This window comes from Heteronotia binoei, chromosome 21, assembly GCF_032191835.1.
Source record: "Heteronotia binoei isolate CCM8104 ecotype False Entrance Well chromosome 21, APGP_CSIRO_Hbin_v1, whole genome shotgun sequence".
In the NCBI taxonomy this organism is placed as follows: Eukaryota; Metazoa; Chordata; class Lepidosauria; order Squamata; family Gekkonidae; genus Heteronotia; species Heteronotia binoei.
In genome coordinates this window covers 164,398,402-164,520,686 of record NC_083243.1, presented here as the reverse complement: position 1 = coordinate 164,520,686, position 122,285 = coordinate 164,398,402, and the positions used below count along the sequence as shown (strand labels likewise).

Sequence of the window (122,285 nt, the reverse complement as noted above, 5' to 3'; positions counted from 1 at the left end):
TCATTTTAAAAGATTAGGATATCTTATTTCAAGGTATTAATAGATTTTATAGCAAAATTTTACCAGCACAATAGTATACAAAGGGAAAACCATTTATTTCTGGTGGTATTGGACTCACAAGTATTAAATGCAAGTTTTGAGATTGCACTGACCAAAAAGTAGGGCAGAATGCACTGGAGTATAGCTTTGTTGGAGTTCGGTGGTGGATACTTTTTATTTTAGTTTCAGTTGCTTGATAAGGTCAGGGGTATAAGGATCCTAGAGAAGGAAGAGAGAATTTTCTAGCTGGTATGCATACTATGACTCGTTCTATTTGTATGTGATTGTTAGTTCTATACAGTAAGGTTAGAGAGGAATTGTGGATATAGTCTAGTGTGCCAAGAGGGGATCCCCCATCAGTGAAGCTGCCTAATGGCAAATCTCATAGTGCAGAATTTTGCTTTCTCTGTATGCTGCCAGGATTGTCTTGATGGATGCAAAATACCTGGGTCTTAAGTGTTCAATTGGTAGAAGAAGGCTGCAGATCTTAATAAAGCGTACTTTTCATGCATGCAGCAATAGGCTATGCTCTAAAAGATGGCTGTATCATCACACAAGATGATCACTTCCTGGTTGGAGGAATGGAGGAAACAACTTGGATGATGATCAGCCATGTTAGCTCTCGCACTACTAGTCTACTCTTGGGGGCGGGAGGAGAAATTCATACACAACACAGGAGAACCATGCTTGTATCCTGGCAGCTAGATGGGGGTATTGCATGTTTTATGAATACGGTGACATGCAAAGAGAGTGATCGTGCTGGTGGAGGATTCTCCTTCAGCCCAGTAGGAAAAAAGCCAGCAATTTAAATGGAGCACAGACTCACAGAGTGCCATCCTAATTAGAGTTACATCTTTCTAAGCCCACTGATTTCAGTAAACTTAGAGGGGTATAGCTCACATTGGGCTATGAATAAATGGTGCCTAAACTAGTACCCCATAAGACTGAAGGCAATGCACTTTCAGTGCACTCTCAATGGTCTTTGCAACTTTTTTTTTACAATGTAAATGGCAAAATACACTTGCAAATGATTATTAAAGTGTTGAAAGTGGACTGAAAGTGCATTATTCACCATGTGTGAAAGCACCCTCAGTCATGTTTTCTGGGTCAGAGTACATTAAATGACAAGAAAGATCTTACAAGGACCAAGATAAGTTAAAATGAACTATAACACCTGCAGCAAGTATGCATTTCCACATGCGCCAACATTTTACAAGGAATCCTTTATACAGTCCAGTGATGGGAGAGATGTTAGAACTATCATAGCAGAATGCTGGCTGCAGGGGGAACTGCTTGCCAATCTTCTGCAAACAAGCTTTAAACTGCCTGGGAGTTGCATTGGCTGTGGAGATTGTGGTGGCAAGGCACACTTTGGATCCCACTATAATATTATGGCCATCTGTCCTCTTAAATATGCCAAATATTATGGCCATCTGTCCTCTTAAATATCTGATGCCTGCCCCAGTACCAAGTATCTACACTGTGGCTTATTGAAAATGGAGTTGGGTGAGTTGACAGCTAGGTTTTCCTGACTAGCTGAAAGAACCTGTGATAAGTTTTCTCTTACTGGTGTATTGGAATCTTAACTGCTGTTTTTCTGATGAACCAGCACTCCACAGTATCCCCACATGAAAGGGAAGCATACAGAGATGAACAATGTGCCTTTAATGATTTCTGTCAGGTCAGCACAGACTGGCCTTTAACTGCAGAGCTGAGATGGGGGAGCTGCTGTTTCTTTTCCCCAAAGGGCTTGCTATAATTGTTGCATTTACTCTAGCATGTGTATAGGGCCAGACTTTGCTTGGTCACAGTGAGAAGCTATATGGGCCCAACAGGCAGCAGTTAAGGGGTGGGTAGGTTCTCTTGTATATAGTGTATATAGGCTTTCTCTCCCCAGCTGCATAGGGGATAGCTTTTGTTTGGGTTTTTTTGTAAAAGGGCTATTTTTCACATTCTAAGATATTTGTATGCTTCCTTGGGAATCACAACTGTGCAAGTAAAACTCGCCTTAAGAATGTAAAAGGATTCTTTAGCAACTGACATCTTCCTTTTGTGAAATGTTTCCACTTCTCTTCTAAACCACCTGCCTAATTTCCACAGCTGATCATCTGCATATAAAACGAGGATGGATGCACAAGTTGCCCTGCCCATATCTGAAAATCACACATTTTAAAGATAGAACGTTTGAGATCAGTGCCCAGAAATAGAGACCTTCCACCTTCATGGAGCTAAGCTAGGGGATAATAAGAAAATCCTTCAACTGATCAGACAAGTTGATCAAGTGCCTAAAACCACTCCTCTTTTGCTAGTTTACTGCCTTCATTATTCCTTTGATTCCCACAGGTTCTGCTCTCCCACATGTACCCATGTTTTCTTCATCAAACAAAAGTCCTGTTAGCAGACTTGCAGTCTTGCATTGAAGTCTGTTTGCTCTAACCCAAAGAGAAAAATTGGTTAAACTGATGACACAGAAAACACAGATACATAGCTTTGGCCTCTAGCACATTTTGCCTATAAAATGCATAAGGTTACAATACAGAACAAAGAATAACCATATATTTGTGCAGATACAAGGCTCTGGACCACTGCCTTTGACTATTTGAGAAGTCCTGACTGCTAGCCTTAGTACAAACAACAACTTTTACTAAATAGCTGATATGTTATATCCAAGACTGCGGATCAACTACAGCAGTTCTAATGATTGGGAAATATACTAGAAAACTGGGAAGGCTCACTGTCTTGAATGGAACCTACTGGGTGATGAACTGCAGAAGATATGGATCCTGTGTCTTTTAATACCTATGCAGAGAAGGGATTTCATCCCATACAGCTTTTCTCATCCCAGCATGATCAGCTGTACCTATTCAGATTCTGTTCTTCAGTTATAGGAGCTGTGCCTTCTTTTGGTTCTGGTGTCTTTATTGAAGCACCAGGGTAGATATTCCTCTCACTGAAATCAGGGTATAACAAAATGATCAGAAAGCAGATCCTATTTCTGATGATATCAAGTCTTGTTTTTTCCAGCGCACTCAACTGTGTACTTAACCTCAGTTCATACTCTCTAACTCCAAGATTAATTTGTGTTACTACCTAAATAAATGTCTTGTGTATTGCCTGTTACTTTTGTTCCCCCCCCCCACGCTTTTTTCAGATGTGCAAATACTACATCTATTTAAACTGGTTAGCAATCATTCCCTTCCCATAGACAGCCCTGAGCTCTGTTGATTGGTGCTTAAGGATCTTTACCATAATTCTCACAACTTCACAAAATTACAATTCCCAGGATTTGGTGGCGGGTGGGGAAGAGATGTCAGTTAAATAAAGCCAACTGTGTATTGTAGCTAGGTCCAAATTCTACAGTGTGGGAAGTAGAGAAACACAGGAAGCATATTGGGCAGTTGTCTGCCTGCCCACACTAAGACTAATGTGGTACACCCATCCATGCTTGGAATAGGGAAGGGAAAACAATGTCATAACCCTAAAACAGAGGAAAATCTGTTTCAGACCGATTGCAAGAAAAATGTCTTCCCAAAACTTGATATTAGGTATAAGTCAAGACTCTGAACTAAATTTTGACTACCCGTGAAACACTTTGGCACGGGCCTGAGTCTAGCCTAATTGCTATGGCAGAAATCCCAAGCATTCTATAATCTCATCAACATGGCATCAACGGAGTACACTTTTCCATATATGTGAATATATTGAATTAGAGTTCTAGCATGGATGGGAGCAGCTACTGCTGTCCTTTCGATCAATATTTAGTATTAGCAACTAAATATTAGATCCAGATGGGCAGCCGTGTTGGTCTGAAGCAAAAGAACAAAGTCCTGTGGCACCTTCAAGAACAAAGTTTTATTAAAAATGTGAGCTTTTTGAATAAAACTTTTATTTTTTAAATAAAGCATTGTTGGTCTTAAAAGGTGCCACTGGACTCCAATTAAATATTTAGTTACCCTTAGCAGTTTTGACATCAAGTCTGGGCTATGATACATGGACTGAAGCCAATGGCCTTTTTGAAGCACCAATGAAGTGATCTCTATGGCATATATTGCTGTCATTATAGAATCTGATGCGGAGTGTGCTAGTAGTCCACTTCTTTCCTTTTTTAAGTTATTTATAATTAAAATATACAACCATCTTATGATCTATGAATAATGGCAATTATCAAATCAGAAATGGGCTAAAATGTTGGATGAAGGATGTGATGGTCTAGACTGGCCCAACAATGAAATGGTTTGTTCTTTCTCCAAAAATGGAAGTCATTTTTCTAGGTAGGAGGCAGGACTGTTTTCTGATTAATATTTTCAGCAATTTTATCAAATATAAAATAGTCCCAAACTTTTATATACCATTGATTGACAGTAGGAGGTCAAATCAATTAGATGTTTTGCTGCCATAAGAAATGAGACTAATTTTTTCAGGGGGCACATGATTCTCATGCCAAAGGTGCAATAAAGCTATAGATGGAGTCTCCAGAATCTTGGAGTCCCAAGATCATTCGAATTTGTTTAAACACTGACTGCCAGAACAGTTGGATCACTTTGGACTCCCACCATTGGTGCAAATAAGTACCTTTAGGGTCTGAACATCCCCAACACTTGGGAAGAATGTTAGGGTTTTGTCTGCTCCTTTCTAAAGTTGAGAGTAGGATAGCTCTGGAGTTTGTTCAGGGTTTTTTCTGAAACGGTCTCAAACCATGAATTAGTAGCAGGAGGAGACAAACTTAGCCCCCTGTGTCTTGATAATGCTACTAACCAGTATTTTTTTAAAAGTGCATATTGGTATGCATTGCCCAATCAATTCCCCAGGATGGGTACAATTACTGAGGGCTTTTTTTTATCTATTTTTCCTTTAAAGCCTGGTGAAATAAGCTCTTAATGAAGGCACAGTCCAGTTCAAAGATCACTTTTGTTGAGCACATTCTTAACTTTATCCTATCTTAATGAACAGAAGTTAATCATTTGTTGTATCTTTCCTGAAGAGTGCACTTTTGCTGTGGAGCTGTCATATCTTCCAGGCACAGAATATACAATATGTCATCCTTGAGAAAATACATTTCCATTGCCTGCTTGAATGCCCCAGGAGTTGTACTGTCATCAGTAATGACACTACAACTCACCTACCATGCCTGTGCACAGATCCCTCTTGAGGTACCAATCCACTGTGGGCGCTAAAGTAAAAAAAAGTCCTAGGGGGACTATCTTTCTCACTGCTCTATTTCAGGAACACTTTTACATTTTCTCAGTGGTGGTGCATACACAAAGTATATAAAGCCAGCACTGTTAGTAGCAAAATAAAGCTATCTCCCCATTGACTGCATTGTTTAAAATGGCAGCATAAGTCTGGCACTGCATTACTGCTACAACCAATACTGAAAAATCTGTATTTAAAATACTTCAGGAAAGCCCTTTATATATGGAAATGGTGCTCAGGGGCATACTGATTGTAGAGATACTCTGACACTTTAATAGTTCTTGAATGAGCTGGGCTTGTTCTAGTCTTCTAGCTGCTATCTCCACTGTAAAAGTGCTGTGGTACATTATACTCTCTTTTTCAGAACAGCTCTTAAACCCGCTTTGATGTAAGACCTTGACTGGCAGAGAAAGAGTTCCTATACAGACATACTAGACCTCTATTGTAGTAGAAACCAAGAAGCAAATGAAATAAATTTACTTGGAGTAGGATCATACCCTGTAAAAATCCAGTTTGGCCTCAACTGTAACACCGAATGGCCTTATTTTGAATGTTTGCATACCAGAGGGATTCCAACCAGCTAAGTAATGCTACTCTTTTTGATGGAGAATAAAATCTTGATATGTGTGAAGCCCTGGAATTCTTTCAGCACTAAGCATCAATTCTGACTTCACTGTCTGCAGACACCTTTCCCCAAGATAGCCAGCAGTTCCCACTCCCTCCAATCTTGGGACACAGCTCAGCACTGATCTGCAGAAGCCCCAGTTTTTCCAAGTCAGAGTCCTTTGACAACATCAGCTATCTGGGTAAGGGATCAATGGCAAATGAATGACCATCTGTTTATGCTATGAAACTGTTGGCAACAGAGAAGAAAACAGGCCACAGCTAGCTTATAGTGATAAAACTTTAATTACATTCATTCGTTTAAAAAAAGGAGGATGGCTGCCATGTGGACTGATCAGGCAGTGAACCACCATGGTTAAATGCAGCCCAAGAGAAGGTCTGTTGATGTGCTCGTATCACTCCTGCAAGGGACAGATATAGGGCCTGATCTGAAGACAGCAAGTTGGCACAGGATCCTAATGGACCCTGTGCCAATGTTTTCTAATGTTACTTTTTCAAAGGACACTTTTGCTATTATGCTAATTGGGCCATAAAGTAATACTTGACCTTGCACCACAATTCTAGATTTCCCATACCACTGTTTCTCAGGGCCTCTGAGCTGGGTGCCATGCTTTTCTTGAGGCATCAGTCACCAGTCCTTCCCTCAGCATTCTCCACCTAACGGTACCAGGAACAATTAAAGCTGGAAGCCCAAACTTAACTCAGAAACAAAACAGTATGGCACTCGCTCCCAGGCAAACATGATTACAATCAGTCTTTAAGGCAACGTATACATAGTAAGAAAATTCAGACTGCACAAGGGAATTCATGTCATTGCTGTCTTTCATTTAGATTTTCAGTTGCTCATTCAGGAGAGCATTGTCTGAAATGTTGTCTCCAAGCTATAGGTGTTGCTTTAAAACAAAAGCCAGGGTCTTTGCCCTGGCAGGCCTCAATGCTAGCCAGTCATAGGTACCAGTTTCTGTAACTACAGAGCCTTTCCACAGATGATAGCAATGAAGATGGAGCCTGCCCATCCGGATGCAAAGATAAATCCCAGCCGGATGGCCCTCTAAGCCAATAACATTTGAGAATTTCCCACACTAGCATTCAAGTCAACCTTTCCTCCCTGAAAATTCTCCTTGATTTTTAAACAGTTTTAAAAACACAAGATGGTCATCGTATAAATATTACTATTGTCTGAAAACAGCCAGATATCCCCCAAGATTAGTTAATACTCCCTTCAGCAATCACAGCATTGGGGTTGGGGGGAGTCAGGGAGGAGATTGGTTTAAAGAAATTAGCCAAGCAGATTATTCTTGTTAGGGAACATCACGCTAATAAAGATGGTCAGGTGCATAGAAATTACTCCGGAATCTCTTATATGTCATCTTCTGTCACAAGGCAGTAGAAGTCTGTCCTTGCTCCATAGTTGCGAGATCCCAAATCAGAAATGTCTATCTCATTCCTTTGATTTTCTCCAAGCTGCACTTCTTCCAGCGTACCAAATGGAGGACCATCAGAGCCAGTCATTCGAGGAGGTGGTGGTCCTTTGAAAATAGGACCTCGGACACCTGTAGGAGGATAAGGAAATTATAGCAGTAGGGAGCAGGTAAAAGGAGGGAATGTTCACATCAAATGTTCAGTCATTTGGATTCCAAGCCATTTAGAGTTTCAAAGTCAAAACCAAAACCTTAAACTGGGCTCAAGAGCAAACCAACAACCAATACAGTTGCAACCTATTCCAGCTAACAGTCTAGCAGCCAATGTTTGAACCAGCTGTAGTTCATTTCAGGGGCTTGCACAGAACTCCCAGGCAGATGGGCACCGTGTTCCTTAGTGGAGGCAATGGCTATTTGGGTTTTCTATGCCAAATGCAAAAATGTTTTGGCCGTTTCTTCTAACCACCCTGCAGTTTCCATCAAAGGGCAACACTTCTGTTCTTTTCCCTCATTCCTCTACTTACTCTGTACAAGGCCTCTAACATTCTGAGCTTGTTTCTCCATGGAAACAATTTTATATCCACATTTTATATGCTACTTGTCTTCAGCGCTATTGACATGGGAACTCGTCTGGATTCCACAACCAACCCGCAACCAAAGAGAATAAAAAACTCATTTTCTCTGGCTCAAAGGAGAAACTGCAGGATGGGTTAAGCATCCATGTGGATGAATCACTTTCAGTCACTCCAGGGAGGGGGCAGTGCTAAACTCTGCTTTCAAAATGCCCACAGTCAACTGCTGCCATGCACAATTTACCCTTCCCTTTAAAGTTCTTTTCATTCCCTCCTGAGCTGTTCTATAGGCTTACAGTGCCACTCTTTAGGGAAACAGAAAATAAGGGCAAATGCGGCTTCCAGTCTGCAGAGGGGTCAAAAGCAACCTTGTATCTGTGCTTTTGTGCAGGTAAAAAAGAGCAAAGAGGATGAAGAACTCATGGGGCCTTGGTGGAATGAGGAGAATCAGTGGGACACGGTGATTCCTGGATATAAGTTATATCGGAAGGATAGAGAGGGAAAGGTTGGAGGTGGGGTGGCTCTGTATGTCAGAGAAGGTATACAGTCCAGTAAGACTGAGGTCAAAGAATTAGATTCCCTTCTAGAAATGCTTTGGGTCGAAATAGAGGGCCCAATAGGAAATTTAACTATGAGAGTTTGTTATCATTCTGGCTTTGTTAATCTGTGTCCTGACTTCATCAGGTGGGTACTTAAGTTCTGAAAAGGTTTGTTGTAGATCCCTCAGGTGAGAATCTCTGTCAGCAGGATTGGAGCAAATGCGGCTGTAGCGTAGAGCCTGGCTGTATACAATGGATCATTTGGGATGGTAGCTGGAGGCATGCAGGTATGTTTGTCGGTCAGTAGGTTTCCGGTATAAGGTGGTGTCAATGCGTACATTGTTTATTTTTACAGTGGTGTCCAGAAAATGTATTTCTTGCATAGATTGGTTCATTGTCAGGTTGATGGTGGGGTGAAAGTCATTGAAAGCCTGGTGGAATGCGTCCAGGGCTTCTTTACCATGTGTCCAGACCATAAAGATGTCATCAATGTAACACAGGTATAAGGTAGGTAGGAGCGGGTGGGAGTCTAGGAAGCGCTGCTCCAAGTCAGCCATAAAGATGTTAGCATATTGTGGGGCCATGCAGGTACCCATGGCTGTACCATTGATCTGTAGGAAAAGTTCATTGCCAAATCTGAAGTGGTTATGGGTGAGAACAAAATGGCACAGTTTGGTAGCAAACTCAGCTATGTTTTTATCCGAGATAATATTACTTACAGCTTGTAATCCATCTCGGTGTGGGATGTTGGTATACAAAGATTCCACATCCGTGGTGGCTAAGATAGTATTCTCTGGAAGGTTGTTCAAAGATTGTATTTTCCTCAGAAAATCTGTAGTGTCACAAACATAACTAGGGGCACTGGTGGCATAGGGTCTTAGAACAGAGTCCATATATCCAGATACCCCCTCCGTGATAGTGCCTATAAGTGCCTATTAATGACACTGAATGCAAGCCCTCAGCAAAATAAGCTCAGAGTTGTTGTTCAAACACAAAGAAAACCCCAGCCAAGCCCATTATTTTCTCTCTTCTTCTCCTGACAGTAAAATCACCGCATATAAGCAAGCTGGCCTTTCTGTTGCCAGTTGCTCGTAAATCTTTTATGACCAGCAAACTTATTTTGCTCATGTTACTAAAATTAAAACGTATTGCTTTGCAAGCTCAGGCTGTGTTAACAAATATCCACTGCCAGGAGTTGTTCTCCCTTTAGTCTCTCTGGGACTAAAGTCCATAACTGCACTTCATCTCCCATTGATCCACTGTGCAGCTGGAGGCCTGGGAAGGGAGATACAAGAACTTCCTGTGTTCTCTATAGCCCCAGGCTCTGAGGATGGGAAACTGCCTTTGGCATATCATATCCTTTCCATTTCTGATCCCTAGTTAAATTGGGCAACACATCCTGTGTGAAAGTTATTCCTCTATTCCCTGTTCCACAGTGTGAGGCTGCATCCACTTGAATGGTTTTTCTCTGGAACAGGAACATGACATTGCCTTCTAATCATCCACTGTCTAGGCCACCGGTGTCAAACACCTCGCCCCCAGGCTGGATGCGACCCGCCCAAGGCTTTGATCAGGCGGGGAGGGGGGGGCTCTTTTCTCCCCCTTCCTCCCCCTCCTGTCCTTACCCTTTGAAACTCCCAGGCTCTTACAGCTTCCAGACTCTTTGAAGCTCCTAGGCTGAGACTCTTTCAGTTTCAGCCTGGGAGCTTCAAAGGCTCTTTGAAGCACCCTTTGAAGCTAGCAGGCTGAGTCCCAGGCTCTTCCTGCCTTTTTTTGCTGACTGCTGCAAGGAAAACGTGGGGTGGATTTTAAGATCCATGCCACATTTTCCTTGCAGCTTTGTCTGTATTCTGCAATGGTTTCAGATGGAGTGGAGATGATTACATTTTCAGCTTTCCTATAGCTAGCTGACACTCATGCTTCCTGGAGTTGTGTCCTCGCAAACAAGGGTTGATGCTTTCAGCCAGTTTATCTATCCTAAATGGACCTAACCTAGTGAGTACTCTAATATGGGAACCCACAGTCAAAGGGGGATATTATACTGGAAAGGTTTTGCCAATCTGAGTAGACTGGTGGGGAGAAGTTTACAATGCCATTTCATTGTTTCCACAGAGTCAGCACCTTGTGCTTTTTCCTGATGTTTTATTTTAAAAATTGCATTGCCAAATTCCACTAGTCCCCCATCTTTCCAACTTAAACCATTGGAAGAGTTTTAAGCATGTTTGTATTTTAAGTTTTAAAAATATCTTTAATTGTGTTTGTCTGTGTCCATTATAAAGTTTGTATCTCCACTACCTGCCATTATATTTTATGACACTCATGGCCCGGCCCCACAAAGTCCCATTTGTGTTAAATCCGGCCCTCCTAACAAATGAGTTCCACACCCCTGGTCTAGGCTTTTCTCATCCTCAGCATGTTCTCTGTAATTGATCTTGGAACAATCTTTACAGAAAGAAGACAATCCAAGTACAGTAACATGCCACCTGGATGGGAAAGTGCGCATTTTCAAAGATCCAGTCTATCCAGTGGGAGCAGATATTATAAGGGAGGAGGACAGAGACAAGTTGGTGCTCGGCCCCCCTCCAATCTGCGGCCCATCCCAAGGGTGACAGGTAGTAGGGCCAGGTGTAACCCGCCTCCGTCATTGGTGTTATGCAACGCCAGGTCCATTAATAATAAGACCTCAATTCTCCGAGAGTTTATGCTCGAGCAGAATGTGGACCTGGCTTGCGTGACTGAGACCTGGATCCGGGAGGGTGATACAGTAGCCCTCTCGCAAACACCTCCCCCAGGTTACTCAATCTTCCATCAATCGCGGACTAGCGGGCGGGGGGGAGGAGTGGCATTATTTGCACGGGAGGCTTACTCCTTCAGGGCGCTCCCGGCCCCAAAGATTGAGGGCATTGAATGTGCCGGTCTGGCGTGGGGGGATGGAGAGGGGTTGGCGATTTGGCTGGTGTACCGTACGCCTAACGCACCAGCCAACGCCTTACCGTCCCTGCTCGAGGCGGCGACAGGCTGGGCGTTGGAGCACCCAAGGTTGATAATCCTGGGTGACTTCAACGTCCATGCTGATGACCCGTCCTCCAGTCAGGCGGCGGACCTAGTGTCTTCCATGGCGACACTGGGACTCTCTCAATTTGTTGCAACCCCCACCCACCAGGCCAGACACATGTTAGACCTGATCTTTGCGGCTGGGATTGTAGTGAGCGATATAACCGCAGAGGTGGTGCCATGGTCGGATCACTTCGCCCTCAAGGCCCCTGTAGATATGCCTCCCCAAACCTGTTTAGGCGAGGAGCCGATTATGGCTCGCCCGCGGAGCCAAATGGACCCGGAACGGTTCCAGATGGCTCTGCGGGATCCCTGGCCCTCTGGCGACTCCCTCGATGGCCTGATTGAGACCTGGAATAGCCGGCTCTCTAGGGCCATCGAGGAGATCGCACCTCGGCGCCCTGTGCGGCCTCGGACTAAGCTGGCTCCGTGGTATACCCCGGAATTACGCCAGCTGAAACAAGGCCTTAGACGGCTAGAGAGGCAATGGCGGCGTACTCGTGACGAGGCGACTAGAACATCTTATAGGAAGTTTATGAAGTCCTATGAGATGGCAACCAAGGCCGCAAAGAAAACATACTTTGCGGCTAAGATTGCACCTGCAAATTCGCGCCCAGCCCAATTATTTAGAATAATTCGGAACCTGACTACGCTGCCTCAAGGCAACTTAAAAGCTAAGGAATTGGAGATTGGCTGTGAGGCTTTTGCGAAATTTTTTGCGGATAAGGTCCAATCGCTCCGCCATGACTGCCCTGCCAATTTGGAGGCAGTAAGTGAACTCGAAGCCCAATGCGTGTCTTCTGATTTAACTCTGGATTGCTTCGACCCGCTCAGCTTGGAGGAGGTCGACAGAATTCTTGGTACTGCATGATCCACGACTTGTGACCTGGACCCATGCCCCTCCTGGCTAATTAAGGCCTGTCAGGAGGAACTAAGATATCCTATACGGGATATTATAAATCGATCTCTTTCAGAGGGTGTTTTTCCAACACCCCTGAAAGAGGCATTGGTCCGCCCTCTCTTGAAAAAACCGTCATCAGACCTGGCCGAATTGGCACACTACCGGCCGGTCTCAAATTTGCCCTTTTTGGGCAAAATTATCGAGAGGGCTGTGGCGGTGCAGTTACAGGAATTTCTGGAGGACGCTTCCATCTTAGACCCATGCCAGTCCGGCTTCCGCCCGGGCCATGGGACGGAAACAGTCCTGGTCGCCCTCATGGATGACCTCCGACGACAACTGGATCGAGGCGGCTTGGCGGTACTGCTGTTGCTAGACCTATCGGCTGCGTTCGATATGGTCGACCATCGGCTGCTGACCCACCGCCTCGCCGACGCAGGAATTCGGGGGCTAGCCTTACAGTGGCTCTCCTCCTTTCTTGACGGTCGGGGACAAAGGGTGGCAATTGGGGGGGAGCTGTCTCAGAGGCACCCACTTCATTGTGGTGTGCCCCAGGGAGCAGTTCTCTCCCCGATGTTGTTTAACATCTTTATGCGCCCCCTTGCCCAGATTGCACGGAGGTATGGGCTGGGTTGTCATCAATATGCAGATGACACCCAGCTCTATCTATTGATGGACGGCCGGGCTGGTGAGGTCCCTATAAATTTGGACCGGGCATTACAAGCCGTGGCTGACTGGCTCAGGCTGAGCGGGCTGAAGTTGAATCCGGCGAAGACTGAGGTCCTTTGCGTGGGCCGCGGCGGACCAGGAGGGGAGATTACCCTACCGGCTTTTGACGGTGCGCCACTGGTACCAGTGCGCAAAGTCAAGAGCCTGGGAGTGCTACTGGAATCCTCTCTATCAATGGAGGCCCAGATAGCCGCCACTGCTAGATCCGCCTTCTTCCATCTCAAGAGGGCGAGGCAGCTGGCTCCCTTCTTGGAGCGCAGCGACCTAGCAACTGTGATCCACGCAACGGTCACTTCGAGACTAGACTACTGCAATGCCCTCTACATGGGGCTGCCCTTATACCGAACACGGAGGCTTCAGGTAGTCCAGAACGCGGCGGCCAGGCTGCTGGAGGGACTACCACGGTGGGAACCTGCGCGGCCTGGGCTGCGGGATCTGCATTGGCTGCCGGTTGTGTACCGTGTTCGCTATAAAGTGCTGGTTATTACCTTTAAAGCCCTATATGGCCGAGGACCTGCCTACCTAAGGGACCGCCTCTCCCCATATGTGCCCCAGAGAGCACTGAGATCTAGCTCTCAGAACTTACTAACAATCCCTGGGCCAAGAGATGTTGGTTGAAGGCTACTAGGGAGCAGGCGTTCTCGGTAATGGCCCCTCGTTGGTGGAACCACCTTCCAGAGATGGTGCGAGCCCTGCGGGACCTGAACCAATTCCACAGGGCTTGCAAAACATTTCTTTTCCAGCTTGCCTTCGAGATGGAACCCGATTAATCTGACGTATGCACATCTAGCCATCTTATGGATATTATGATCACAGTATTTTAGCACCCATTTTATATATTTTATCTATTTTAAATTAATTTATTATACAACTGATATATTAAAATTGTTTACATTGTTTTATATGAATCATGGGATTTCCATGTCTGTTAGCCGCCCTGAGCCCGCTTCGGCGGGGGAGGGCGGGATATAAAGTTGTTGTTGTTATTATTATTATTATTATTATTATTATTATTATTATTATTATTATTATTATTATTATTATTATTATTAATGTTAGTGCCATTCTCCTTATGTCGGCCAATCAAGGCCACCATTTTTCCTCATTGCCACTATCAGAGAGCTTTTAAAAAAATAAGAATCAATAATTACTATTGCACTATAGCACAACAGTCTAATCACATGTAGTCATAATCTACTCATTCCTCTGAATTCTCAGCCTTCATTTAAGAAAAGTCTCCAACCTTTCTCATGCAATGGAGAGCTAGAGACTGGTTGTGTGTGTGTGTGTATGTTTTAAATCAAAGCTGGGAATTCAGATCCATCATCTGAATTATTATATCTAGAATATAGTCTAACCTGCACTATGAGCCCGCCCACCTCTCTTATATAATACTGTGGTGCTTTGTTTTTAATTGCATTTTATTGGTTTTATTGTATTTGATTGGTTTTACCTAGTTGTAATCTGCCCTAAACCTGTTTGGGAAAGGGCCGAATAGAAATTCACCAAATAAAATAAATAATAAAATAAACATTCCAAAGGACTAGAAGACAGCGGCAACAGATAATTATAATGTTACTATCAGTGTGATATAGTGGTTAGCATGTCAGAGAAGGAGCTGGGACTGGGAGACCCAAGTTCAAATCCCCATTCTGCCAGCATGACCCTGACTCAGTTACACATTCTCAGCTGAACCTACCTGACAGGATTGTTGTGAGGATAAAATGGAGGTCATGGCACCAATATAAATCCACTTTGGGTTCTTAATGGACAGAAAGGCAGGAAATAAATGAAGTAAAATAATATAAATAAAGATATTGTACTATAAGTGAAATAGCATTTTTTCCCCAAAAGCTCTCCAGGGGTGCTGTGGGAGAAAATGCAGGAGAAATAGCAGCTAATAGACCATGCTAATGACTCTGTGGTGTGACTGTGACAGGGAAACCACGAATTTTCACCATATACAGCTTAAGCTTGCAGAAAATATGGTGCCACTGTATGCATGTTTGGATCACCCAATGGTAGTTTCATGAGGACTAAGACCATGAATGTTTGACAGAGGCCATAACTATGTGGCCAAATTTTGTACTTTGCTTTTCTGAAGGATATTTAAGGAGACAGCATTCTCAAGGGGGCCAATGAAATCAGCCTGTTCTTGAAAGCCACAGAAGAAGGACATGTGATCGCTGAGCTAAAGCCAATTTTGTCAGCTAACAGAAGTTTTTCAGCAGTGCCAGGCAAAGTACACTGTTGTGAAAGAAGAGGTCAGGCCAAACCATAGAGACTTGGTTGAAAGGGGTTAGAAAGGCTTTGGATTCCATTGTGCACATAAGCATTTCATTTTTTTTGCAAAAAGTCACCTCCAGTCAAACAGGTTTTGCATGTTTTTTGAACAATGCAAAAAACTGTTTAGCTTTGATGGGCATACAAAGCAACTTTCTCTCTCTCAAAGCATCTTCAATTCTCTGAAGAACTTGTCCTCTAGCCTTAGTATGCTTCATCAGTCTGGCAGTCTGATTCTGTGCGTGTCTGCTAAAAACAGAACTTTCTCCAAAGAGGGAGTGCAGCACAATCCAGTCAAAACTAGACAAACAGCCATAAAAACACAGAAAGGAAATACAAAGCCAGCTTACAGTTCAAATGGGAAATATTCAATCAGGCAGCAACAGAGGTATGGCATGGAGGGGCCCCCTAAGGCTTGCATGAGCTCACCTAAGTACTGGTTAGCCAGTGGAAAGCTGGAACACTTTACTCAAGGTGTATTCTTTAATATGCCTGTTGAGGCAATGATATGCTTCACAGAATCAGTCACTGAATGTATGTGTTGTGTTAGTGGCCAAAATATATCTTTGCCCACATGTTAATCTCGACAGTAGAAACGTTTTCAGTATTTTTATGCCCCTGGAAACATTATTTTGACTGTCATGTCAAAACATTTTCTGTTTGGGAGAAAGAACCTGTCTTCTCCCACATGACCATACACAAGAAGAAGAAGAATTGCAGATTTATACCCCTCTCTTCTCCCTGAATCAGAGAGGCTTACAATCTCCTATGTCTTCTCCCCCCACAACAGACAACCTGTGAGGTGGGTGGGGCTGAGAGAGCTCTCACAGCAACTGCCCTTTCATGGACAAGCCCTGCGATAGCTATGGCTAACCCAAGGCCATTCCAGCAGGTGCAAGTGGAGGAGTGGGGAATCAAACCCGGTTCCCCCAGATAAGAGTCCGCACACTTAACCACTACACCAAACTGGCTCTCATAAGGATTATGAGCTTGGACTGAGGTTCTGCTGCAGATTCCACTGCCTTTGGATGTAAGATTTTTGGTGGTGAGAAACAGGGCCTTCTCTGTGGTGGCATATTCATTGCACAACTGCTACTCCAAAGAGCGTCATATGACCAGCTCACAAAAAACTTGGTGAAAACGATCCTATTTAGGAAGAAATCTGACTGACTGACAAACTAACACTGCTATTATGGCTTTCTTTTGTACACAGTGCAACATATTTTTGAAATATCCATTAGTAATCAAAATCAAAAAGCAGTACTAGTGAATCTACAGCAGATCTTGTATCCTGTTGATGTACTATTTAATGATGACAGGCATACACTCTGATTAACTTACATCAGTATAATTCTTTCAAAAGTACAGTGGCAGAGTCAAGATTAAAATGGTACCATTACCAGTGTCTCCCTCAGTGTGAGATTCCCTTCGGAAATCCAGGTAGTTGCTGTGGATAACCAACATAGGGTCCTTATCTTCCTGGAGGTGGGTTTGGGGGTCTCCTCTGAGTCCTCTACAGGACACTTTCCGTGGCAGGGCAAGGCACAGTTCCTTCCAGAAATCAGATGAAGGCATCTAGCACAAGAAGAAAAGTACAGGCTTTTATTACACGCATGCTGAATCAGTAACATTACATGCCTTCCTGAAAGATATTTGTTGGAATGTCTGAGAGACAGCATTCTCCCAAGGACCCTCTTGGTCCACATAGGACAGACACCATTATTGTCTCCCAAAGGACAATACCTTATCTCCCTCTGGTTATCCAGATTCCTTCAATAGTATCGGTGACTTCCGGGGCTGGAAAATGGAAAGCTGACGCGCTTCTTTTAAGAGGAGCAGACCAAACCCTTTGTTTTGGAAATATAAGGCGACTCCAACGCCTACTGTCTACTTTTTTCACAAAGGGAATTGTCCAGGACATACTTGAAGAATTTTGAGGAGGTTTACTTTGGCAGACAAGGAGCCCCAGTGGGATTCCTTTCCTGCTTTGAAGAACCTCCGGTGAAGAATTGCATTCCATCGTCTACAAAGGGTCTTTGGAGATTAATTTGACATAAGCTCATCCATATTCCAACTTTCTATGGATTACAATAACATCTGAAAGGGAAGAAATCGGATGCACAGGAAAATAGACGTTCGTTAAGGTAAAGATTCTTATCTACCACTCCGGGACTGAAATAAGCTTTTTAAAATTAAAAAACTAAGATCTGGGACTAACTGTGAGAGCATAAAGTTAAGAAGCAGAAGAAGGGGGTAAATTTGGGACTTTTGGGACTTAAGAAAAGCTGGAAAGTACAGAAAAATAACTGCTGTTTGACATACCTGCGGTTTTGGAAACCCCCCCCCCCCCCCGACATAACAGAATTGCTGTTCTTCAAGACGAAACAGGAAGTGACATTCTACTATCGTGAGACTTTAGATCATAGAGAATGAGACTTCACGGCTAGAGAGTCAGGAAGTAGAAGCTGGAAGAAGGGGAATTTTCAAGCCTCCAGAGACATCTCTAGAGCCAAAAACCCATAGAGAAGCACCGGCAGCCATTAAGAAAGGTCAAAGGTTTTATATATTTTTTAAAAAAGAACAGGACTTTAAAAGTTTTTAAAACCAGCAGGAATCATTCTAAAAAGGAGAAACATTTTGGACTATATGAGTAAAACTTAATTTTAAGCTTTATTGAAAAAAGGAAAACTTTTTTTAAAAAGGGGGGGCTTGGAAAAGTCACGGCCGCCATTTTGGATTTTATACAAACTTTAAAAATTAATATCTTGAGCTAGGAAGCTCAGAGGATGGCGATTTTGGGCTTGTTGGAAAGGGCATGCCCTAATCTATTGAACTCTGTACTTGGTTTGCTGATTGGTGAGATCAACTTAAGAGCCTATTTTATGCAATGGGAGGAAAGTAATGTCTGACCAAAAGCCAGCAACACGTTTGAGATCAGGCTCATTGGGGGAAGGAAAAATGGCAAAACAAGTTCAAGAGCAACTGGATGCGATGGAGGCAAGATTGGGGAAGATGATGAAAGATTTGATAACTGGAAGTGAGAAGAAATTAACTAAAGAAATTAACTCTAGTGCTGAAGAAAGGAAAGAAATTAAAAAAGAGATTGAAGATCTCAGAAAAGAGTCACAAGCAACAGCGCAAAAGACCCAGGAGATTGAAGCTAAAGTAAAAGACCAAGATGTTACTATTAAGAAGATGCAGGAGAAGGTAACACTACAAGATTGTAAATTAATGGAAAACTTGATTCGTTTAAGAGGTGTTCCTGAGAATGAGCAAGAGGATTTAAAGAAGTACATTGCAACAATCATTGCTGAGTATATGGGAGAAGACCCTGAGGGAACGGGACATTTATATGACTATGTTTACAGGGTTAATTCTGAATTTGCCAGAAAACTTAAGCTACCAAGAGACGTGGTGGTAAAATTTACTACAAGTGATATGGTGGGAAGGATCTTAATTCAACAATTTGAAAAAGCAATGGTGGTAGAGGAAAGCAGAGTAAGAATAATGAAGGAGCTGCCAAGGAAGGTCATAAGTAACAGAAAACAATTTAAGAAATTGACAGACAAGCTAAGGGTGAAGGGAATAAGATACAGATGGATTCTACCTGAAGGCCTTAGCTTTGAGTATAATAGACTGAGAATTACAGTAGTAGATACTCAAGGCATGGAAAGGTTTTTTGCGGACAATAAAGAATTTGGAGATACAGATTAATTAAAAAATCAATATGGATTACAAATTAATGTCTTGGAATGTAAATGGACTAAATTCACTGCAAAAAAGAAAAGCAACATTTCATTGGATTAAAAAGCAAAAATGTAATATAATCTGTTTACAGGAAGTACACATCAAACACATGGATTACAAATTTTTATGGAACAAAGCCTTGGGTGAAGAATTCTTTTCATTGACTAAGGAAAAGAAAAAAGGAGTGATTTTTTTTTATATCAAAAAAGAATTGGAGCCAACATTGATTTTTATGGATAGTGAAGGCAGATATGTTGCAGTGGAGGTGTTGATGAATGAGAAAAAAATGTTGTTGCTGGGACTATATGCCCCAAATGGGGCAAAGAATGCCTTTTTCAAAGATATTATGCAACAAGTAGACCAACTGACATATGACCAAATAATGTTAATGGGAGACTTTAACGGAACTATTAAAAGTTCTTTGGATAGGTCTGGGGGGGAAAAAATATAGATGGCAAGCTGCCAAAGTCATTTTTTGAATTAATAAAACAAGAAACTCTGGAAGATATATGGAGAAAGTTCAATCCCAATGTACGTGACTATACTTTTTTTTCAGCAAGGCATAACTCCTTCTCAATAATTGATATGTTATGGACTACTAAAGATCTGGGACTTATTACAAATAAGATAGAGATTCTTCCGAAAATAGGTGCAGACCATAATCCATTATTGTGGTTGGCTAAAGACAAGAAAAAAGTGAGGAGATGGAGATTAAACGAGGACTTACTGCAGAATACAGAAATAGTGGCCTCTCTTGAAAAAGAAACGAAAGCATTCTTCCAAATAAATGAAAATCAGGGTGTTCAATATCAAACCGTGTGGGACGCGTATAAAGCAGTAATGAGAGGAATTTTAATTACATTGAACAACAAAGATAGAAGGAATAAAGGAAACAAATGGAGGACTTACAAAAAGAAATTGGCAAAAAAGAAAAAGAATTGAGAAAAATACCAGGAAAGAAAAAAATCTTGCTGGAGATTACAATATTACAGAGTCAAGTGAGACATCTATTGAATAAGGAGGTGGAATGGAACTTAAAAAGACTGCAGCAGAAATCCTTTGAGGGGCAAACTAGCCTGGGAAATATCTGGCGTGGCAAATGAAGAAAAAAAAGTAGAACAAATTTATTAATAAAATTATAGTTGGAGGTAAAGATATCGTGGACCAAGCAGGAATTAAAAGGGAATTTTTTAAATACTATGCTAAACTATTTAAAGGCCAACAAGTAGATAAAGAGAAAATTGAAGCATACCTGCAGAGAATAAAAGTAAAGCCATTAACAGAAACCATGGAAAAAACTTTAAATGAACCAACTGAAAAAGTTGAAGTAGAAACAGCAATTACCTCATTAGGTAAAGCACCGGATCCTGATGGTTTTTCAGCAAAATTTTATAAAGTACTGGCAGACGTATTAGTACTGAAACTCCAAAAACTGATGAACAATATCAGACAAGATGGGAAAGTGCCAAATACATGGAAGGAAGCAGTTATTTCATTGATACCAAAGGAAGATAGAGATGCTACGAATGTAAAAATTTATAGACCGATTTCATTGCTTAACAATGACTATAAAATCTTTGCTAGGATACTTGCAGAACGACTCAAACAGCATTTAAACATCTTTATTCAAGAGGGGCAAGCAGGCTTCCTCCCCAGAAGGCAAATAAGAGACAACATCAGAACAGTAATAGACATTGTAGAGTATTACAGAAAGCATCCAGAAAAAGAGGTTTTTTGCTGATGCAGAGAAAGCTTTTGACAATCTTAATTGGGACTTTATGTTTGCGGTGATGGAGAAACTGAAATTGGGAGGTGATTTTATAAAAATGGTCAAGACAATCTATACAGAACAACAAGCGAAACTTTGTGTAAATGCAGACTTGACAGAGCAAATGATAATTAGCAAAGGAACAAGACAAGATTGCCCTCTATCTCCATTGCTATTCATAATGACGTTAGAGATCTTGCTGATGCAAGTTAACGAGGACAAAGAAATAGAGGGACTGAAACTGAAAGGTTTCTCTTATAAATATAGGGCATTTGCAGATGATGTGATGTTCATTAGCGAAAACCCATTACAAGTGATGCCCTTGCTGTTAAATAAAATTAATGAATATGGAGAGCTGGCGGGCTTCCATATAAATAAGGAAAAATCGAAAATTCTAAGCAAAAATCTGTCATTGAGCAAACAGAAAAAACTACAGAGTATAACTGGATGTGAAGTTACCTCAAAGGTAAAATATTTAGGAGTAGAGATTACGATGAAAAATATTGATTTGTACAAAAACAACTATGAAAAGCTTTGGCGTAAAATGGAAGAAGATATGTTAAAGTGGAATAACTTGAATCTGACTATGCTGGGTAGGATTTCTGCAATCAAATGAATGTTCTACCAAGAAGTATGTTTCTTTTTCGAACAATTCCAATAGTGAAAGACAACAAACAATTTAATCATTGGCAAAAAAAAGATTTCAGAATTTGTACGGGCGGGGAAAAAGCCAAGAATTAAAATGAAAATTCTGACAGATGCGAAAGAAAGGGGTGGTTTCCAGCTGCCTGATTTTAAGTTATATCATGACGCATTTGTTTGGTATGGATAACCTTATATAACAGTTATTGGCATTAGAAAGTCATGGGAATGTTTTTGGTTGGCATGCCTATATGTATTATGGAAAGGAGAAGATGGATGGATTTTTCTCACACCATTACATAAGAAGAAATCTGTTGAATACTTGGAAAAAATATATTAAATATGGTGATGAAGAAAACCATTATGGATTATGCCAACTGAAGTCATAAAGTTGTCCTTAGATCCACAGGAAGACAAATGGTTATCATATAAACAACTGCTAAAAATACAGGGAGGCAAGGTGGAACTAAAACCGGCAGAAGAATTGCAGGACAATCTTAACTGGTACCAATTACAACAAATTAAAAGTTTGGTGGAGCAAGATATTAGAAATACAGGAATAAGACAAGAGCAAACAGAACTGGAAAAAGTGCTGTTGGGTGAGAATGAAAAATTGATTTCAAAGGTTTATAAGTTATTATTGAAATGGTCTACAGAAGATGAAGTAGTGAAAACTCAAATGATAAAATGGGCAATAAATATGAACAAAGAAATACAAATGGAGAATGGGAACACCTATGGAAGAACTCTATGAAACTATCGACGTGCTACAACATAAAAGAGAACTGTTTTAAAATGTTGTATAGATGGTATATGACACCTAAGAAACTAGCAAAAATGAATAATCAAATTTCAGACAGGTGTTGGAAATGTAAAAAACATGAAGGTTCCTTCTACCATATGTGGTGGACTTGTGATAAAGCAAAAAAATTTTGGCAAATGATTCAACAAGAGACCTCCAAAATCTTGGGTTATGACATCAAGAGAGCACCAGATATCTTTCTGGTGGGATTACAAATGGAAAGTTTTCCAAAGAAAGATAGGACATTGTTGTGGTACTTGCTTTCAGCTGCAAGGTCATTATATGTGCAAATGTGGAAGCAAGATAAAATGCCGGAGAAATGGGACTGGATCTTAAAAGTGTTACACTAGAGTGAAATGGATAAACTTACTAGAATCTTAAAAGATTGCAATTCAGAAAAATTTAAGGATGATTGGAAGAAATTTCAAAAATATATTGAAAAACAATGGAAAGTGAAGAGACACTTAGTGATTTTTGATAACATCAACTGATTTTTTTTTTTTTACTGGGAAGATAAAGCTGCAAATATTGACTCTTGTTTTAATATATAATTTAGCAGAAGGTTAGATTATGAGATAAATAGAGGGTTAATTATAATAATAATTTTCATATAGTCTTGGTTTATCTTATGCTAAGGTAACTGTAATTTTTAGTGAAGATTTTATAATGGTGAAAATATGTTTAAAAGTAATGGAAAGTCAAGAGACACTTAGTGGTTTATGATAATATTATCTGAACTTTTAAGGGGAAGATAAAATGGTAATATGGATTTCTGATCTGATATATAACTTAGTAGATGTTAGACTATGTGATAAATATAGGGTTAATTTTAATAATAATCAATATATAGTCTTGATTTATTTTATATTAAGGTAGATAGGAAGAGAAGATTCTATAAGCGTGAATTTTACCTTTCTTTTCTTTTTAATTGTATTACGCACCGGCAGAAGTCAAAGAAAAGAGGGCTGGGGGGAGGTGAAAATTTTGTAATGTATTGATCAGTATTTTGAAACTTATATTTGATAAAAGTCTTTCAATATGTTGCAAAAATAATAAAAATTGGTTTTAAAGTCAGCCTTGCATACTTCTTTGAACTGAAAAACACTGCAAAATCTGTGAAGTATTATACAGCATTACTCCACACAGAAAGCCTTTTTAACCAAATAAACCAAACAATAGACTTTGCCTTTCCTGTAACTTAGGATTTCAGTGCAAAATTTATAGTGATAGGATACTAGTAGGTTGCCTTTGAGGAACTAACAGTAACAGGGATGTAACGCCTGCTATCAAAGAAACCTAGCACATGAGAGGAAGTGCAGCAAGGACAGATGGGTCTTTTGACCTGAATTTAGCAACTGCTGACTCAGTTTCCCACAGTCACTGATTAGCAAGGTTTGGTCACGCCGCACACAATCCAACCTGTGACTGTACCAAACTACATGTTATGGCAGACAAGGCTGCTGCCCAAAATGACTTCGTCATGGTTGCATTCCCCCTTGCCCCAGCAATGTCTAGTTTCCATCTTATTTATGTACTTCCTTGTCCCTCCTATTAGTCAATTACATGAAGCAGATGTCACATCACAAGTGTTACAAGGAGAAAGAGTACAGCATGATATGTGAAGGTCATTTTTGAATGGCAGCCTTGTATTGGTCATACTGTGTGTTTTGGCCTGGGGTTTGCATACATTTCTATCATAAAATGTGAAGTAGTACAACAACTCAAGGCCAAACTGAGCAATGAACGGGCATCCACACAGCTAGGATTGTCCTTTGTTTTGAAGGCACTGCTGCTGTGAATGCAAAGGCATCACTGGTAACTGACTGTCCCTATGGGAATTTTCTGCATACTCTCCTCCATCAACTATAATTTCTCCAGGATTTTCCTCAGCTACCAGAGGGTAATTGCTGTAGCGGTATAACAATTACTGGGTATTTTTTAAAGCCCTCTGGTGAGGGAAAATGGCCACTATGAGGGGTTGACAGAAAGAAAATTATGTAAACATAATGAGGCCTGTGAAAATGCAAACTTTCCTGTCCAGATGGTAAAGTGATTACAGGAAAGCAGGTCTGAGAATAAACCAGGGGAAAACCTGGAAGACAATTTCGTGTGAATGCTGTCTCCCCTCATCCCTTTTGGAAGCCAAACATCAAAAATAGAGACCAACATTCACAGCTTCACAGTATAAATGCAGAATCTAGCCTTGCATTTGACATTCCAAGAACCACAGTGTTCATTTATTCCAAAGCACATCTTCATAGCTATGAACAAAACTCATGCAACAATAAGGGCAGTGCTGGCTCAGAAACTGGATGGGAAGAGCATGGGACATCACTGTCCTCCATAACTCACGGTTTCTGACCCTCTGATCTTACAGCCCCACAAGTTCAACTTCCATTCTTTCCCTCTATCATTTCAGTCCTTGTCATCCCCACCCACCAATTTTTTGAAACCCTGGAAGCAAAACGAATTAGGTAAGGAAAACAATTCCATGCAATTATATTAAATTATTCATGTAACATATTCAGAACATATATTTCTGGAGGGGAAATGATGCATAAAAGCCAAGAAGGTTTATTTGAGAGCTATACAGTAAGTTGCCTGTGCTCTTGAGGGAGAGGGGCAGAGCTTGGCAGGGAATCTTCCAGTGCTGTCCTGCCTTTTCAGACACAAAAAGGAAGTATAACTTTCCTTCCAATTTGCAGCCTAATTGTTGCATTTGTTGCTAGTTCAGAGCAGAACTGCTTTGTTAGTGCATCTCTCTAGAGATAACAGAATAAATAGCTAGAGAAATACCTTATTTTGTTCTGGCCACAAGCCATAATAGAAACACCTACACAAACATACAACTGTAAATCTGTAAACTGAAACAACAGCAATGTAAAGAAAAATGAAATTATAACTAATAAACTTTGTGAGAAAATTAATTATCACCATAAATATCCAAGCTACAGTCAACTGCATGAACTAAAACATTTTAACACCTACTGACCACACAAACACAAAACCATACACAGATGCAATAAACATCCTTATTTCAATTACATCAAAGCCTGGCCAATGAAAAAGTCCCTCCAGAGAATCTTACAACAAGCTCCAGAGAACCTTACAACAAGCTCCAGCAAAAGTTCCTGAGCACTTCTACAAAGTACTCTCCACAGAAGCAGAACTGAGAGGTGAAAGGATGTTGTCCATTGCCAAAAAGAAACTGCATGAACCTTAAAAGGGCTTTTGGAGTTTAAAAACATTGAGATGGTTTTGTATTGGCAGTGCCACCCAACCCTTTAATTCAAGACTGCTGCTGTCTTGATTCTGTTATTGGCTTCTTTTTTCCTTTTTTTTTTTTTGATGTATTATTATTGATGCTTGTGGACTCTTAACTGCTTTATAGTCTTGGGATTCCTTACAAGATGGAAAGTCAAGGTACAGAGGTTTTAAATAATAAACAAAATGCATTCTGAGTAATGCAAAAGACTTTCTAGCAAGGCCGGCCCATCCATTAGATGCTCCTAAGCAATCACCTAGGGCATCAGAGTTGGAGGTGCACTCAGACTAACCCTGTTGGTGTCCTGCCTCCCCACTCACAGCATTGGGGTCTGCAGGACAATGCCCCTGGCACTAGGGGACAGCCAACAGTAAGCTTGCTCTTTCCTCCCATCCATCAGGAGGACAGGCCATCTTTAGGGTTGCCAGGGCTGGGCTGTCAACCAGCAGGACACTCCTGGTTTTATTAATAGGAAACAGGGCTGCCTCAAGGAATTTTTGGTGGCCTAGGCTTTGCTGCCTCCCATGCTGTAGGGAAGCTGCCACCTACTCTTCTGTGACTACACACCACAGGGAAGCTGCCACCACCCTCCTCCTCTCCCCACTGTGGGAAAGCTGTGAGCAAGGACATGGGTTGGTGGCCAACAGTATGATGTCACTTCTGGTAAAACCCAGAAATGACATCAGTCCTCTGTAGGAATCACCAAAATGACCATACAGTTTCAGCCAATTCCTAGAGAGGCATGATGTCACTTTCCAGGTCTTCCCAGTAGTGATGACATACTGCTGCCCACCAACAATTTTTAATTTTATTTTTCTCTCTCCACTGGTCAGAGTGGCAGCAGGAAATGCCAGCAGGGGGCATGGGAGCCCTATCCCACCAGGGAGCTAGCAGCCTTAGCTATCTTCCTTCTTCCCTGCCTCTCTCCATGAGGGGGTAGTCCACCCCAGTTGGGAGATACCCCACCCCAAGGTAGCAGTAGTGGTGGCAGCTCCCCCACAGTGGGGAGAGGAGAAGGGTGGTGGCAGCTTCTCTGTGGTGTGTGGTCACAGGAGAGTAGGTGGCAGCTTCCCTACAGCACAGGAGGCAGCAAAGCCAAGGTCACTAAACATTCCTTGGGGCACCCCTGTTTCCTAATAATAAAATCAAACAGAACCACAAAATATAATTAAAGAACATGCTTATATTTAATGTAGGATGTTTTTGAGGTCTGAAGCTAAACATCAAACCCTGAAACAAGGAGGTTGCAAACTATATAAACTCTATGACCCAAATATACATATTTAAAAAGTTTGGATTGTGGGATTGATCTAGAATTTAGTAATTTCCTATCTAGGGGCACTCACAAGAATTTTGAGACAGGTTTGTTGTAGGGGGTTTACATGCTAGCTAACATGGCTCTAAACATTTGTGGAATGTGATGAGGATTTCGTTGTTTTTTTGATACTGCAAGCTGCTTTGCATTCCCATTTAGCTGAAAAGCAGAAGAGTAGATTCAAACTGCATAAAAGAAATACAAATATAAATAAAATCTGAGGTAACAGTAGGGTTTCGTTTGTTCAAAATAATTGGTGTCAATACACAATTTTTAAAGAGTTGGTCTAGATCCAAAGACAAGGATACTAATTTTCTCATCATTTAGACTTAAACAAGTTATTGTGCTAGAACACAATAAAAATGCTAACAATCTGCATGGGAAAAATGAGGATCATACATCAGCATGGGTCTCTCTCACTGACCATAAGTAGAAAGAAATTATTTCCTTTTAATTAAGGCATTACATAACTTTTGAAAAAGAAAGGCATAGATATACAACCTTGGCTGCCATTACCAGACTAGGGATGTACATTCAGTTCGGCCGAACCGCATATACAGCCAAATCACCACTGATTCGGCTGTACACGGAATCAGCTGTAGCCGATTCCCATTGCCGCCTAATATGCGGCAGCCGAATACGGCTCGCCGTATACTGCCGAATAGCTATTCAGAAGTATACGGCTGTCAACGCAAAAGGCGGGAAAGTAGCTTCTGCAGCCTCAGGGGAGCTGCTTGCCTACTTTCCCGCCTTTAGTAGCCTCTTCCCACCTCTCCCATAGCCTCCCTGGGATCAGGGAGGGGGGGAGGGGGAAGAGGTGCCCCAGCAGCCAATCCAAAGCATGCATTTGCAAAATGCATTGCAAATGCATGCTTTGCAGGGCTATTGTGTGTAGCTGATGGCCCAGCCATCAGCTACATTGTTGTTATTTTCATCTTTTGCTTACTTGGGTATCCAAGTAAGCACTGTTGTCTGGCCAATCAGAGAGCAGTGCTATTTTTTGAAATTGTTCTCTGTAGGGCCAGAGAACCTTTCTAAGGAGTCTTCCTGGCTGGACTCCTCCATTGCTGCTGTGTTGGTGTGAGAGATTGTGCTGCTGCTGGCTGGCCTGTGGCTTCAGCTGCTGCCTGCTGCTCTCTCACTCAGCCTTACCAGACTTCCCAGGAGTAGAGAAGACAAGGTAAGACAGTTTTGGGGTTCTTCTTGTTTTAGTTTTTGTTGGTAAAAGGACTAGAGTCCCTTTACTTATCCAGATTTGGGTGGGTGAGTACTGGGTGGGTAGCCTATTTGGGGTTGGGGTTAGGTTCTGCTGGGGGTGGGGGCATGGAGTGGGGGGTTTGCTAATTTGCCCATATCTTAATTTAGTGAGAGGACTTTTAAAAGTGCAGTGTCCTTTTACTTCTCCTGATTTGGGTGGCTTGGATTTCTTGGGGTTAGGGTGAAGGTTGTTTTTTCTTTTTTTTCTTTTTTTTTGGGGGGGGGGGGTTTGGCAAAGTCCCTGTATTGTTAAAAGTTGAGTTTTTTACTGTTTTAAAAGTATTCAGTGTTTGATTTGTTGCTTCTGGTTCTTGGGGGGGGGGTGCTGTTTGGCCTAATTTCCTAAGTTCCTGTATTGTTAAAAGTTAATTTTTTTACTGTTTTAAAAGTACTGTTTGATTTGTTTACTGTTTGATTTGGTTGGTGTGGGGGTTGGCGAGGGTGTGTGTGGGCTGGGTCACTTTCTTGTTTTTATAGAGTAGATTGTGTGCTCTGTGGCAGGGAAGCTGGCACCTGGGTGAGAAACCCAGAACCAGCAAACTTGTTGTGGTTGGCCAGCTCTCCCCGTGTTGTTTGGGGCAGGGCTGGAGAGCTGGCATCTGTAGATTGCGTGTTCTGTGGCAGGGAAGCTGGCACCTGGGTGAGAGACCCAGAACCAGCAGGCTTGTTGTGGTTGGCCAGCTCTCCCCGTGTTGTTTGGGGCAGGGCTGGAGAGCTGGCATCTGGGTTTGCTGTAGCCAGGTCTGCAGAGCAGACCTTGAGCCGATTGTGTTTTCTGTGGCAGTGATGTTGGCAACTGAGTTTATATTGGTTCCAGGCGTGCAGGGTTCATAGAGTAGATAGAGGGATGTAGTGCATTTGGGTCCTATAGAGATTCTCTGGTGTGAAGTTAGGTTTGGCTTTGGGTGCCCCAGAATTGGACCCCCTGGTCCAATTTTTTTTTGGCCTTGTGGGTTTTGTGTGGGACAGTGCCCTGAAGCTGCACAGCAGTTTGGGGGGCTCTCCTCAAAACCCCCTGCTCCCCAGAGACACTTTTCCCACGACAATTACAGTGAGGAAGTGGCTAATTGGGCTTTCCCCATCATTGTTGGCAATGGGCCTTTTGGGGAGCCCAAAGACAGGGACCCCCTGGCCCAATCTTTTGGGGTCTTGGGGATTTTGTAGGGGAGAGTCCCCTGCGGGTTTCCTGCAGTTTTTGGGGCTCTTCCTCAAACCCCCTGCCCCCCAGTAGCCTCTAATTATGCCCTATGTTGCCATTGATTTCAATGGCCCATAGGGTATAATGATGGAATAGGGGTGCCCCTGGAATGGGATCCCCTGGCCCAATCTTTTTGGGACTTGGGGGGGTTGGAGGGGAGAGTCCCCTGCAGGTCCCCTGCAAATTTGGGGGCTCTCCCTCAAACCCCTCCCCTCCAGGTGGCTTCAAATATACCCTATTTGCCATTGATTTCAATGGCCCATAGGGTATAATAGAGCCGTATATTTGGAAATAGCCACGCATCTACCGTATATGCGGCTATTCCAAATGCGGTATTCAGGAGTATACGGGGATTCTGAATCCCCCCCCCCCCGTATACTTCCAAATCCGTGTAATACCGAATTTTTTTTTTTTGCACATCCCTATACCAGACTCCAGAATACAGCTGGACAATAGTCCCAGTATCGGAAGCAAAACTTAAACTCTCACAGCCATGCTGTGTTAGTATAATGCTTTTCAAGATTAACAAATGGCAATAGCTGTCAGCATTAGAAAGTTTCTCACACAACTGGTAGCCAAAAGCAGTTATAAAAGTAAGAAAAAGCTTCAATTTTTTATGTTAACAAATTTATAAATTAAATGGACAACTATAAAACAATTGCCCAGCATTGAATAACTAGCTTTATAGTTGGTTCACAATAACATTGTGCAACACAGCCCGTGCTTCAAACTTAAATAGGCAAGTTTCTATATGTTACCGACCTTGACAGGAAGAAATTTAATGCTGTTTGTATTTGAAAGAAGATGCCCTTAGTTAAGTGTTGCCTACGTCAGATAATTTTATTACAATTTTGATGGTTGTACATAGTTTTATATTGTTATGTTATATTTTAGCTTGGTGTTGTGTTGTACTGTTATTGATAAGTTGTGTTGTTGTTGTTGATTGGCCTAGAGCCGCAATAAACTGACTGACTGACTGACTATATATTTCCCCTTTCATCTTGGCAAACCTGAGCTCCCTCATTGGCTGGGACTGGGTGGGACTGTGGTGCATTAACCTTTGGCCCATCAAATCATCAATCAACTGCTCTTGTAATGAATTGGCTGACTCTGCTCTCATTATATGGGCCTTATCCCTAGTTGTGTACATAATTTTTGCTGAGGTGTCCTTCAGACTGATTGGTCTATCATTTGCAGGCTTATTTTAGTCTGTTCCTCAACAAACATGATAGCTATGATCAGGATCCACTTCGATGGAATGTAATCTGTTGTATTTATTGAATCAAACAATTTAGTAATGACTAGATATAAAGTCCTGTCTTGTTGCTTTGTTTTGAAAGAGACTGTCAAAACCCTTGGGGAAGCTTGGAGGCTATTTAAAACTACAATTCTAGAAGCTCAGATAGAATATATACCACAAGTTAGGAAAGGCACAAACAGGTATAAGAAAAGGCCTGCATGATTAACAAACAAAGTAATGGAAGCTGTAAAAGGTAAGAAGGACTCCTTTAAGTGGTGGAAAGCAAGTCCAAGTGAGAGTAATAAAAGGGAACACAGGCAGTGGCAAATCAAATGGAAGACTGTGATCAGGCAGGCAAAAGGGGACTATGAGGCGCATATTGCAAAAAACATAAAGACCAACAATAAAAATTCCTTCAAATATATTAAAAGCAGGAAACCAGCAGGGGAGACAATGGGGCCCATGGATAACCAAGGGGTAAAAGGGTTACTGAAGGAGGATAGGGAAATGGCTGAGAAGCTGAATGCATTTTTTGCCTCCATCTTCACTGTGGAAGATGAGAAGTGTTTGCCTGGTCCAGAACCACTTATATTGGAAGGGGTGTTGAAAGACCTGAGTCAGATTGAGGTGACAAGAGAGGAGGTCCTACAACTGATAGACAAATTAAAAACTAATAAGTCACCAGGTCCGGATGGCATACATCCAAGAGTTCTGAAAGAACTCAAAGTTGAGCTTGTGGATCTTCTGACAAAAATATGTAATCTTTCATTGAAATCTGTCTCTGTTCCTGAGGACTGGAAGGTAACAAACATCACCCCCATCTTTAAAAAGGGTTCCAGAGGAGATCCGGGAAACTACAGGCCAGTCAGTCTGACTTCAATACCGAGAAAGTTGGTAGAAACCATTATCAAGGACAGAATGAGTAGGCACATTGATGAACACGAGTTATTGAGGAAGATTCAGCATGGGTTCTGTAAGGGAAGATCTTGCCTCACTAACCTGTTACATTTCTTTGAGGGGGTGAACAAACATGTGGACAAAGGAGACCCAATAGATATTGTTTACCTTGACTTCCAGAAAGCTTTTGATAAAGTTCCTCAACAAAGGCTCCTTAGTAAGCTCGAGAGTCATGGAGTAAAAGGACAGGCCTCTTGTGGATCAAAAACTGGCTAATTAATAGGAAGCAGAGAGTGAGTATAAATAGGCAGTCTTCGCAGTGGAGGATGTTAAGCAGTGGAGTGCTGCAGGGCTCAGTACTGGGTCCCATGCTCCTTAACTTGTTCATAAATGATTTGGAGTTGAGAGTAAGCAGTGAAGTGGCCAAGTTTGCAGATAACACTAAATTGTTCAGGGTGGTGAGAACCAGAGAGGATTGTGAGGAACTCCAAAGGGATCCGTTGAGGCTGGGTGAGTGGGCATCAACGTGGCAGATGAGGTTCAATGTGGCCAAGTGGCCAAGCTGATGGGAGTTCAAGCCATTGGCCAAGCTGGCTGGGGCTGATGGGAGTTGTAGGCAAAAACATCTGGAGAGCTACTGTTGGCCACCCCTGCACTATATGGCATCTTTATGTGTTCATGTGACATGAAGCTTAGACCTGGTACTCTTGTCCAACAACTACTATTAAAATCTTTTAAAATGTCATTCCAATTGTGTTTTTAAAATATAGGTAAATAATTAATTCACTCATGGTGGCTTGCTGCTCTCCAGAAGGAAGCAGTATATTACAGAAGCCACAAAAGATGTTTTTGAAACATGAGCTTTTTCACCAGAAACATCTCCTTAGGAACTACTTTTGAGGCAAACTGTAGTGGTTAAGAGCGGTGGACTCTAATTTGGAGAACCAGGTTTGACTCCCCACTCCTCTACATGCAGCCAACCTGAGTGACCTTAGGTTAGTCACAGGTCTCTCAGAGCTGAGCTTTCTGAGCCCCACTTACCTCACAAGGTGTCTGTTGTGGGGAGAGGAAGGGGATTGTAAGCCATATGAGACTCCAATTGAAGGGGCAGGTATAAATCCTCTTCATCGTCTAAAGGCGTGGTTTTAGTCAGCTTTTGCAAACTTGTTAGGGATTCCTTACATAGTAGGTTGAACTAAAAAGCCCCTTTCTCTGTTCCATTTTGAGATTTATTATCTATATCAAACTTTGGTCTAAGCTCATCTAATATTTGTCTGAGAACTGCTGCTCTAACAATGCATCTCCATATAACAACAGGTTACCTGTCTACTTGCATCTGTCAAGGGTTCCATCAAAGAAATTACATCTAGGTAAGACAAAGTTGGGAGGGATTGTGTGCGTGTGTGTGTGAAACTAGTAAGAGAGAGGTGTTCAAAGTTTCCAAAGCTGAAATTCCAATGGAGGGGGGAAAGATTTTGCCCCAAAAAAGGCCTAGATTGGATTTTACATACTTGTTATTCCAAAGTCCATGCACAGTGAATGTATGTTCATTGCAGTGTAGAAATACAATAGTACAATAATACCCTCAATTGTATTCTCCCAGATTACGAGAATCAGTTTTCTTCCCATATTTATAGCTGTGAGTGCAAGTGTAAAGTGTCCTGTAAGCAGCACAATATTTCAATGCATATGATGTCTTGTGAGCAGACAGAAGCAAAAAAGAAATCCAGAGATAACTGTTGTAACCCATCAGACTTTCTATGTTATCCATGGCCTCTGGCCACTGTACTGATTTCTATGGTAAATCTCCATCTTACACTATTCTGACTAACATAAACCAAATACTGGAGTATAGAAATGGAAAGCTGCCTAAATTATACAAATTAACCTTATATAACTTGGATATTGGAAAAAGTGGCAGACAATAAAGGTGAAAAGGACCAGGCTAGTGGAGGCACAGGATGTGAATGTAGACCAATACCCTGATTACTGAAAGCCTCACACTGATTCAGTTTGATTTATAAGCTTTTAGCAGACAAACTACCCACATGTTTTCAAAACTTTTCTTCACAACCATGACAGTTAAAGCTTATCTGCACATGGGAGGTTTTGTTTTTAAATACCATGGTTCTCTGGAAAAACAGCTGGATGTTTGTTGCACAACTTCTCTGTATCAGTTCCCATAACTGGCTTACCAGCTTTCCCCTCCATTCTCACAACACCTGGTGTAACTGTGGAAGAGGAAATGCCTCCTTGTTTTTTTCTTACTTTGTGAATCTTGTAACACCCTTAGGAGGAGGGTGTTGGCAGAGGAGGGGTGGTCCAGGAAAGAGAAACACTGAAGTTCAAGCATACTGGAGGGATAGTTGGAATGCTGGGATAACCAGTACGTGAAGGGAATGGCAGGCAAAGATTTTTATGGGGCTAAAGGCCTTCCTAGAAATGCTTTACAGAAATGGAGATGATAAAGATGAACAGCTGCCAATAATCCAGTACACTAGAACAATTATGCAAGGTACTCCTGTGGATATTTATAACATATTACATGACCTCACGTGTGCCACTTCCTAATAAAGGACAAATAACAATCAGTGTTTCAGTTGCAGAAACATTATCAACATGTCAATTATCAATAATATTAAATTGCATATTTTCATGACACAAATAAGCTTTTATACTCTTTGCTGATCTCTTGCTTTGATGTACAACCGCAAGTAGTATTGACAGTCAAAAAGATGTGGCCATGTATTGCTTGTATATGGTAATGAATATAACAGGATATAATCAGAAATGCCTAAACTGCTAGAATGGAGGTCAAAAACTTTCTGAATCAGTCACTGTCTCCTGACTTTGTACAGCCCTTGTGTTAAAAGAGCTCTCTGGCTGAAGCTATCAATTCTCAGTTCTCAGATACTGGCTTTAAAACACACACACACACACACACACACACACACACACGCGCGGCTTTAAAAAAAATCTAGGGCATTACAAGTCAATCTTACTTTCCTCTCCACATTTTCAGCATCAGAGGCACAGTTCACACTTGCCAGTGGTCTCCACACAACAGCCTCAGGAGCAGATGCCACTAAGCTCTCAACTAGGCAGAGAAATACCATTTTCATATCCCCTAAGACACACTCTGACCAGTTTTCACATTCAGCCTATAATTAACAAATGTAGCAATCATGTGATCTCTCTTCTCTGCACTCCAAAAAGAAGAATGTCATTACTGCATGCATTGCTAGGTCAAGAAATTGCATAGGGGCCTTCATCCAAAAACAAGATGGCTCTATAGTTCTATGATTCTTGAACAGTTTCAAATATTACTTTGCTGCTGAGAAAAGGAAATGAGACAGAGAAGTCACAGGCTTGCAGCCCACAATTTACCATGGAACCAGCACACCATATCAGCAGAGTCACCGTGTTCTTGTGCTGCTTCAGCAAATCAATGGCTGGATGTGCTATTTCCCGGTACTGGCTCTCGAAGGCAACAAAGATTGGCCTCTGAGACAGTTCCAACAGTCTCCACAGACCTTCCCTGGAAATGAAAAAAGAAAAACTAGTAGTTTAAAGAGTTATAGGAAAATTTACTTCACTCAGGCAGTAGTGGAACTCCTCAGCATCCAACCAAACTGCAGGAGAGGCTTTGCATATGATCCAGGCACCTCAAGAATTCATTCAAATGTTTCACTAATTGTAATGGCATTCAACCCATTTGGTTGAACGTCAGAAGGTTTAAGAGATTAAAAACTCATGACTTCTATACTTCACTTCCAGACATCTATGAATTTTTTGACACTGTGGATATCAACTGCACTAGTTTAGCTGACAAGACCCTGCCACTATAATGAAAGCTGCCCAAGAAGATTCAACAAAACAGCAACCAATTGTCTCTCTTACCTGAAATTACTGTTGCACCATTCCTGTTCCAGGTAAGCATTAGAAAGAACGACAATGAGGCGACGACACCGGCTGACATTCATTATCAGATCTGCAGAAGGCTCTGGGGAAAAGACAGAAAGTTGAATCTCTTTTCGGTAAAGGCCCAATGTTAGCCTACCACTACTTCAGCTCTCACCCACCTTCTGTACTGGAAAGAATCATCCTAACAACAAAAATTGCATCAGTTCCAAACAGATGCCCTGAAGAAAGGAGTCAATTCCTCAATGCCACCCAATTCTCTATAGTGTTTAATGTTCCTTCAAATGACACTATTTGCTTTGGATAAAATGGGTGCCAGTGGTTTCAGGAAGAAACCAAACATTAGGCGCATCTTCATTTTATTCTTCAGAGCACAGTCAAAAGATGAGGTTTTGTTTATAAGATGAACTGTGTTTCTTGGCATAGCAATCACAGCTCAAATGTACTTTTTCTCAGCTGCTATCTGATAAATGGCGTATCAGGTTTGACCCTTTTCAAAGTGCATCTTCAGAAAGGGGATAAAGTACTTGGAGAATACTCTTTTTGCATTACAGCTGCCATTTTCTTGAATGAGTAGCACCCTCCATAAGTACGGTCCCAGCTCCTCCCTGCATGTGCTTCCTCCCTCCCACTCCTCCTATCATCAGGGTAGTGCAGGATTTGTGTGTGTGTGTGTTGTCTGTTGGATGCATACATTCCAAAGTAAGAGTACATAAGAATGTGAATGGGGGCACACTGAGTGTAGGGGCAATTTGCTATGTCTACAGCTATTTGAGTTCTACTGCATACACAAGCCCTGAATACTTCCGGGGGGAAAATATTAAAGAAAAAAAATTAGATAGACCAACCAGTCCACAGAATAGTCCAAGTATACATGGCTAGGATCTAACTAGATGATAAATGGGAAATCAATGAGCAGACTCTCACAAAAAAAAAGCAGCTAACAGCAACTATATGTGATTAGGAGAGGGAATCAGATCAAAATCATGGCAATGGGACAAAGGAGCTTTATACTCTCTCTGCACCACTTTCCTGATTTAGAGCCCTCCCCAGCTGATAGTTCTCCATATAGAAAAACTATATACATCAAGAAGAGGAGATTGGAGTTATACCCTGCCCTTCACTCAAAGTATCAGTGCATCTTACAATCTCCTTTCCCTTCCCCTCCCCACAACAGACACCATATGAGGTAGGTGGGGCTGAGAAAGCTCTTCAAGGACTGCTTTTGAGAGGAATAGCTCTGAGTGCATCTTACAATCTCCTTTCCCTTCCCCTCCCCACAACAGACACCATATGAGATAGGTGGGGCTGAGAAAGCTCTTCAAGGACTGCTTTTGAGAGGAATAGCTCTGAGAGAGTTATGATTGGCCCGAGGTCATACCAGCAGGTGCAGGTGGAGGAGTGGGGAATCAAACCCAGTTCTCCCAGATTAGAGTCGGCGCACTTAACCACTATACCAAACTAGCTCCAGTGTTAATATGCTCCATCCCATGGGCCAACTGCAACAAGCAGCACTTCCTGCTGTACCACATTCCTAATCTTAATATGATTGCCACTGCTGTCCCTTCTGCTGCTTTGTGCTGTAAAACCTCCATTAGCCACAGGGGATCTCATCATGCATTTCATGGGGGCTTGCCTAGTTTGTCCCTCAATGTTGAATTACCCCATTACAAGTAAACCAACATAAACAATCCCATTTGAGTTAAACTAGTGGTATCAAGGTGCTCAGTTAACTAATCAATTCCTATCTGTAGAGTTCAATAGCAAAGTTGTTTGCAACAGGTAAACACTAAAGAGGGTGTTGGACCAGTTCTCTACCTGAGTTGGGAAGGATATCTTTATCATCTAGGAAGAGTTTGTAACCATAACGATTTTCCAGCTGTGGTTTCATTATGAAGTTCACAAATTTTCTGTCATCTGTTGAGTTAGCGTAAGACACATAGGCATCATAGAGCTTGCCATCTGTGGGAAAAGTACAGAGAGGAGAAAAGTGGAAATACAGTTCATGTCATGAGATCATTATTTCTTTCCAGTGCAGACCAACCATAACACTGAGAGTGTATCTCCTGTAGAATTTCCCAGCTAGGGCAAGACTGACTCTGCAATTTTATCTTGGACTCTCCTCGGAGGTAAATCCCATGCAAGTGAATGACAAGCTCGGCAAAAGCTACAGCACAATCCTAAGCGAAGTTGCATCCTTCTAAGTTAACCAAAATCAATGGATTTACAAGGGTGTAGCTATTTAAGTTTGCACTGCTACATTGCCATAAGCACCACAAAAAGGGGGGGGGGAGCCTTCCCCCTCGCTGATACTGAATGCTTGGATGTTCAGTTAAGGCAGGAAGACAGTAATTTCACTTTAGTTCTACCATCATACAATTTTCCTTTGTGAGATGCTATCATAGACCACTTTGCCGACAGTGCCAAGATTTCATCATGCAAATCCCCTCAACCACTTCCCACAGCATAAAACAACCAGGGCTTTTTATAGCAGGAACACAGTTCTGGCTGGTGACAGGGGGTGTGACCTAATAGGCAAATGAGTTCCTGTTGGGCTTTTTCTACCAAAAAAGCCCTGCTCTTAACCAAGGGGAAAAGGGCCAGTAACCCACACCTCATTCCAAGGGATTACCATTAATCTCCAGATCGCCATAACGGTTCCTGTACCACAGCAGCACATTCAGACGACACTTCACATATGTCACGCTCATTAGTATCAATAATGTCAGGATGATGAATGCAGCTAGCACAGCACCCAAGTGCCCAGCAGCCTCTGCTGTAAAAGGCAAGAACACTTCTCTCAATAGTCATGACAGTCAATTACACAATACATTGGAAGTGAGAAAGGAAGAGAAGAGCTGTGCTCATAAGCATTGTCCTATAAATCTATACAGTTGTTGCTGGATGCTCAGCAGGATTGTGCGGTCTCTAAAAGACAAATGCAACAAATAATATAACAATAACCAGAGCTTTTTTTGAGCAGGAACACAGGAATGAATTTCAGCCTGGCTTGGTGCCAGGGGTGCGACCTAATATGCAAATAAGTTCCTGCTGGGCTTTTTCCACAAAAAAGCTCCGACAATAACAATAATATAACAATATAACAATAATGAGTAGGGGGCAACTATGCATCAACAAACAGATATCAAGCGATTAAAACACCTATCAGAACAAACCAAGTTATCCTAGCTCCATGTTACTAGATCATCTCCAGATTTTGTAAAGCATTCCTGTTCACAAGGCTTGCTTGCAGAAATAAATCAAATGAGTCAAGATTACAGATTTTTGCTTTGTTCTGGCTGTTTGTCCATGAACTAAATTCTTCATAGCCTTCACAGTCACATTCACAGTGACTTCTAGTATAAGAATCTCAAAAGGCACTATTTAAACAGATCATTTCAGAAGAAACCTTATGTAAACACTTAGAATCAAAGAGTTATAAGAACATAAGAGAAGCCATGTTGGATCAGGACAATGGCCCATCCAGTCCAACACTCTGTGTCACACAGTGGCCAATATATATGTATGTGTGCATACACACACACACACACATATATATATATACTGTGGTTAATAGCCACTGATGGGCCTCTGCTCCATATTTTTATCCAATCCCCTCTTAAAGCTGGCTAAGCTAGTAGCCACCATCACCTCCTATGGCAGTGAATTCCATATGTTAATCACTCTTTGGGTGAAGAAGTACTTCCTTTTATCCGTTTTAACCTGACTGCTCAGCAATTCCATCGAATGCCCACGAGTTCTTGTATTGTGAGAAAGGGAGAAAAGGACTTCTTTCTCTACTTTCTCCATCCGATGCATAATCTTGTAAACCTCGATCATGTCACCCCGCAGTCGACATTTCTCCAAGCTAAAGAGCCCCAAGCGTTTTAACCTTTCTTCATAGGGAAAGTGTTACAAACCTTTAATCATTGTAGTTGCCCTTTTCTGCACTTTTTCCAATGCTATAATATCCTTTTTGAGGTACGGTGACCAGAATTGTACACAGTATTCCAAATGAGACTGCACCATCGATTTATACAGGAGCATTATGATATTGGCTGATTTGTTTTCAATTCCCTTTCTAATAATTCCCAGCATGGCGGTGGCCTTTTTTATTGCAATCACACACTGTCTTGACATTTTCAGTGAGTTATTTACCACGACCCCAAGACCTCTATCTTGGTCAGTCTCTGCCAGTTCACATCACATCAACTTGTATTTGTAGCTGGGATTCTTGGCCTCAATGTACATTACTTTGCACTTGGCCACATTGAACCTCATCTGCCACGTTGATGCCCACTCACCCAGCCTCAACATATCCCTTTGGAGTGCCTCACAATCCGCTCTGGTTCTCACAACCCTGAACAATTTAGTGTCATCTGCAAACCTGGCCACTTCACTGCTTACTCTCAACTCCAAATCATTTATGAATGAATTAAAGAGCATGGGACCCAGTACTGAGCCCTGCGGCACCCCACTGCTTACCGTCCTCCGCTGTGAAGACTGTCCATTTATACTCACTCTCTGCTTCCTGTTAATTAGCCAGTTTTTGATCCACAAGAGGCCCCCTCCTTTTACTCCATGACTCTTGAGCTTACTAAGGAGCCTTTGTTGAGGAACTTTATCAAAAGCTTTCTGGAAGTCAAGGTAAACAATATCTATCGGGTCCCCTTTGTCCATATGTTTGTTCACCCCCTCAAAGAACTGTAAGAGGTTAGTGAGGCAAGATCTTCCCTTACAAAACCCAAGCTGAGTCTTCCTCAATAACTCGTGTTCATCAATGTGCCTACTCATTCTGTCCTTGATAATGGTTTCTACCAACTTTCCCAGTATTGAAGTCAGACTGACTGGCCTGTAGTTTCCCGGATCTCCTCTGGAACCCTTTTTAAAGATGGGGGTGACGTTTGCTACCTTCCAGTCCTCAGGAACAGAGGCAGATTTCAATGAAAGATTACATATTTTTGTCAGAAGATCCACAAGTTCAACTTTGAGTTCTTTCAGAACTCTTGGATGTATGCCATCCGGACCTAGTGACTTATTAGTTTTTAATTTGTCTATCAGTTGTAGGACCTCCTCTCTTGTCACCTCAATCTGACTCAGGTCTTTCAACTCCCCTTCCAATATAAGTGGTTCTGGAGCAGGCAAACACTTCTCGTCTTCCACAGTGAAGATGGAGGCAAAAAATGCATTCAGCTTCTCAGCCATTTCCCTATCCCCCTTCAGTAATCCTTTTACCCCTTGGTCATCCAAGGGCCTCACTGCCTCCCTGTCTGGTTTCCTGCTTCTAATATATTTGAAGGAATTTTTATTGTTGGTCTTTATGCTTTTTGCAATATGCTCCTCATAGTCCCTTTTTGCCTGCCTGATCACAGTCTTGCATTTGATTTGCCACAGCCTGTGTTCCCTTTTATTAATCTGACGGACTAGCTTTCCACCACTTAAAGGAATCCTTCTTACCTTTTACAGCTTCCATTACTTTGTTTGTTAACCATGCAGGCCTTTTCTTATACCTGTTTGTGCCTTTCCTAACTTGTGGTATATATTTTATCTGAGCTTCTAGGATTGTAGTTTTAAATAGCCTCCAAGCTTCCCCAAGGGTTTTGACTGTATTTACCTTTCCTTTCAGTTTCCTCTTCACATACCTTCTCATTTCAGAGAATTTACCCCTTTTAAAGTTAAACATGGTTGTGCTGGTCTTTTGGGGCAACTCCCTATTTATACAAATGGTGAAATCAATAATGTTATGGTCACTGCTCCCAAGTGGTGCGATCACTTTTACATCTCTCACCAAGTCTTGGGCATTACTTAGGACCAAATCCAGGATCGCCCCACCCCTGGTAGGTTCTGTGACCATCTGCTCCATAGCACAGTCATTGAGAGCACCTAGAAACTCAATCTCTTTCTCTCGACCTGAACACATATTGACCCAATCAATCTGTGGGTAATTAAAATTAGCTATTACGACACAGTTTTTACATTTAGCAGCTATCTTTAATCCTTCCATCATATTATAATCGTCCTCTATCTTTTGATTTGGTGGGCGATAACTCCCATAGTTAAATTTCCTTTTGGGCCCTCTATTTTGACCCAAAGCATTTCTAGAAGGAAATCTAATTCTTTGACCTCAGTCTTACTGGACTGTATACCCTCTCTGACATACAGAGCCACCCCACCTCCAACCCTTCCCTCCCTATCCTTCCGATATAACTTATATCCCGGAGTCACCGCATCCCACTGATTCTCCTCATTCCACCAAGTTTTTGAAATTCCCACAATGTCTATGTTTTCCCCCAACACTAAACATTCCAACTCACCAATTTTACTTCGAACACTTTTAGCATTTGTATACAAACATCTATACTTTCCCAGGCAAGTTAGGCCCGCAACCTTCCTCCTGCTGCCTCGAGACTTTGGCAGACATTCCATACTGTTTGTCACCATCTCAGTGGACAACTCTCATCCAATACTCAGTAGAAAAGTAACAGGTAACCCTTCATCTCTTTGAGATGAGTCCTCCCGAACCAGATTCATTTCATCTCCTGTCGGCTTTCCCCCAAGATTTAGTTTAAGAACTGCTCTGCCATCTTTTTGATTTTAAGTGCCAGTAGCTTGGTTCCATCTGGGGACAAGTGGAGACCGTCTCTTTTGTACAGCTCCCGCTTGTTCCAGACAGCATCCCAGTGCCTAACAAAATTAAATCCTTCCTCCCTACACCATCGTCTCATCCACACATTGAGACTTCTAATTTGTGCCTGTCTCTCCAGCCCTGCACGTGGAACAGGTAGCACTTCTGAGAAGGCTACCTTGGAGGTCCTGGCCTTAAGTCTCCCGCCTAGCAGCCTAAATTTTTCCTCCAGGACCTCACGACTGCATTTCCCCACATCGTTGGTGCCAACATGCACCACGACCCCTGGCTCCTCCCCAGCACTGTCTATCAGCCTATCTACTACATGTGTAATGTCTGCTACCTTTGCATCAGGCAGGCAAGTCACCATTCGGTCAGTACGTTTTTTTCCACCCAGCTGTCTACTTGCCTAAGGATTGAATCACCAACTACCAAGACCCCCCCATCTCTCCCTGCCCAGGGATGGTTCCTTGGTGCAAAAGGATACCCGCTCACCAACTGAAGAAGAGGTCCCTTCTGAGGGCGCATTCTCCTTATCCTCAGCACGGTGCCCTGTTCCCTCTCGACCCTCATGCTCCCTGGCAGCAAAGGGGCTGCCACGTTCAGAGTGGGGCTCATCAAATACATCCCCCAAGTGAAGATCAGCATTTCCCCGGGTGTGTAAGAAAGGGCCTTGAGAACGAAGCACTGATGTAACCCTTCCTGCCTTCCCATGATTTGCCTAAGTTCACAGAATCAGCATTGCTGTCAGATGGTCATCTAGCCACCAAAGAAGGAAAGCCCACCACCTCCCTTATGATGATGTTATTTTAAAATAAGCCAAGCTCTGATCTTGAAATTATTTCAGCAATCCAAAGGAACTTCCAGACAGAGGATTTTTAAGATTCAAGCATGCTAAACAGAATAAGAAAAACATGTTGCCTGAATGTGTAATTAATTTCAAAGCAGAGTAACTGGAAAAGCAGTGACTAATATCTCAGGAAGGTTTTCATTGTATGCTGGTGCCATCATGTGGTAATTTCTGTCATCAGATTCATAATGACGTTATCACAAGATACCTTTGCAAACTGAATCCCTAAAACCAGAACAGGGTTTCAGGTTTGCAACAGGGTTACATAGCCAGAGGCTACTTTTACTGCAGACAGTTTCGAAAACTGGAAAATCTAGCTTGGGGACCTTTAGCCACCCTATTGCAATTAGAGTACGAGAACCTTATAAAGCAGGCAAGATCATTCAAGGAGCAGGTGTAGGCTTTGATATTTATGTATGTATTTTGTTCGATTTATATCCCTCCCACCCCGCCAGGTGGGAGGGATATAAAGTGGCTTACATGTTAAGGCGGCTTACATGTTCATGTATATACATGAAATATAAAAGTACATTAAGACATAAAAACATAAAATCATAAAAATCAAAACAATGCCAATGCAACACACATTGAGGTTAAATAAAATGAAACAAATAACAAACAAAAAATAAACAAATGCAGTATAAAAGCAAAGAAATAAATAGGAGCAAATATTCTGCCTCTGCAGCTAAGGAAATAAAAGCAATCAGCTTTCTATATAGAGAAGGAAACATTTGAAACAATTTCCCAAATTCTTTGAGACACATAACATTTCTGAACACAGTCTTCAAAAATGCATTCCCTCTAAACAGGACAGGAGATCTTGGCTGGGGTGCTTCCACAACAACATCTTGCTTCAGTTTCACATCTAAACTGGAAGACAGTTCTTCAGAACATCCACACAATATCATAATCAAACTGTCTACTTTCTAGCATTTTCCCTGCTTTGATGTAATCTTTTCCAAACCTGGTTTTACGATATTTTTGGATCTTGTGTGGATGGCAAAGTGCACATTTTTGAAGTTTCAACACATATCAGTGCACGATTTCTCTTCATCAGTTCCATACAGCCACTATTCTTTATTCCCACCACCAGTAGAAAGCATTTTCAAGCATGTTTTACTCATCAAGTTTCCAGATCACTACAACACAATAATGTTTTAATGATCTACTACCACAATCTTTTAAAACATAACTCTCTAGCCCAGGGGTGTCAAATGTCCATCCCATGGCCAGAACTGGCCCACCAAGGGCTTTAATCAGGCCCCCCAGGACTCTTTTCTCCCCCTCCCCCCCTCCTGCCCACACTGTCTGAAGCTTCAAATCTGACAAAGTTCCCTGCTGCCTTTTCTGCCTTGTCTTTGCAGGCTGCAGCACAGACAAAGCTGCAAGGAAAATTTGGAATTGACTCTCCATCAAAGCTTTAGGGAGAATGTGGAGTGGATTTTCCATTTACGTCTCTGTGCCCAGGTAGATAGGACCCAGGAACCTTAATGGAAGATCCATTCCACATTTTCCTCGTAGCTTTGTCTGAGCTGCAATATCATAACCAAACTGTCTACTTTCTGTTTCCAATTCCTATATAGACAGCTAAAGCTCAGGCTTCCTGGAATTGTGTCCTTGAAAATAAAGGGTTGATGCTTTGAGCCAAGCTTATCTCTACTTAATGGACCTGACCTAATGAGTATTCTAACCTGGGAACCCACAACCAAAGGGGGATATTACACTGGAGAGCCATTGCTGATCTGCTTAGACCCCAAAGGGCGGGGGGTGGGGGTGGAGAAGCCCCCCCAGAGCCCCAGATACCTGCGGATCAATTCTCCATGATTTTCTATGGGAATAAATCTCCATAGGGAATAATAGAGTTCCCAGCAGAGTTTCCCTCCCCTCCCCCTGCTTTCTGACGACCCTGAAGCGGGGGAGAGGGTCTCCAAACTGGGGATCCCCTGCCCCCACCTGGGGATTGGCAACCCTATTCCCCCACCTTTCCATTTTAAACAAAATATTGCAAGAGTTTCAAGCATGTTTGTATTTTAAGTTAAAAATAATATATTTAATTGTGTTTGTCTGTGTTCTTTATAAAGTTTATATCTCTGCTATCTCACATTACATTTTATGACACACATGGCTTGGCCCCACAAAGTCCCATTTGTGTCAGATCCAGCCCTCCTAACAAACAAGTTTGAACTCTTGCTCTAGCCCTTTTATGCTGCATAGATATAAAGAGTGCACCTTTCCTTTTTTATCTCTGCAGTAACTTTTTAAAAAATGAAAAATGGGAATTCAAAGGATATAGCAGGTTGTGGCATTAGAAACACTAGTAGGAATAAGGCCTGTTGTGAGGAAAAACATAATGGGCTCTAGGAAGAGGCTCTGGTCGAGTCCCCCACACCCTTACTGTCTTCCTACCCACCCAAATGAAGGCATTCACTTCCTCCCCACCTCCAGGGGAGCTGATCTCTGCCATCTGGAGAGCAGTTGTTATTCTGAGTGACCTCCAGCCCTCATCTGAAGCTTGGCAATAGTAGTTCCTCAGCAGTAAATGGCTGGTTTGGAGGGTGGCATATATAGCATTGTACCTGTCTGAGGTCCTACTCCACCTCAAACCTACCCTATCCAGGTTCCACCCCTCAAATCTTCAGGAATTTCCCAACCTGGAGTTCGCAACTGCTAAGTCACACTGGCTGTCATTGTGGGGTGGCTGCTGAACAGGAGCAAGCAGCCAGGCCTAGTTAAGTCACGCCAGCCTGATAGCAGCAAGTCACTTAGGGGGTGCTGCCAAGCCTAGGGTAGCCAACCTCCAGGTGGAGGCTGAAGATCTCCTGGCTGAAGACCTCTATCCCCATCCTAGAGAAAAAAATTGCTTTCTATTCAACTGAGACCTCTCCCTTTACTGACAGAAGCAACCTTGGTTGCCTAGCATCAGTTTCTGGCTAGCAGCTTCCCCAGTGGGCCAATCCTTGTCGGTCCTGGGGCAAGGCTGAGGGGAGGGAGGGAATGACAAGAAAGTAGTGGCCACCATGGACTCTAAGGAAATGCTCCCAGCGGGACGAGGCCTTGCCACATAGTCGCATTACCACCTTCGTTCCCTGTCTCTTCACCACTTCCCTGCTGCTGTTGCCTACTTTCTCTTCAAAACGCATCAGAGAGTGGGTAGGCAACAGCAGGCAGGAGAGAGGAGTAGGCCCAGCCAATGGCATGCAGGTTCTCTTGAATGGTGGCTGATAGGCCAATCACTGATGGGGTGTACACCATAGCCAATGGGAATGGAGCCAATGGATCTGGCCAAATCCATTAGGGAATCATTATCTATGATGATTGTGCAGTAGGTATGGAGGTGGCAGATGTAGGGAGATGAAAGAGAGGGAGAAACTGACACATTAATGCCCTGTTGTTGCTGCCTCTGCATCTTCAGCAGCAAAAAGCCACACAGGGTTTCACCATGCGGATGATATACAACAAGGCTCCTCGCCCCGCATTTTAGCAATGCTAGTGGGACTTTTATCTAGGTAGGATGCATGGAGTAGCTAGCAGAATCTTTAATGTCTTTTTTAATAAGTCCTTCAAGAAAGAACCAGACCCATTCCCAATATAACAAAACAATACCTGATTTTTGCAGTGTGAAAACTGCTGTGCTGTTTCTAACCAAGCAGGCAAAATCTCCATAATTCTCATCAGTAGTCACATTCACATCCAAAGCGCTGGAGACAAATATCTCTGTTGCATTGTCATTGAACCTGATGAATCATAAATATTTTGAGTTTATATTATTTAAAAGGGGAAAAGATGGGGGGGGACACCCGCGAATTCCTGTCAAGAGCTTGATTGAAGAGAGGTTTAGTGGAGCTCTACCCCTATGTCTCTTTATGAAACACTGAATTTTGGACATGGATGGGTCATAAGTGCCATTATTATTCCCATACAATTCACCACTCTGGGAATACAGCCATTATAATAACATGAAGATATTTTATAATAGAAAACTGACTGCCCAGAGTGTCTGTTCTGCAAAAGTTTATCTTATTTGGGACTTTCCAGAATTATTTTTCTATGAAAGCGCTGGGATTGCTCAATTCTTTCTGTAGTTCCAAATGTCTTTTTTCAAATAAGCATCTCCACTATGCAGTTACAACAGATATTTTATTACTGCTAAAAATGTAAAAATTTGTTGCTGGACTCAGTGCTTCTCTCAGGGCTGACTTTTCTATTAGGCACAGTCGGCACATTGCCTAGGATGCACAAAAATGTTTAAATTTCTTTTAAAATCAAAAGGAAAAAATGTTTTAGGGTCAAAGAAAATATTTTAATTTGTTTTCTCACATCAGAAAAATGAAATTTTAGGGCCCATGAAAATCTATTAAATTTTTCCTAAAGCAGAAAAAAGTCAAGTATTTCAAGTTACATGAAAAATAATTTTAATATTGATATTATTATAGTGGGAACAGCTCACAAAGGCAAAAGTACTTAGGCCCCACAAAAGTCGTAATGTGGCCCTGATTCCTCTGCTGTAAATTAACATGATGGAGTATTCATGTTTCAGAAATGCACAATCTATTAAGGTTATTCCCCATCAGCACAGCAACATCTCACTGAGACCCATCCTTTCCTCTTTGCACACTCTTGTTCTCTAGCGCTGAAGCTAAACACTCTTTTTCAAAAATATAGCGATCATATTTTCAGTCCCTAAAGCTAACTTTGCTATTCTTTCTCACAGGTTATATACCATCACTGCATAACTGCCCTTTATTCCACAAAGGCTAATTGCTTGTAGTCTATTTTTGAAAAATGGCTCTTAACTTTAACCCAGGAAAAACATTCGTTTGCAAATAATTCTTGTTAGCCTTTCCCCCCATCTCTATTGCCTTCATTTTACACATCCTGTTGTCTCCACTTTACACAAACTTCATAGGTAAATTTTCTTACCATTGGGTGGTATTACCATCTAACCACTGGTCATCTTTCATCCAGTAAAGGGCAAGGTCACAGTTCTGGCTAAAGGGCAGCTGCACAGTGCAGTTCAATGTTAACTGGCTCCCTAAAGTGTGCTCCAAAGTCACATTATTAGAAGGGTAGAGGAATTTGGGTAGCACACTGCAAAGATCTGTTAGAAAGACAAAAGAACAGCACATCAGCAGAGAGATTTTGAATAAGGGTACTCTACTACCAGATTGCACACCAAAAATGCTATGCACAGTATTTAACCCTGTCAAAAAGATGCCTTGCATCTAAGCATTATCCCTATTCTGATAGTTTGGTTGATGAAACTCAACTACTTCCCCTTCTGTTTTGAAAGCTAACCAGTTTAACCATCTGTATTTTTGTATATATCCACTCCTTCATTCAGCACCTTTAATTCGACTCAAGAAAATTCAGCATGGGCTACAGAGAAAAGTCATAGCCACTATTCCCTGGAAAGCGTAAAAAGTATCACTATAGAGGTGTTCAGAATAAAAGAGGAATACGGAGCTCAATTACATGTAGCTGAGATCTGGCAAAAAAAATTGTTTTTAGAGACATACTGCACTCTCAATTTCTGTTCAGAGTCCAGCATGATGTTCTTTCCCCTTCATTCCCCACGATGCCAGTTCATCCATCCATGCACCTTAGCCTAGCCTTTTATCAGCTTACAGAAGTCATTCCTTTAAAGGGAAGGGGGGGGCAGGAGAGAAGTGAGACTTGCATCGCTTTATGAAAAATAGATAGAGGGGTAGGCCAGGGGTCCTACAGGACAGTGGTAGGCCAAACCACTAAAGCACGCTTTAATCAGCTCTCACACTTCTTTCTATTCTACCAGAGCTTCCTTCTCTCAGCCAGAAATCCTTCTCACCCCCAAAAATCTACCTAATCCCATCTAAATAAATTTTTTAACTTGCCCTTCCTCTAAAGATTTCATAGCAACAGATATTTTCCCTTGCCACATTAATCCTCACAACAACCCTGTGAGGAAGGTTAGGCAGAAAGTGTGCAACTGGCCCAGAGCCACTCAACAAGTTTCATGGCAGAGGGGAGATTTGAACCTGGCTCTCCCAGATCCTAGTCTGATGGTCTCACCATTCCCCACTTCTTAGCTCACAGTTTTTGAAAAAGGGAACATTACAAGATATGTACTGGTGGGGCCTCCTCAACTTTTCTCTGGGATCCATATCCAATCCTTAGCTGAGCCAGGACAACTTTCAGAATCCTAAAAAAGCATCTTAACAAAACAAAGGTGGGTTTTTTGAAAAAAAAAAAAAAAAGGAAATACAATGGACTGCCCAAAACTACTTTAGGCTGATTCATGTTGCTAACACCATAATAAAATGCTCCTTTCCGATTTATAGTTTCACAGTTTGTAGTTTAAATGTGCCATACAAGATAATAAAGCAGAAATGACAGCATACTTATCTGTCCCAACTGCTACATTACACTCCTTTAATACTGAATTGAAAATAAAAGATCTAATCTCTTGTCTGTTTTATTTATTTCATGTCCAAAAATCTGACAGCTCACAGCTATTGTTAACATTACCTGCAAGTAATTTATAAAGTTATAAGGAGTGGCATATTTAAAAAACAAAACCCAGAACACGCACATTAAATATCAAGCACAGCTATTCTTAATCTCGTATTTATTTACATGGAGCAGGGGTGAATGTGGTTTTTTGCACTCTTTTTAGCACCTGCAGACACTTTTCTCGCATTTCAAGCCTCATCACTCACTGTTAATAGTTACTGAACTCTGAAGCCTTCTTTCACATCTAAGTTGTACCTCCACAACAGAATGTAGTATGTGCAGGGAGACAGGGTCATTTTCACTGAATTATAGCAATCTGACTACATACTGCTCTTACAATGGTATTCACTGTTCTTTTGTATGATATAAGGAGGATGGATTCAGACCAAATTATCAGTTTCCACCGGTTTCCCCTTCCTGCTGCAGAGCCCCCTCATAGCATTCCTCAGGGTTCCCTATTCCCCCAGGAGGAGCATTTTGTAGAGATCAGTGGGCTAAAGTAGGAGAAGGGAGGTGGGAAAGTTCCATTCTGCCATTATAAAATTAATCAGGACTAAACCTAACATGTGCAATGGGAACAGGCACACAAAAGGAACTAAATGTCTACCATTCTCTCATAGGCAGATGGACATCTACTTTCACAATTTACTCACTGCAGCCCAGAAAGAGTGGAATTATATGTTATGGCAGACATTAAAAAATAAACTTCTATTCATAGTTAGATATTTCAGTTTTCCTTTGTCAGACTGCTAAGCCAAACAAGTAGGAAAAGGACCTGTCTGGAGCACTAGTATAAGAGGCGGCAAAGGTGTAAGGTTTTCACTCCAGAGTTAAACTGGTGGTCAACTTCCCCACTCCCTTGACTCACCTGCCATGACCAGCCAAATAGTGAAGGAGGCGTTTCTCTGTTCATTCAAGTAGAGTGTGCAGGTATAATTGCCTGAATCCTCAGCCTCTATGTGCTCAAAGGAGAGATAGGAAGTTTTGTTGTGCAGTGTGCTGTGTTGGCATCCTGAAGCACTGAGGTTAAGTGGATGACAGTCTTTGCTCCAATCAACATTAAAAGCTGAGGTAGTTTGCAGTAGCTGGAGGCTCTGCTTATCCAATAGGCAAAACAAATCTTTAACCAAATGTTTAACTAAAATGTTGTTGGATCCACAGAGTGTGACTGTAAAAGCGATCTGGGTCCACACAGGATATATCAAAGGCTGAAGAGAAATAAGTCAGAAATAAATTTATTTATGTATTTGTTTAATTGGATTTATATTCCACCCTCCCCGCCAAAGTGGGCTCAGGGTGGCTTACAACAATAAAAACATTTACAAATACTGAGCATTAACTAATTAAAACCTTAAACAGTATAACAATTAAAACATTTTAAAACAATTTGGTGCTAATGGTAGATTCCAATAACTTAAGTCTTGAGTATCCTCACATGTAGCTATCAATTAAAAGCAAGTTGAAATAAAGCTGTCTTGCAAACCTTGCGGAACTGGGCAAGGTCCCACAACGCTCTTACTTCTTCCGGAAGTTGGTTCCACCAATAGGGGGCCGCTATAGAGAAGGCTCTCTCCCGATTGGTCTTCAATCTTGCCTCCCTCGGCCCAGGGATCAATAACAGGTTCTGTGTCCCTGATCTGAGTACCCTCTGGGGAACATATGGGAAGAGATGGTCCCTAAGCCATATAGGTCCCTAAGACATATAGGGCTTTAAAGGTAATAACCAGCACCCTGTAGCTAATCCGGTACACTAACAGCAACCAGTGCAGTTCCCGCAGCGCGGACTGTATGTCCTCCCGCATGAGAAGCTCCAATAACAGCCTAGCCGCTGCATTCTGCACCAGCTGCAGTCTCCGGATTTGAGACAAGGGTGGCCCCATGTAGAGGGCACTACAGTAGTCCAATCTCAAGGCAACCGTAGTGTGGGTCACAATTGCTAGGTCGCCACAGTCGAGGAAAGGGACCAACTGCCTTGCCCGCCTAAGAGGGAAAAAGGTGGATTTGGCAGTGGCCTCCATTATCAATGAAGGTTCCAGTAGCACCCCGAAGCTTCTGACCTTGGGTGCTGTTGCAAGTGGCGCACCATCAAAAGTTTGTAGGGGGATTCCCCTTCCCGGGCTGCTGCGGCTCAGGCAAAGGACCTCTGTCTTTGTCAGATTCAGCTTCAGTCGACTCAGCTTAAGCCACCCTGCCACGGCCTTCAGCGCCAGACCCAAATTTTCTGGGGTACAGGCAGACCGACTGTCTATCAGTAGACAGAGCTGGGTGTTATTAGCGTACTGATGGCAACCCAACCCATACCTCCTGGCAATCTGGTCAAGGGGGCGCATATAGATGTTGAACAGCATTAGGGAGAGCACCACCCCCTGAGGCACTCCACAGTTAAGTGAGTGCCTCTGGGATGACTGTCCCCCGATCACCACCTTTTGTCCCTGACCATGGAGAAAAGAGGAAAGCCATTATAAGGCCAACCCCTGAATCCCTGCGTCAGCGAGGCGGTGAATCAGCAAATGATGGTCGACCGTGTCGAATGCAGCCGACAGGTCCAACAACATCAGTATCCTGAACTGCCTCGGTCCAGATGCCACTGGAGATCATCCACCAGGGCGACCAGTACTGTCTCCACCCCATGACCTGAGCGAAAACCGGACTGATGCGGGTCCAGGATGGAAGCGTCCTCCAGAAAACTCTGTAACTGTAGCACTACTGCCCTCTCAATAATTTTGCCCCAAAAGGGCAAATTCGAGACTGGCCGATAGTGTGCCAATTCTGCCAGATCTAGTGATGGTTTTTTCAAGAGAGGGCAGACCACTGCCTCTTTGAGAGGCCCTGGAAAGAGCCCCTCAGAGAGGGATCTATTTACGATATCCCGTATAGGATATCGTAGCTCCAACCAACAAGCTTTAATCAGCCAGGATGTGCAAGGGTCCAGGTCACATGTTGTTGGGTGCACAGTAGAGAGAATTCTGTCGACTTCCTCCAGAGCTGACCTGGAAAAGAGGTACGGAGCTTTGAGTTCCCTTACTGCTTCAACAGTGGCAGGGAGTCATTGCAGAGCGACGAGATGTTATCTGCGAAAAAAGTCGCAAAAGCCTCACAGACTATATCCAAATCCCTACAGTTTTGTCTGCCTTGGGGTAGTTGTAAGATTCTGAATGATACTAAATAATTATGCCGGGCGCAAATTCGCAGATGCAGTCTTAGCCACAAAATAAGCTTTTTTTGTGGCTTTGACTGCCATCTCATAGGACCTCATAAACTCTTTATAAGATGTTCTGATCGCTTCATCTCGAGTACGCCACCACCGCCTCTCTAGCTGTCTGAGCCTTAGTTTCAGCAGCCGCAACTCTGGGTTATACCACAGGGCCAGCTTTGAACGAGGGCGCAGAGGGCACCATGGTGCAATCTCATTGATGGCCATGGTGAGCCGGTCTTGCCAGGTCTCAACCAGGTCCTCTAGAGAATTGCTGGGGGGCCAGGGGTCCTGCAGGGCCATCTAGAACCGCACTGAGTCCATCAGGTTCCATGGGCGAGCTAAAATATGCTTGCCAACTAAACAGGTTTGGGGTGGCACATCCATACAAGCCTTCAGAGTGTAGTGGTCCTACCACGGTATTGCTTCCTCAGTGATCCGGTCCACTAAGATTCCCATCGCAAAGATCAAATCCAGCATGTGCCTGGTCTGATGCATGGGTGTTGTAACAAATTGGGAGAGTCCTAGTGTTGCCATGGATGACACCAGTTCCGCCGCCTAACTAGAGTCCTCGTCATCGGCATGGACTGAAATCACCCAAGACCAAAATCCTTGGGTGTTCCAATGCCCAGCCTGTTACGGCCTCCATCAGGGACGGTAAGGCGTTGGCTGGGGCATTAGGCAGTTGGTACACCAGGCAGACCCCCAAACCCTCCCCAACATCCCATGCCAGACCAGCACATTCGATGCCATTGACCTTTGGAGACAGGAGGGCCTGGAAGGAGTAAGCCTCCCATATGAATAGGGCCACTCCTCCCCCCCGCCCGCTAGTTCATGACTGGTGAAAGACTGAGTATCCCGGGGGAGCCACCTGGGAGAGAGCTACTGTCTCCCCATCTCTCACCCAGGTCTCAGTCACACAAGCCAAGTCCATAGGAAGTCCCGAAGGATTGGTCTTATTATTAATGGACCTGGCATTGCATAACACCAATGACGGAGGCAAGTAATTTGACCTGACCCCATTGGGATGGGATACAGACAGATAAAGCATATCAGTTTAATTGCAACTACTCCCATCACTCACAATCAAGTTCACACTTCTACAGCAAGCAGGACACAATCATCCTCCATGCAGTCCACACTCACACTGGTCACAGGAGGCCTAGCTGAATCTATCACATGGCGTTGGTAAATTCTGTGCATTAATTCTTTAATTAAGAGGATCACATTTTGAAGATTCAAATCCCTCTTGTATTTTATGTCTGATTAACCTGTATGCTGGTCTTAAGACTGTTCTAAGTGAACTGAACTAGCTGAGACTATTCTAAATCTGTATTATAGAAAGAAAAATGAAAGATTGCCTCATAGATTTACTAAATATACAAGACTTGTATAACAGCACGCCTCACGGTCTCACTGGATCACTTCTATATGCGGCTTATGGCTACCCCAGCCCCTCTTCCACCTCAGTTCTTCCTTTTGAATTTTTCCCTCACGACTATGGAACTCAAGGGGTGGTTGTAATATGGATTTCTCACTACTAGTCTCTTCAGGGGGTTTGTTTTGCTTTCAGATGGATATAACCTCAGTTTGTAGGTAGGGGACCACAGCAGTTTTGATATCTTTCCCAATATACTGGCACCAGAGAACTTTAAAGTAAACCACAGAAATTTATTAACATACACACACCGTCTTCAACTGGGGAATGGGAAATATATACATGGGCTATATTGTATATCAAGCAGTTAACAGTTTCTTCGTAGTTTAGGCTTTATAATATCTAGTTCACTTAGGTCCCTCAGGTTTCACAGATCATACAGCTTTCACTCTCCAACACTATTCTGGGTTGGCCTCTTGGGTATAATGTGCCAAGTCCTTTAAGTCGACTGGTGTCTCTTCTCCCAGCCCTTTAGACTTCTAGACCCACATCTTTCCCTCAACCACCTCTTTAGCTCTTAAGAGAAGTGTCTCTGTGTCTGTGACCTCTCAGGTCTTTTACTGTGACTCTCCTCTAGTCACACACAGCCCTGTGACTGTCTAACTAGAGTGAACAGTGAGCTTTGCTTCTCTCAAAGACTCTCCACAGCTACTGTCTCAGCTCCTTCTCAGACCCACTGCTCTCTTCAGCAGTCTCCCTCAGACTCCGTCTGACACTAACTGCCCTCAGCCGTTAGCTGTCAATCACCTCTGAGAGTTCCGAGCACTCTGGCCCCCACCCTCAGATCACCTGACGCAGGCTCTATGCGTCCTTAGTTTTCTTGTTAACCCATTCATTACCATCACAACTTGAAAAATGTGTTATTGCAGTTGCACTGATGGAAAACTAGGGAAAGTACAGGTTAGTTCAATCAGTTCTCAAGCAACTCAAGAAATGAGCCAGCATATCTAGGTTCTAATGAGTTAATTAACCCTGGAGACACATTTCCACCACTCTCCTCCCAACACATAACACAAACACAGACTCAGAAGAGGTAAACAGCTGGAGCAAGCTGTACGGAAAAAGGAAATAGACCAACGTTCTCAAATAGGCAATCAAATATAATCAGTATTTTTTAAAGTTGCAATTTCACTATTTTATATCCACTGATAATTGTAACATCATTTCTGTATCAGGAGGCTTTCCTGAGGCAACATGATAAAACCACCAAATGCAGTGACCATAAATATGCTATTCTATAATTGCTGACAGAATAACCGTGGTAATAAAGTGTGTTCATTGTATACATGTCACTGTTCTCCTCCAGCAGTGATTGCCTAACATGGGCATGTGTCCAGTTGTCTAAAGACTCTGCAGAGTGGAACTAAGCTGCTTCCCCCTCCCACTAAAACCCATAGAGTCCCTCTCCCAACAACTTGTTTATATCATTGTCTCACAATTAAAGTATCATGAATCACTATCATGGCCCTTTGCCTTAAAAAGGGTGGTTGACATAATTTATGTAACAGCACTGTTGCTATTATTGATGGAGCTATGCATATGAAGCGCAGCAAGTGATAACAAAATGAATGGTTGATTTGCACAAACCAGATCCTCATAACATCTGTCTGATGCTACAAGTATGCTCCTACAATTATGCTCCTTCTATGTACTTTCTGCATGGTTTAACATGTCATGCTTAAATGAGTATGCTTTGTTTCACTTCTGTTACAGATTTCTCCTTGTTTTCACTATATAACATGCCTTGAGTCTCAGTGAGAAAGACGAACTATAAATAATGTAAATACATTTTAAAAGGTACCTTAGGTTACACATTTGGGAATCAAGTGGCATGTAGCTTTTAGTGCTTGTTTGCACTGTCATAATCAGGGATATTACATGAGAAATCACCTATATAGTAGTCCTGCCACATGATTTCATTTCATGCTCTTCCTCTCAGCAAACATGAATGAAAAAAACCAACATCATCATACTTGGGGAGGGAGTGTGGCTCAATTGTACAGCATCTGTTTTGCTTCAACAAGGTCCCAGGTTCAAAGCCCAGCATCTCCAGTTAGAAAGATTAGATAGGTGATGTGAAAGACCTCTTCCTGAGGCCCTCAAGAGCTGCTCCAAGTCGGACTGCTATAACTGGAGCTGGGTCCTTAGCTACTAGTATGGAAATATGCTGCCTATCTGCTGACTTAGAACTCTTGTTTCTGGCTCCATGAAGAGGTTACAGGAAGATGTACGTTTTTCCTGTTTATGCAAATAACCTGCTGTTTTAAAAAGAGGGCAAATTGAAAGTCAGAGCACTGCCCTCAGTCGTGTAAATTTCAGATATTGGAGTATTAATCTCAAAAATAAGAACTCTTCTCAAAGGAAATTAATTCCTACAGGAAATTAATTCCTGCTTCTCAAATATGTCATCTTCCAAAAGGCAGAGATCTTTTGTGTGACAGTACTCACTAGTACTGAGTACTGGCACCTTTGGGTGGAGGCACTTGTCTAAGCCCTAAGGAGGAAATCGGTGGAAACTTTATATATGAGTACAAACAAACAGAAAAAGCATTATCCAAAAGAAAGGTATTCAGATAAACTTCAGTGTTGACTTACTAAAAAATCTTTGAACCATGCATTCCTACTAAACATATTTCTTCTGTTCCACAATTTCTCTTATCAGACACAATCTGTGTTTCTTTGTGACACAGGCTTCATTGTGACAACAGAGTGCCAGCAGCAGTTTGTGCTGGGGCCTTACAGCAGCAACTCTCAGTCACTTCTTTCACTGGACCCTCCACTTCTTTCCCTGAACCAGCTCTTCACTCATGCCTGTTGTGGACAGCACCATGCAGGAATTAGGGCTTTGAGAAATTATCTAACCTTGAGATGCATACCCTGTAGCCATTATCATATAAGCACTGGCTTCAGCATAAAGTAATCATGTGCATGTATGTTCCCGGAAAAATAAGACTACAGAAGTTCAAGCAAATGGACGTCTGGCATGATGCTTCTGTACACTACAACTAAGCTCCAGAGCTATAATCCATCAGAAAGTTATGTTCTTATGTCTTATTTATTTCAACGGAACTAAAGTCCATTTACTTGTAACTTAGCTATATCAAGTTTGACTCCTTTGCTCTTCTTTCTTTCTAGTTAGTACTCTTGTCTTTTGCTCATACCAATATATTTCATTCAACTTGCCTTTTAGACAGCCATTTGTATTCCTGTCAGTTTATATAGGCATTCCCTCAGTACCACAACCCCATGTCCTGTACTCAATTCAAACATAAGTACACTACAAATAATGACAAGTATTAAGCAGCATGACTTATCCGGGCAACTAGTGATCTCATGCCCTGCTGCATTCTAGCCCTTTGCACAAAAGACCCTCAAGCCTCCAAAAATAATGGTCTTGACCCAGAGATGCAATGCAGCACCATAAGTCCACTTAAGTCCAAAGGGTAAATATACTCATCTGCAAAAGCTGTAGTGGACTACCAATTCATTTTTAAACATACTTACTTGGAAACAACAAGTTCATGAAATTGCAAAAAAAACCCAAAACCCCTTATTCCAACCCAATGTATTTAGGATCAGAGCCCTGGGCAAGCAATTACAAAAAGATGCAAAATGTCATTATGTTAGGAGATGCAGCTAATCCAGATGGATTTTTTGTTTGTGCGGAGACTAAGAAACAGGTTTTGTGAAAGCCCTGAGCAGCCTAGGGCAAAGACGAGTAACATAAAGAGATCCCTTTCTTTCTGGACTGTAAGCATCAACCTGTTCTCTATATAATAATATATACAGCAGACAAACAACTGAACATATGTTGCTGCGAGACTGGGAAATTGGTTTCACAACCTTAAAAAAAAAAAAAGCAAAAACTGCCACAATAAATTTAGATTAGTAACTGTTACGTAAAATGCTTCCTTGCAAAATTCGTCAGTATTCTGGTGGTTGAACCAATATTAAAACCAGTGGGGCCCTGCAGACTTTTCATTCCTTGTTCCACATCAACTGTGTAACTTGAAAGGCACCTGTACTTAAAAGCCGCTTGCCCCAGGCCGAAGCGTAGATAGACAAACCACAAATTGAAACAATTAAATGCTTTATGATTCATATAAATACGTGCTTTCGTGCTGATGAACTTAATAGTATACAGTAAAGCAAAACTGAGTTAAATTTTTGCTTATAGTTTTGTGCACATTGCCAAATCCCAGCCATGCTTAGCTAGGGCTACCATATTTTGAAAAGCAAAATTTCCTGATAGACTACTTCAAACAACTGATCTCTATGACCAGGCCTCGGATTCAGCAGGAGCTCACAGGAGCAGAGCTCCTAAACCTTCCTGAGGGTTCCCCCTCCTCCTCCCCACCTTGTCCATTGAATAGAAGGAGCAGCTACATAACAATCCCTGGATGAGCTCCACCACCAATTTTTCTACAAAGCGACCCCTGTCTATGACAAATCTAATTTTAAATACTCCTACTATTTAAGCTGCAGCTTGCCTCCACAGGGGGACTATAAGGCAAAAAGTGGACAATTTCATCCATTTTTTTAAAAAGCCCAAAAGAGGACAGACACCAAAAAAGAGGGCATGTCCTCTAAAAAGAGGTCATCTGGTAGCCCAAACTTAGCAGAAGAGAAAAGAAACACAGAAAAAAATCTGTATGCAGCCATCCAAGAGAGTACTAACGAAATAGCAGAGATCTGTGCAGCAAACTATACTTGCCAAATTATTGGAGATTTTCCAGGTGATGGGTAGGTAATAAAATAAATGAGTTACATTTATTCCTTTCTTGTGAAATGTATGCAGTCAAGGGGCTCTATCTCTGTTCACGGGATCTCACTTTCCCAGCACTGAAACAATATTATCTTTTCAATGAGAAAAGGTTATTCTTTCTGCCACTAGCACAACCACTGCTGCTGCAAGAGCTATGTGGAGTGTGCCTATGCAAGTGTCATGGACTCCTACTGTGCCAAAGACATCACTAATAACAGCCATTAAATACATGCACACACAAGAGACAGCGGCACATACTCTCATTTATTGGTGGAGTGCTTTATTCAGGTGCAATACATATAGTTGTCCTTACTCTAGCTGAAGATGGATTCTCTAATAGATCTTGAAGAACAGGATCTCCTCCTTTCCAGTCCATGACCACACTGTTTGTGAACTTCTGTTTTCTAATGGACGTCATGGCTTTGCAGCATCCTACTGTGCTATTTGCTGTGTAGTGCTATACCATTTACTGTTAACTTTAAAAGCCTCCCCATCTTCCAAAATTTACTTCAGAAAGTTTCACTCTACACTTCCTCACTGGTTGAGTATTTTCCCACTGTGCTGAGCCTGTGCTGGAGCATTCATGAAGCACAGTGGCAAAATGTGAACGTCAGATTAGCTATCCCTTCACCTCCCTCCATTATAGCGGAGCATGGTATTACACCACCGACACCATATAAAGGTTAGCATTAATAAGATCAGACAGAAACTGAGTGATCTTTGGAGAAAGAGAATAGACTTAATATGCCATAATAAAGAATAGACTTTACTGAATAAGTAACTTACTAGTGGTTCAACAAATCAGTATTTTCTTTTTTTCTCCTTTCTCCCATGCATACACTTTCAAGCTCAGACACTTTCTTTTCAAGGTAATGGCTCACTCACTCAAAAACAGTATCTATAAAATGTGGTTCAGTTTACTCAGTTGCAACAGTGAAAACTGAACAAGGCTATTTAATGTAAAATTCAAGGATTATAATCCCATTTATCAGTCCAGCAGACAGGAACACTATTGTATTGACACTGTCAGTACTTTTCCCATGTCCACAAGCCAACGTATGTAAACTTTGTGTACCAAGGAGGGGCAGAGAAAGATAAGGTTTATCATAACTTCCAACCTACCTATAGCTTTTATATTTGGGACATATATTGCTTTGACATTGTAACTTGGTGTGCATGACACACTAAGTCTCAGTGACTACAGAAGCAAGAGCTTCATGAAACTTCAAGAAGCCTGAATGGAAAATTACATCTCCCCAGAGGAGCAATTTTCACTGAAGCAAATCCAAGAGGTCAGACCCAGATGACATCATCTTTTTCTTTTGGGGAAAACAGGTAGAAAGTTTGCTGCATTACTTAGCATGGATGGCCAAGTCCAGCTATTTAAAGAAACCACCTATACATCAGAAAAACTACAGCTATAAAAATGTTCAAATGTAGCACTCCACACACTCTTGCATATCAGGTGTGCATAGTTTAAAATAATAATATGCATTCAAAAAGACAGAAACTTAACAACGTTTCTCAGCCACTAAATTATGCTAAATAAACAACTGCTGAATGGAATGAACACCTGCTTATATGGACTGAATTTACAGCACTGCGTTCAGTAGAAGAATAAAGTGGAATCATACGAGGTGAGGGGGACACAGAAAATTTCCTTCCAACCTCCTTTATAGCTCAGGTTTCTGATCCATCACTGAACCCAAGCAGAGCAACACAGGAAGAAGGGTATGTTTATTTGCCCTCCCCATGCTGTATGTAAAAGTCCTTTTGAAATTGGAGTTTGGACATGTGTACCTGATAGTATGCATGCCGCTCCTCAGTCCCCCCATAAAACCTTTAACCTGTTAGAGAGGCTGCCATTTAGGGTGAATCAATCAAGATTAAAGGAAGCACTTTCCCATCAGTTTTAATCATTCATCCCAAAAGGACTATTTAAACTGCAAAGGTGGGCAGACCATCTACCAGTTTAAAGACTCCTGGAGGAAAATTTAGCTTTGTTATTCATGGCATACATCCTGCCCTCCATCAAGCTATAGCTGCTGAGAAGCAAGAGGTAAGCAATCTATTTCCCTTCAGTCTAATGGCTGCTGTGTAGGGTGAAGGCTTACATCTGTACTCCATGATCAAGGTTACCATACATTTGCAATCTTCTGTCTCCTATATTTGGGCTGTAGCTAAGTCCTGGGAAGAGAGGTATGGGACCAGTTGCCTGACAGCCATAGATGATAAAAGGCCTATCAAGCAACTGTGGCAACATGGGCCTCCACTGAAAGAGAGGCATCCAGGAGCACCCCCAAGCTTTTCACCATCGGCACTGGCTTTAGCAGTATCCCATCAAGGCTTGTGAGCTGGATTCCTGATCTCAGGTCCCCACAACTCAGGTACAGAACCCTCTGTCTTTGCTGGATTTAATTTCAGTTGGCTTTTTTGGAGTCAACCAGTCATGGCTAGCAGTGCCCTGCCCAAGACCTCTGCGGTGGAGTCTGTCCATTCTTCCAACAACAGATACAACCAGGCGGGGCTTTTTTGGTAGAAAAAGCCCAGCAGGAACTTATTTGCATATTAGGCCACACCACCTAACATCATAATTATTACACATAGGACTTTTGCAGGAAAAGCCCTGCAGAAACTCTTTTGCATATTAGACCACACACCCTGATGCCAAGCCAGCCGGAACTGCATTCCTGCTTTTTAAAAAAGCCCTGCAACCGGGTATCAATGTACTGATAGCAACCCAGCCCATACCTCTGGACCAACTGGGCAAGGGGCGCATATAGATGTTAGCACTGGAGAGAGAACAGTTCCCTGCAGCACCCCACATTCCAGTGGGTGTCGCTGGGACAGTTCCCCCTCAATATGAGGGTTCTGATTAGTAACTATGGCTAGTAGCCACTGATGGACCTATCCTCCATGAATTTTTCTAAGCTCCTTTAAAGTTATCCATGCTTACAGCCATCACTATATCAGCTGGCAGTGAATTCCTTGATGAGTAAGGAAGTATTTCCTTTTGTCCATTTTGTTCACCTTTCTGTCATTCCCAGGAAACAGAGCAAGGCAACAGCTTTGCACTGCGAGGTTCAAACAACTGAGATAATTTCAAACAGTTTTAGGAATGTAGGTTATCACATTAAACTTTGCATTAGGAATCATTATGAAAGAATAATTCATTCCTACACCCTCAAAGCCACATGTCCCATATTTGAGGACAGTAAACAGGGTATGGAAAGCTTTCTTAACTTAGATAAAAACATTATATGCAGACATATGGCACTACAGCCAGCAGATAGTCAGCTTGCTTCCTAGATTTATAGTTCAGCCACTTCTTTCACAGAGTTTTTGAAAACTTAAGAGTGGGGTATAATTGTGCCAATTATATATGCAACTTTGTATTTAATTTAGTGCATAAGTAATCAATGTACATATGGCACAAGGAATCAGTTTTTGTGGCATATCTAAATTGCAGCATAAGAGCCCCTAACCTATAGTAAAGTCAGACCTACTGATGTGCCTGTTCACTATTACACTGCTGCCTGCTCCTGAGCCCCACAGACTAGAGGCAAAACCACCCCAACACATAGGAGGCCGCACACTAAAGCAACAGTGTCTCATATTTTGGATTGGGCACATGGCATCCTGGTCAAAAGGATTGGCTACCACTAATTTAGTGGCAAATTGCTGCACTATTTATTGCACTGGTGAGCTGCCCTTTAGAACACAACTGCCTGGAACCTTCCTGCATTGTGAGATCCCATCTCCAGACCTACACTTCAAAGGTCCTGCATGCATGGGCAGAAGCTACAAACAAGGCTAAACTGTGAAGTTCAGAAGAACATTGGATGCAATTTGAGCTCCCTTACTTTATATACCCCTAGATTATCTTAACGCAGGAGACAAGGAGAAAGGAAGCTTTCCTGGAAAGACACAGGTTGACTTCTGTAAGACCCTTTGTCTGAGAAAAGCCAGTCCTATCAAGCAACTAGAAATTCATATGGAACCAGGAAGAGGCCAGCAACATCTGCCAAAAGGCTACAGAATTAAGAGAGGTGTCAAGAATAATTGGAAAAGATGCAGCTGGGAGTAAATATTGAGGGAATTTACCCAAACGTAATCTCACTGGCTAACCAGAGCAGAAACAGGGTGAAAACTGGCATTAGGAACAAGGCAATCTGTGCAAATCCATTGGGAACAAGGATGCCTTTCAAAACAAAGTTTCAAATCTTAAATTCAAATACTCCCTCAAAATATTGATACTCAGAATGAAGGCCACCACTTCCAAAAAGAGGTATTCACCTCTACAGAAAAGACAGTTTACTTGCTAAGGCAAGTGATTTGTTAAGGTCAGGCAACAAGGACAGAGAAAAAGAAAAACAGCATGAGACCATGGGCCTTTACTGACAAACCCACTAGCTCTGTGCGTGTAGCAAAACCAACAACCACAAACAAACATAAAATATTACTTTTTCCTTCTCTAGTCTCACCTTGTAAGGCTGCTGTCCTTTTTTGCTTAATCCCTGTGGCAAGAGCCAAGGGCACAGATGTCACAAAAAGAAGAAAGGGCAGCTTCACAGTCATTTTGGTTCATCCACAAGTAACAATCTGCAAACTGGAAGAAAAATACAAGAGGAAGCATTACCTTTCTGGAGTCCCCTCTTTCAGATTCAGGCAGAAACCTTCAAATCTTGAAATTTCTTGCACTTCCTTCCTGTATACTCCCTGATCTTAGCCATGTTAATCACATGACTATCCAAAAGACTAGCGTTGCCTGTTTAATATCTTTTTTCCTTTCTTATTGTTCAATCCCTGTCCTCCTTTAACAACTTGTTCCATTTCCACCCCCAATCACAGCGTTCCAGGCCTGCACTAGAAAGAGCCGGTGCCTCCCACCTGCTATCATTGCTCCTCCTATCATTCCACCTGCATGCAATGGGAAAACGAAACCAGCAAAACTTAAATAAATAAATAAAACCTGCCCAACCTGTTGGCAGCAAAGCAAGCGACCAGGCATTTGCTCAGTACAAAGCCAGAAGGCAGGTTGCTCAAGAGCTGTGCAGCTGTGAGACTTGCTGCTCTGTGGCACCAGGGCAACAATCCCCAAATCCTGCTGTAAAGCTGCTGCCACAGGGGCAAAAACAGGTAAACATACCTAGCTCTGCTGGGGGGATGCTTTCCTTGGAGGTAAAAGCTGAGACTGCAAGGCAAGGCTAAACCTGTACAGCTACACCATGCCAATGAGAAATATTACCGAATCCAATTACAGTACTAAAAGACTCTAAAATATATATCTGCAACACACACAGAATAAAAATATGCATTCAGAAAGAGGCTATAGGCAATCCTGCTAATGCAGTAGTGTTGAGAAAGAGGCCGCTCAGAGGTGACTTCATGGAGAACAGCTACTTCTCTTAATATCTTGTTTCTCAGTCAGTATAATAAGAGTTAGTGAGAATAGCTGATTGGCAAGCTGCTCTAGACAAATTAGCTGACCATATCCTCTGTTCAATATATAATGTACTGTCTTTAATGAATGCACTCATTCTACTAATCTAATTAAGCAACTGGAGGGGTACAGGTAATTTACTTGTCAGCATTAATCAAGAAGATACTGATTAAAGATGGATAACATAGCTCACTTGCATTTACCAGCTTTCACACAGGTAAGTAACTCTGGTTGGTTCTGCCATCATTTTAAACTGAAGGGTCAGATATGTCACACCTGGCATTTTTTTTGGTTTCCAGATTACATTGTATTCAAATTTTTTCCACCCTTTCCCCCCACTGAGTCGAATGCAAAACAAGGACTGTTTATATATCCCTTTCAAATAAGATAGCTGATGCACCTCACAAAATTAACATAATTATGTAAAACAAAAATAAAATAATTACTCTCATAACAGCAAAAATCAATTATGAGCTTCTGCGAAAGAATCAAAATCAGAGAAACAGCAGAAATAATAATCAAAGTAAACCAAGATTAGGGGGTAGCACCAAAATAAACAATAGAACAGTTTGACTTATTTAGAAAACATCTATGCCACCTGAACAGAAAACTTGTTTAAGACCACTTACAAAATATAACAGCACAAACACTGAACAGTTTAAAATTAGTCTCATGAAACAGTTCTTGGGCTAGAAGCAGAATATAAAAATTATGTTAAAAGAGCAACACCTTAATTAAAAGCAGGAGTAAAATAAATGTTTTGTCCTGGCACATAAGGGCCAAATAAGATGTGAAAGTGAGGACACACGAAAAACTGAGGTGTGAATTGAGGTCAATTAGTTCCAGTTGTGGTGGATGCTACTAGCTTTGACCAGTCATAAATACTATGCTTCCTCTCTATGAAATTTTTACATTTAAAGAAATAAATCTTAAGAAGAACAGGATGCCTCAACCATAAGGCTGTGTTTTTTCCCCATGTAGAGGTGACAGGAATAACTTTTAATGTAGTTCCTCCCTCCCACCCCCGGCTTAGACTCACATCCTGAACTAATTTCATAAAACCCACAGCTTTAGCAGTCATAAAAATATTTCTGGTATACTGCCCATCAGTACAGTATGTAACGATTATGGGCACTAATGCCTGCAACCATTCTACCCCCCTGGAACTCAAAAGTACATTTGTTAGAAAATTTCAAGATATAATTTCTTCAATAGTATAATTTTAACTCAAATTCTTGACAAATTCCATTTTCATTTGTTTGTAAAGGTCACAGCACAAAAAAAATCCAAAAAACACCTAGGTAGAATCTTCCCAGTAGATCACAGATTTCTCCTTTACAAATACATTAATTCAATACAGCTATCAGGCAACTCTGCTATCCTAGAAATCAGACCACACAATTTCAGCTCTGCAATTTCCAAAGGGATCAGTAATTTTCAAAATATTTCCATTTCCTGCCAATTATTCATTTTGTTATTCACTAATAAACTGAAATTCAGTTTTACGAAGACAATCCTCAGCATAAAATGCTGGCTATCTAGTATGTTCTCCCAGTAATCACATTCTATTTTAGGAATTTTTAGAAGCCAGAAGTAGCACTATAGTTTATAGTTTAATAACAAAGAGTAATGACTAAATATACAGCCAGCACATTTAAGCCCCCTCATTTAAATGGGAAATCAGCTGTATGTACAATGCAGTTTTAAAATGGCTACGTGGAAGGTAGGTAGAAGAAAATCCCCTATTCTGAAAGGCTGTGCACATGTTCATTAAGAGATCAAGTCCATAGAGCATATGTTTTTTACCTGCCCATATAATGAGGCAGCTCATGAAAAAGCTAAGCTTGATTATAACAAATTGAATATAATAAATAATAGGACTGCATACCAACTAGCCAAATTCTGTGTGTTGATACTTAGGCTATGGAAATTGTATTGTAACCAGGTTTATATTTTATTATGTTTTATTGTATAAATGTCGGTTATTGTGCAAACGGTAAAACTGACTATATGTTTGGTCAAATGACCGTAATAATAAAAGAAATGAACTGAATATGGTTATAATGAAGCAATTCTACTGCATTCAATAACATTTATTTTTCTATTAATGTTTATGAGATTGCACATTAAAACTGCATAGCTTTGGCTGGATAGTCCTTATTTTTCCCTATTAAAGTACCAACACTGAACCTAAAGCTGCAATCTTAAAATTCCATATAAATAGCACTAGCATTAATTGATCTTACTTCCATGAAAATAGGAGTGTATGCCCTGTTCTTATTTAATTTAGAAGGAAACAAAGGCTATAATTCAATATCCACTTATTTGGAAATAAGCCCTTTTGAATTAAGCGAGATTGACTTCCAAGTAAATTTGTAGCAGACCCACTGGTAGTTTTGAACATTGCCCTCCTAAACAAGTCTACTCAGAATCCTACTCCGGTCTGTTCACGGGCTTAATCCAGTTTTTAGGCTTTCACAATCACAACTAGTTTAGGGAAGCTATACTATAGGGGGCGGGGGGGAGGACTTTCTGTAACCCAATAATGTTACTGCTTAAATAAAAGGCAACAGGTCCTCCCACACTTTGCCCCAATGTAAGATAATACTGTAGGATAATTACTGTCGTCATACAATCTTGAACAGGGACAAACTTTTGTTCCTCACAAAATAGCGTTCTTATATTGTTGGGCTGAGTGAAGAAAGAAATGTAAGTGGTTGCATATACCTTCCTGGATGCGGGAAAAATATTACCGACAAGGGCAGCCTACCTCCATTCAAAGAAGTCATATTAACTGGCCAGGAGTAACCTGCTGCCCGAAGACTGTTGGCTACCGAGGAAATAAAGAAGAAATTTCGTTCTTATTTGTTACCAAAGCAACCCGTAGTCTGCGCTCAGGTAGGCCAAAGGGCAGTTCTTTACACCTCCTTTGGTGGAGCGTTCTGGGTAATGTAGTACAGGAGCTTTCCAAACCAGAGGTTTCTTGAGCGCAAAGACTATATCTCCCAGCATTCCTCGCGATACCTTTTTTTTTTTAGGCTAAACACACCTGAACAGGGTGAGGCTCGTGTTTGTTTTTCTGCAACACAGACGGAGGAAGGAAACAGACGCTATGAGTAACGCAGCTAGTTACAGGCGGCGGCTTATTTAGTAAGGGAGGCTTGGAAGCAATGGCCTTGGGGCAGGCAGGCAGCTATGTACAGTTTTCTTTCCAAACGGTATGAGGAAAAATGTTTGGCTGTTATTTGGCACGAGGCATGTAGGCAAGTTCTTGATGCTTACTTTAGTTAGGGCTTTTTCCCCTGGAAAATATAGTGCTGGAACTCTCAAGAGAGAAATGAAGAAAAAGACGACGACGATGTTGGATTTATATTCCGCCCTCCACTCTCCTTTATCTTCCTCCAGCACAACAAACACCCTGTGAGATAGGTGGGGCTGAGAGGCTGTCTCAGAAGCTGCCCTTTCAAGGACAACCTCTGCCAGAGCTATGGCTGACCCAAGGCCATTCCAGCAGCTGCAAGTGGAGGAGTGGGGAATCAAAACCGGTTCTCCCAGATAAGAGTCAGTGCACTTACCACCACACCAAACTGAAAAACACGTGGCTTTTAAACCTTTTAAGAGACTTTTAAAAATTAGAATTTTGTTTCCACAAAGAGGTTCCGGAACTCTGATCAGCCTTATTCCCCCAGAAAAGTAGACAGCAGATTTATAACCCACCCTTCTCATTGAATCACAGTCTCAGAGCAGTTTACAATCTTTATCGTCTTCCTCAACAGACACCCTGTGAGGTAGGTGGAGCTGGGAGAGCTCTCTGCCCTTTCAAGGACAACTCTTGCAAGAGCTATGGCTAACCCAAGGCCATTCCAGCAGCTCCAAGTGGAGGAGGGGGGAATCAAACACGGTTCTCCCAGATAAGCGTTCGCACATTTAACCACTACATCAAAAAGGCTCTGACTTTAGTAAATTGTGAATGTGTTACATCTATGTGTCAGCAATGGATTATTAGATTTTATTTTGGAGATTCAATTAATGTGCTAAATTAGATGCCTATATAAAATCCAGAAAATACAGACAACCAAACACTGTAATATGCTGGCTAACATATTAGTAAAACTTTTATCAAGAGTACTTTTATCACAAATCTTACAAAGCTATTTGTCACATTAGAAGGAAGTACACTATTACAAAAACTCCATCCAATGAGGTTTAGGCTCATTTAGTCATTCTTTCTCAAAGATATTCCTGGACACGTAAAGGTTATCAGCCTCCTGATATATATCAGTGTATGCATTTGAAGCAAATCAGTCCTTCTTAAAACAGATGCAAAGGCCTTCTGGATTTGACTGGTACAAATCTCCGCAACCTTTTTGTTTCTTTCAAAATTATTATCCTGGACTAAACCATGGCAGTTATAACAAGATACAACACAAAGCTGAATGGAAGAAACTTTTTAAATTTTAATTTAAAATTTATATTTCAGTACCACTTTGACGTGTACAGGAATATCCTTGAGAAAGAATTTGATGAAATGAGCCTAAACCAGGTGCTCACTGGATGGACTTTTTGCAATATTGTACTTCCTTTTAATGTGACAAATAGCTTTGTAAGATTTGTGATAAAAGTACTCTTGATAAAAGTTTTACTAATATGTTAGTCAGCATATTATAGTGTTTGATTGACTGTATTTTCTCTATTATGAACTGTGATCCCATGTTGTTGTTTTTTCTATATAAAATCCAAAGCAAACAAGAAACTGAAATATGTACATGTCCTGAAGTATCAAATGGCATTATTCTCAAATGATTGGTTCATCAATCTTAATTAAGAACATGATAGAAAATGGCAAGATTCTACAGTGAAATAGAATCTCCTGGCTTTTCTTTTATGTTTTGGGGCTAAGCTTAGATAGAACTTGTTCTCTTTGAGCTCAAAGTGAAGCAGGACTTCTTCTGGAGATGGAAAAGAGTGGGTGCGCAGCATAAAATAAAAATTTAAACTGTCTCACTGAACCCTTGTAAGAGAATAATATATCTACTTCAGCTCCATGAAACAAAGCATACCTTCATTATTTATAAAAGAAAAATCCTAGTTCCACAGCATCCTAATAAAACAGCATTTAAAAAAGCAAGTACTACAGCTGTGGTACTCCTTTTTGGGGAGGAAAAGAAAGGGATTACTACAGCTGTGGTACTCCTTTCTGGGGAGGAAAAGGAATCACTGGACAGACTGGTTACTGCCCTTTCCTGCTGCCTATTAAGGTTTGTACCAGTATCCCATTTTTACATTGGTACTTACAGTCAGTGCTGGCAGGGGTGGTAGAAGGTGCCAGTACTTGTATACACTTGTGCTGATTTCCACCAATTCCCTCCTTAGGTCTTAGGAGAACCCCCATAATTTGATGTATTTGATTGCTTGTTTTAATATTTCTTATTGTTTATTGTGTATTTTATGTTGTTAGCCGCCTTGAGTCTGCATAGAATGGGTGGGATATAAATACAACATAAATAAAATAAATAAAATAACGTACTGGTAACTCAGTACTGGAGAGAAACATCACATATGGCCCTGCTAACAGTACTAGTGCAAATTGTGTCTTCTAGATTTTTCTTTTAATCTGACAATTTATGGTAAACAGCGGGGACATGATGAGTGCATCTGCTCCATACTCCTGTAATGGACTAAATCAGGGGTGTAAAACATGCGGTCCGGGGGCTGAATCAGGCCCCAGGAGGACTCCTATCAAGCCCACAAGCAACTGGCTCTTGTCTGCTTCCTTCTCCCCCTCTCTTGCTTCCTTCTGCATCTCTGCTTGCTTTATTTATTTATTTGTTTTTTTGTTTGTTTTATTTATATCCCGCCCTCCCCGCCGAGGCAGGCTCAGGGCGGCTCACAGATTAGAGGTCACACAGTCACATTTGTGTGATCAAATAAATTGAAACAACAATGAAAACATAACAACAATTGCAAAGCTTGCTCAATTGCACAGAAGCTCCATTTTCTCCATTGGTTGAGGCTCCTCTGGCTCCTGGTCCCCTGGGGAGGGAGGGAAGGAGCCAGAGCTTCCTTTGCCCAGTTCCCTGGATCCCATGGGAGATATACAAATGAATCACCTTTAAGACCAACAAGTGCTAATGTTTTAAGCATGTTTTATTTTTTAAAAAAATCTTTAATCATGTTTGTCTGTGTCCTTAAAACACTTTATATCTCCGCTACCTAATCTTAAATAGGTACACACATGGCCCAGCCCAACACAGCCTGGCCCGACAAGGTCTCATTTATGTCTAGGCGTGCCAATCACCAGGTCCCAGCAGGGGTTCTCCTGCTTTCCCAGGTTCCTTCCTGCCCCCAGTCATCTGGCCAGCAAGGGGAAGCTCCACCCCACAGCTGCCATGTGCCTTTCCCCTTCAGAACTCTAGGAGAAAGTTTGCAAAGGCTTCCTTTTTGGATGGTGTATCTGTGTCTTTAAGGCCGAATGGGGGCAGGGTGAGCAGGCAGAACAACCTGGCTTCTCCCAGTAGCTGTGAAAGCAACCCAGACCCTACATTTGTTGTACAAGCTTTTCAGAGGTCGTTTGCATAGTAAAAGGTAAACTTGAATCTTTGGTTTCCCTGTGTTATTGGAAGTTCAGCAACTCATGAGTAAATTGCCCCAGTGAGACCACACAAGTGTGGGATTGCAAACTTTTATTTTTGCGTGTGTGTGTGTGTGTGTGAGAGAGAGAGAGAGATGATTTACGGCTGCTTGGGTGAAATAATGATTACTATATCTAGGGGAACTGCACTGCTGTGTTTTTATTTATTTTAGGGAAAGTCTCCTGGCTCCACCCCCAAAGTCCCCAGATATTCTCTGAGTTAGACTTGGCAACCCTATTTATGTCAGATCCAGCCCTCCTAACAAATTAGTTTGACACCCCTGGACTAAATCTTTCTGCCTGGGTAAACAAGTCTGTGTGTCAAGGAGAGAGCTGTGAGTCGGCTGCCAGCTTTCTTTCTGGCTTGGCTATTATGCCCTGCTGTGGAAAGTTTAAATTCAGCAGATGAAGCTTTTTTTCTTCACTGTAACTACACACTGGGAAGAGTGTCTTTAGCTGAACTTCTGTTTGCCATGCAGCTCTACATGGCCAGAAAACAATATTGGCAACCCTAGCTGGAGTTGACAGTTGAGGCAGTCTCAAAGAAACCTAATACAAGAATTTAGGGAATGCAACTAAGTGAGTGGCATGCTTTTAGGGTAGATTCTGAAATGTTCAAGTTTTAGCTGTGACCATCAAAGGACCATAAACAAATTAACGGTATTTAGGGAGAAGACACCTTTTAGTACGCTCTAAGGGTAACCCAGCTTCTTGTAGCGCCGGAATCATTATAGTTCCCTACAGTTTTGGCTTTGATGGGAGAAAAAATACAGAATAGTTATTAAAGTAGGAAATGAAGCAGTGACAGGCATTAGACAAGCTTTTGAATCAGTTTTAATGATGTGTGTAATTTCACTTTCCTGCTTCTGCACTCCTGAGCTTAAATAAATGACTGTAACTTACAATAATGAGCCCATCAAATTAATCCTGTGTATGTGGAAAATTTACTGCAACACTAAGAGCCTTGTCTTCCAAAATAAACCCCTTTTTATCATGTGAAACGGCCAGCACCATAAAAAGCATTAGGAGGCACAAAGTAGTGAGTGTTTCTCCATGGCAATTCAGATGCAGGTGCCAGGATGTTTCCTCTTCTGAACGTGCTTCAAATAAAAATCTTGTCTGTATTAGATGGGTCTTTTAATAGGAGCGGCTACATTAACCTGGCTGTGATTAGGAAAAACCTCCGCTCCATTCATTCTGTACAAACTGAATTTCTGTGGATATTCACAATGTTTGGTGTCAGGGTCTCTCCCACTCAGTAGCTGTGCCACTGTAAAACAAGTAGTATGGAGGCCAAATCATGAAGATTTATAGCATCTGGACAGATAAGGATACACTTAAATTACAGTTTTACAGCAAATCTTAAGCAATCTTCTTGAAGCACCTCTGCTCCTGGAATGTGGGTACAAGTTCAAACACTTTTAGTTAAAATGAAATTGCATGTAATGATTCTGGCTTACTAGACAAGTTATTCATAAAATATAACTTTATTTCTCCTTACAATTCTGGAAATTCCTGTTCCTAAGGGCATGATTCTGCTAATTGTAGATCTCATTGTTAACAAGCAGGGAACCAAGGTAAGGTGGGAAATACCGTAAGTAAATGAGAACTCCTTCCTGTTCTCACTTTTCTCCTAACTTACATTCATAGGGGGTTTCAGCAGATCTTCCCTCTCTGTTTCCCACTCTGGGAAATAAGTAAACGAGAACTTCTTCCTATTCTCACTTTTCTCCTAACTTACATTCATAGGGGGTGTCAGCAGATTTTCTCTCTCTGTTTCCCCTCCTTTTAAATAACAACTATTCTAAGCATGTCTCCTGAATGGCAATTGAGTATGCCCAGGCCTCATTTGTCTCTGTGTGTTTAGTTTATAATGTCAAAATTGTCTACATTCCTACATTAATCAAAAATTGTCTACATTCCCATAAACATGCACAAAGCCTTACCTTATTTATTTATCATTTAGATTTGTATACCATCCTTCTCTGAATTCACATAGGTCAGGGCGGTTAAAAACATAAACTGTACAATTTAAAAATTGTCTGTGGGAGTCCCTGTTTTACTGCTGTATTGATAGACACTTAGCCATAAAATTTGGTAGTGGGAGGGAACAGGATGCAGGCACAGGATTACAGAATTACAGCTGACTACAAAGATCAGTTCCCTTGGAGAAAATGACAGCTTCAGAGGGTGAACTTTGTGGTATACCTAGGGTTGCCAGTAGCAAGGGTGTGATACACATGATTGAACTCCAAAGGAAATTCTGGCCATCACATTTAAAGGGACCGCATGCCTTTAAAATGTCTTTCCTCCATATGGAAATAATGAAGGATAGGGGCACCTTCTTTGGGGGCTCGTAGAATTGGACCCCCTAGTCCAATCTTTCTGAAACTTTTTTTTTGGGGGGGGGGGTTGAGGAGAGGTACCAGATGCTCTGCTGAAATTTAGTGCCTTTACCTAAAAAAACAAAACAGCCCCTCCAGAGCCCCAGATACTCAAAGATCAATTCATTATACCTATATGAATCAGTCTCCATAGCCCCTAAAGGCTTTTCTCTGTTGCCTTTTACTGTCAAATTTGTGACCATTAGTTTATCCTATGCACACGATATGCATGTTTGCAGATCTTAAAACGACTATTCTAAACTTGAATTTCAAAAACAGAACGCAGCTGGAGACTGCTGAAATACCACTATAACCACAAGCCAACTCCCATCTTTTCCTGAGTTTGGCCCAGCCCAGGGGCATTGTTAGGGGGGTTCCCGCTAAATTTCTGGGGAGCATCTCCCTGAATCCCCCATGGCACTACCTCTATAGGTAGTGATAACAGAGGCCCCTCACTGTGATGTCACTGGCTCCTCCCCATTCTTTTAGGGACCTATCATAGCAATGCCTCTGGTGAAGCCCCAGCTTCACTGCCCTGGGAAATTGGAAAGTCTACAATAGGTGCTGGTTTCCACAGTTCCCCTGATTGTCCTATCAGGTTATCCTGCAAGCAAGCCTTTTATACAAATGGTCTGAAGAAACAACCATCAATAAGGCTGGAGTAAAAATTTTAGAATTGTCTTCAATTCATCAGCTTCATAGTTTACATGGTACTAGGTCTGATTCTTCACAAGGGACATACACTTATTTATCTTCCCAGGGTGCCAGCTCAATAGATTACATTCTGGTTTCATTCTCTCTTTTATCACATATTAATCACTTTAGAGTAGAAGACAGATCAGAGAGCAATCATAGTCCACTCAGTTTTTAAACTTTCCAGAAACCACTTCCTCTAGCAACCCAACAAATACAATCAATGGTGTTCACTTCGGGGAAAGAAGAATCAGTTACTTCCATATAGCTCAGCTTCTGGAGAGAGGAGCTCTCTGGTCTTTGCAACAAATGATGATAAATGACTTTGATCCAGTTAAACATTATGAAGATATAACAAAATTTCTTAGATCTTATTTAGTCCAGAATAAGTCTCAAGCCCCTTGTGCTGTTATCACAAGGGGTTTGGTTTGACCAGGAATGTAGACAATTTAGGAACAGGCTGACAAGATACTTACAGCAGCTGCATTCCACCAAATAGGGTCCACTAACCAGCTACTGTCAATGAGATCATCCTATAAAGATCTGTTGAAACAAAAGAAGTTCACTTTCACTAGATCCCAAAGGAAAAAACTTAATCTTGCAGTGCACCAAAAAAAAAATGAATCTAGGTTTGGAATTTGGTGTCCCTAGGTATAGACAATACATCTCCCTTGCTAGATGCTCAAATCAGTACCCAAGACTGGCATTTTCATTTTAGTAAAGTCCTTGGCAACTTCATCAGGAATACCAGTACTGCTGATCAATTAATTTGTCAGTTTAGCTCCCGTGATGCACCTCAGTGGCTTTCATCTGACGGGAAAAGTCTCATTGACGCTCTCTCATACAGAAAGGCTCCTGGCAAAGACATGATCCTTCCAGAGCTTTTAAAGCAATTTTCTGATTTTTGAGCCCCCGAATTGTCAAAGGAAGGAGTTCTTGTATTGGCAGCAGGAAGGTAAACTCTTCTGGACTCCTTCCTGCTGGCTAGAAACAAAGCATTGTTGTGCCAATTTACAAAAAGGGCAATAAATCAGACCCTCATAACTACTGTCCTATCAGCTTGTTGGATATAGCCTCTAAAATTTATAGTAAATTTTTATTGAGAAAACTGGAAGGCTGGGAAGCTGATAATTGGGTCATCTCACCAGAACAAGCTGGTTTTAGGAAGGACCAAAGTTCCATCAAGCATTGCCTTACATTGTACCAGATAGCTATAGATTGTGTAACAGGTCCCATTAGATACCTATACACAGCCTTTGTTGACCTTGCAGCTGCTTTTGACTCAATTGATAGAGAAAGGCTCTGGTCTAAATGGCAAGAACTAATATTGACAAACCCCTTCTGCATATAAAAAGGGAACTCCATAGAAACCCATAATCTAGAATAAGAGTAGGTATCGCCAGTTCCTGGACAGACAATATCTCAGTAGCCAGAGGTGTGAAACAGGGTTGTGTCCTTGACCCTCTCCTTTCCAACCTCTATATTAATGACATCACTAAGAAGCTTTCAGGCTCTGACCTTTTTCCTCCCAGCCTTGCTTCATGGAAGATTTCAGTTCTTCTTTATGCTGATGACATGGTTTTGTTGTCTGTAACCCACATTGGTTTAAGAAGGTTGCTGTCCGGGCTTAATGACTTTTGTAAAGAAGCGCTTTTAAAAATAAATTATTTGAAAACCAAGGTGATAGTCTTTGGAAAATGGTGTATTTCTTGCTGGTCAGTAGATGCATCCCCAGTCAATCAATGCTGAACATTTAAATATCTGGCATCACTTTTAGAGATACGTTCTCCTAGAAAGCACACACAGAAATTATAAAATCAACAGCCCTCTGTTCAATTGGAGCAATTCTCAAATTTTACCGCTCCAAAGGGGGTTCTAGATAGACCCAGTCCTAAAGCTCTTTCAGAGTAAGGTAAACTTCTTTACAGCATGGAGATTTGGGGATGGAATGATGTCCTGATTGCAAACCTGAAGAGAATCCAAAACCTCTTACTGGAAAGGCTATTGGTACTGCCTCCAAATACTCCAGCTTAAATGTTGAGAGCTGAATTGGGCATTTCCTCTTTTCGGGCACATGCACACAAAGCCCTTTTTTAATTACTGGCACAAACTGAAGAGAGCCCCAGTAGGTCACCTTTCAAGCATTTGTTTCTCCGTAAGCCTAAAAGATCCTTGGTGGCAATTCAATTATAACAAAATTCTTCAAATATATAATATGCCAGATGTCGTCCAAGGAGCCTCTCAGGCTGACTTCAGGGTGCAAATATACACACACAATGTTGCCACAGATAGGCAAGTTATAATAGAAACCAAATTTTCACCCTGGTACAAATCAATTAAATTGGATCATCTTAGGGCACAATATCTGGCAAAGATTTCCTTTTTTAAATTATGCTCAGCATTCAAAGTCATTCATTTTTAAACAATGCAAATAGCTATGCTTGGAGGTCAGTACACCCGAACACCAGTCGCTCAGCCCCAGATCCTGAAGACCTGTGCCATTATTTGTTGGCCTATCAGTCCAAGAAAAAAAATTAGGTACAATCCTAGCCAATTCAGACCTTAGCACAATTGACAGGAAAAGTTACATTTTACTTGCTGATTTGGAGCCAGAGGTTTCATACAAGGTTGCTCTTTTTGCCCTAGCAACAAAGAGAATCTGAGCCAGGCTAGTGTCAATTTAGGCCAGCCAAGATTATAATTAGTATTCAGCAGATGTTTGTTGTCTTTTTTATGAAATAAGCTTCAAAATGTAACTTTTAGAGTTTTAATATAGGTTTACAGTTTTTTCGCTCCGGCATTGAGGTGTGGAAAGAAAGATTTAGGAGACAATAAAAATTCCGGGAGACGTCTGACTATAGGAAAGGGGTGCGCACAAAGGTTGAGAGGGCATCTGTAGTCTTAGAAGACTCCTCTCAGAAGACTCCTCCTGCCTTTGTCCGTCCAGCTTTTATTGAAACCATGACCTCACATCATTCCACCAACATTAGCCAATTAATTATATGTGTCTGGTCAACGTAACCACAGATAACGCCTGCGCAGATCACACAAACAGCACGTTTCCTTATCATAACATAACAAAGCTTCAATACATTACATTCTGTGGCGCAGTTAAATTCTCTGCTGTTAAAACTGAATCCCTACATTTATTGTCTGTTTTTACTATTTGTAACGGCCATTGGCTCTATGTAGTAAAACTGAACTGAACATACACATGCACATAGGTTAGGACTGCCAAGCCCCCGGTCCGCCCAGGGCTTCCCCCAGTTCAGGTGGGACTTCCATCGCCTGGGAAGTTCCCAACCCACCAGCCCACATTGGGCCAGCAGGGGGAACCTCCCCCTATATCGCTGGCGAGATGACATCGCCCGGAAGTGACATCATCATGCCGGTGATGTTGCACGGCAACCGTTCTAGGCATTTCTGGGAAAATCCTATGGTTTTCCCAGACGTCTAGCCATATGGGAGGGAAAACTCTATGGTATAATAGGGTGCATTGGCATCACTTCCAGGTGACGTCATCGCATCGCGCATGCGCTTTGAGTGCGCGCGATAGTCCCCGGCCGGCAAGTGCAGGGGACTTGGCAACCCTAACATAGGTTAAAAGTGCTTATTGGAAGTAAGGCTTTTACATCTGCTCCTCCAGGGCCTCAGGGCCTAGGTAGACATAGCATTTTCACAAGAACATTAACAGGTACAAGTAAGTATTATGACTGTTGGGTTAGACCTAGATCCATCACCACTGTTGCAGCTGCACACCATCAGTTAGCAGCAATTAAAAGAATAAAGTGCCTCCACTTCCATTGCTTTCACAAGGCATGTTCTTTCCTTTCCTTTCTGCCTCCTGTTGAGCAGCCAAGACTACTCCACCATGCCAAGTTTTCTTGGGCTGGGAGAGGAGGAAGAAGTGGGAGTAAAGAAGATGATCAGAGTGAGGGCTGCTTCTTCCCAAGGCTAGTTCATAGCATATGGCAGGGAGGACAGTGGCAGATGCATTTGCCATGAAGTCAGAACATGACCATGGCTGCCATATTCCACCATGCCAACACCATCTTTCTCAGCCACCTCCAGCTGAATCACTGATACATTTTGGATTAGGAAGGTGATTTGGGCTGTAGATACAGTTGCTCCAAACCGCCCCTTAGAAAAGCCTAAAAACTGAGCTTGTGTCAGAAGGGAGTATCTATTCTGAAGTATCTGTCTTTGTTGGAGGAAACTAGGCTTGGAATTTCCCAACATTTCACAAATGACTCCACCGACCATGGCAGCCCTTTTGTGTCTGATTCCCTCTCCATGGCAGCCATTTTGTGGTGCACCCTCTACTCATGCTCAAAATTTCAAAAATTCCTATAGGCTCAACAAGATTGCCAACTTGAAGTTTCCCAAATAATAGTGCTACTAGTAACAACGTTAGAAAATCTGGTGTTGGGGAGAAGAGGTGAATAATAAAACAATCTCTTAGCCACAAATGCAAGAACAGATAGTTGTTTATAATGGCAGGGGAGAAATTATTCCTTCACCCAAAGCACTATTTATCTATCTTCTCATAGGATGTCTTTGAGCCCAGGATGTCTGCTGACTATGCAAAACCAAAATAAAACCAAGCTACTCTTTTTGTTTAAAAGGAATCATCTTTATTTTTAACATGTTTATTGTATAAAATTTAAAGTTAATAAAAATTACACAGTGCACAGCATTTCAAAATAATTGTGGTTTGTTTGTTTTTAAATACAAGGCATAATACAAGAACAAATAATCCGGGAAATTCTAAATAGAATTAAGCCCCCCTCCCTCTTCAATATGCAAGGTTTGGTCATTGTTGTTCAAGTAATCCACAGAGCCAAAAGCCAGGGCCTGAATTTACCATGGGTCCTCTTTTCAACCCCATAGGAAGGATGGGGAAGGCAAAGAGGGCAATGACAGCTTTGGAGGCTGTCACCGGTGGGGCAGGGAGGGGACCAGGCCACAACAAGCATGGACCTGATACTGGCCTATCCTGGAATCCAGCAGAGAAGAGGGGGTAGTCAACAGGGCCACTTAAGATGCCATGCCACCCCAGCTCGCCCTCTTTGCTGAGTGGTACTATATAGTCAAAAGAATATTCCCTAAGCAAACTCCTTTTTGGACTGAGGCACTGACAGATTCTCAGACAAATCTGCCTAGAATTAAATTTTATGGTGTTTCAAGGAATGAGTTTCCGATTGTTCTCCAAGTGTCACTAAATTCCAGTGAAATTTGGACCTGGGAGCATAATTTCTGTGGAAACTACATGTGTACTAAGCATCTAAAGGTCATTTTTCTTCCTTGAACCCATATTCTTTTGTTTCAAATCTCCCAATTACACAAATGACTTAAGCCCATGGAAATCAACAACTAATTTCTTTGCAATAAGTAAGGATTCCTCCCTGCAGTAAAAATAATACAGAAACATCATCTAGCAGAAACGGCACCATTACATTCTCAATGTTACGACATAGTTCTAAAGCAAGTATTTTATTATGTATACAGTGTAAAATGTGAAAGCAATGAACAATAGATGTCAGATGCCTTTATAAAAAAAATTAACTGCAACATTTATTCAAGCATTCTAACTCAATCCACACAACAGAAGATGAATGAACTAAGTATTTGGGCCACATCTAAAAGAAAACCTGAAGCCTTACCTTTTGCTGCTTTTCTTTGATTTGCAAAACTGACATCACTCAATTGCAAGGGAAGCACATGAGGTATGAAACAGAACTGTTTATGTAGGGTAACCAAGTACACTAAAGCACAGGGCCTCTGAGCCTTTAACAGTGGCGCATAAGAGTGAATTTTTCAACTGCAGCTTTTCTTACCCATGTGGCATAGTGATGTGACAAGTTGCACCAGTCAGAATTCCCTTTACGGTATAGTATTAAAGGTACCAAAGCTCTACATTGTTTTCCCATGTTATCTTCATGTAAGCAGACTGTTGGATGATCAATAATCCTATCTGAGACAATACAATTGATGATTATTAAGCTGTGTTCTCTTTGTAAATATGTGTTCACAGTTCATTCATTTCTTAAAGCACCTTGAATGAAGAATCCAAAAGAAGCATACCTCCACTGGGAATAGAAATGTAGACTTCACTTACAAAGGGAAAGAAAATTAGGTGAGGTGAAGGCAGGGACGGTGCATAGGAGTAGGCAAAGTAGGCAGTCGCCTAGGGTGCCCCCTCCCTGATGCATGATTCTGGCTCCTGACCTCTGTCACCTTGTCCTCTCCTATCACCAAGCTACCCTCAACAAAGCCAAGCCACTCCCCTCTCCCCAATGTGTGACTTGGCCTCCCACCTCATCCTTTATAATTTAAATTTTATTGAAAAAAAAGGAATTTTTTACAAATAACATTCCCTATCATAGGGAATCACAACAAAAACTTTGTATGAACCGTCACATCAGATATTTCTAGTTAGCATTTGGATACAAATACAACAAATGCTGTATAAATGCCAGTAAGTCATTAGGCCGAGGGTTACAGACAGTCAAAGGTTAATAAATCATAAAGTTCAAATATTTAGCCGGTAGTTTCCCAAATGTGGTATCAGCACTATTCACGTACTCAAGGAAGTCAAACCATTTTTGTAAGAACCAGTCACCCGCCCTTACATTGTCTAGCAATATTATAGTTGTTGTCATCTTGTCATGGATTAGTACATCCCACACCTTGTTACACCAATTCTGGAGTGGGGGGCAATTAGGTTGTTTCCAATAAGTGGCTATAGTTATCTTACCAGCAAGTAAAAGTAATGCGACTAGTTCCTGCTTTAAGGTAGAAAGCTCCTGGTCAGGCCATAGATTTAATAGAACCACTGCGGGCGTAAATGGAATACTAACCCCTATTATTTTCGATATTATTTCCAGGATAGATTTCCAGAATTTATTCACCATCGGACATTCCCACCAACAGTGGACGAATGTATCCTGCTACCCTCCTTCCTAACATGGCCGGCAAGCACTTATTCACACAATTTTTTTTATAATGTCACAATTTTTGAAAAATTAAAAATCAGAAAATTAAAAATGTGAAAAGTTTCAAGTTTGGCACTCTTCAGTTTCCCTATATTTTTTAATAATGGGGGTGGGGGGCGCTAGTGGGTGATTCGCCTAGGGTGCCACAAAGCCTAGCACTGGCCCTGGGTGAACGATGTCTGTCTCACATGCACAAACTGCAGCTTTTGAAGCTTGAATGAGGGCATCTACTCTAAGGGCACATTGGACTAAGAATCAGAAAACATTTAGTATATGGAGAAGGCCTTAAACATTATTTTTTTACATCAAGCAGAACCTTTGTGAGGTAGTTAATTGGCCCCATTGTGTAAACTGACATACAAAAGTTAAGAAACCTGTTCCCATATCCAAGGCAAGGGAAATCATTCAAAAGGTGCATGTGTTACTTTGAAGAGCACCCACCCCCTTCCTTTTAGTTAATTTCACACTTCAAACTGCCTTAGGAATTCAATGGAGTTTGAAAAAACCACTGAGGGATTTTGTTGGGATTTTTCTGCTGGTAAAGATATTGTGCACATGTGCCTTTGGATTTTACCTAAAGAATCCAGACTCCAAAATTAAATATTTCTTTCTAAACCAAGGAACAATAGGAAAATAAAGAGAACAAAATAGAGCATAGATATACAGCCATGAATGGAGACTGAGATTTTGGCTTGGCTTATGACCAGTGCTTATGAGGCATACAGCTGGGTACAAGTTTTTTTTTTATAAGTGCCAGATGTGTTGTGGTAGAATCTTGCCTGCCTCTCATGGTAGAAGTAAATGGAAATCCTGGTAAACCAAAATTCTTTTGAGCCTTTCAACAAATTATTGTTTTATTGACAGTGCAAACATTCCCATTTAATGCTGTCTCACTCTCTTATATATAGCTATATTCCTACCAGACACTTTCACTTCTCTACAGAATGCTGAAATATTCAAAACTGCCTCTTGAACTGCTGTCTTTGCATTTTGATGAAGAGACAAAGTCCAACAGTAGCATGCATACGAGAATGATAAGGCCTGCAGGGTTTATCTGGCATCTTCAAAGCCTGTAGCACCATCCTGCAAGGCTCTGGCTCCAAATTCCTTCTTAGCACCCTCCTTGGCATTTCACTATACTTCTGTGGAGTCATCCATTTCACTAAACAATAGAAAAACAGCTTTCATCATTTCACAGTTGGGTCTTAGAGCATATTAACAGAATCCTATAAGCAATGGTGATATCCAGAAAGACACCCCTGTACTTTTGGGGAGCTTCAAAGGAATCAGTTTGGAAAAAAACAGGGCCATAAAAAGTCATTTGGCCAGTGTAATTAAAATTCCTCTATTGGGGTATTGATCTATGACACAATGATCTCTGATTGGATATTCCACATATGACACCCCGATTTTCCATTCGTGTGACACTCTGCTTCCTCATTGGGTAACTGAATCACTTGATGTGACGTAATTTACCCTAGAAAACAGGCAACCTCACCTGTCAGGTTAGAGAAGAGAGAAGGAAAGAAAAAAAAGAGAAGTCAGAGAGTCGGAAAGAAAAGGGAATTCCTACATCCTCTCCTCCCTCCATCCCTTCCTACCCTCACCCCCCCTTCTTCTCAAGAAAAATCTCCCTCCAGAGGCCTTGGATTTCCTCTGACTGAGCCTACCCTACAAGATCTAGGTATTGTATCACCTTCCCCCATCCATACTTATTCAGCTAACCACTGTATTCCTCTTGAAATTGTTTGATTGGGATGTATCTATTTGAAACCCTATACCTATAATAAAATCCATTGTTAACCAAAGGATTTTCAGTGGTCTATCTCCGTAGACATTGACAGAGATCCCTGCTCACCTCACCTCTCGTAGACTCACCATTTTGAGCTAAGAAATATTAATATTCCCCAATAAAAAGTTAGTTGAGGTGTAACAATGGCAAAAGAAAGGAGATGTGGAACTGGTCACTGCTTGAATGGGAGATCACTTGGAGTCCCTTGTAAATCTTTCTAAGAATGTTAAAGAAAAATGGAATATGTATATTTAAGATGAAGATAGAATGGAGTCATTTGAAGTTGGAAGTTCAACACAGAATTTACTGACCACCTGATGCATGATCATCGCATTGCAGAACATTTACTTGTTAATCAACCCCAAAAATGTCACAGGTTGTTCTCACAAAAAAATTGTAGTCTGGGTGGGGTTTATAGCATATGTTTCAAGCACAGGGATCACTGAGTGGCCAACTGGCAAGCAGACATGGACTTAAATTCTCATATTTAAGCATGTAGGTTTTATCTTGTATCTCTGCTGCTATAATTTATGCAGTGTGCTATCCAGTTGAGGTGTTCCTACTGAGTCCTTCCAGTGATTTAGCTTTCTCACTATATAGATAAGTTTGGCACTATATTTGCAGGGGGGGAAATCATAAATAATTCAATTTTATAGGGGGGGGGCTGCTACTATAAACTGCATAGTCACCTCACAGCTATATGTACCAGAGGCACTACCACATCTTCTTTGGATCTGCCTTCAGTATGTCTTACTTGCCAACACAGAAGGTTAGTCAGTCTGGAGAGAATTTGCTTATTAATGTTGTGTTTGAGAAGGGTAACGCACTGGGTAATCTCACATGTGCAGTCTATTCAGAGTTCTCTCTCATAGGGACAATCCAGGAGCCAAAGGCCAAAGCAGGATTTATTTTATGGGGAAAGTCACAAGTGCTATAAGATCCTTGGAGGAAGGGTAGAGTAAAAAATGTACAGAACTAATTGCTTTCAGGGATTTTGAGATCTCCAGCCTAGTTATAAAATGTGCTCTAGTGACTCAGTATGTTCATGGTGGACCACTCACTGTTTTTAGAACTTATCCCCTGACATGGTTGTCCACCTGAAGCAAGATGACACAATAGTTAAATTAATGCAAAAACCAGACTGGAAGGTATTTATTTTATGTGTATTTACTTCATACATGCCCTACCTTTCTTCCCAATGGGTATCTAAAGCAACTTGCATCGTTCTCCTATCCTCCATTTTATCCTCACAATAATCCCATAAGGCAGGTTCAGCTTAGAGTGTGTAACTAGTCCAAGATCAATCAGAAGGCTTCCATGGCAGAGTGGGGATTTGAACCTGGGTCTCCCAAACACTTCACCACACTGGTTCTCAATATGAAATATTGGTGTCCACACCATCACTTTTGCATCCCAAGGCAATATATCTTTAGTCAGGGGTAAGTCCCACTGGCAGGGCTTTTTTTTAAAGCAGAATGCAGTTCTGGCTGGCTTGGCATCAGGGGTATGGCCTAATATGTAAATGAGTTCCTGCTGGGCTTTTTCTACAAAAAAAGCCCTGCTCACTGGTACTTATTTCAAGGTAAGTGTGCTTAGGATCATAATCTTAATGCTGTGATGTGGAGCCCACTTCTCTGAATGATAAAAAGGTCCAGGGATATTAATTAACCTAGATCAGGATGTCAAAATTTGTTATGAGGGCCAGATCTGACATAAACGGAACTTTGTGGGGCTGGGCCATGTATGCCATAAAATGCAATGCCAAGTAGCAGAGATGTAAACTTTATAAAGGACACAGACAAACATAATTAAAGATTTTTAAAAACTTATTGCTTCCCTTTGGAGGAGAGAGCACTGGAGACTGAAGGTGTTTTTGTAGTGTTTGCTTTATCTACAAATACAGCACAGGTGGAGGCAAAGAGGCAAATCTTCAGGGCAGCAGATCAGCTACCGACATCAGATTCCCCAAAGACAGAGATCCTGCACACCCAACATACTTCATGCAACTCAGAGCAGTCTGTTTCTCCCTTTTCAGCCTCTTCCAGCATCTAAAAACTGTTCTCTCTCTCTCTCTCTCTCTCACACACACACACACACACAGACTTGCCTACTTCCTGCAGCTCTTCTCTCCCAAGTCCTGATGGGCTACTTGAACAACCAATTTCGTAACAATTAAGGCCAAGAAGAGTCCTTTAGACATACTACCATTCAATTATCATGGAGGATAAATCAGAACCCAAGCTAATGGCATTCTGTATGAAGTCCAGCATAGCTGACTCCTTTTGAAGGAAATCAGACCAGAACATGATATTAGATCTTCTGTTCAAGACATCCAAGCAATGGAGAGAAACAAATGTTCCTACATCAGATTGTACAATTAAGTCTTTGTTCAGCGTGCTCAAAAGCACCTGTCTACCCAGAAATGGTTGGGTCCCGTATCACAGAGATGCCCTTGGGACAAGTTTTCTTCTCCCACTAATGCTTTGCTCTTCAAAGTCAAGAAGATCACAGTTTCCCTGAAAGTCAACTTGTAGTCTAAACTCCTGTCTCCTTTTGACTCTTCGGGCCAAACTAGACTTCGTATTTTACACCAGTTTGCCACAGGGACTTGCAGCCACACTGCAGCTGTGAGTTCCTGCTGGAAACTTCATTTAGGAGTGCTGCAGTGATTCAGTTCAGACCAGGGCCAGAGTGTGTCAGTGGGCATTCTTCCCCCGCACCATTTTTCAGAGCTGAAATGGCCCCAAAGGAATGTTGTTTGCTCTATTGGAGGATGCCTTCCTGGTCCGTGTTGGAATGGGAGGGAGGCAGAAACCCCACTTCCCCCCACACCATCATCCCAATCTGAACTGGGTCCCTGCAGCACTTCTAAATGGAGTTGCTATCAGGAACTCACAGCTGCAGTTATAGCTGCAAGCCCCTGTGGTGAACATTTGTAAAACCTAATGCCTAGTTTGGCTCTGAGGAGAAACACATCTAAAACAAAAAGTACCTACCTCAGTTGTCTCTGCAGCCTGTCACATTTTTCTTTCAGATATAGATTCTTAACCCTTCTGGGGACATCGGGGACAAACCAGGCTGCAATCAGTTTGATGCACAAGGCCACATGCTGCAAAGAGCCAATGGAGAGATCAGATTTTGTTCCTCACAAGAAATTAACTGCAGTCAATATCTAGGCAGTGGCCAACAATAGCCGATGCAATCTGCTGTGTTCATTTGCTTAACAATGGCTTTTGGGGATGATTAACTGTTTCATTGCTACATCGTGCAATTCAGTGATGTAGATCCAAATCAAGCTCTTACTATTAGGGTTTGTAGAATCTTTCGGGCTCAAGTGCCGTGTTCTACTGGAGAAAGTTTTCTTTCCAGACGTTTCATTCTCTGCAGCTGAGAACGAAACGTCTGGAAGGAAAACTTTCTCCAGTAGAACACGGCACTTGAGCCCGAAAGATTCTACAAACCCTAATGATGTTACCAGCCGTGAAAACCTGAAATCTTTGATAACAAGCCCTTACTACAGTCAATATTGACCCTCCAACTGACTGTAAAAGAACTGGCCTGGGAGGCTTTTAAACCCATCACTGTGCCAACAATGTGATGTCCCAATAATAATTCAATATGGGCCTCCTATTCCTGAAAGTCAAGATGACCACTCTCTTACTTACTGGCGAGAAGCTGGGCTCAGATCATAGACTGAAAGCATGATCCCATCTTTGAAGCTGAGCAGGCTTGCCTGGCCAGTAGTGGGATGAGAGCCTAGTTGGAACCCTAGCTGGAACTCATGTTGACGTTTGTTAAATTAGGGCATGACAGAGATGCTACAAATAAATGAACAGTTCCACGTAAGGGAATTTGGGGCAGGCTGGTTTCTCTAACCATGAAACTGGGTCCAGTTGCCATTCCACACCCATGCAGTGCAAGTTTCCATACTCTACAGATTGATACAGTCTGGTTGCTACGGAGCTCTTGAAACGAGCAGTAGATGTATGTTTCTTATCTTAAATGCTAAATATCAGTTAAATATGTATGTCATCCTACTGAAACCCAGGACTTCAAGCCGATTGAGTGGAGCTGGTGCACCTGGAAGATTTTTTTAGTGCCTTTTTCATCAGTAATTGGTTAGGAACAGCATAGTGACAGCTTATCAAAAGAACCAATTCACTGTGGAAGCACCTGTGGTCATAATGCACCTAAAGCAGCACCATAAGCAGCTGTAGGGCTCCCACTTCTCAAATCACCCTGTGGGGGACTCTGCCAGAGACTGCCTTTCTATCTAGAACACTTACTTCAAACACGATAAGGAAGACAAGGCGTGCTGCAAAAACATGCCAGAACATGACAGAGTAACTGTAGTCATCACTATTCCGGTAATCTCTGTACCTGCAGGAAGGGGTATAGTAAATCATAAATGCTGCATTGTGCACTGCCTCACCCAGCCTTCTATTTCTATATACGGAGAAAGGCCACTTGCAGCCTTTCCTAGCCAATCTGATGAAGGGCAGCTGTAGACCAACTGGATGAGAAGGGCTCCATTTTGATAAACTGGCTGAAACTCTTACAGCTCATTAGGAGACCGGGTGGTAGGACATTCAACCCAACCAACAGACCAAGGCGTTTTATGCACTGGTGGTTTCCTAGCTTTCACAATGCCTCTCCATTGTGGTATCTTTTTCATTCTGCATTCCCCCCCCCCTTTACTTTGCACGTCCATCAGGGTGTTTTGGGTTGCAGATTGCGTCTGCAAATTCGCGCCCGGCACAATTGTTTAAAATAATTGGACACTTAACTACACTGCCCCAGGGCAGACCAAACGTCAGAGAATTAGAAATAGGCTGTGAGGCTTTTGCGAAATTTTTTGCAGACAAAATCACGTCGCTCCGCCAGGACCTGCCCATCACCTTAGATACAGTACATGAGCCCGAGGCCCCATGCCTGTCTTCTGATTTAACTCTGGATCATTTCGACCCGCTCAACCTGGAGGAAGTCGACGGAATTCTCTCCTCTGCGCGCCCTACAACTTGCGATCTGGACCCATGCCCCTCCTGGCTAATTAAATCCTGCCAGAGGGAGCTTGAATGTCCTTTACGGGACATCATAAATAGATCCCTCTCGGAGGGGCGCTTTCCATCATCCCTGAAAGAGGCTTTGGTCCGACCCCTCTTGAAAAAAAGTACAGCAGACCCGGCCGAATTGGCAAACTACCGACCGGTCTCTAATTTACCGTTTTTAGGTAAAATAATAGAGAGGGCAGTGGCGTCGCAGTTGCAGAGCTTTCTGGATGAAGCTTCCATCCTAGACCCTTGCCAGTCCGGCTTTCGCCCGGGTTATGGGACGGAGACAGTACTGGTCGCCCTGGTAGATGATCTCCAACGGCATCTGGTTCGGGGCGGTGTGGCGGTGCTGATGTTGTTAGATCTGTCGGCCGCGTTCGACACGGTCGACCGTCGGCTACTGACCCGCCGCCTCGCCGATATAGGGGTGAGGGGGTCTGCCTTACAATGGCTCTCCTCCTTCCTCGAGGATCGGGGACAAAGGGTGGCAATTGGTGGTGAGCGGTCCCGGAGGCGCACACTGGATTGTGGAGTGCCTCAGGGGGCAGTTCTCTCACCAATGTTATTCAATATCTATATGCGCCCTCTTGCCCAGATTGCCAGGAGATATGGACTTGGGTGCCATCAATATGCAGATGACACCCAACTCTATCTGCTGATGGACGGCCGGCCTGACTGCGTCCCTGAGAATTTAGACCGGGCCCTGCAGGATATGGCAACATGGTTGAGGGAGAGTGGGCTGAAACTGAATCCAGCGAAGACAGAAGTCCTTTGTCTGGGTCGGGGCGCCCGGGAAGGGGAAATACCTCTTCCGGTCTTCGACGGGGCGCCGCTGAAAGCGGCGCACCGGGTTAGGAGTCTGGGAGTCTTACTGGAGCCTTCATTATCAATGGAGGCCCAGATTGTAGCCACTGCCAAGTCAGCCTTTTTCCACTTGAGGCGGGCAAGGCAGTTGGCTCCCTTCCTAGAGCGCCAAGATCTGGCAACGGTACTTCACGCAACGGTCACCTCGAGACTGGATTACTGTAATGCCCTCTACATGGGGCTGCCTCTGTACCGAACCCGGAAGCTGCAGCTGGTGCAGAACGCAGCGGCCAGACTGTTACTGGGGCTCCCTAAATGGGAGCATATACAGCCTGGGCTGCGCGAGCTGCACTGGCTGCCAGTTACATACCGGGTTCGTTACAAAGTGCTGGTCATCACCTTTAAAGCCCTATATGGTCGAGGACCTGTCTACCTTAGGGACCGTCTTTCCCCATACGAACCCCAGAGAGCACTGAGGTCAGCTGGAAAAAACTTGCTGACCACCCCCGGACCAAGAGAGGTGAAGCTGCAATGCACCCGTAATCGGGCCTTCTCCTCTGTAGCCCCGAACCTATGGAACCAACTTCCAGAGGAAATGCGGGCCCTGCGGAACCTTGAACAATTCCGCAGGGCCTGCAAAACTTTCCTCTTTCGACTGGCTTTCGCTGATGAAGGAAGTGATTGCTGATGAAGGAAGTGACTGCTAAGGATTACCGCCATCATATAAAGAACAAACAGCACTAGCACTTTTATTACTAATTAATTAATCAATTTTAAACTTATTAGAATTTTAACGTTAAATGTAACTTTGTTGTTTTGTTGTTTTTGTATAATTGAATGATGTTGTCAGCCGCCCTGAGCCTGCTTCGGCGGGGAGGGCGGGATATAAATAAAATTACCTACCTACCTACCTACCTTTTTTGGTTTTTTGTTTAGTTTTGCATTGATTTTTGTCCCTTCAGCTCTCAGTTTACTTTCTGTTTACTGTTTCCCTGGCTTTTCTGAAGGTGGCTTTATGGCGATTTCCCCCCTTGCTCCTCTTCCAAGCTGACTTTGGCTGTTTCTACACTCAGGTTTAATGAGCACTGAATCTATCTGCTAGAGATCTGTGTCATTCAAAATGCATCCACATTTAAAAATTTACTCCTCACCTTTTACAGAGTTTTATGTCTATATTTGCAAAAGAAGGAAGAAAGCCTGCAGGCCCTCGCCCCTCCCAGAGGCTGGAGGTTCAATTCAGCTGTCTCTCAAGATTGCCCAGTCATAGGTGCAGGGAGTGGGGGGGGGGTGTTGGAAGTTGCTGCTGTCCCACACATACTCTCAACCACCCAAAAACGGGCTTTGCTTCGGCTCTGGTTGGAACAGGGCTTTTATTCCAGGAGGGGGAGAGAAGTGGACAGAGCCACCAACAACCTGGAGCAGGAGAGAGATGCCACTCCAGGCAAAGACCCCTGCCCCCTGCATGGCAGTATGCACATTGCTGCCACATACCGCCTCTTTCTTCTTGCAAGGGAAGCTGAGCTTAGAGGAGAAGAAGACGTCCTGCTTGGCTTCAGGTGAGAGCATCCAGGCGGGGTGGGGCGCACTCTTCTCCTCTGAGCTTGGAGGAAAAGAACGCACCCTGCTTGTCTGCTCTTGCAAGGGAAACCAGGCTCAGTGGAGAGGGCCACCGATGCACCAGCCAGCCAGTCTCAGCCAAGAGTGGTGGGGAAGGGGTGCCCCGTAGGTGAGGTGGCCCCCCAGGCTGCCACCTACATTGCCTACTCTCATGCACCAGCCATGAGTCCTGCCACCTCAGGCAAGGACCCAGGCAGGTGAAAGGGGCAATGGGGTGCCTCTCCACCACTTGGAGGCTGCCTTCCTTTGCAAAGGAAGGCACTCTGAACGGTGTGCACATCACCGCCTCCTCTTCTTTTGCCTGCCCAGGACCCAGGCAGGCCCAGTGCTAGGACTTCTGGCACCCCAGGCTGGCACCTGCCCCACACCTCCCCACCTGCACCTGCCCTGCTGCCGCACTCCTGCCCCTGGTGGGAGCAGGCTATGAGGTGTGGAAGGAGGGCTCGGCAGGTTCCTTGATGAGTTCCCCTGACCCCTTAAAGCCAAGAAAAAACGCTGGTCAGTTTCCCTCTGCGGCGCTCACCAAGTTTGGTGGGTGCTGCAGAGGGGAAGCCCCATTTTTTTCTTGGCTTGAAGAGGCTGGGGGAGTACCGAGGCATTTGCCTAGTTTGCCTTCTCCCATGCACCAGCCCTGCCAACAAGTAAAGGTTATTTTAGTGGGTGCTCTGGGTTAAAAAGAGAGAGTTCTCCCTGCAGGGTTGTCTGGGGCTCTGCTGGACAACCTGGTTTAAACCACACAGCTCAACAGAAGTCATCAAGCAGCCTGCCAGGTTTAAACCAGCCAGCAGGAGAAGGCAGCACACAGCTGAATTTGCAGGGAGCCGTTAGCATCACTGTCTGCGGGGAGCCATTCAGTTCTGCGCAGCCTTCTCCTGCCGCCCTGAGGAAAAGTGGGAAGAATCCACCCCCCACCCCCACCTCACAAGCACTAATCAGAAGCCAGGACAAACCCATCCTCTGAACCTTGAAGGAGAAATCTTTGGCCTGGCTTCTGCATCTCTGCTTCTCGGATCAGGGAACAGCAAGGGAGAGAACAGGCAGGCTGCTTAGAAAGGAGGAGGAGGTGGGAGACCACGAGGGGAGAAGCTAGCTGTGTGTGTAGGAAGGGGGGTGGGGCTGTTTGCTGATAATCAGAAGTCATTGACAATCAAGCAGCACCTTCTCCTCTCCAAAGGCAGAGACACTCAATAAACACACAGAGCAGAGCTGCCCTCTCTGCTAGTGCTTTGCAATACTGGAAAATGGGGCTTCTCAGCTCCTTGTCAATTTTGAGATGTCTGGCTTGTTTCAACAGTGGGTTTCCCCCCTTTGCCTGGATTCCTTTCTGTCCCCTATCATTCAGCCTACTAATGCTAAAAGGCATGCACAAACAATGAATGATGAGGATTTAAATGGAAAGTGCTTGCTGGATACTATGGCTCAGCTGTGATGGGGCAATTGCATAATTAAAAAAAAAAATTGGACACTGCCCACCATATATCACACGTGACATTTGCAGTTCTCATGCTTGAAAGCTTCCACCCCAGTTTAGAGAAGTACAGGTTTTTTGAGGTTGCAGAATAAATACACCAGATGGTGTCAGACTGGTGCGGATGACAGGCACAGAAACTCAAAGTCAAGTTTAAAGGCTTGACTGCTGGGATACTTTGCAGTAAGTTGTGAGTGCAGAAAGGACCACAGCTTTCCCTGTTATGTCTGTTCATAAAATCAGAAGGGGTGCTGAAGGAAAATTATGTTCTCCTTACAAAGAAACTTACTTTCCAGCTATGAAACCTGGAACTGGAATCAGCAATTCCAGGTATTTCTTGGTGCAATTTTTTTTTTTCATTTTACCATGATAAAACAATATAAATAGGCATTTTAGATGAACTATGCCAAATTCTCTGCCCTCCACTGATATCAAAATACACAAAGCCATCAAGATCAAAGAAATTCTACTACTGTTCAGCACTCAAGGCAGGGCGCTGACTTCACAGAAAGACGAGGCTGCTCTTTGTCATCATCCTCATCCATCTGTAGTGTAATTGGGATGGAATGAAAGCCATCTCTATAGCAGCCCAGTATTATGTTGGTTTTCCATTCATTGGACTATTGCAGGAAGGTGGGCCAAGATTAGTTACATGTATATTTCATGTAGGGAAAGGAGCAGCCATGCCATTATAGAGCTATACTGATAATGCGAAAGAAAATGAGGGCTATGCACACATTCTGCTTAATGGATTGAGCTGTCAGGCTTCTGTTCAGAAGCTCAGAATATGGAAAGAAAAGCACACAGTTGCCAATACCTGCAGTGTGTTATTTTATTCCCCATGGAGTCTTTAAGATCTGACAGGTCATTGCGATTCTTGAAGTCCTGGATGGAAAATACTGAAAGGCTGTGATTCACATAACCTGTCAAACAGCTACAAACAGGCAAAAAGAAAAGAAAGAACATTACTTAGGGTACAATAGTGTCTTAGGCAAATTATGCAAGTTATAAGACCCTGGCAAAGCTCAGAAAAGTTTTTAGCAAGGCATTGATTTGTTTTGATCTTATATTTCATTTGTGTTAATTTTCTCAAAGCAGATGCATTGGACTTGGCACTGTTGATGCGTTGTCCAGTCCATTGTTTTATTTTCAGTCTTAAAATTATTAAATAAACTGAGCCATTTCTACATTTTGTGTAATGTAAAGTACAGTGTACATCTTTTAATGATTTGTATTTAAAATATTCCTAGCTACTTGTGAAAATACGTAGCCTGAGCCTGCTTTACTTGAGGACTCTTCTCAGATTTTGTTGTTGTAGTAGGGAGAAAAGTTTTGTTATGTATGTATTTCCATTAGACATTACAAAGCATTTTAAAACAGGGTGGATGAAAACCATGAGCGCAGTTTAGTAGTTAGAGGATTAGATTAGAATAAAGGAAACCCCGTTTCGAATCCCTTTTCTGCCATGGGCTCTCTCAGACTAAGCGACCTCACAAGATGGTGGTTGTGAGAATAAAATGGAGAACAACACTGTAAACTGCTTTCAATCCCCATTGAGGAAACTAGTGGGATATAACTAGATTTTAAATCAATCCTCTACATAGGATTTTTTCACCTATAATAAGATTCTCTCTTTTAAAACATTTAAATAACTTTGGGGAAACAGCTGTTGTCATTGTATTGAATAATAGTTCATGTTACAGACGGGCAAGTCACTCCAGTGTCTTCTGCTTATCCATCCAAATGAACTTTTACTCCTGTTCTATGCCTAGTAACAACAACCTGATAGGAATTTTACTTCCCTATCTCATGGAGGATACTGGTGCACTCTGCAGCTCTTATCAGCCCTTGCTTTTGATGGATGTAATTAAATTTTGTGCAGTGGGGGTTATATGACAAGACAGGGCAGGACAGTTACATGGAGAGGAGGCAGACTAAAGCAGAGAAGGCACACTGGGAAGAAAAAGCACACTGCTTTCTAGAGCTAATTCTAACCTGTGCATGTCCTCAAAATTCGCCATGGAGGCAGGATGCAAATCAGAGCCTGTCTAGCAAGATACTGTGTGTCTTTTTGTGTTCATGGCACATTCTTGCAATGCAAAAGTTTCTTTCTCTGATGCAAGACTGTTCTGCATGTTCTTCTTATCAATGGAACACCCATTGAGCTGGAGAAACACACCAGAAACATTGTTGCCAGTGGAATGGAACCAGGCTAACTTTTAAAACATCTCACTTGCCCTTGCCACACTTTGCCCACTTTAAATAGTACTAACTTCTTCCTTTGACACATCTTTCAATATCTTCTAATCGCTCTCCAGTATGTGGGACCTACTTTACAGATGATCTCTCACACACAGTTTTGACAATGGGGAAGGAGCTTCAGCTCGAAGGAAATTACCACAATGATTATCATATTCTGCATCCCCAGTGCAGCTAGTCTGCTCTTTCACGGCACTCACTCTATGCCAGTGTAATTCTCCTGTACACATGGGCCAAGTGTGTATTTATACACTTGCATGGGGATGAAGTCTGAGGTGATAGAAATCACCAGGCCATTGGCAATGACAGCCAACATACCAATCGCTTCCAGGACCTGCAGCCAGATACCTGCAAAAGGGAAGAGGGGAGGAAGAGAGAGAGAGAGAGATTTTGTCTTGGTCAGCTTCAAGCTGAAAACATCCCCCCCCCCCTCAATTTTCAGCACTTGATAAAGAATGTGCTTACTGGTCCCAGGACCAAGGGAAGGAAACAAGCAAATATATTTCCTCCTTTCTTTCTCCCACCAGTTTCTGAGTTTTTATTATAAGGTGTCCATGCCAAATTTAGACCTGGGGAGGGCCCCCAAGGTCGGTGGCTTAAAGCAAAAAAAGGTGGAGCTTGGCATCCAGCTAGCATAACACACTGCCTTGTTGGCCAAGCAAAGGCAGGAGAGCAGGTTCTTATTATCTATTCCAGGTTTCACCATTTTAAGCCAGACTTGGACTTCATTTGCCAGTGAGTCACAACAGATGTGCACACTGTCCTGAGACTTCAGCACGAGCAGTTGAGGCTAGTTTTCCAGACTAGGTCCAAGTCTCAGATGCTAATGATTCCTTCTCTGCTTGGCTCTTTCCTTTTCTAACGCTGAAGCCTACACAGAGCTGGATCTGAGGGGGGGCCAGAGAGGGATGCTTGCCCGGGCGCTGGTGGGGGGGGCACCAAATTGGGTATGGAGTCCATTCTATCTATGGGCCCATTAGATAGAATGAGCCCATAAGGGGGTGTCATTTTTTAATTTTGCCCCCCCAAAAAAACATGTAGATCCAGTCCTGAGCCTATACAGCTCATTTAAACCATTTCCCCTCGCTTTATCGGGGGCAGGTGGAGGGGCGGCTCTGCACGTCACATGGACCCAGTAAAGGCATTTGAAATCTTATGTCCTCACAATATCTGGGCTAAGAGTATATCCAAGTAGCAGAGTAGCAATGTCTATACTATTCCTCTTTTCCTAAACTTTTGACTCGTTCTTGACCTGCATCAGCTGCTGCTTTGTACCTAGTTTTTGGCCACTGTGTGACACAGAGTGTTGGACTGGATGAGCCACTGGCCTGATTCAACATGGCTTTTCTTATGTTATTATGTAAATGAGTCCAGTGTCATCACACTAAAAATCCTGGGGGTGATACAGAAGCCTGTCCTGAATGGTCTGAATAGGGAGTTTTTCTTCCTAATCATCACCTTACCAATATCCTTGGCTTTCCTTGGTACCATGCGCCTCTGCAGTTTCACCATCTTGACAGCATCATACCGAATTTCAATGAGGTTGTTTAAAAAGGCCAGCAATGGGGCAAGAGGGAAGGCAGCCACAAAAATGGTGGTGAAGCTGTATTGGATCACTGAGGATTTAGAACACAGTACACTGAAGAGTACAAAATGACAGACAACATTCTAGCATGTATTGTGCTTTCTGGCCCTCCAGGGATGCACCATGGCCCAATAGCCTGCACACCATAAGCAGACTGGTACACATAAGCATTCATACGAGAATTCTAGCATCCTGTTTACAGAGAAGCTACACCACACTGTAAATTGGATGCTTTAATCTGTGAGGAAGAGATCTTTGATGGTGCCTTGCGAGAAAAAAATAAAAAATTAAAATTATTGGGGCATTGTAGAAAATTGCCATACCATTCTAGGGACCAGTTTAATCATTATAGCGGGTTCACTGAAGAAGAGTATTTACAGTGAATTTTCTAGCATTTTCGTATGAACATTGGAGTGACTAATGAACACAGAATTGAATATGTTGATTAATACTGAATATGGAGTATTGAATTGAATATGTTGGATGATACTAGTGCTATTATATGCTGCTATTATATCTGAGGCCTGCTGCTATTATATGTTGTATGAAAATTGCCACTATGTAAGTTACATTTGGCGTGCCCTTTAGGCAGTATTCTGAACTGTCTTTGTATTGTTGGATGCCTGTTGTTCTAACAGAATATTCTATGCAAAATAATTTACAAAATATTTAACAAAAATACACACATATTATTCAGAATATAGGGTGGGATATAAATCCAATTATGGTGGGTTATAGAATTTATTGAGATGCTGTTACAGCTAATCTTCCTTTGTACTCACATTCTATATGCTGTAATCCTTAAATATATTAACATTTCTAACTATGTCAGGACCAAACTAGGTGAAATGTGAGATTTCCAACATCAGATCTTCCAAAGTTTTTAATTTCCTTTCAGAGTAGCTGCTCTCTATCACCACCTCACTCTTTCCAGGATAGAAATCACACATCTTTCTGCAAGGAGCTATTAGCTCCAGTAGAGAGAAAAAAGATGTCACCTGTTTTCCCTACTTGGACTTATACTGTTTCAAGGAAATGGTTGCTTGTATCCAATCAGCTTTTTCACTTAATCTCACCTAATTCTCCTTCTTCCTCCAGAGCCTTCCCATATGTCTTTTATCTATGCAGGGCCCATGATCCCCTGTACAACCTTGCTCGCAGTCAAAGGGGATCTCCTCCCTTTTTGCCATTGAAAAAGCTGGTTGGATCCAATCCATCGTGGCGGGGGGGGGGGGGAGTCCTTCAGCACTGCAGCCCTAATCTATATGGGAAGGGATGCACCTGCTTTTAAAGAAAATTTACAGGATTGGGAGTTCTGTTCACCATTTATACAAATGCTGTGTTATTCTTCTCTAAGCGTGGATCACCACACTTCTGGCATTCCATTTTGAACCTACTACACCCAGGGGTGGAATTCTAGCAGGAGCTCCTTTGCATATTAGGCCACACGCCCCTGATGTAGCCAATCCTCCAAGAGCGAACAAAAAAGAGCCTTGTCAGCTCTTGGAGGATTAGCTACATCAGGGATATGTAGCCTAATATGCAAAGCAGCTCCTGCTAGAATTCCACCCCTGACTACACCAAATAAAGTAGCTATTTATTCTTTTTAAAAGCTAGCCTAAGAGAGGTAGACAGAACTGTACAAGTTAGCAGGAGACGTACAAATTAGCAAAGTTGCATAATTATTATAGGTTTACAGTTTAGCTTTTCTTCAGCTAAATTCAAGTCCAGGGGCACCTAAGAGACCAACCAAATTTTGGGGGTATAAATCTTGCTAGTCTCTAGTAGGGTGCTATCGGACACAAATCTAGCTGTTCTGCTGCCAACCAGCACAGCGGCCCTCTAAAACTAGTTTCTTGTACAGTAAAATGTGTGAGTTTTATTGCAGAGAGTATACCTAAATCTGATCAAAGTACTCAGTATAATCTAAAGCTAGTGATAGATCACTAGATTTCCAGAGAATGGAAGGTTATATGATAGAAACTGCTTCGTGTACTATGCACATATACCCACTACTCCCCATTCTCTGTTGACATGATTTTTTTCCCTAGCAATTCAAAAAGCCATCTGAATCAAGACAATTGTGGGACAAGATAAATTAAAACATGCACATTATAGTTAAAGCTCCTGCTCTATTACTTGAGCCATACCCCCTTCCCTAAATAGCTGGTCTGAGGACTGAGCCTAATGGGATGCCAGTGATAGAATGCTGAGTGGTGCCCTTTTATTCTCACTAGTCATCCTCCCCCAGCCAATCCCCTGACTTCACTTACTCATCTCCAAGAACTCATTGAACAAACTGAATGAGTTGACTTCATTAAGCTGGTAATTCCACAACCAGTCCTCCTTGCACTGGTCCTGGGCACTCTCCTCTGTGTGAATTTGACGGTGGTGTTTGGGCTTGGCACAATGCTTTCTGAACTGATATATTATCCAGCTATGGGAGAAAAATTAAGACAGGAAAAGTGTCAAATTCCTGGACCCATGAACTGCCAAAGATGTCCACAAATAGTTACATATAAGTTGGCAAAAATAGCCAAAGTCCTCTGTGGGATTTCCTAATCATAATGTTTTCTGATGAAGGTCTGGGATATTCCTTGTCTGAACACTATCTGGAATCATAGGTGTAAACTATGCGGGGGGGGGGGGGGAGGATACATTTTTCTCCTGGGACATTGTGAGGCAGGAAAATTCTACACACACACACACACCGTGTGTGTTTTTTCCTCTGGGCTGGAAAGAAGGGAGTCAGTGGTGTAATGATCTTCCAAGCTCACCTTCTTACAAATGCTAATTGAGCTAGCAGAGCAGACAATGGATAGATAAACACCCCCCTTCTCTCCCCTCCCTTCTCCAAACAAGTATCAAATAGGAAGACTATCTCTGGAGACAGGAAAAGCTGTTTTGACCTGAGCAGACCTGGGTCAACAAGGTGGGGAAAGAACTTTGATAGTATTTCTGGCAATAGGAAGAGAAGCTCTCTTGCTGTTGGATTCATCAGGGAGGACAGATCTCTCACCTGAGATCTAGGAAAGGTGGCTATTTTATCCATCCATCCGTCTGGCCTAGAGGGCTGAAGGATGTTTGATATTGTAAAAGATAATTGCGATCTGCAAAATTTTTTGGCTGTATCTTTAGACTGTCTAGATTAACTGCTATGGTTTTGATATCCAGAACACATCAATACTTAAATATGTTTAGTGTCTGTTGTAAAAGAAAGTACAGTCCTTTCAGTGTGGCAACAGTCAGACTGCAAGGCCTTCGTTGGTCTCAACATACTTGCTTGGCTCCAATTTACATATGGGGGAAACTGAGATTGGGTGGAGAAGACATGAAGATCAGAGGCCTTTTAAATTTTCCTTTTGTCCTGTGTGCAGTCCAGAGACAACATTGCCAAGGAATGTGCACTTTGTACATGTTCATATTTTTCAGTTTGCTGTTACCTAAAATGGTGTGGTACACGTTCAAAGGGGCAACCAGCTAGCTAATGGATTCAGGTGGGGTAGCCGTGTTGGTCTAAAGCAGCAGAATAAAGTTGGAGTCCAGTGGCACCTTTAAGACCAGCCAAGTTTAATTCTAGGTATAAGCTGTCATGTGCGTGTACACTGTTTTATTTAGATTCAGGTGGGTAGCCATGTTGTTCTGAAACAAAGTTTGCGTCTAGTGGCACCTTTAAGACCAATGAAGTTTATTCTGGGTATAAGCTTTAATATGCATGCACACTTCATCGGATACAGGTGAAACAGAATTTAGAGTCAAGATTCATAAGTACTAGGTGATTACAGCTGAGATTGGATGTGAGAGAGATCTGTGAATGGCAGTAAATTAGCAAGCGAATACAAGTGTTAACAAGCAGGTGTGGGAACAAGGTTTGAGTCCAGTGTTACCTACGAGTCAAGTAAAGTTCCATTATGGGATGAAGCAAGAACTGAGAAACTTAGTATGTTCACTCTCTAAGATTAATTGCAACAGATTTCTTCAAACATTACATATAGGTAAGGGGAGAGGAGTTAAATTGCTAATTTCAGTAAATTTGTCTAAGTAACTAATTTCAGTAAATATGTCTAAGTAACAGCAATACATACAGCTAAGATCAAAATAACACGTTAGGTAAGAAGTGAAAATTGCAGTAAATTGGTATAAAGATAATAAAGCAATTAACAATGGATATGGGAACCAAGTCTGAGTCCAGTGGCACCAATGAAAACAACATAGTTTGATTTCTGGGTATAAGTGAGAACTGACTTAGCATGTCTAATGAGAGAAGAAGCCATTATCTCTGAAGTCCTGGAGTTTCCATTGTTCTGAGTGTTGTAATAGCTTGCAATTCAGCAATCATCTATTCCTATCTGCTTCTGAAATTCCTTTGCAATAAAGCAGCGACTTTTGAGTGTCCCATTGACCCATTGAGTGTCCTGGAAGGTTGAAGTGTTCTTCTGTTCTTTCATATGTTGGAAGTACTCCTTCAGGCATAGATGATAGAAAAAGTCTTTCAGATCCCCAGACACAATGGACACAAATCTTGACATCAAGAATCACAAGACTGAGAAACCAGTAGGAGAATACTTGAACCTTCCGGGACACTCAATGGGGACCTCAGAGTAGCTGTTTTATTGCAGTTGCTTTGAATGCACAGCAACTGTTTTCTATTCTGCCCCAGCTCAGAGACTGCATTTACCAAACGAAGGTATCTGTGATGCCATAATTTTGTAAATTTCAGTACAATGTTGCCCTTATGATATAAATAAGGCAAAAAACTGAACATCCAAGGAAAATTTTTTAAAATTCCCCCTAAAGGCTTTTCTTTGTTGCCTTTTACTGTCAAATTTGTGACCATTAGTTTATCCCATGCACATGATATGCATATTTGCAGATCTTAAAGTGACAATTCTAAAAGTGAATTTCAAAAACAGGTCACAGCATTTGAGTTTAATAAAAGTTAAAGGTTTTTAAAAAAAAAAACAGGTCACAGCAGGAGATTGCTGAGATACCTCTATACTGGCCTTTTCCTGGGTTTGGCCCAGCCCAGGGGCATTGTTAGGGGGGTTCCCACTAAATTTCTGGGGAGCTTCTCCCTAAATCCCCCATCCATAGGTTGTGATAATGGAGACCCTTCCTTGTGAAGTCACTTGGCTCCTCCCTATGATGTCATTGGATCCCAGTTCTTTTAGGAATCTATCATAGCAATGCCTCTGGCCAAGCCCCAACCCTCCTCCCCAGGAAATTGGAGAGTCTATGCACCTGTCTGGAATCAACTAAAAAGGTGTCACTTCAGTTTTCGAATGATCATGTTTGCGCAAAGAGAACTGTTTCTCTTAGACCTGGCTGTACTTCATGGGAATGTGAAGGGACGCCGGTGGACTTGTGAGGCCAGCATCTCTAAGTAAGGAGCACAGTTCCCTCTAAGCTGTGCTAGGGGGCTTTGGCACACAAATTTTAAAAAGGCTGCTCACAGATTTCTGCTTCTGCCCACAGATACTGCTTTAACCCTTTGGAAACAATGGAGGTTGGGGGTACCTTCTTCTAGGGCCCATAGAATTGGACCCTTTGGTCTAATCTTTTTGAAACGTAGGGAGGTTTTTGAGAAGAGGCATAGGTGCTGGTGCCTCTTCTCAAAAACCTTCCCAAGTTTCAAAAAAATTGGCTCAAAAAAGAGCTCCCCCCAGAGCCCCAGAAAACAGATTGATTCTCCATTGGACCTATTGACTATAATGGTCCCCATAGGCTACAGTGGAGCCAGGAAAAAAACCCCCTATTTTTTGCACATCCCTGTTATGCTTTTCAGTATGATTTGTAAGCTGCCTTGAGGGGAAATGAAATACATATTTGAATAAGCAAGTAGTTTGGGCAGGTTGATAACATTTAAGCAACATCTTGTTTGTTAGGTTAGGCAGGATTCTGACAGTGATTGCTCCTCCTCTGTTATACTTGACCTGTAATGCTGGTTGTCATATTTCACTAAAAAAAACCCCCAAAGCAGACTCAATAAGTGCCCCCTCCCAAAGTGCTGGTACATTTTCTGAGGTTCAGTACAGTCAATGCTCCAAGATGAAGACTGATTGCACAAGATCAGGAAGACATGCAGAAAATTGGAGGGAGATGTGAGTCAAAATGTAGCTGTGCAAAAACTGGTGGGGAACTGATCAGTTGACCCAGGGAAAGCAAAAGCCTGAGGGCAGATCGACTGCTACTGTGGAATTGGTCCAGATCTACCAATGTAGTGGACTGACATGGAAAGAGCTGTTCTCCAAGGGCCAGGTCTACCAACATAGTGGAAAGGGATGAGTAGACCTGTTCTCCTAAGGACAGGTCTACCAATACTGTGGAAAGGGGTGGCTGAGATATGACTTGATTCTGTTTTCTCTTATGCTTAAATTATTCTTAAAATATAGTTAAAATATAATTTAAAAGAATTTATTCTGAGATTTTTACAAGGTTATGGATGTAATCTTCTAAAAACTGATCTATGTGACAAATGTAGACTCATTCACAACTTTAATGCTATTTGCTTTTTTTGCTCATGAGGTAGAATTTCTGCTCACAACACTGGACCTTAGAGGGAACATTGGTAGAGAGTATCAAGAAACTCCCTCCCCTAGAAAGTGAGGTATTAGCCTTGTATATTCTGGAAGACCTGTGAGTAACTGGTGGATTGATGAGCAGCCACTAGACTCCATCGATTATTTGATGAGTAAGCTGGAGCAGTGTGGTATTGTAGCAGGAATGAAAATCAATTACAAGAAAACAAAATTCTTAACGAAGAATATGGCACCTGATCAAATACATCTCTTCCAACAAAAGTCAAGCTTTACTTTTGAGAAGAAAGTTAGATACCTTGGGATCCACCTATCGTACAAGTGTATTGATTTAAAGATGGATAATTATGACAAGCTGCTTAAAGAAATAAAAAAGCCTCTTGAAACTTGGAAAGATTTAAATATATCCTTAATGGTAAGAATCGCAACAATTAAGATGAATATTCTTCCAAGAATGTTATTTCTATTTCAACACATTCCAATTTTGTTGCCAATTCCCCCCCCCCCCCAATTAAATAAACTGACTTCCGTATTTATTTGGCAAAACAAAAAACTAAGAATTAAACTGAAAGCTTTACAGGACTCAAAGGAAAGAGCAGGTTTTGCATAGCCTGATTGGCAACTATACTACTAATAATGTGTATTGACTTGGGTGAGAGAATGGATGCTACTGAATGACAAAAGACTACTACTTTTAGAAGGCCACGATCTTACTATGGGTTGGCATTCTTATTTATGGTATCAGAAATTAGAAGGCCACAGTTATTTTTAAAATCATTTGCTGTGAAAATCTCTTTACTCAATATGGGTTTGGCTGAAATTAAAAGTATACCAAAAATTCCAAAATGGGTTTCACCAGTAGAGGCTTTTGTTCAACCAAAATTGCTAACACAAAATATGATATGGAGATATGAAGAACTTTTGAAAGAAAACAATGAATTGAAAACTAAAGAAGAACTTGAATCCCTGAATATTATTATGAATTGGTGGCTAAAGTTACAAGTGGAGTCTAGATACATGAAAGATAAAACGGTTGACTTTTCTATTCACCAATATGGTTTTGATAAAATAATTTTGGGTCCTCAAGAAAAATTGATTACAAAAACATATTATTTTCTATTACAAATGAAAATGCAGGATGAAATTATAAAAGATTGTATGATTAAATGGGCAAGAAACATAGGCCACAATATTGATATAGATGAATGGGAGGCTTTATGGAAATTTAATATAAAGTTAACTAAAGCGGTTACTTTTAAAGAAAATTTATATAAAATGTTTTATTGGTGGTATGTAACCCCTGAAAAACTGTCTAAAATGTATACTAATGTCTCTAACGAATGTTGGAAATGTTTAGGTTTTGGTTTTATTAAATTTAAACCCCGCCCTCCCTGCCAAAGCAGGCTCAGGTCAGCTTACAGCAATCATCATATTGCAATCAATTACATTTAAAACAATTTAAAAACAGTTGGTGTTAATAACATTCTGATGTTCAGATCCGATGGTGTCAGTATCCCCTGGATTCCTCCTGCTGTTACAATCTCAAAGTCAGCTGAAAGCAAGCTAAAAAAGTACGGTCTTGCACGCCTTGCGGAACTGGGCAAGGTCCCGCAAGGCCCTAACCTCTTCTGGCAGCTGGTTCCACCAGTGGGGTACTGCTACTGAGAAAGTGCGATCCCTGGTAACTGTCAGTCTCGCCTCTCTCGGCCTGGGGATCACTAAAAGATGTTGAGTTCCTGATCTTAGTACCCTCTGGGGAACATGTGGGGACAGACGGTCCCTCAGATATGCAGGTCCTCGGCCATAAAGGGTTTTGAAGGTAATAACCAGCACCTTGTAGCAAATCCGGTATACTATCGGCAGCCAGTGCAGTTCTTGCAGTGCCGGCTGTATGTGCTCCCACCTGAGCAGCCCCATTAATAGTCTGGCTGCTGCGTTCTGCACTAGCTGCAGTTTCCGGGTTCATGACAAGGGCAGCCCCATGTAGAGGGCATTACAGTAGTCCAATCTTGAGGTGACCATTGCATGAATCACAGTTGCCAGGTCGTTACGGTCAAGGAAAGGAGCCAACCGTTTCGCCTGCCTAAGGTGGGAAAAGGTGGATTTCGCAGTTGCTGCTATCTGGGCCTCCACTGTCAGGGAGGACTCCAGTAGCACCCCCAAACTTCTGACCTTGTGAGCCATTGTCAGTGGCGCACCATCAAAAGTTGGTAGGGGAATTCCCCTTCCCAGACCGCCACGACTCAGGCAAAAGATCTCTGTCTTCATCGGATTCAGCTTCAGTCGGCTCAATTTAAGCCATCCAGCCACAGCTTGCAATGCCTGGTCCAGGTTTTCTGGGACATCCTCAAATCGGCCATCCATCAGTAGATAGAGCTGGGTGTCATCCGCATACTGGTGGCAACCCAGCCCATACCTCCAGGCAATTTGGGCAAGGGGTGGCATGTAGATGTTAAACAACATCAGGGATAGAACCACCCCCAAGGCACACCACAATTAAGCATGTGTCTCTGAGACGATTATCCCCCAATTGACACCCATTGTCCCCAACCACAAAGGAAAGAGGAAAGCCACTGTAAGGCCAACCTCTGAATCCCTGCATCAGCAAGACGGTGGGTCAGCAACGCAGCCGATAGGTCTAACAAGATCAGTACTGCTGAACTGCCTTGATCCAGATGCCGCTGGAGGTTATCTACCAGGGTGACCAAAACTGTCCCCATCCCGTGGCCTGGACGGAAGCTGGACTGGTGGGAGTCTAGGATGGAAGCAATCTTCCAGAAGGCTCTGTAACTGTAGCGCTATTGCTCTCTCAATAATTTTACCCCAAAAGGGTAAGTTCAACCGGCCAATAGTGTGCCAATTTGACTGGATCTAAAGTAGACTTTTACAAGAGAGGGAGGACCACTGCCTCTTTACGAGACATTGGAAAAAGCCCTCCCAAGAGAGATCTGTTTACGATATCCCATATAGGATATCGGAGCTCTCCCTAGCAAGCTTTAATCAGCCAGAATGGGCAAGGGTTCAGATCACATGTTGTTGGGCACACAGTAGAGAGGCTTCTGTCAACTTTCTCCAGACTGAATGATTTAAAATGATCCAAAGCTGGCCCAAAAGACAGGCACGGAGCCTCAAGCTCACATACTGTTTCAGCTGTGGCGGGGAGGTCGTGACGGAGCGACGAGATATTGTCTGTGAAAAAATTCGCAGACACCTCACAGCCGATAGCCAATTCCCTAAGATGTAATACCCAGCCAGGAAGATTTTATCACATGTGGTGGTCTTGTAGTACTATAAAGAGTTACTGGGAGATGGTACATGAATTATTGCAAAAGATATTAAAAATACAAATTCAATTCAACCTTGAATTATTTTTATTTAATATATATTCCAGTGATTATCCAAAAGAGGCAAAACATTTAATGTCACACATCAACACAGCAGCAAGGATTCTGATTGCTCAAAAATGGAAACATAAAGAAGTACCCACCAAACAAGAATTAATTGGAAAAATATTTGAAACAGCCGAACTGGACTCTCTATCTTCCTTATTGAGAGGCAAGACTATGCAAGATGCTAAAAAATATTGGAACCCTTTTTATATATGGTTTGATACTTTTGTGAAAATCCCCTATCTGTTTTGAATATCCGATGAAAGAAGCTTTTGACAATTGATTCCTAACTGTTGAAAATGTCAACTATGGATCCCAAAATATGTAACCTATGACTCACATTTATTATCTTTTCTTTTCATATACCTGGAACCCTTCTAGTTATTTTTATATTGTAATATGCAGTTAGGTAATATTCTAGTACTCTTTTTCCTTTCCCTTTTTACCCCAACCTTTCCTTCCTTTTACTGTAGACTTAATAAAACTACTTAAACATAAAAAAGAAACTCCCTGCCCTAGAAAGTGAGGCTGATGCCTCACTTTCCTTTTATATTCTGGAAGACCTGTGAGTAACTGGTGGATAGATGAGCTAGGGCTAGTTATTGCACTCTAAGATGCTTTTTAACTGGATTAAAGTTGTTTTAAATTTGATGTTTTAGGTTTTTAAAAAATTGTTTCTTCTTTATAAGTCACCTTGAGGTAGAAAGGCAGCATAAAGCTGAAACTGATAAATATATGAATTGTGTAGTGGCAGTTTGGTAAGCTGGTAGGCTAAAGAAAGATTGCCACAATTATAAAAATCATATAGTCCCTACATGGAGAAACCAGTTTGCACAAAAATCACCTTCACAGGTGGAGTCCATAGACACCCTTGCATGCTCTGAAAGTACTCATGTGAAGATCACTATATGTATGAATTGGATCATAGAGTAAGAAGGAGCAGAATGTCCTGAAAATCATTAAATCACAACCCCTCCCACCTCGAGACTCATATTCTGTCATACATGAGCACCTCAACAGACTGCACCCCATACAAATGCAAAGCAGAACATTTATTAATTTCATTTCATTTATATCCCGCCCTCCCCCACCTTGGCAGGCTCAGGGCGGCTAACAACAATCCATAAAAACACATCATAATAAATAAAACATTAGAATTACAATATAGAACAATAAAACATTAAAACATTAAATTAAAAACCAGTCTAGTAAATACAATTATACTGCGGTATAGATCTTTAGACCGCATTGGCGGATCTTTGATTACCATTTTTCTTAGCAGTCCGAATATGCTGATTTAAAAAGGATGGTCTTGCAGGCCCTGTGGAACCGTTCAAGGCTCCGCAGGGCCCGCACCTCCTCGGGGAGTCGGTTCCATAGGGTAGGGGCCGCGATCGAAAAGGCCCGTATTCTGGTGCTCTGATATTTAACTTCCTTCGGCCCAGGGATAGTCATTAGGTTTTTCCCCGTTGACCTCAGTGCTCTCTGGGGTTCATATGGGGAAAGACGGTCCCTCAGGTAGGCAGGTCCTCGGCCATATAAGGCTTTAAAGGTAACGACCAACACTTTGTACTGGACCCGGTATGTAATCGGCAGCCAGTGCAGTTCACGTAGTCCCGGCCATATATGCTCCCGTTTTGGGAGTCCCAATAACAGCCTGGCCGCCGCGTTCTGCACTAGCTGCAATTTCCGGGTCCGGCACAGAGGTAGCCCCAAGTAGAGGGCATTACAGTAGTCTAGTCTTGAGGTGACCGTTGCGTGGATCACTGTTGCGAGGTCCCGGCGCTCAAGGAAAGGGGCCAACTGCCTTGCCCGCTTCAGATGGAAGAATGCTGACTTGGCAGTGGCTGCTAGCTGGGCCTCCATCGATAATGAAGGCTCCAGTAAAACACCCAGACTCTTTACCTGGCGCGCTGCTTTCAATGGCGCACCATCGAAGGCCGGGAGAGCTATTTCCCTTCCCAGAGCGCCGCGACCCACGCATAGGACCTCTGTCTTCGCTGGGTTCAACTTCAGCCCACTCAGCCTGAGCCATGTCGCAACAGCCCGTAATGCCCGGTCGAGATTCCCTGGAGCGGGGTCGGGCCAGCCATCCATTAGTAGATAGAGCTGGGTGTCATCTGCATATTGATGACAACCCAGCCCAAACCGCCGGGCAATCTGGGCAAGGGGGCGCATATAGATGTTAAACAGCATCGGGGAGAGAACTGCTCCCTGGGGCACCCCACAATCCAGTGTGCGCCTCCGGGACCGCTCGCTCCCGATAGCCACCCTCTGTCCCCGACCTAGGAGAAAGGAGGAAAGCCATTGCAAGGCCAACCCCTCGACCCCAATGTCGGCGAGGCGGCGCGTCAGTAGCCGATGGTCGACTGTATCAAATGCAGCCGACAGATCTAACAGCATCAGTACCGCAACGCCGCCCCGATCCAGTTGCCGTTGGAGGTCATCCACTAAGGCGACCAGCACCGTCTCCGTCCCATGGCCCGGCCGGAAACCAGACTGACATGGGTCTAAGACACAGTGAGAGCAAAACTGAGCAAAACACACAACAGGAAGGTGCCCGTATCCAAGAACAAGAGATCCTGAGCGAATGAGCCTAGCCTCATGCTGCAAGCAAAGAAAATCCCCAACCCCAGTTCAAATAATTGCCCAATCTAGTCAGAAGGAACATAATGTACATTCTGCTCCCAATTCAGCTGGTTCTTTCCCAAGGACAAAGTACAATTCACAAAATATTTCCTACAAAAGAAATGTGATTGGGGCACACTGTCATGAGCCCTGACGAGGAGGAGCTGGAAGGGTTAACAGACCTGGAAGAGTTGCCAGCCAGTTCCTCAGCTGAACAAACAGAAGCTGGCCCATCAATCACTCTCCAGGCACCAGTGTCAGCTGTTGACAATCAGTCTCCTCCAAACTCTCCTCCTCCCATCTCAAGAGTTCAAAGCAGGCTTCAGAAAGAACTTTCAGAGCGAAGACATGAGGCACACTGAGGCTTCAGATCTCTCAGCCCTGAGTTCTAGCAGAGTCACTGCCACCCAGGCAGCAGGCTGATTGAGACTCCCATATAGCTCCCACCCAGGACCTGGTAACCTTGTGGAAGCAACAAGCCTATTCTCTGGCTTGCATACACACTCCTTCCTGATCCTGACCTGCTTGATTTCCTTGTCACCCTGACCTTTTGACTTTTGGACATTAACTTCTGATTCCAGTTTGTGATTCTGCATTGGTGACTTGAGTCCTGCTTGACTTCCTGGACTTTAACCTTGGACTGGCTTTGGACTTCTGCCTGCCTGCACCCTGAGAACGTGACACACACACACACAATCCCCACACAGTTGGGTTTTTTTTGCAGGGGCGGGGGGAGCTATTGTGGAAGTCTGCAATACCCTGAGTAAAGAGGGACATGGTTTCAATAACATGAATTATGCTTACTTACGGTACCAAGTATTCCTGTAGTTGGTTCAGGGTTTGCTTTAATGCCATGATTATAGCCATCTGGATAAAGAGATCTAAAAGGCAACCACTAGGGTGGCACTAGAAAGTAAGAAAAAAAATTATCTAAAGGTTGCGCTCAAGATCACTACTCGTGCGCTAAAAAAACTGAGAGAAGGTCTTCTTGGTTCTGGTGATAAAATTCTGGAACACTCTCTCCCAGGATATTTGTACATCCCCCTCTATCTCCATCTTCTGCCAGCAGAAGATTTTTTTTTTTATTTTGTCTGGTATTTCCTCAATGATCCCATCTTCCTATATTTGAATCTGCTGTTTCATTCCTTTACATTTGTATTTTAGCTCTATTTCTTAATTGGTTTTATGGAGTATTTTTATGTCTTTTTTAATTGTTTGCCACCTTGATGGTCCTGATTGGATAGAAAAATAGAAAATATTAGATTGTAATATATTTCAAGGCTGTCTCAGTTCAGCTGACAGTCATATATAATTGTGTGTGTATGTATTTCTTTACTTTTTTACTTTGTAAATGCTCCTTATTAATTTATGTAAAAATTAAGCCATACTATTGAATATGAAATCCCATTACTGGAATTTTAACTTTTACCTCAATAAAGAATTTTTTGTCTGGGGAGGAGGGACGTTAGAAACTAGATGTTGTCATAAAATACATACATAAATGTCCAGAAAAATCATGCGTATCAGAGTCACATTTATTCATTATAATCAAATGTGCCTTGGATGGAAGGAGAGCAAGAGTGGCTGAGAAAAAGAAACTTACATCTTCCAGTCTCCACTTGCCAGCGACACGTACATAGTTTCCAGGACGGCCATTAATCCTAACAAGGAAATAGAAATAATCAGTTCTTACTGTCATCAATCCTTTCCCTTAGGAACATACACTTATACACAGTTCAGAAGCTTCAAGAGGAGTCCTGTAGCACTTCAAAGGCTAACAACATTTATTCCAGCATCAAGTTTTGCAAAGCAGAGAGAGCTCATTTAATCAGATTCAGGTTTGGAAGGTAACAGCCATATACACAATCATTAGGAAGATGTGAAGGATTACATAGCAGATCTCCAGACAGGGTAAACTAAAGCAGCTGCCTGCTTGAGCAACAGCAAGGGAATGAGAAATGAGAAAATAACATACTCAAACCCATATTTTCTGAATGCAACAGCCCCAGTTTTGCCAAAGACACACTATGGCAAGGAACTCTGCAGATTTTATCCATTATATCTCCAACAATATCAGTTCTTTCGCACAAATGATCATTTATAAATGCAGAGTATTATCTAAAATCAGGGCTCTTTCGTAGAAAAACCCAGCAAGAACTCATTTGCATATTAGGCACCCCCTGTGCCAAGTTAGCCTGAACTGCGTTCCTGTGCATTCCTACTCAAAACAAGCCCTGTTGCAAGGTGCTTTACAGAATGCAGAATTGCTCTTACAACATTCACAAGAGGAAAGCCATCACTCTTTCTATTTTACAAATGTCATTTTAATGCAGAGAAAAAAAAATAGCAGGAACTGAGTATCTGGGAAACTTGGGGTGGATGCTCAAAGTAACAGGCCACACCGTCACTTGCTTCTTTACCTCCCGAGGAAGAAAGCAATGTAAATTAGAGAAGAGAAATGGGTGACGAACTGAAGGGTGAAGATTTTGACTGTGAAGTTGTTCTCACGTTCAGAGAATGTCCTTGGCTTCTCTGGAAACAAGAACACAGACACACAAGTTAGTGGCAGTACCTGGCATGTCCATCCTTATATGCCTTCAAGTGAGCCTGCTCCAAGACTATTATGACTGTATCTGGGATCATGCTCATAGTCAACTCTTTTCCCCACTTACCCTTGTACTTTATTTACCCCTGTTACTCATTCCAAATACATGTCAAGCAGATGCACTTATGTACATAGAATTAAGCTTCTCTTACCCAGATCACAGAGGAACACAGCTACATGCCTGTTCACCTACAAGAGACAAGAGGCAACCAAAAGCAGTAAGAGAAGTACCATGAAGAAAAACTGTAAGACAGAGAGATGGAAGATATCCCACTGTGCAATATTCTATACCTTGCTCATAATGACGATGGACAAGTAATGCAACACAGCCCCTGTTACTACTGCCATAATAGTAGCTCGCTCTCGAAAGAATCCAGAGCTGGAATGGGCAAACAGGACTGTCACCATGACCCGATAGACAACAATCGCTTGGGCAATACCAATCAGAATGCAGATCTACAAGGCAAAAATCAATCAGTAATTCTGGGAGAAACAAATGCAGGAATCCAGAGGGACAATGGGCAATAGTCATGTACCATTTTAACTCCAGATTTATGGAACATTTTTGTAATACAAATGTATATTAATTTTATTTCACTCTAACTTTGACAGTTAGAATCTCCCCCTAAAATCTTGACAACCATACAATGATTAAGATGCTAAGAATGGTTAGAAATCTGCAACCCTCCTTTTAAAAACCACAGGTTTCCAAGGTTTCTTGGGGAAACAGAAATACTATTAAATTATTTCAGTCTGTACTGTCCACATGTTCATTGAACACAAATGGCAGGTTTAATTTGTACTCTAGCTTGTGGTCATTTCCTGGCATGACAATATTTGTGCAGATGGCAACAATTAGCAATGATTCAAAAAATAATTTTTTAGGCTTTCAGCAAAGAGTAATGCTGTTAATTATCCCTCTTCAATGACCCAGTTGGGTCTTATTTTCCCATTAATTTTCTGTGTAATTGGCTCATTCTGGAGGTTATCTGTCAAAGTCTTATTGCCAGTCTCGTGGATCCCTGGCCGAGGAACAAGCAAAAGTGATGCTCTGCTAAGCAAATGGCTCTCCCTTGCAAATGGCTTTTCTAACCTCAATCCCAGAAGGTTTAAATGTGTACCAGAAGGAATGGGAGGGGAATTACATACCATAAGTGCAAATAAGATGAGCACAATGGTAGTGCGCACATAAGAGTGTTGGTACTTCCGGATCTCACGGTCTGGATTACTAATGAGCTCCAGGGCCACATCATCCTGAACACAAAGAGTAGAAATGCAAGTCACATTGATGGTTCCTTATAAACTAAATGATGGACAAACAAGCTTCACCAACAGAATGTTAACTCCAGTTATGATTTCCTGTGCATTCTGACCTGGAAGGGAAACTATATAGACCATACTGTCCTTAGCACCTATTGCTGGTTCCCTTCCCAAAAGAAAAAATATTCTAAACACTTGGATTATTTGTTTCTACAAAACTGAGAAACATACAAAAAAGTCAACCTTAATATTCTAACTGCACAATTATTGTGGAATCAGTTGATAGCTCTGTAACCAGAACAGAGAGGCATTCTCTGAAGAAGTTTCTTTATAAAAATCAGTGTCATGCTGTTCCAGTAGCCTGATGGATAAGGCATATTACCATATGAAGCTGCCTTACTTTCTCAGACTATTAGTCCATCTTGCTCAATATCAACTACTCTGACTAGTAAGATCTCCAAGATTTGAGGCAGAAGTTTTCCCCAGCTCTGCTTTCTGAAGTACTGCTAACTGGAGATGGGAAGGATAGATCCTGGGACTTTCTAAAGGCAAAGAATGAGCTCTGCCACTGAGTTTATGGCCTTATGAGTCAAGAATTGTGAGTACAAGACCCATCTGGGGTGGAAATGCCATTTTGTTAAGCCCAGAGAGAATACGCAAGCCTGCCCCTGTGAAGAGCTGCAGAATGAACTTTCCTGAAACAGAGGGACAAGTGTGATAAAGACACTTGTCCCTCTGCTCAACATCAAATTTCATTGGAAGGCCATGAGGTAGAGGGTGGTGGGCCACAGTCTACTCCCACAGTCCAAAGTCTTACAGATGGTACTTTCCCCATACAGTGGCAACTTGGGAAAAGAGTACCTCCCAAGAGTCCATATTTTTCTATTACAGTTATCTGCCTCAATGCAGGACTGGAACAAAGAATTCCTGAAGCCCCTACCAATATCTTCAAGCAGTATCTTGACTAGTATAGGGCAAAATCAACAGTGTGAGTTCCCCCACTCTTTCTGCAGTGCCAAACAGTACACCAACACTAGCACACTGACAGCAGCATATCCACAAACACCAGTGTAACTGTGTTTTTTCCAATTAGACCAATGGCACAGTGGTAAAAAAAAAAAAAATAGTGAGTCATTCTTACCTTCTCTTCATCCCACCAGTGTAGGTTCCATTCACTAACCACTTTAGCTCTCTGTCTCTTCCACAGTTCCAAGTACACTGTGGCTGTAATATAAAGACCCAAGACAGTATCAAGAACTGTATGTGCCATGCAGACCAAAAAATCTTCCTGTTCAACCCGTTTTAGAGATCCTCCAGCTACGTACACAAAATATGTTAGTCCATTTTATAGCATGGAAGAAGCAGAGAGAGCTGCAGAGCTGCTGCATTCATCTGCTATAAGCCAGGATCCGGACTTACCCGGGCCGTCGTTTGCAGCACCACAGGAGGGGCGAAGAGGGAGGGCAGCCATTACTGCGTCTCTACAGGGGGAAGGGAGGGGACAGGCCAGGAGCCCGGCGTGGGAAGCTGGGTGCCCACCCAACCCCTTTCAGACCTATGGGGTCTCTTTGGGGGAGGGCAGGGATCTGGGGCGCCTGCAACTATTTAGGTTGCCAAGCCACTACTGCCCTCCCTCTTTGGATGCCTGGTCACTTGGAAGAAGGCTCCTTCTCCAGGATCCGGATTGGCACCTGCTCCAAAGAAGAAGGCTCCTACTCCAGCATACACAAATACACTGGACAGGGTACAGGGAGCAGCTGCTTCCACCTCTAATGTTCAGGGACCAGCAAGCGATGGAACTGCCAGTGCTCTCCAGGGCATATCCTGGGCATTGGAGCTCCTTACACAGACAGTGGTGGGGGAGCAGCGGTAGAAGCATGCTTGGAGGAGGGGAGATGCCAAGAGTGTGTCCTGTGGTTGGCAAAAGCGGCGATGGGCAGAGCAAGACAGATGTCGACATGATCTGTCTTCGTCATCTGAATCCAGGTCTGGATCTTCATACAGTCGGAAGAGAGGGCACAAGGGGAGCCGTGGATCCACGACTTCCAGTGGCAGTGGGAGGCATAAGAGATCTGATGCTTCTTCGAAGTCACAGGCAGGGTCTAAAGGTGATCACTCATCTGGTGAGTCCTCTTCAGAGGGGGACGATGGGCAGACAAAGACGAAGTACTGGGCAAAGGCTGCTCTTCTTCCAGGCCTGGCAGACTGGGCAATGCAGCACAGGCGGGAAAGGTCACTTAGCATGGGGGGCCCTGGGGATGTCTGGAGCAGCAACGAAGGCTACGATCCTTCCAACAGTGAATCCACTGTGGGGGAGGCTGAGGAACCTCCTGGCGCTCACCTGGCAGAGAGGGTTAGGGACAAGATACTGGGTGGGTTTTATGTGGACTTCTTTACACTGCTCAAGCCAGAAGGGGAAGAGGGGCGCATAGGCAAGGCAAGAAAAAGGGACAAGAAGGGTACAAAAATGGAGGCAGCCGAGCGGACATTCACTAACTGGATGATAGGGTATCAAGTTTATGCAGGCGTAGTAGCAGCAGCATATCCAGATCGGGCTTGGCACCCGAACAACCGTCTTGGTAATGTTCTCCAAGCCAAAGTGCTTGAGACTGACAGATACAAGGCATAAAAATCTTTATCATCTAGCCAATTGATTTCCTGTTCAGCATCTTCAGATATAATCTCACCTGTCCTTTCTATTCCCATTCTTACAAATACCAATTTCACCCTTTCGTAAGCATATGTCATTTTCTGATGTGGAGGCAGAGGTCCAGAGTTTTTTAAATCAGCACAAATTTCAAGTTTCCCTATCAGACTCTCAAGATTTTTCAAGGGCAATAAAAGATTCTACGGGGAGGGAAAGAAACACTCCCTGGGGTGGAAGTGAGGGGCTCTCTCATCCAATCCAAAACAGACTGTAGATCAACCCTTGCAGAAACTTACCCCAAAGAGCCATGAATATTGCAAAGAGTACTGTCCCTTCATTGTCAAACGAATGGGTGAACTAATTGGGAAGGAAAGAAGAAAAAAAGCAAGTCAGCTGAACTGTCTCAAAGCTGCAGAGGGACCTCTAAAAGCAAAAAGGAGGTAACAAGTAATGCAAACAACTTTCCACTGAAACTCAGAACATGAGGAAAAGGGAAATAAGAAGACAAAAATGCAGAGTGTGGAAATTCCCTACACCGGCTGAGGACATGATGCCTCTGCTGCATATGCTTAAATTGATAACAGTCAGGGCTTTCCCCCTTGGGGAATGTGGTGGGATGGAGTTCCAGAACCTCTTTGTAGAAACAAAATTCTCAAAAAATATGTAAAAGTTCATTTTATTCTCTACACTATAATCCAGAAATGATTGTGTTGGAGTCATAACTGCATTCAGTACAAGTAGGGCACTCTTACCTTGGCATAAGTGCAAGTGTCTGACAGTGGCCAAAATGGGCACTTCTGATCACAGAGTGGACACATAATAGTTGTGTTGGCTGTACAGATCTCTTGGCTAGAGAAGGAAATGCACCAAGACTGTTATGCAAGCCCTGAACAATCCCTCCTTGCTCGTCCCATTCAACCAGCTCAACACAGTCCCACACAAGCAAGGCAAAGCAGAACTAACAGAAGGTCCATCCTGTCCATGGCAGATTCTGGCATATATCCAATCATCCCATTCCAAAGACTAAATAGCACTTCAGTTATGGAAAGAAGAGGCAGTGACTTCTGTAACCCCCCCTCCCACTGCAGACCCCCTATGTTGCCTCCCCTGTGCTGTTCCTGAAGATCTGCTGACCTTCCCACCCCTTCCCCCCAAAAAAATACCAATGTAGAAGAAGAAGAAGAAGAAGATATTGGATTTATATCCCGCCCTCCACTCCGAAGAGTCTCAGAGCGGCTCACAATCTCCTTTCCCTTCCTCCCCCACAACAGACACCCTGTGAGGTGGGTGGGACTGAGAGGGCTCTCACAGCAGCTGCCCTTTCAAGGACAACCTCTTACAATGTAGACTGGCAGTCATAATAAGTGATGCTACATTCTTGAATAGTGGGCCAAGTCATTTATACAGCAACGTAACTTGATCCAGTATCCAAGAATATGGCATCACTTAATCTGCATTAAAGCTTTGTTAGGAGAAGAGAGGGTAATCAAATCATAAAGTTAGAAGGAACCTCCAGGATCTCCTGAACAATCTCCTGAACAATGCAAGAAATTCACAAATACCTTCCCCACACACACACACATCCCAGATACCCCTGCTCCATGCCCAGAAGATGGGGGGGGGGGCCCACCTCCAGGATCCCTGGCCAAACTGGCCTGGAGAAAATTGCTTCCAGATCCCAAAGTGATGATCAGCATTTCCCTGGGCGTGTAAGACAGGGCCACAAGAACCAAGCACTGATGCAGCCCTTCCTGCCCTCCTTCTCATTATCGGCTAAGTTCACAGAATGAGCATTGCTGTCAGATGGCTGTCTAGCCTCCGTTTAAAAACCTCCAAGGAAGAAGAGCCCATCACCTCCTGAGGAAACCTGTTCCACTGAGGAACTGCTCTAACTGTCGGGAAGTTCTTCTTAACGTTTAGCTGAGAACTCTTTTGATTTAATTTCAACCTGTTTGTTTGGTCTGACCTTCTGGGGCAACAGAAACAACTCCACATCATCCTTTATATGACAGCCCTTCATGGTTATCATATCACCTTTCAGCAGACCTTCAAGATTGCCAGTTCAGGTAGGGACTGCAATCAGATGTTGGTCTGGCAGAACAATTCTGCCACAATGTTACAAGCAGATCCTCCAATCCTGCAAATTATTTGCATACAGAAACATTAAAAGGATTCCATGCAAAGACAGATGATGTAGAAGAAGCCAAAAAATGGCTATCCAGAGGGATATGGCATAAAAACAGGTAAATACTCATGCATGTCTGAATACACTGGTGACTTGCACAAAACTCACTCACTTTCAAAATCAAAGATTATCTTTTTAGGCTTACTCACCTAACCTGTCCGGAATTGAAGGACATGAATCCATATATGACAAGAATAATGCCTGGCACTGTAGCTATGAGTAAGACATAAGTGTACCAGTGTAGCCAGGCAAAATACAGAGCAATTTTCTCTCCAAAATACATCCTGAAAGGCAAACACAAAAGCTTATCCTCCACAGATCACCCTTGAGACTGATCTCAACACTTCAGCTGAAGAGCTGGAAACTGTACTATGTAATGTTATTTCCCCACTGCCTGATGATACACCAAGTTCCAAAACAATATAAAAGCCTGGAGAGGTCATTAATTTGATCAAACTGGGCAACTCCTAATCACTAAAATGCTAAGGTACGTTCCCTGTGGCTTGCAAAATGAAAGTTCAGTGGCACCTTAGAAACTAACTGGCAGAATTTTGGCTAGGTGGAGACATGAGAATTTCCATTCTTCTCAATATACTCTCTAAAGATGCTAAGGCCCATATTCAAGTAAGAATGGACTCTGGTTCTGCCCCAGAAGGCACTACAGTCCAGCTGTGCCTGCATCTCATGAACTGTACCCTCTAGATTGTTTATATTCTTCAAGAATAGAGTGTACCAGCCATCGCCAAGTGTAAACTGCTATAGCTTAAGAACAGGCTAGCCAGTGCTATCCAAATGATGCTTGATCTGTCTCACAGTTGTGTATAGTCTATGATGTTGATAAGTAGGAAGGGTCTGCATAATGATGCTGTTATGACATTCTTCATGACACCCCCCCTTGGAAATGCTCAGCAATGAAAGGATACAAAAGGTGCTGATTTTATATGCTAGTGGTTGCCTTTTCTGATGGTCAGTTGGGCTCTCCGTTTACACAACCAGGAGATCTCTTCATTGCTGATAAAAATGTGTACACTGTTTGACATGCTTTGAGCAATTGGTTATCTTGGTATTTAGCTGAATAAAGTAGAATACTGGGCTGATCTCTCATCAATCCACATCCAACCCAGGAACCAGGATGAATCCCGCCCACCCCCCAACTAACTAACAAAAATTCAATGGCACCTTAAAAACTGATTGGAAGAACTTTCCATTGGATCTGAGGAAGTAAGCTGGAATAAATGCTGTTTTGTTTTGCTACAATTAACATGGCTACTTTCCTGGATCAATCTGGTTTACACCAATTACAGATGAACCTGGATTCATTCTTGGATAATCTGGATAACAGCTTCACAAAACACTGAGGAATCAATTAACTCCCAACTGAAACAGATTACTAGTGGTTTGATGAGCTGGACAATGTTACAAATAAATTTTGAAATATAGCAGCCACTATAAGGTACTTGCCTCCATCTTACTGCATTTTATGGTATCTTGTAGTTTCCAATCCTGTGCTCCATCCAGAGCAAAAAAAATATTGAACTATACATACAAAGATATCCTTTATATGGTACTACCCATCTAAATTTAAATTCATGAATATGAATTTAATGAAAATTATGAAAACCAGTTTTCGCAATAGTTTGTGCAATTCAAGAAAGCTTCACTTTCATGAGTTCCTTGGATCACCTGGTCCCTTACCTGATTTCTTCAACAAGCTGTTTACATCGGATGCTTCTCCAATTTATCTTCAGGAATATATCCAGTTTTTCTTTCTGAATATAACAACATGATTACATATCTTAAGACTCTTGACACACTGTACGCTCTAAAGGCTGTTCCCTCTAGGCCAGATCACCAAGTATATTGAATAACCATCTATCAAGATAGAGCCATGTGGTCAGCTGTGTTGGTCTGAAGCAGCAGAACCAAGTTTGAGTCCAGTGGTACTTTTAAAACCAACAAAGTTACCTCCATGCTTGAGATGGATGGGGAGTAACAATGGGGTCTCAGTTAAATACTCTTAGTACTCCACAGTTAAGAGGGATACATTTACACATTTATCTCCAATTCTGACATATATATTTGCTTCACTGTCCATCCCCCCCCAAATTAAATTCAAACAAATTGTGACCATATAAACTTAGCTCATTATTCCTGTTTGCATCTGTTAAAACACCATTATGTTGTATACTAATTTCCTGTTCAACCTCTACCTATACGTATGGACTGGTAACTTCCATTTCAATGTATCTGAGGAAGTCTGCATGCACATGAAAGCTCATACCTTGAATAAAACTTTGTTGGTCTTAAAGTTGCCACTGGACTCAAACTGGACTCTATCAAGTAGTTTTCAGTTTCAGTTTGAAAACTACTTTCATCTATCAAGTAATACTTCTCCTTCAGTAAACGTGTCCCACTATCCCAAATATATTTTCACATGCATTTAGTACAGACTCTCACCCGCCTAATGATTCAGCCACCCAATATCCTTCTTATGTTGTTAGTGCACTTACTGACAGGGACAACAGCTGGCTTCATGGCTATCATCACATCACAAATTGTGAGATTTGGTTTTAAACACTGAATCACTGCAAACATTCAATTTGTGGAAAGAAAGAAAAAGACAACATCTATCTTTTGCCTAAGACTAATGCGGGTAGTTTTGAAAAATGGAACCATACAGGAGTAGAAAGATAAACCCCCTCTCCTCTCCCCTTGAAGTCACAGTCCAAACTGGTACCTCAACAGCTGAAATATAGCATTTTTTTTAAAAAAATGTTCCTCAGTGCCTCATTTGCTTTCATCCAAATGGTTATGCCAGTGTTCACAACCAGAAGTTCTGGAAATATCTGGGGGGGGGGGGGGAGTGTGTGGAGGTAGATTCCCCCCACACACACTTAGAAGCCTGCCACACAGACAGGAGCAAGAGATTTCAGCGTCTTCCTAGGAGTTTCATTGTCTTCCAAAGTTTTTTGTCTTGTTAAATAATTCCTTGAGCACTCTGTTCGAAGGACTTTTGTTTTGTAGAGTGAATTTGTTTAATGGGATGTGGACTGAGTAACTTTCAGTACTTTGCTACTGCTGGAGACATAAGGATTTGAATGTTTTATATTAATAGAGTAATTGCATATAATTCACATTTACTGTTGTACAATACATATAAAGTTCACTGTGATATAAGATATTGAATTGTATGAGGAGTGCATTTTCCTGTGTTTTATATAGCTGTGTACTGTCTTAATACAGGAGCCCATTTTTGCTATTGCTTACTACTTTGCACCACAGGGTTCCCTTTGAACACTTTAGATCCATATAAAATTGATCCATGTTACCTCTTTTGTTCTATATTTTTGTTCCCCGAGACAAAAAAAACCCTACCAGGATGGCAGGATACACCCAGACTCTCTCACCTCGTGGAGTGGAAATGCTGTTTCAAAGACATTCTCCTTCATCAAGTCTTGAAAATTCTCTAATATTAGAATGGGGGGAGGGGGAGAGAAAAAGCCTAGTGTAAGACCCCCAATGTAAATTGTGACTCTTAGAGAACAAAAAGTAGACATAAGTCTTCTTGGCTACCCTAACATGAAGCAGTAAAAACCATATTTCTCAGAAGCCCTTCTCAATCATTACCAGGGCTTTTTTTGTAGCAGGAACTCCTTTGCATATTAGGCCACACAGCCCTGATGTAGCCAATCCTCCAAGAGCTTACAGGGGTCTTATTGCAGGGCCTACTGTAAGCTCCAGGAGGATTGGCTACATCAGGGATATATGGCCTAATATGCAAAGGAGTTCCTGCTACAAAAAAAACCCTAATACATTTGGGAGTGTGAAACCATGTATAGTGACAGTATGTGATACCTGTGATCCCCCTGATGTGCACTGTCACCATTTTGCCAGAATGGGGAACTGTGTGTATTTTCAGTCTCACATGGCACTTTATCCAGATTAGAGGTGTACTGGCCATTTAATCTACGTGGAATTTTCTCCATGGGCCACTTCCCTTGAGGACTACTAGTGGCCAGAAGCAAGCTAACTCTGCCCTCACCCTAGGGACTGCTTGGCTCAGATCCTTCATCTATGATGACAGTTGGTATGTCACAAATTATTTCTTCCTGCATGGCAGCCAGTTTGGGGGAGAATGCAATGGGTGAGCTAATGGGCATTGTTGGCCTTATGCCTAGTGGCACTGCAGTGCTGGCTTACAGTGCCACAGAAGATGCTCAGGGCCAGGGCCAGGGCCATTTTCAATTCCCATCACACACCTGATTCAGATAAAATGTTGACTGTACATACTGAGAGTATCTGGTTGCCAACTACAGCTTGGGAAATTCCTGGAGATTTTGGGGTGCTAGCTGGGAAGGGCAGAATTTGGAGTGGGGAGGAAGCTTAGCAAGGATGTGATGTCACTCTAGGACTTGTATTTCTCTTAGACTCTATGGTAAGCCACAGAGTCTGCCCTCTAAAGCTGCCATTTCCTGCAAGAGAACTGATCTATGTAGCCTGAACATAGTTATACTTCCAGGAGAACTCCAGGCCCCATCTAGAAGTTGGAAACCTTAAAAAGATTGTGGATAGTGTGCATTCCCAGTGCCATTCCCACTGCCAAATGTAATGACTTAAAATAGCTATAATAGCTCTAGAATGGGAGCCAGATTTAATACACCCCCCCCCCCCCCGCCACCTTTTATTGCATGTATTCTAACCACAGAGCAGGTCATCCACACAGCCCTAGCTCATCTAAAAAAATCAAATAGGAACAGTGCAGGAACAGTGCAAATTTCCAAAGAGAGCTACTTCTCTCCATCCAAAAATTAGAGGCAGTATATATTTTGCTTGTCACACAACAATATATTTTGCTTGTCATTTAAGATATACCACTGTTGAAATACATGACAGAACATAATCCCCTCCCTTCTAATCATTCTTTTCATGTTTTGCTACAGCTCTAATTTTTTTCTTTTCTATCCTGAAAACTCACCTCTGAGTTTTTGTGTTAATCATTAATCTATCTGTCTGTCTATTTTTTCTTGTAGAAGGCTTTAGTAATTTTGAATATAAATGGATATGCTTTCTCTTTGTAATAATCTTTTATAAGGTGCTCTTTGTGCTGTCTTGGATACATAATTCATTTACCTGTCTGTTTGTTTTCATATATCTATCTCAATAAAAACATTTTTTTTGTTTTAAAAAAAGATATTGTAACTCTGCATGCAAGAGGATCTGGGAGGGAAATGGTTAAGAGAATTCTTTCACTCAGGTACTCATGGCAGTTGGCCCCAGCCTCCTCTCATCAGTTAAATGCTGAGCCTATCTAGCTTCATTTTACATATGACCTCTCTTCTTTAACCTCTTACCTGGGCTTGGAGCTGTAGCAAGTTAATGTTTTTTTTAAGTTAATCTGTTCACATAAACTTAAATGCACCTACATGAATATGACATGTAGAAGAAGAAGAAGAAGAAGAAGAAGAAGAAGAAGAAGAAGAAGAAGAAGAAGAAGATATTGGATTTATATCCCGTCCTCCACTCCGAAGAGTCTCAGAGCGGCTCACAAT

General features: G+C 42.3%; 2 protein-coding genes across 5 annotated transcripts; both read right to left on the bottom strand.

Annotated features, from left to right (window-relative positions):
- Nucleotides 1-6,122: 6,122 nt before the first annotated feature.
- On the bottom strand, nucleotides 6,123-67,165 carry SIGIRR (single Ig and TIR domain containing). Of its 4 annotated transcripts, none has more exons than XM_060262187.1 (11): nucleotides 66,978-67,165; nucleotides 63,249-63,373; nucleotides 50,237-50,576; nucleotides 47,800-47,977; nucleotides 46,483-46,613; nucleotides 38,037-38,180; nucleotides 37,223-37,366; nucleotides 35,384-35,486; nucleotides 34,871-35,021; nucleotides 16,753-16,927; nucleotides 6,123-7,409 (listed from the first exon to the last, which is right to left on the bottom strand). In XM_060262187.1, exons 3-11 carry the CDS (start codon nucleotides 50,241-50,243, stop codon nucleotides 7,216-7,218), a joined length of 1,227 nt encoding a protein of 408 aa, XP_060118170.1. In that variant the 5' UTR covers nucleotides 50,244-50,576; nucleotides 63,249-63,373; nucleotides 66,978-67,165; the 3' UTR covers nucleotides 6,123-7,215. The 4 variants fall into 4 exon arrangements, with proteins under 4 accessions (XP_060118170.1, XP_060118169.1, XP_060118168.1 ...); XM_060262186.1 differs by having other exon boundaries at nucleotides 66,935-67,099; XM_060262185.1 differs by lacking the exons at nucleotides 63,249-63,373; nucleotides 66,978-67,165 and adding an exon at nucleotides 63,404-63,608.
- Nucleotides 67,166-81,734: 14,569 nt separating this feature from the next.
- On the bottom strand, nucleotides 81,735-120,218 carry ANO9 (anoctamin 9). Its single transcript, XM_060262771.1, has 19 exons — nucleotides 120,144-120,218; nucleotides 118,432-118,505; nucleotides 116,886-117,020; nucleotides 115,304-115,400; nucleotides 114,848-114,908; nucleotides 113,046-113,128; nucleotides 111,794-111,898; nucleotides 110,936-111,100; nucleotides 110,797-110,833; nucleotides 110,460-110,571; nucleotides 109,643-109,700; nucleotides 108,848-108,945; nucleotides 97,760-97,923; nucleotides 95,365-95,517; nucleotides 94,102-94,249; nucleotides 92,460-92,576; nucleotides 86,989-87,082; nucleotides 85,699-85,811; nucleotides 81,735-82,072 (listed from the first exon to the last, which is right to left on the bottom strand). Exons 1-19 carry the CDS (start codon nucleotides 120,183-120,185, stop codon nucleotides 82,045-82,047), a joined length of 1,884 nt encoding a protein of 627 aa, XP_060118754.1. The 5' UTR covers nucleotides 120,186-120,218; the 3' UTR covers nucleotides 81,735-82,044.
- Between the last annotated feature and the right edge of the window lie 2,067 nt (nucleotides 120,219-122,285).

Excerpts from the sequence above, each read along its gene's own strand:
- SIGIRR (XM_060262184.1), bottom strand. Across the intron at positions 37,367-38,036 it reads TGGCGATCTGGAGATTAATG|ATGGCAAGCTCTATGATGCC; the intron begins GTAATCCCTTGG and ends CTTTTCCCACAG. Across the intron at positions 35,487-37,222 it reads AGATATCCTTCCCAACTCAG|AGCCTTCTGCAGATCTGATA; the intron begins GTAGAGAACTGG and ends TCTTTTCCCCAG.
- ANO9 (XM_060262771.1), bottom strand. The coding sequence starts at position 120,185 with ATGAAGGAGAATGTCTTTGAAACAGCATTTCCACTCCACGAG. Across the intron at positions 117,021-118,431 it reads CAGCTTGTTGAAGAAATCAG|GATGTATTTTGGAGAGAAAA; the intron begins GTAAGGGACCAG and ends TTTGCCTTTCAG. Across the intron at positions 111,101-111,793 it reads TCATCTTATTTGCACTTATG|ATCTGCATTCTGATTGGTAT; the intron begins GTATGTAATTCC and ends TTTGCCTTGTAG.